Source organism: Zingiber officinale, chromosome 9B (assembly GCF_018446385.1).
Source record: "Zingiber officinale cultivar Zhangliang chromosome 9B, Zo_v1.1, whole genome shotgun sequence".
In the NCBI taxonomy this organism is placed as follows: Eukaryota; Viridiplantae; Streptophyta; class Magnoliopsida; order Zingiberales; family Zingiberaceae; genus Zingiber; species Zingiber officinale.
The window spans coordinates 90,518,149-90,662,327 of NC_056003.1; the positions used below are offsets into that span (position 1 = coordinate 90,518,149).

Consider the following 144,179-nt stretch of genomic DNA (forward strand, 5'->3'; position numbering starts at 1 on the left):
TTCACCGTATGATTCAAAGGCTTTAAATTGCTTTCTTTAGTTTAGCTTATAGCATGATCAGTAAGCTTTAAGTTACTTGTTTTATTCTGTTATATAGCATGGTTAGTTGATTGTACACCCATACTTGTTAAGTATATTTAAAGGACTCCCACAATCTTTAATAAAAGATAATAAGGAAGATAAAAGAATAAGAAAGATAACAAGTAAGTCAAGCAAGAGGCTAGTACTCGACATCTAAGAGCTTGTCGTTAAACAAATCCAGGTGACCATTTCCGAGGTCTTGGCCCTGGTAGACCGAGGTCTGCTCTTTTAGGATTGGTGGCTCGCAACCCCAACCTATTAGGGAACGCGCATGAGATGGTACTAGGCCTGGGCCCAAGAAAAGAAAACCAAAGAAGAAAAGAAGAACAAGAAGAAGAAAGTGAAAGAGAAATTAAAAGATTAATTTCTAGCATAAGAAAAGAAAAAAAAAAGAAGAAGAAAGTAAAAGAGAAATTAAAAGATTAATTTCTGGTATAAAGATATAAGAAAATGAAACAAGTTTTATGCTTAGAATCAATAAAAGTTTAGTTCTTTAATTCTAAGCTTACAGTAGTTGTTTCATTACTTTCCTATCAGTTAGTGAGCATGTTTAGTATTCAGTTTTATTTCTGTATACCATGAGTACATGCAGCTTTGCTTTTAGCATTTCAATTTTAGTATTGTTGCATCCTTTTTATGCACTTCGATGTTTTTGTGAGGTAGATTAGTACTTACTAAGCGTTTTCGCTTATAGATCTTTTGTTTTTTTTTCCTCCTACCGCAGATAAAGGAAAAGCTAAGATATGAAAGGGAGGCGACAGGATGGTGGTGGTGATGAAGGTGTGTGATGACTGCGACTATGGAGAGATCCAGAGAGTGTTATCAAACCTGCAGGACCTATTTGATTAGAGTTTATACTCTAGTTCCTTTCTTTAAACTTCCGTTATAAAGTTTATGAGTTTATGATTGAGTTTGATTGCATTGTAGCTTATTATGTTCCATTCTGGGAGATTGTGTTTAGTTCTTATTATTATACTAGTCTTTTGGTTAAAATATGAATTTATTTCTGCGTGGTTGTGAATAAATGTGATCCAGCCGCATGTGGCTGTGTATATATCTTGTGTATTATAGATTTGGTCACCGGTACAGGGGAGACTCTGTCGAAATTTTTCGGTAGGTTTTCCTCTGGGCCGTGATAAATCTAAGTGTCGCTAATAATAGCATAAGTGACACTAGTAAGTAGAGTAGTAGTTAGGTAACGGTCGCCCTTAGAGAGTAGTAGATCTAAGTGTCGCTAATAATAGCATAAGTGACACTAGTAAGTAGAGTAGTAGTTAGGTAACGGTCGCCCTTAGAGAGTAGTAGTAAGAAGGGTGGGTTGTTACAGTTGGTATCAGAGCAGTGTTCCATTCTCCAGCATCACACACACATCAGCATCATCCTCGCCGTCTCCAAGTAAGAAAGTATTTAAATTCTTTCTTTATTCTGCTTTCCTTATTATTAACTGCAGTATAGAGTATTTGTTTTTGAATGCTTAAGTAAGATAGAAGATTTTGTTTCCCTTTTCTTTATTCATATATATATATGATTAGAAGGGTTAGAGAAGCTATTTAGTCTTTTTCCTCTGCATAATTAGATGTCAAGAATAGGACGTCCCCGTATCGTCCGTACTGAGGACCGAGTTCAGGAGAACGAAGAGCCCATAACCCCTGGGCCTATTCTCTCTGAAGTTGTTACTCAACTTCAGAGACAAGTAGCGAGCAGCAACAAGTGATTGCTAATCTAATGGCCAATCAGAAGCCAGCTCCTCCCACTTCCCCAACCATTAATGTGGAGACCCCAATGGTGACTGAAGTCCTATCGGTTGCCCTAGAAGTCGCCACAACACCTAGAAGACAAGAAGCATACCTCATCCAGTGGCTGAAGCTGAAACCAGAAAGCTTCTCAGGCACGACTGAGCCCTGGGATGCCCAGGCTTGGTTCAAGACACTTGAGAGCACAATGGAGCTTCTTGACTGACCAGAAGTCGAGAAGGGTAAGTGTGCCTCTTTCTGCCTATCCGGAGGTGCTTGTATGGGATGTGAGCGAGTTAAGAGTAAGAAAGCAGCCAACCAGATGAGCTGGGTTGACTTCGAGACAGAGTTTTACGAAGAAGTCTTCCGTCAACGGATCACCAATAAACAGTATGAGGAGCTTATGGAATTCAGACAAGGTGACCTACCAGTAGAAGATGCGGTTAAAAGATTTAACAGGCTAGCTCACCTTTGCCTAGAGATAGTAAGTACAGTGAAAGAACGAGTCAGACTGATGCTCCTAATGCTGAGACCAGAAATAACACCTAATGTGAGTAGTGAAACTCACCGACCATAGATTGGTAAAAAGTTGGTCAGCAGGGCATTAGTGAGCACTATTTGAACAACATCAAAGCACAACGAGCGCAGCACAAGCCAGTGAAGATAGAGGACAAGTCAGCGGGAAGTCAGAAATCCTAGGCAAGTGAGCAGGATAGAAGAAAGAACAAGAAAGACCCAAGCAGGAAGATGTTCGGGTAGTCTGTGAATATCCATAGGTATTTTTAGAAGAGTTACCTGGACTACCTCCCAACAGGGAAGTGGAGTTTGAAATTGAATTGGTTCATGACGCCAGCCCAATTTCAAAGGCTCCGTACCGAATGTCTCCAGCAGAGTTAAAAGAGTTACAAGAACACTTTCAGGAGCTACTTGACAAGGGTTTCATCCGCCCTAGTCATTCACCCCGGGAGCTCCTGTGTTGTTTGTCAAGAAGAAAGATGGATCTATGCGGATGTGCATAGATTACAGAGCTCTGAATCAAGTGACGATCAAGAACAAGTACCCCCTTCCCAGGATTGATGACTTATTTGATCAGTAAAGAGGAGCAATAGTGTTCTCAAAGATAGACTTACGCTCTGGGTACCATCAGCTGAAGGTGAAAGAAAGAGATATACCCAGAACGGCATTTAGAACCAGATATGGACACTACGAGTTTGTAGTTATGCCATTTGGAGTGACCAATGCACCTGCGGTCTTCATGGACTTAATGAACAGGGTGTTCAGAGAGTATCTTGACAAATTTGTCATTGTATTCATCGATGACATTCTGGTCTATTCAAGGACCCCAGAGGAGCATGACACGCACTTGAGGATAGTACTGCAGACTCTTCGGCAGAAGCAGCTTTATGCTAAATTCTCAAAGTGCGAGTTCTGGTTAAATCAGGTGGCGTTTTTAGGTCACATTATCTCTAAAGAAGGTATTCAAGTGGATCCAGCCAAAGTGGAAGCGGTCAACAACTGGAGTAGACCCAAGAACGTCAGAGAGATCAGAAGCTTCCTTGGTTTAGCTGGGTACTATAGGAAGTTCGTGGAGGATTTTTCCAGGATAGCTTCTCCGCTAACAGCCCTCACCAGAAAGAACAAGAGATTCGAATGGTCAGATAAATGTGAGCAGAGCTTCCAAGAGCTAAAGAAGAGATTGATCAGTGCTCCCATTCTGACTGTTCCACAGAGCGACAAGAGTTTCGACATCTACAGTGATGCTTCCAAGATGGGCTTAGGAGCTGTACTCATGCAAGAAGGAAAAGTCATAGCTTATGCTTCCAGACAACTCAAAGACTATGAGAAGAACTACCCTACTCATGATCTCGAGCTGGCAGCTGTAGTTTTTGCACTTAAACTCTGGCGACATTATTTGTATGGAGTCCAGTGTAGAATTTTCACAGATCATCAGAGTCTTAAGTACTTTTTCACTCAGAAGGACTTAAACATGAGACAACGCAGGTGGTTAGAGTTGGTCAAAGATTATGACTGTGAAATCCTCTACCATCCAGGCAAAGCTAACAAAGTGGCAGATGCACTCAGCAGAAAATCTAGTGCATCACTGATGTCTTTATCATCACTAGCCCTGCCACTGCAGAAGGAGTTGTCAGATTTTGGACTTGAAATTATCGAAGGACAGCTCTCTGCATTGACCTGAGAGTCTACATTGCTTGTGGAGATATAGAGAAAGCAAAGTGAAGATCCGGATATCCAGAAGATCAAGCAGGGGATACAAAAAGAAGACAACTCAGAGTTTAGAGTAACAGACAGCGGAATTCTTTATCAGGGGAGTCGCATTTGCGTGCCCAATGATGAGGAACTGAGAAAGAAGATCTTAGAGGAAGCTCACAGTACACCATACTCCATGCATCCTGGGTCTTCCAAGATGTACCAAGATGTGAAACAGAGGTTTTGGTGGTCAGGACTCAAAAGAGATGTAGCTAAGTATGTCAGTACCTGCTTGACATGCCAGAGAGTCAAAGCAGAACACCAGAGACCAGGAGGAGTTCTTCAGCCTCTTCCAATACCAGAATGGAAATGGGAAGACATTTCCATGGACTTCATAACAGGTCTTCCAAGAACCACCAGTGGATATGATGCGATATGGGTAATAGTAGACCGATTGACCAAGTCTGCTCACTTCCTAGCCATCAAGGTGTCCCACTCCATAGAGCAGTTGGCCCAGCTATATGTTAAAGAGGTAGTCAGACTTTATGGAGTTCCTAAATCTATCGTTTCTGATAGAGATGGGCGCTTCACCTCACATTTTTGGGAGTGCGTTCAGAATGCACTAGGCACCAAACTCAAGTTCAGCACAGCTTTCCATCCGCAGACTGATGGACAGACAGAGCGAGTGAATCAGATTTTAGAAGACATGCTCAGAGCTTGTGCGCTAGATTTCAAAGGAAGTTGGTGCAAGTATTTGTGCTTAGCTGAATTCGCTTACAACAATAGCTATCAGGCTACCATTAAGATGGCACCTTATGAAGCACTATATGGCAGGAAATGCAGATCACCCATATGTTGGCAAGAAGCAGGAGAGAGAAAAGAGATAGAAGCAGAGTTGGGCATTCAGACAGAAGTGATAGATGAGACTACTCAAGCAATCCAGAAAATCAGACAGAGAATTGAGACTGCCCAGAGCAGACAGAAGAGTTATGCTGACACACGCCGTAGGCCATTGGAATTCCAAGTAGGAGATTCAGTTTTCCTCAAGGTCGCTCCCATGAAGGGAGTGGTGAGATTTGGCAAGAAGGGCAAATTAAGTCCTCGCTATGTAGGACCTTACCTGATCATAGAGAGGATTGGGAAAGTAGCTTACAGGCTGGACTTACCACAAGACATGTCAGCAATACACAATGTATTTCATGTCTCCATGCTAAGGAAGTGTCTCCATGACCCGAGCCAAGTGATTCAGCCTCAGTCAGTGCAGATCCAAGAGGATCTTAATTATGAGAGCAGACCTACACAGATAGTGGACAGAGCAGTCAAGAGATTGAGAAACAAAGAAGTACCACTAGTGAAGGTTGTCTGGCAGAACCAGAAGCACGAGGAAATCACTTGGGAGCGGGAGGACAGTATGAGACAAAAGTATCCAGAGTTATTCTAAGTTCGAGGACGAACTTTTTATAAGGTATGGGGGATTGTAACGACCCAATTTTCCTTATTCTGAGTTTCAAATGTCCATAAAGATATTTGAAAATGCTTTCAAAATATTCTAGAGATTTTTAGAAATTTTTACAGTATTTTTGCGTAATTTCTGGAGGTCGTTTAGTATTTTTACAAAACCAAAGAAGTTTAGGCAAAAAGCGTTGGAAGCGAGGTTTGAACCCGGGACCTCAGGTCAGACTGACCCAAGCCAAAACCGGCCTGACCAACTAAGCTAGGAGATTTCTGTTAACCCTATAGAGAAAGAATTAAGGATATAGTATAGTTTGGAATAAAACCCTTATATATAAAAGGGAATTAGGTTTTGGATTTTCCAAAAACCTAACATTTTCTCCCGAAATCTTTCTTCTCCTTCTCCCTCGCGACGGCGCCTTCTCTCTCGGCGGAAATCAAGAGGAAGCTAGGTTTTGTGTCTCCGGCGCCGGTGAAGCCTTATTCCAGTCATCCTTCACCGTGGGTGGTGATCCCGACGGAGAGGAGCTCGCGGGTACAAGAGGAAGCCAAAATTTTGCAAGCCGCTGAGCCCTAAAAGTCTTCCCCTTTCTTCCTCCGTCGGTTGTAAGTCCAAGAATCGTCGGTAAGTACTACTCTCACCTGTGGTAGGAGTTGCTTCGTTTGGTATGGTTGCTTTCGGATTTTCGCTTGCCGTGTAGAATTGTAAGCTCGGTTTTGTTTCCTTTCCATGCCCTGTTCATAGCCGAACAACATCCTTTAACATTAGGGTTTGTAGATTTCGGTTTTAAGCCTAAGTATAGCATGATTTGAGCTTGCGGGGTTGAAGTGGGTGGATTTTTGGTGCCATCCGAGTGCTGCCGAGACCTGCACAGGAAGCCTTGATACCTGCCGTGACCTGCACATGAAGTTTGGGTTTATGCCGTGACCTGCATAGGGAACTCCAAGTATCATCTAGGCTAATTGAGCAAGTAGAATGGTTTAGTGCTAATTAGAATTGTATGCATTTTATTCTTGAGCGTATGTTGTTCATGAACCTCTTTGCTTTAGGGTCATGTTGTACATACTTAAGTTTGATAAGTAAATATTTTGGACAGCATGCTTATAAAACCTGAGTCGCATTCCTTTGCTTCCATTATAGCATGATGAGAATTTCTAAGTAGCATCCTATACTTGTCCTTACAGCATACTTAGAAGGCCAAGAAATTAGTTTCCTTTACGCTTCGTTTATAGCATGTTTAAGAAGTTTAAAGTAGCATGTTACCTTATTTTGTATAGCATGTTTAAAGGCCTTAAAGTAGTGTTCTTTGTCATGTTTTAATAGCAGGTTTAGAAGCCCTTAAAGTAGCATTCCATGCTCTGTTTCTACAGCATGATAGAAAGTGTAGAGTTACATATATTGCTTTTATTACAGCATACTTAGAAAGCCCAAAGTTAGCTTCCTTTTGCTTTATTTATAGCATGATTAGAATCATTCCATACTTGATTTTACAGCATGTTTAGAAGCACTAAAATAGCATCCTTTGCCATGTTTTCACCGTATGATTCAAAGGCTTTAAATTGCTTTCTTTAGTTTAGCTTATAGCATGATCAGTAAGCTTTAAGTTACTTGTTTTATTCTGTTATATAGCATGGTTAGTTGATTATACACCCATACTTGTTAAGTATATTTAAAGGACTCCCACAATCTTTAATAAAAGATAATAAGGAAGATAAAAGAATAAGAAAGATAACAAGTAAGTCAAGCAAGAGGCTAGTACTCGACATCTAAGAGCTTGTCGTTAAACAAATCCAGGTGACCATTTCCGAGGTCTTGGCCCTGGTAGACCGAGGTCTGCTCTTTTAGGATTGGTGGCTCGCAACCCCAACCTATTAGGGAACGCGCATGAGATGGTACTAGGCCTGGGCCCAAGAAAAGAAAACCAAAGAAGAAAAGAAGAACAAGAAGAACAAGAAGAAGAAAGTGAAAGAGAAATTAAAAGATTAATTTCTAGCATAAGAAAAGAAAAAAAAAAGAAGAAGAAAGTAAAAGAGAAATTAAAAGATTAATTTCTGGTATAAAGATATAAGAAAATGAAACAAGTTTTATGCTTAGAATCAATAAAAGTTTAGTTCTTTAATTCTAAGCTTACAGTAGTTGTTTCATTACTTTCCTGTCAGTTAGTGAGCATGTTTAGTATTCAGTTTTATTTCTGTATACCATGAGTACCTGCAGCTTTGCTTTTAGCATTTCAGTTTTAGTATTGTTGCATCCTTTTTATGCACTTCGATGTTTTTGTGAGATAGATTAGTACTTACTAAGCGTTTTCGCTTATAGATCTTTTGTTTTTTTTTCCTCCTACCGCAGATAAAGGAAAAGCTAAGATATGAAAGGGAGGCGACAGGATGGTGGTGGTGATGAAGGTGTGTGATGACTGCGACTATGGAGAGATCCAGAGAGTGTTATCAAACCTGCAGGACCTATTTGATTAGAGTTTATACTCTAGTTCCTTTCTTTAAACTTCCGTTATGAAGTTTATGAGTTTATGATTGAGTTTGATTGCATTGTAGCTTATTATGTTCCATTCTGGGAGATTGTGTTTAGTTCTTATTATTAGACTAGTCTTTTGGTTAAAATATGAATTTATTACTGCGTGGTTGTGAATAAATGTGATCCAGCCGCATGTGGCTGTGTATATATCTTGTGTATTATAGATTTGGTCACCGGTACAGGGGAGACTCTGGCGAAATTTTTCGGTAGGTTTTCCTCTGGGCCGTGATAAATCTAAGTGTCGCTAATAATAGCATAAGTGACACTAGTAAGTAGAGTAGTAGTTAGGTAACGGTCGCCCTTAGAGAGTAGTAGATCTAAGTGTCGCTAATAATAGCATAAGTGACACTAGTAAGTAGAGTAGTAGTTAGGTAACGGTCGCCCTTAGAGAGTAGTAGTAAGAAGGGTGGGTTGTTACACCTCAGCTCAGTCAAGGGAGGTTGGAAGCCCCACCAATTCCAGCCAATGCCAAAGTATTCTCCCTCACTAAAGAGGAAGTTGCTAGTCCCTCCACGGTCGTAACAGGTCAAGTAGTTATTTTTCAGCATTTAGCTACTGTACTATTTGATACTGGGGCGACCCATTCTTTTATATCAGTGCCCTTTGCCAAAGAATTCCAGGTGCCTATAGAGAGCAAGAACTCCAAGTTTTTAACAACCCTAGCTTCTGGGGAAGTCACGGAGTCCAACCAGTGGCTTCGGGTTGTATCAGTCAAAATCTCAGACCGAGAGCTATATGTTAATTTAGTAGTCCTTGCAATGCAGGATTTCGACGTTATTCTGGGTATGGATTTCCTCAACAAGTACAGTGCTTCGGTGGACTGCCGCAGAAGGAAAGTGATTTTCAGCCCAGAAGGTGAACCATCCTTTGAGTTCACGGGAGTGCCGAAGAGGAAGACCCAGAAATTCCTCTCTTCCCTAACAGCTCATCAGATGTTAGCTAAAGGGTGTACTGGTTATCTTGCATACATTGTGAATACAGAAGAAAAAAAAGGACCCGAGCAGGAAGACGTCCGGGTAGTCTGTGAGTATCCAGAGGTATTTCCAGAAGAGCTACCTGAACTACCTCCCAACAGAGAAGTGGAGTTTGAAATTGAGTTGATTCTTGGCACCAGTCCAATTTCAAAAGCTCCGTATCGGGTGTCTCCAGCAAAGCTGAAAGAGCTACAAGAATAACTCCAGGAGCTGCTTGACAAAGGTTTCATCCGTCCCAGTCATTCACCATGGGGAGCTCCAATGTTGTTCGTTAAGAAGAAAGATGGATCTATGCGGATGTGCATAGATTATAGAGCGCTGAATAAAGTAACAGTTAAGAACAAGTACACTCTTCCCAGAATAGATGATCTCTTTCATCAGCTAAGAGGGGCCACAGTTTTCTCGAAGATAGATTTATGCTCGGGATATCACCAGCTGAAAGTGAAAGAAAGTGATATACCCAGAACAATTTTCAAGACCAGATATGGACACTACGAGTTTGTGGTCATGCCGTTTGGTGTGACTAATGCACCTGCAGTCTTCATGGACTTAATAAACAGAGTGTTCAGATAATACCTCGACAAATTTGTCATCGTGTTCATCAACGACATTCTGATTTATTCAAGAACCCCAGAGGAGCATGACACGCACTTGAGGATAGTATTGCAGACCCTACAGTAAAAATAGCTTTATGCCAAATTCTCAAAGTGCGAGTTCTGGTTAGAGCATGTGGCGTTTCTAGGTCACATAATTTTTAAAGAAGGCATCCAGGTGGATCCTGCCAAAATAGAGGTGGTCAACAACTGGTGTAGACCCAAGAATGCCAGGGAGATCAGAAGCTTCCTTGGGTTAGCTGGATATTACAGAAAATTCGTGGAGGACTTTTCCAGGATAGCCTCTCCACTAACATCCCTAACTAGGAAGAACAAGAAGTTTGAATGGTCAGACAAATGTGAGCAAAGTTTCCAAGCATTGAAGAAAAGACTGACCAGTGCTCCCATTTTGACTGTTCCAGAGAGTGACAAGAGTTTTGACATATATAGTGATGCTTCCAAGATGGGCCTTGGAGTTGTTCTCATGCAAGAGGGGAAGGTTATAGCTTATGCTTCCAGACAACTCAAAGACTATGAGAAGAACTACCCCACTCATGACCTTGAGCTGGCAGCTGTGGTCTTTGCACTGAAACTCTGGCGACATTATTTGTATGAAGTTCAGTGCAGAATCTTCACAGACCATCAGAGCTTGAAGTATTTCTTTACCCAGAAAGACTTAAACATGAGATAGCGCAGGTGGCTAGAGTTGGTTAAAGATTATGACTGTGAAATCCTCTACCACCCAGATAAATCTAACAAAGTGGTGGATGCACTAAGCCGAAAATCCAGTGCAACCCTGATGCCCTTGTCATCATTAGCACTGCCACTGTAGAAGGAATTGTCATATTTTGGAGTTGAAATTATTTATGGGCAACTCTCGGCATTGACCTTAGAGTCAACCCTGCTTGAGGATATACAGATAAAGTAAAGTGAAGATTCAGATATCCAGAAGATCAAGCAAGGGATACAAAAAGAAGAAAATTTAGAGTTTCGGGTATCAGATAGTGGAATCCTCTATTAGAGGAGCCGCCTTTGTGTCCCCAATGATGAGGAGCTGAGAAAGAAGATTCTAGAAGAAGCTCATAGTACACCGTACTCCATGCACCCTGGTTCCACCAAGATGTATCAAGATTTGAAACAGAGATTCTGATGGTCTGGACTCAAGAGAGATGTTGTAAAATATGTCAGTACTTGCCTGACATGCCAGAGAGTCAAAGCAGAGCACCAGAGACCAGGAGGAGTCCTACAACCCCTCCCAATACCAGAGTGGAAGTGGGAAGAAATATCCATAGACTTTATAACAGGTCTTCCAAGGACCACTAATGGGTACGATGCGATATGGGTGATAGTGGACAGGTTGACAAAGTCTGCCCATTTTCTAGCCATCAAGGTGTCCCACTTTATAGAGCAATTGACACAGCTATATGTTAAGGAAGTGATCAGACTTCAAGGAGTTCCGAAGTCGATTGTTTCTGATAGGGATGAGCACTTCACCTCTCATTTTTGGGAGTGTGTTCAGAATGCATTAGGCACCAAACTCAAGTTCAGCATAGCCTTCCATTCCCAGACTGATGGACAGACAGAATGAGTAAATCAGATTTTAGAAGACATGCTCTAGGCTTGTGCATTAGATTTTAAGGGCAGTTGATGCAAGTATCTGTACTTAGCTGAATTCGCCTACAACAATAGCTACCAGGCCACTATCAAGATGACACCTTACGAGGCACTATATGGCCGAAAGTGCAGATCACCCATATGCTGGTTGGAGGCTGGAGAAAGAAAAGAGATGAAATCAGAACTAGGTAGGCAGACTGAGATGATAGATGAAACCACTCAGGCTATCCAGAAGATCAGACAGAGAATTGAGACTGCCCAGAGTAGGCAGAAAAATTATGCTGACGCACGTCGTAGGCCACTTGAGTTCCAAGTAGGGGATTCAGTCTTCCTCAAAGTTGCTCCTATGAAGGGAGTGATGAGATTTGACAAAAAGGGCAAGTTAAGTCCCCGCTACGTAGGACCCTACCTGATCATAGAGAGGATTGGGAAGGTAGCTTACAAGCTGGACTTACCACAAGACATGTCCGCAATACACAATGTATTTCATGTCTCCATGCTAAAGAAGTGCCTCCACAACCCTAGCCAAGCGATTTAGCCTCAGTCAGTGCAGATCCAGGAGGATCTTAGCTATGAGAGCATACCTACACAGATAGTGGACAGAGAAGTTAAGAGACTAAGGAACAAAGAAGTGCCACTAGTGATGGTCATTTGGCAAAATCAGAAGTGCGAGGAAATTACTTGGGAGCGTGAGAACAGTATGAGACAGAGATATCCAGAATTATTCTAAGTTCGAGGATGAACTTTTTATAAGGTATGGGGAATTGTAACAACCCAAATTTCCTCATTACGAGTCCTAATAATACTAATAAATATTTATAAATACTTTAGAAATATTCTAGAGATTTTTAGAAATTTTTAGAGTATTTTTATGCAATTTTCGGAGTTCGTTTGGTATTTTACCAAAAGAAACAAAGTGAGGCAAAAAAAGGTCGGGCCGAGGTTCGAACCGGGGACCTCTAGTTAAGCAAAGCCCTAAGTAGTTTTGGATGATCAAGAACCCAGCAGGGCCGTGCTGATCAAATAGAGGGTGAAAATAAATTTACGTGGTAATAGATAACAGAAATACCCTAGATATAAAGAGGGATAAGTTAAGAGAGGAATTGAGTTTTTATTTTTCTCATGACCTAAACCTCTCCTCCTCCTCCTCTCGCGCACGGCGTAGGCTCCTCTTGGGCGAAAACGAAGAAGAACCTAGGGCTCCTCTCCGGCGACCGACCCAGGGTGATTTCCGAGAGTCTTCCACACCATCGCGATCACCTCGTCGAGGAGAACGTGTAGACGTGAAGAAGTTTCCAAAATTTGCTAGTCTCCGAAAACCAAGAAGCCGTTTTTTCTGGTTGTAAGCCCAAGAACAAATGTAAGTGTTACTCACCTGTAGTAAGGGTAGTTTCGAGCTTCGATTTTCTTTTCTTTACTTTCGGAATCTGCTGTACAAGATTGAGGTTGCTAGGGATTTAGTTTTCCTTCTTGACTTCTAGAACACGCTGTAAATAATTGAGGTTGTTAGAGGGTTAAGAGTAGTTCCGAGATTTGCCTTCTCCTTTTCATTTTTGCTGTAGCATGTTTGAAGAATTCTGTTGCTCTATAAAAAAAACCCTAGGATCTGCTTGTATGTGGAATATAGGTGTTATATTATACTCTTTAGAGGTTTATGAGTAGCTATAATAAAGAGAGGTCAAGGCCTTGATGGGATCCCCAAATTTCAGAATTGGGATCAGCAGCACGCCAAGTGCTTGAAGGAATGCCGAGGCATTTTGTGTTAGGAGTACTAAATAGATAATAAGTATTTTATTTTAAGAGGCTAGTACCCGACTTCCAAGGTTGTCGTAAAAATAAATCCAGGTGACCAAGTCCGAGGTCTTGGCTCTGGTAAGACCAAGGTCTTTACCCTCGTAGGACCGGTGGCTCGCTACCTCGACCTCTATTAGGGAGCGCGCTTTGGTACTACGCCTGGGCCCAAGAGAGAATTTCTTATTATTTTGAAGTAATAAACTATGTGTATCTAAATCAGTAAAGAAAGTATTAAAGAAATTTAAGTTTCAGCAAAGTCTAATTTGCGCTACGAAAGGGGCACGAACAACCCCCTTTGGAGCTTACTACTTAGCTCCGTTTGTGCTATGCAATGGGCAGGAACAACCTTAGTTTCTGGGAGTATTCAGTTAGATCTTTTAGTAGTTTATTTAGACTTGCAGTCTTGATTTTCTGTGGAATTCTTTAGTAGGAACAACTTGTGTGTTAACCATACTGTTAGATCTTTTGTCACTATTTTTTTTCGTTCAGTTTAGATCCTTTGCTGATTTGATAAGCATGCACAGTTTTCTCTTTTAGTATGCAGTCCAGAATTTCTTTTGTTTCGTTGCTAGTATCCAGGTGTGAACAGCCTGTAGTAGCAGTACAGATTTATTCCTTTTGCTACTTTTGTTGAGGGTGGACGACTTCATAAATTGGCATCGCAGTTTTGGTTTCCTTGAAATGTCTGGACATGAATAGCCATGTATTTAAGCATTCCAGTTTTAGATCTTTATTAAGTATTCAGTTTTAGTTTTTGTTATAGATATTTATATATATGCACATTGAGTTTTTGTGAGTTAGACAGCGCTTACTAAGCATCCGCTTATAGTTGCATTTCCTCTTACTGCAGATAAAGGAAAAGGAAAGCTATAGTGAAGGAAGGCGACAAGGAGACGTGCGATGGGTGTATAATGACTGATGAATGGAAGCCTTGGGACACTTCACTAAAAGTTTATTAAGATTCTGTTTTTTTTAGTGATAGGGAAACTTAGATAGTTTAAATTTCTTTTTTTGCATCGCTGGAATTGTTGTGTTCGTATTGATGATTTTGTTCATAGAATTCTTCCGTTTCAATTGCTATAGACATTAGTCCCATTCCTTGAGTTGTATCGCCGTAGCATGCATGTGCAGACTGGTATTCAGTTGCTCTCTTTATTTTTGAGTAGAGTGTTGAGATGAACTACTTACATCCCTTCATGTTTCAGCTACTACTTGATTTCATGTTTCGGTTTCTGAGAGTTCTAAGTATCACTCTTAATAGCGTGAGCAACACTAGTTGAGTAAAGTTTATAGTTAAGTAACGGCCACCCTTAATGTGAGTAGTGAAGAGGAGGGTGGGTCATTACATTTTTTGTTTTAAAATGGGTTTTAAAATATTTTTTAAGAGGATTATTAAAAATATTTTTAAAATGGTTTTAAAAATAAATTTTAAAAGGATTTTTTTAAATTTTTAATTAAGTTATTAAATAACACTTAACTTTAATTGTTAATTAATGCTTTTCATTTTTGTTAAAGTTTAATTAAATTTTTTCAAAATTTTAATTAAGTTTATGTATTTTAATTAGTTTTAATTAAGTTTAATTAAATGTTAATTTAAGTTTGAGTTTAATTAAATTTAGATTTTAAATTTTAATTTAATTTAACTTGACCTTAATAATCTCACCTGGTCTAGTTGTTTAACTAAAGTATTCCTATAGTTTTATGAGATGAATTAGTTGATTTTTTATTTGAAGATAATATTTAGGTTTAATTGTCAGTAAATTAAATGCACATTTCAAAATTTGACTTCCAGGCTATGGTGCGGCACATGAGCCTTCTTGGATATTGGCGCAATGACCTGTTGTATTATTTAAATCAAGTCAAAATTAAGATAGAATATGTCCGTATTTAATGGATATGGTTTGAATCAAGTCAAAATCTAGATGCCTAATTTAAGGATCCATGGCATAATTTTAGGATTAGATTAGTTTCTCCTACTGCTATATAAAGGCATGTATAACCTATGCTTGTAATCATGTTTTAGATTTATTAGCAATATGAAATAAATTTATTTTCAATTTTTTGTTTCTTCCTCATCGAGTGTTTTCTTTTGTCTCTTCTTCATCTAAATGCTATCAAAGTGCTATTAGAGCTAAGTTACCTTCTAGCTCATTTTTTTAATAGTAAAATATGACAAACAATTTTAATGTTGTTTGGTCTGATCCCAAATTAGATGGGAAGCTCGATTATAATTATTGGCAGATAATGATGCCTATACATTTGAAAGCTCAAAATCTTTAGAGCTATATTGATCTAGGTCTTTCAGAAGGAGATGATGCAAACTCTCAACGTCGAGATCAACTTGCGCTGGGACAAATTTATCAAGGAGTAGATTATTCAATTTTTGGCATGATAGCAAATGCCAAGACGCCAAAGGAGTCGTGGGACATCTTAAAATTGTTATACAAAGGAGTTGATCGAGCACAAAAATCAAAGTTGCAATCGCTACGAAGGTTATATGATCGATGTGAGATGACCTCTACAGAAACAGTCGAGCAATATTTTTCAAGTCTTACTGATCTTGTCAATAAAATGGGATTATATGGAGATAAAATTGGAGATGATGTCGTAGTTGAGAAGATTCTTTGAACCATACCATTGAAGTATGATCATGTGGTGACCTCAATTCAAGAATGACATGATATTAAATAGCTGACAATTGCAGAATTAAAAGGTATGATAGAAAGTCATATTGACAGGATCGAAACAAAGATGGAAACACCAGCAAATGAAGAGGATTCAATAGAGGTCGTGGAAGAGGAAGAGGATATAAAGGAAGATGATGAGGTAATTACTCAAATCAAGGAAGAGGTGGAGATAATGTCAAGCAAGATAAGTTTCTGGCTCACTGCTATAATTGTGGAAAATATGGGCACAAAATTACAGATTGTAGATACGAGAAATTCAACAATTGTGGCAACTAGACAAATATTGCTAGAAATTATGGTGAGAACACTAATGAATATGAAATTTTACTCTTGGTCAGTAACAGTTTACCTACAGATGAAAATGTATGATTTTTGGATATTGGATGTAGTAAACATATGTATGGAAGAAAAGAGTTATTCTCGGAGTTAGATGAATAAATTCAGTCAGACGTTACTTTTGGAAATAAGACAAAAGTACCAATTTTGAGAAAAAGTAAAATTTATATTCAGTTAAAAGATGGCTCTCAAAGTTTTATATCTAATGTCTTTTATGTTCTTGAACTTCACCAAAACTTATTAAGTATGGGACAATTATCAAAAAAAGGGTCATAAAATATACATTACTCAGGGGTATTGCATCATAACAGATGGAAAAGGGAAACTGATAGCAAAAGTAAAGATGTCTCAAAACCGATTATTTCCTTTGAAAATTCAACATAAATTTCTTTCTTGCTTTAATTATGAGATTTTGGATGATAATTGGTTGTGGCATAAGCGTTTTGGGCACTTTCAGTTTTCTTGGTTAAATTATTTAGCGAGAAAGAAGCTTGTTTTTGAGTTACCTGATATTATGAAGCCTAATCATATTTGTGAGACTTGCTTAATTGGCAAGAAGCATAGAGAACCTTTTCCTGTAGGAAAGTCATGGAGAGCCTCAAAATAGTTAGAACTTGTTCATTCATATTTGTGCACAGTTGAAGTTCCATCACTTGGAGGTAATAAGTATTTTATTATTTTTATTGATGATTGAGTCGGAAAACTTGGGTTTATCTTCTACATCAAAAGTCAGAAGCATGTGATATTTTCAAGCAATTTAAGTTATTTGTTGAAAAGCAAAGTGGACATGAAATCAAAATCTTAAGAACTGATAGAGGTACAGAATATATTATTTGTGGTGATTTTTTAAAGAAGTATGGTATTCAACATCAAATGACAGCTAGATACACTCCACAACAAAATGGGGTGCTGAGAGAAAAAATAGAACTATTATGGACATGGTAAGATGTATGTTGAAATCAAAAAATCGGCCTAAGCATTTCTGGACAGAAGCTATATCTTGTGCTATTTTTGTCTTGAATTGGTGTCCAACAAGAAGTGTTTAAGATAAGACACCTGAGGAAGCTTGGAGTGGAAGAAAGTCAACTGTCAAACATCTCAAGATCTTTGGTTGTTTGGCATATGCACATGTACCAGATAAGTTGAGGAAGAAACTTGATGATAAAGGTGAGAAATGTATTTTTATTGGTTACAGTAATACATCAAAGGCTTATAAGCTATATAATCCTGAAACTAAGAAAGTTTTTATAAGTCGTGATGTAATTTTTGATGAACATGGTAGTTGGAATTGGTCTATTGAAAAAGAAAAGTTAATTGTTAATCCTGATATTCCCAATGGCTTTTTGGATGAGCAGCCTACTCAAGATAATATTCAAGTTTCTGTACAATCTGAAGCACCAACTGTTAGGATGTATACTAAAAACCTAGCTTTTGTATAAACATTTATAAGAATCACATTGGTCAAATATCAACATTTATGCTAAGTGTAGTTGTCCATTTAATTTATATTGTAGATAACATGGTGTGAGGTGAGACACAGAAGATCATGTTATCAGTTCCTTATAAATTATAAATAGTAGCTCATAACCAAGATGGAATGGGACAAATCATTGGAGTGGTTGTAGTGTAATTTGGTGTTAGTTTATCTTGATTATAAAATTACACTAGTACACTATGAGTGTATTGAGCAGAACTATTTGAGGTAGTTTCTTTTTATACTGACTACATAAAAGAACAAAACCTCTGTTATTATGGAAGTGTGTACTCTTAATCATGATATAATAACAAGCACATATACTTAATATTTATTTCTTTAATTTATCAAAGGGTGCGATTTAGTTCGTTAAATCAATAGGCCTGATAAGTTGGGAAATGATATTATTTATATTGTGTATTGTTGATTATAGAATGAAACTGTGTCCTAGTAATCTAGGTTGATGATGTCCCCTTGAGGAGCTCATAAAGATTGTCATATAAACCCTACAGGTGGACTTAGTCCGACATGACAATAAAGTTGAGTGGTACTATTCTTGGAGCTAGATATTAATTAAGTGAGTTGTTAGTAACCCATTTAATTAATGGACATTCGATATCTTAAACACAGGGAGATTAATGCACTCATGATAAGAAGGAGCCAATAATGTAATTTGGGATAGGTGCGGTAGTTCAATAATAACTCTTTAGTGGTATGAATTATTATTGATGAACTTGAGTTGGGTGTTCGGGGTGAACATAGGAAGCTCAAGCTCATCGGGAGACCAAAACCAATTTCTCCTCTCGGTCCCTGTTGTAGCCTCTATAATACCTTGTATCCACAAAGTCCACTTCTTACCCAAGTAATGGGTCAGACACATCCTTGCTTGGACCAAGGGGGCCGACCAAACATTATTTAGGAGCTCATGTAGTGGCCGGCCAAGCCATGCTTGATGACCAAGCATGGGGTCGACCATAGGTAAAGGGAAAAGGAAGTTTTGTTTAAAACAAAATTTTGTTAAAATCTTTCCTTATTTGTAGTTATCTACAATGGTTAAAAGAGAGATTTTATTTTGTTAAAATCTTTCCTTTTTTGTAGTTATCTACAATGGTTAAAAGAAAGATTTTAATTTCCTTTTATAGCCATCCTCATGGTTTTAAAAGAGAGTTTTAAAATTTTAAAATATTTCCTTTTATAGCTATCTACAAAATATTAAAGAGAGATTTTAATTTTGTTAAAATCTTTCCTTATTTGTAGTTATCTATAATGTTTAAAAGAGAGATTTTAATTTTTGATAAAACTTTCTCTTTTTGTAACCATGATTTAAAAAGGAGAAGTTTTAATTAATCTTTCCTTTTTTTAGTTATCTAGATGTTTTAAAAGAGAGATATTAATTTTAAAACTTTCCTTTATTGTCATGTACAATAGGAAATTTAGAAAAGAGGGATTTTAATTGTTGTTAAAATTTCCTTTTTTAAATGGGAGGCCACAAATAAGGAAGTTTTAATTATGTTTAAAATATTTCTTTTTTGCCATGACCAAGGATTATAAAAGAGAGGTAGAGGGTGCCTTGTGAGGGATAACCCTATTCTCTCATCTCTTTTCCTTAGTGTGGCCGGCTCCCTTTCTTCTTATCCTCACTTGTAGCCGGCCCTCTCATCCCCTCATCTATCAAGGGTCGGCGGCACAAGAGAGGTTCATCTTCATCTAGATCCGAGGACATACAAGGGACCTCTCTTCCTCACCTTTGACTGGAGGCAATTTCATCCTTACTTTGCTAAGGCCGGCGGAACAAAGAGAGGAAGAAAGCTTGTGTTCAGTTGCTTGGAGAAGAAGAAGAAGAGAAGGTAATTTCCTATTTTGGCATCCCTTGGTGTCTCGAGAGTCTTGGAGGAGAAGAAGTGGTTCGAGTGGATTCCATCTTGGTAGATTGTTGCCCACACAACGCCCAATAGGAGGAGAGGAATACAACAGAAGATCAAGAGGTCTTTAGCTACAAAGAAAGGTATAACTAGTTATTTGTTTCCACATCATAAATAGTTCATGTTCTTTGTATAGATCTTGAAAAACCAAACACAAGAGGCTATCGATTTTAAGTTATCGTTTTTGTTATCGATTTTATTTTTCGATTTCATGTTTCTATAATGTGCTTCTATTGAGGTTTCTATAGTTAAATCTAGTTTACTGTAAGTTAACTATCTAATTTCTTTGAGAGACTTTGTCTAGGAAGTGGTGGATGATCTCATACCCAAGAAAGCCTAGTGCCTTGCCATGTTTAACCTGGAAGCCGATCTTTGAAATAGATATTTGATAACTTCTGTAATATGGTTTAACTTAGGAAGATCACATCGGTTAAACTTGGAGTAAAAATGTTAAGTATCGTTTTCAATCCAAGTTTAACTTCTAAAGGACAATTTGGATTAATAATGTTAAGCATCATTTGCAATCCAAATTTAACTTCAGTAGAGCACATGGGTAGCTAGGATAGTTTTATGCTTGTACAAATTTTTGTACAGGGGAACTAGGACGGTATTCTGAGTAGCAACCAACAATTGGTATTAGAGCTAGGTTTTAACCTCTGTGTGTTTGGTTTTTAGTTTAATTATGCACATGTCAACATAATTTAGGCATGATAATAGTAGGATGTGCAAATAGATTAACTTTGTGGTTGCAGGCATCCTAGATCCAACTATTATGGTCATGTTGTGTTTATGTGTGATTGGACCCTCGGACATGTCGAGGGCATTTTATGTGTGTGCGTGATTGTAATATTAAATACACCAGGAGTTGTATTAGTTATTAGGATTTTATATTTTGTTCGATCTAGATTATATGTACATTCTTTCGTGGAATATAGGATCGATAAATGTAAAATTTTATTTTCATCGCGGATCGTATCCTTGCGAGGTGTGGGACTATTTGAGGACCAGAGGCGCATCAGAAAAAGAAGCAAGATAGATGCGACAACTAGACCTGATGGCAGTGGCTAAAGATGGCAGCAGCTAGGGTTGATGGCACACGGAGGACAACTATGGATAAAGGTCATAATAGTTGGAAAATTATTTTTCTTATTTATTGCCTTTTATGTTGTGTGCTTGTGTTTGTGTGCTTGTGTGCATGTTAAAATTCCTTGTTCTAAATAACTAAGTGGGAGAGGAATTTAATTAAATTCCACGGTCTTCATTACTAGTTTATAAGTGATGCATTCAAACTTGCGCGTTGGCTCTGAGTGCCTTCCTCCATATCGGATGAGTTTGTTTGCAGATCACTAGATCAAACTTCCTTAATGGATGATTATAGGAAATTATTTAGGATGTGTGTGATCTTCTCCAACTGAAGGGGCACAATTCTATTTAGTGGACTTAGTATCAAGTAATGGTATATACTTAGGCACATTTAATAGTATCCTCTCCATCGGAGTCACTGCTATTATTTGTGTGACCGAAGAAAAATCAACTATTAATTTGTCATAAAACTAGGTAAAACCCCCTCTTACAAATGTTTGAATTTGTATGCCACACTATCGTGGCTTACAAAATTCATGGTATTTGAGGTAATTTTATTTGTCATAAAGTTAGATTGACAAAATAAAATTAATGGGTAAAACCTCCTCTTACAAATGATTGAATTGGTATACGTCCACATTATCGTGGCATACAAAATTCATGGCGTTTGAGATAATTTTAGGTTGACAAGATAATTAATGGGTAAGACCCTCCTCTTATAAATGTTTGAATTTGTATACATCCACACTATCGTGGCATACAAAATTCACGGTTTTTGAGGTGTTGGTGAATTTAAATGATATTATTTTGAGGAATCAATATTATTTTAAATTCTAAAGTTTTTGACCGAATATTTGATCGAAGACAGACCAACTATGAATTTTATTTGTCATAAAGTTAGGTTGACAAGATAATAAAATTGATGGATAAAATCTCCTCTTACAAATGTTTGAATTTGTATATGGCCACACTAACGTGGCATACAAAATTCACGGAGATTTTAAGGTGTTGGTCTTGACCAAATATTTTGTGATTCTTAGGATTTCAAATAGTTTTCAATTCCCTAGCTGTTATACTAGAGAATAGACTTACTAGTCCTAATTATAATGATTGAAAACAAAATTTGGACACTAAAGTGGACTATCCTCTAAAAAATGAGAACAATAAAGGTGTATCTTATTAATTAGTTGTTGAAACATATTTAGTGGTGTTATCTACGGGTACCTGGTGTGTAGATACAGGAACCACTGATCATGTCTGCAATTCATTGCAGGGGTTCCAGGAAACCCGACAACTACATGAAAATCACTGTTTACATGGGCAATGCTACAAAAGTAGCAGCTATTGCAGTGAGAGATGTTTATAGGAATAAAATATTGGTTTTGAGAAATTATCTTTACGTACCAAGTTTTAGAAAGAACTTGAATTTAGTTTCTAAACTATACAAGGATGGATATTCTGTCTATTTTGATAACAAAGGTGTTATCAAGAAAAATAGGAAAGTTATCTGTTCTGGTACGTTGGTTGACAATTTGTATACTCTAAATCCAATAACTCACACAATGCAACAAATGGAAATTAATAACACATCTTCTAATTCTAATAAGAGAAAGCAACCTTCAGAAATGAACTAAACATATATTTGGCATCTAAGGCTAGGTCATATTAACTTGAGTAGGATTCAAAGGTTAAAAGTCGATGGACTTTTGGGTTCATTGGTGGTGGAAAACTTTCCAACCTGCGAGTCTTTCTTGAAAGGAAAAATGACCAAGAGACCTTTTAAGGCCAAGGGGTATAGAGTCAAAGATGTGTTGGAATTGGTTCATTCTGATTTGTACCTATGACTATCCAGGCAAGAGGTGATTTCGAATATTTTGTCTCTTTTATAGACGACTATTTAAGATACAAGTACTTTTACTTGATGCGTCGCAAGTCTAAGTACTTTGTTCAAAGAGTACAAGACTGATGTGGAGAAACGTCATGGTAAAAGTATCAAGACACTACGGTCTGATCGTAGTAGAAAGTACCTCTTAAGATAGTTTAGGAGTTACTTATCAGAGGTCAGGATTCAATCCCAACTGTCTGCACCTGGTACACCCCAACAGAATGGTGTGGCAGAATGAAGGTATAAGACTCTTATGGAAATGGTTAAATCAATGATGAGTTATTCAGAATTACCAAATTCGTTTTGAGGATATACTCTGGAAACGACAGTGAACATAGTACCTTCTAAATCAGTGCCCTCTACTCTCATAGAATTGTGGAATGGGCGTAAGCCTAGTCTGAAGCATATTCGGATTTGGAATAGTCCAACACATGTGCTGAAGGGAGACACTGATAAGTTGGAATTACGAACAGGAGTTCACTTGTTTGTGGGTTATCCTAGAGAAACGAAAGGAGGTTTATAGTCCTAAAAATCAAAAGGTCATTGTTAGCACCAATGCTCGATTTTTAGAAGAGGGCTATGTAATGAACCACAAGCCCATGAGTAAAATTTTTCTTAAGGAAATTAGAGAAGACACGTCTAAACTAGTACCAACTGTACAAGATGAGATACCACAAGAAACTGCAACACGTGTCACAAATAATGCACAATTACAAGCAGTGACACGTCGTAGTGGGAGGGTTGTTCGACAACCTGATAGATTCATGTTTATGGGAGAGTCTTCGGACTTGATCCCTGGTGAACATGAACTTGATCCCCGGACATATGATGAAGCACTCCAAGATAAAGATGCAGCATCTTGGCAAAGTGCAATGAACTCTGAAATAGAATCTACGTATTCTAATTAGGTCTGGGAGCTAGTAGAACCATCAAATGGTGTAAAAGTCATTAGATGTAAATGGATCTACAAAAGAAAAAGAGGGACAGATGGGAAGGTGAAAACTTTCAAAGCAAGGCTTGTTGCAAAAGAGTATACTCAGAAAGAGGAAATCGATTATGAGGAAACATTTTCACCGGTAGCCATGCTTAAGTCTATCCAGATTCTTTTATCTATTGCTACTCATATGGATTATGAGATTTGGCAAATGAATGTCAAGACAGCTTTCCTTAATGGAAGTCTTGAAGAAAACATCCATATGAAGCAACCAGAGGGATTCATTGCGAAGGGCAAAGAGCATCTTGTATGTAAGCTCAATTGGTCTATTTATGGACTAAAGCAAGCTTTGAGATCTTGGAACATCCGGTTTAATGAAGTTATCCAGTCTTATGGATTCATTCAGTGTCCGGATGAGTCTTGTGTATACAAGAAGTGTGACGGAAACATGGTGGTATTTCTTGTACTATACGTAGATGACATTTTGTTAGTTGGCAACAATATCAAAGTGTTATCAGAAGTAAGGATATGGTTGTCCAAGCAATTCGATATGAAGGACTTGGGAGAATGCAGACATATTCTTGGATCAAAGTAATAAAAGATCGCAAGAAAAGAATGTTGTGTTTATCCCAAACTTCATATATCGATACTATCCTAGCTCGTTTTAGCATGCAAGACTCCAAGAAAGGTTTTCTACCTTTTCGGCATGGAATATCTTTATCTAAAGAGATGTCTCCTAAGACATCAAAAGAGATAGAGGAAATGAAGGCAGTTCCTTATGCTTCAGCTGTAGGAAGTATAATGTATGCAATGTTATGTATGAGACCGGATATCTATTTTTCCGTGAGCATGGTTAGCAGATATCAAAGTAATCCAGGACAAGGACATTGGACTGTCATAAAACATATATTAAAGTACCTGAGAAGGACTAGAGATTATATGTTGGTTTACCAGGTAGATGATTTGATCCTTGTAGGTTACGCGAATTTTGACTTCCAATCAGATAGGGACTATAGTAAGTCTATCTCGGGGTTTGTGTTTACTTTAGGAAGTGAAACCATAAAAATGGAGGAATGTTAAGCAGAAATGAGTTTCAGACTCCACTATGGAAGCTAAGTATGTGGCAACCTCTGAGGCAGCCATAGAAACTGTATGGCTCAAAAACTTCATGATGGACTTAGATGTGATTTCTGGTTTGCCCAAATTATTATAGTGTATTGTGATAATAAGCGGTGCAGTAGCAAACTTGAAGAAACCACGAGCCCATAAGGCAAGTAAACACATAGAGCGCAAGTACCACCCAATACGAAACATCGTATAACGAGGAGAAGTTGTTGTCACCTAGATTGCATCAGCATATAACCTGGATCTTTTCACTAAGGCCCTTAAGGCAAGAGTTTTTGATGGGCATGTTGAAGGGATGAGAATCAGATGTATGACAACATATATGGTAGCATAGTCTTTTAGTATAAGTGGGAGATTGTTAGGATGTATACTAAAAGCATAGCTTTTGTATAAACATTTATAAGAATCACATTGGTCAAATACTTTCTTGAAAATGATTTTTTGATATGTCCTTATAAACATGCTTTGTATGTTAAACATACTAAATATGGTGATACACTCAATAGTCTGTCTTTATGTTGATGACTTGATCTTCACCAAAAATAACTTAAAGTTAATCACAAAATTCAGGGAGGCTTTGGTTAGTAAATTTGAAATGGCAGATATAGGCTTAATGAGTTATTTCCTAGGACTTGAAATTATTCAGATGGATGATGGGATCTTTGTCTCACAAAAGATATACACTTATGATATTTTGAAAAGGTTTAGAATGGAGTGCTCAAAACCGATTCCTACTCTCGTGATTGAAAAGATAAAGTTGTCCAAAGATGAAATTGGTAAAAGTATGAATATTACAACTTATTAAAGCTTGATTGGGAGTTTAAGATATTTGGTTGCTATGAGGTCAGATATTTCTTTTGGAGTTGGGGTACTTAGAAGGTTTATGGAGAAACCAAAAGAGTCACATTAGGCTGCAGCAAAGCGAATTCTCAGATATGTCAATGGTATAATTAATGATGTAATCTTGTATTTTAATAATAAAACTATGAAACTTGTTGGATTTATAGATAGTGATTGGGTCAGAGATGTTGAGACTGTTGGAGCAATCCCAATGGTCTGTGCGACCATGTGTTTTGGTGTTTCGACAAAGGGTTTAAGTTAGGTTCACCCTTGTATTTGATATGTGTATGTGAGTGTGCAAGTTTGCAGAATACACATATGACTCAACTTGATGGCTTCGGGTCCGGTGAAGGATGAAGCATCTGAGGGACTGTGGACAAAGTAGCAAGGACAAGGGCCAAGGGAAGCAACTTCGAGGCATACGTGAAGGATGACATTGGGGGCGAGCTAAGGGCTTGAATGCATCTGAGGGACGAGAGCCAAACGAAGTAGGCTTAAAGGCAAGAGGTCAAGGCTGCAACGAAGAGTCAAGTGAGTCATAAGGGTGAGGGTCCAAGTGCTGAGAAACTGTATTCGGGGTACCAGTTGACTGATGGAAATGACAGTCGAATGGTACAATCGACTGGGTAGTCGACTGGGCAGTCGACTGGGTAGTCGACTGGGTAGTCGACTGGGCAGTCGACTGGGTAGTCGACTGGGCAGTCGACTAGGTAGTCGACTGGGCAGTCGACTGGGTAGTCGACTGGGTAGTCGACTGGGTAGTCAACTGGGCAGTCGACTGGACAGTCGACTGGGCAGTCGACTGGGTAGTCGACTGGGTAGTCGACTGGGCAGTCGACTGGGTAGTCAACTGGGTAGTCGACTGGACAGTCCACTGGGCAGTCAACTGGACAGTCAATTGAACAGTCGACTGGGAGCGAACAGAATGCTTCTATTCACTCGGCCAGTGTGGAGCAGTCGACCGGTACTTTCACCAGTCGACTGGTATTGAGCCGTTGGATTGTAACAGTCGAATATCCACAGAGGGCAGTCAACTGATGGTTTTGGCAGTCGACTATTAGGAGGGGTTTTCCAAACTGTGGCCTATATAACCAAGGCTTTGGAGCTTGGTTAAGACTGACAAAATTAGAAGTGGTCAACCCTAATTAGTAGTCACCAAAGTTCTCAAGTGCTTGTGTAATCCAAGAGGTCTTGGTAAGTGTAGTGGTGAGGTTTTTCTACCCACAAGGAGCGACTTGAGATAGCCGGAGTTTCTAGGGATTAATCCACCAACGGATTGAGAGATCGTTCACCTTACGGACAACCGTGGAGTAGAAGCAAGTTATCTCTGAACCACGTAAACGAGCTTGTTAGCGGTTTGCATTTCTTTCTTAGTCTTTAGCTTGTTTGTTTTGTATTATTCCGCTATGCAAACTAACAAGTGTAGGAAGCGATTGATTTGGGGGCATCGACTATTCAACCCCCTTCTAGCCGGCCATACAAGACCTCCAATAGAGACTAGAAAAAGTACATCATGATATGCTTTTCATCTAAGTTTAGCTATATTTTCTTGGTCTTCAAAAAACAGCAAGTGGTAGCACTTCAACAACAAAAACAGAATACATAGCAGCAACAAATTGTACTACGCAAGCAATTTGGCTAAGAAAAATTTTAGATTTTCTTCAACACAAACAATATGGCCCTACAATAGTTTTCTATGATAACAAGTCAACAATTGCATTATCTAAGAATCCAGTCTTTTATGGTCGTAGCAAGCATATAGATATCAAGTATCATAAAATCAGAGAATGGGTTGAAGAAAAACAAATCAACATTGAGTATTGCTCTAGTGAATGTCAAGTTGCAGACATCTTTACAAAATCAATGAAGACAGAGACTTTTCTCAAGTTGAAGAAGACAATTGGGATGGCTAACATTTGTGACTTGGTTTAAGGGAGATTATGTTGTATTATTTAAATCAAGTCAAAATTAAGATAGAATATGTCCGTATTTAATGGATATGCTTTGAATCAAGTCAAAATCTAGATGCATAATTTAAGGATCTATGACATGATTTTAGGATTAGATTAGTTTCTCCTACTACTATATAAAGGCATGTATAGCCTATGCTTTAATCGTGTTTGAGATTTATTAGCAATATGAAATAAATTGATTTTCAATTTTTTGTCTCTTCCTCATCTAAGTTGTTGCTATCGTGTGTTATCCGTTGTCTCTTCTTCATCTAAACGCTTTCACGGCCACTTCTAGATAAAACATTTTAAAGAAATTGAACATTTAATTTTCCTATTGATAAACATTGGTCTAACTAGTTTAGGATTTGACGAGGTAGTTTCAGTTAGTTTCACTTAACTAAGTAGATTAAGAAGGGTACGTCTTACCCTACTTAACTTCCTATACTAAGCTTCCCTAAACTACTACCATCTCATCCTACCCTGGTACTAAGTCGAACAAAAGTCAAGTTATCTTGTTAATCTAGTTCTAATTATCCAACTGGGTATACTATTATTTTGGAGGTGCCAGTTAATTTGATGGCTCCTCCTAAATTATTGAACTTGGGTTTTAGTAAGTTTAATTAAACTTAATTAAATTTTGATTGAGGTTTAATTCATGTTTTAATTAATTTAAGTTTAAGTTCAATTTAAATTTTTAATTTTAAATTAATTAAATTAGTTAAATTATCTTATTTATTTTTTAATTTAAAATTTAAAATTATCTCTTTGTAAAATATTTTTTAATATTTAATTTTTTATTAATTTTAAATTTTGAATCTGTTAAATTATTTAAATCATCTTTATTCAAAAGTTCATCTTTAATATTTAAATTTTTATTAATTTTTAATTTTAAATTGATTAAATTATTTAAATTATTTTTAAAAAAGTTTCTTTTTAATATTTAATTTTTTTTATTAATTTTAAATTTCGAATTCAGTTGATAAAATTATTAATTATTTCTCAACATTTATTTAATTTTAAATTTTCTAAATTAATTAATTTATTTGAATTGATTACTGTATTTATCAATGTCTTCATTGATTTAATTAAAATTTAAATTATTTTTTAGTTTTAAATTTTTAATTAGGGTATTTTGATAAATTATATTAACCTTGAACATAATCCTTAATTTAGTATGCTTGTCTTCTTGTGAAGTTTTATCAACTAGGTTAAAGTCACCATAGTACCTTAAAATTTCTAATGTATGACTAAACTTATACATAAAGAAGTCTCCTTCCTCCATTTTCTATGTTGTATATGTGAATGGAGAAGAGGTGGAAGAGGGAAAGAGTTTCATTGTGAATGAGACTTTAGTCCTGCATTGGGAGTTTCAAGGTATATTGGTTGGTTTATATTAATTCACATGCATTGATGATGTGAACAAATGCATAGGGGGAGACTCTGTCTCATGCGTGGATGCGCAAGGGGTACAAATCCAGAGCCCGGATTGCACTGAACCAAGTTGATTCGTATGCGAGCACGACCTATACACCAAATGTCGGATCGGTCAGGGTAAAATTTACCCAAGTGGAATAACCAACATTTTGACACATAAACCTTTTTGCTGCTTATTTAAAGGTGTAACGGATGTATTAATTATAGATTAATGCAGCTGAGCAAAATGTTGGTATTTTACAACTCGGCGAATAATGATCATTAAACGATCATGAACGTTACCCATTGGTCTGAGATCCTATATAAGGAGATTGCGACTATAGGTAAAAGGTTACACACATAGAAAAAGGAAGCTCAACACCTACGTTCCCCTCCTCCATTGTAGTACATCTCTTACTCGGTGGAGTACTCGTGATAGCAGTCGGGTACCTCTCAGTTCACCGTAACCACTAGTGCTTGGTGAGAATCATGGCTAGTCGTTGTATCATTGGAAATAGACAACCCGAGAAAAACCTCAAAGTACAATTGGAGGTGGGGTGAATCTATTTTTAGGAAACTGTGACCCTTGCAGGCCTCGATCCATTTGTCTGCTCGGCTGTTCTGCTCCTTCAGTCACACGCTCGCTCGGCCGCTCGATGCTCTCCTCGGTTGGGTTCTCTACCAACTCTACAGTTCTACCCGTTCGGTCTCACGCTCACTCGACCGCTCGGTGCTCTCCCCGGTCGGGTGCTCTACCCACTCGACTGTTCTGCCCGTTTGGTTGTACACTCACTCGATACTCTGCTCGGTCGCTCGCTCAGACTGATCTGCTGGTCGACTACTATACCCGGTCGGCTACTCAGTCTGCCCTGCTGCTCGACCGCTATACCCGGTCGGCTACTATACCCGGTCGGCTACTATACCTGGTCGGTAACTCAGTCTGCTCTATTGCTCGATTGCTATACCCGGTCAGCTACTCTGCTCAATCGGTAACTCAGACTGATCTGTTGCTCGACCACTATACTCGGTTGGCTACTCTGCTCGACCGACCACTTGCCTGCTCTGTTCGCTCGGCGACTCAGGTACACTACCCATTCGGGTTCTCTACCCAACCGGACGCTCGACCTCTCAGCCCACTCTGCCGCTCAGCTACTGTACAGTCTGGACTTAGCACTTGACAGAAATCAACACTTGAATTTAATTTGATGTATTTAAATTTGACTAATTTTTCAATATCTTCGGTAATAGATTGTTTTGTCCACCGTTCTATTCACATTTATAAGAGATACATCGGTAACAACCTTCACATTCATTCGATATAGTGTGGGAAGTAGGAACATTTAATGGAGAAGAAGAAACAACCATAAGTTGAAAGATATGAAGCTGATATGTGCTCTTCTAGTGAAGAACTTGTGTGGTAACCTTCTCGATCGCCAAATTCCAATTGTATTCAGTTTTTTTTATATTGACGATGCACAAAAGCTAAGCTCTTAGATATAATCAACTACTCGAAATTAAAGGAAGCAATATGATATGATACACAGCAAAAGTAGCATGGATCTTTCATTCCATGAATACAAGTTAGAAAGCATCATTCGACTAAGAAACTAGACCACGAATTGGAAGAAATCAAGGAAACTTCTATGCATTCGATGTCGAAGTCGTCTAGCCTAAAACTACAAGTTCCATTGAGAAGGGTAGAATCCTTGAGGGATGAATAACCATGCTAAGGATTCAGAGAACCTTTGCCATCCAATGCAAAGGTTAGGCGAAGCCCTGCCATCACCAATCCTTTTATCGTTACCTACTTGTTGGTGCCATGTTTAGCCCAGAATGATCTCAAGTCGATCAAGTTAAAATGTTGGATATAATTATCCCTATTAGGTGAGTTTATTTATAAGTTGTACACGTGAATACAATCTGAATCCTTTAAAGTGATCTAACTTATGTCTGGTGGGTTTCGGGTAATTGGATGTGGATCTCATATGTATAGAACCTATAGTCCCGCATCTATTATCATCTATTTGCTGATAATAGATGTTCAGTATATATGGACTTATAGTCCTACATCTATTATTATCAATGAGTTGATAATAGATGTTTACTATATATAGGGTTGGTCCCCAAGGGCTTAGAGAATACTCTTGACATAGTTTCTTGTTCCCCATTGACAAGAAGCTTTACGGTGTCGTCATCCCCTAAGTCTCTTGAAAGATCTTCCTTTCTGCTGCATCTTCTTCCACATATATCAAACCGACAAGGATATGACTTTTCAATCAGGTTCTTATGTTTATGTATTTATTTTCTTATGTCATGTTCTTGATGAAACTCGATCTTCTTGTTCTTATATTTCCTATATGTGAATTCTTTATATTTTTAGAATCCATGCGGCTTAGGATTTACAAGAACTATCAATTGATATCAGAGCAACGACTCTATTTTATTGTTTTCATTAGCAATAAAGTTTAGGTTTTTTTTTTGCCGATTTATTATTTATATGCTAGATCAAGTTTTTCCTAGTTAATACAAATTTTTTGTCGTTGAAATCTTTTGTATAGAAAATCTAAAAAAGAGTTGATCTTCCATTAATGATAATTTAATCGATTGATTTAGTTAACTAATTGATTACTAAACTTAAAAATATCAATAGAAATTGATTAATAATGGTTTCTTAATTTATTTCTTCCCTTAAACTCGTGATTATTTTAATTATTAATCTATTAGAATTGTTTTTTTAATCGATTAAGTTTTTTTTTCCGAAACAGTGACAAAAAAAAGGAAAGAACAAAAACAATTAGTGTTTCAACGAAACAGTAAAAGAAAGGATTTTTTTTTTCTTTTTCACTGTTTCATGTTTCGTTATAAAAAAAAAGTGAACCAACATAATAAAGAAAAAAAATAAAATACATTAAATAATTATTTAAAGCAATGATTAAAGCATTAAATAATATTATTTAATACTATTTAATTATAGACCTTAAAATAAGCTTTAGCTACTTAGGAAGAATTCTATATATAATCATGTAATCACATATAGTAGACTTCAGATCGATTGGGATAATCGATTGGATCATACCAATCAATTATCATAAGGTATCAATCGATTAATAAGCCTAATTTTTTTATGTTGTTAAAGCTGATTAAGTAATTTCTGTTCGAATAAAGTTTCTAGAAGTTTCTTGAGTCTATCCACACAACGTGCTACTAAGTTGAACTAATATGTCGGTCCAAAGGAAGACACCTTAGGTATGTTTAGTGTATTTTGTGTTCGTAGATGTATATCTATGCTAAAAGTAATTGGCCCAAAGGAAGATTACTTTTATGCCAGATATATGCATAAGGTAACTTACGACTATAGAATAAAATATTATTTTGTTCAGATCATGCGTAAAATATGTTGACCCAAAAGAAGATATATTATATGGTCGATTAAGGTTGTTGTGAGCTATGGACCAAAATATAACTCATATAAAGTATCATATTATGCGCACAATGGGTCGACCCAAAGGAAGACACATTGTGTGTCCAATTAAAGTTTGAGTTATATTAGAGCTCAAAGGAAGACATATTATGTTGTACTTGGTATCTCACAAAGATCTCATTTATTTGTATTTAAAATTTTATTTCATTTGCATAATTTTATATTACTTATATGTTCTTGACTTTAATTAAATCATGAGCTCAAATAAATTTCTCTCTTTAATTTCAGTGCAATCTGTAACTGCCAGCATTAATAATATCCCAACACTAACTAGTTCGAATTTTGTTGAATGGAATACGTGACTGTAGTCTTAGGCTGCATGGACTTAGACTATGCATTAAGGAATGATCGCCCCACACCTCTGACTAGTGCTAGCAGTATAGAGTATAGGGATGAATTTCAGCTGTGGGAGAAATCAAATCGCATGTGTTTGAGTATCATGAAGCTTTCCATACCGGCACCAATAAAGGGCTCAATAACAGAGGGAGGAGATGCTAGGAGTTTCCTGGACCAATTGGCAGACTAATTCACCTCAAATGAAAAGGTCGAGACTACCACACTTCTTACAAAGTTGGTAACCATGTGGTATAATGATAAAGGAAACAAAAGGGAGTACATTATAGAGATGTCTAATGTAGCGATAAGTCTGAAAACACTAAAACTTGATATGTTTGAGGGTATATTAGTGCATTTTATCTTGATGTCTCTGCCTACATAGTTCACTCCTTTTAAGATATCATATAATACTCAAAAGGAAAAGTGGACATTGAATGAGCTTATTGTCCAATGCGTGCAAGAGGAGGGAAGACTAAAGATTGAGACATCTAAGAGTGCTCACTTAGCATCGAATTCCCAAAGTGCGAGCAAGAAGCGAAAGAGGATCAATAACAAAGGAAAAGGAAAATAAACTGTAGATTCTAAAGGCAATGGTTATTAGGAGCACAAGAAGCAGGATAAAGAATCCACTTATTTCTTTTGCAAGAAGAAAGGTCATATGAAGAAAGACCGCCTCAAGTACGCCAACTGACGTGTAAAGAAAGGTAAACTTCTCAACTTTGTTAGTTCGGAAGTCAATCTAGCTATTGTACCCACTAACACTTAGTGAATAGATATCGGTGCTACTACTCACATAAGTGTCACTATGCAGGGTTGTCTTAGGAGCCGACTTCCGCTTGATGGTGAAAGATACATCTATACAGGAAATGAAAAGATGGCTAAAGTCGAGTCGATTTGTGTTTTTAGACTTTGTTTAGGAACCAATATTTTTCTGGATTTAAAAAATACATTTATTGTACCGTCTTTTCAATGGAATTTAATTTCAATTTCTTGTTTGGACAAATCAGGTTATTCTTGTTCATTTGAAAATGAAATTTTTAGTATTTTCTTTAATTTAGTGTGTTGGTGCGGAAAGCATCCGACGATCGAACCTAAGTTTTGATAATGGAAAAGAGATTCAAAGTTAAGATTCCTTGTTATATAATGTGCTTAAATGAGATTGTAGGGAAGTCCTAACTGCGGTTAGGCAGGTGAAAAACCCTAGGGGGTGGTAACCCTAGGTCCTAGGGGGTGGTAACCCTAGGTGGTAGGAAAATCCTAAGGGGCGATAACCTTAGGTCCTAGGGGGCGGTAACCCTAGGTGGAGGAAAATCCTAAGGGGCGATAACCTTAGGTCCTAGGGGGCGGTAACCCTAGGTGGAAGAAAATCCTAAGGGGTGGGGGGGGTAACCTTAGGTCCTAGGGGGTGGTAACCCTAGGTGGAGAAAAATCCTAGGGGGCGGTAACCCTAGGTCTTAGGGGGTGGTAACCCTAGGCAGAAAGTCCAGTCGGTCTGGAGGACCGGACTGACACTAGGTAATCTCTCCTGAGGGGAGTAGGTGAGGACGCGTTCCCCGTAGAGGGAACAGTAGTCGTCGGGTTGACCTAGGGTTTCCGGTTGGAAATCCGAAGTCAGACCGGGACAGTCCGTTGACTGTCAATATTTCATTTAGTATACCTATTCAGTGCTAACTTTGTGTTGCAGGGTATTTTTGGGACTAACGTATCTTGCAGGTACAAGGAGCAACCTTAAGCCTCGGATGAACGGTGTCTGAGGAGCCTCCATGGAGCTTGGAGGCGCCTCGGGTCCAAAGGAGTGAAGTCTGCGCACAACACTGCTTGGAGGTGCCTCAAAGGAGCTTGAGGCGCCTCGGACTGCATGGAGGCGCCTCAGACTGGCCATGGAGGCGCCTCAAGCAGGATAAGAGCAGAAATGTTTAGCGCACATCCACGCGGCTGACTCGGCGGCTTTGAGGCGCCTCCAGTAGGCTTTATAAGGGGACTCGAGAAGCAGATTCGATCTTCCAAGTGACCTTCAAGCACCGAGCTGCTAACGGGACGTTCCGGACAAGCTACGACAAGCTCCCGACAACCCGACACTCCGATCTCCTTAATTTTTGTTATCGGTATTACTTAAAATTCTGTTGTACCTAATTCATATCTGTACTTTGCGATTTGATAGTAAATTGCCCAAAGTAATCGTTCAACGAGTGAGGGTCTTGGAGTAGGAGTCGCCCAAGGCTCCGAACCAAGTAAAAACACTTGGGTCTTTTCTATGCTTGTTCTTTTTTTTCCGCTGCTTTAAACTCTTGAACGATTTCCGAATACGAAACGAGTTAAAGCCACGAGCGCTATTCACCCCCCTCTAGCGCTTTCGATCCAACAATTTGTATCAGAGCGGGGTCGTTTCGATTTGGTGCAACTACCAATCAAGTAATTTTTTCGTGGTATTTTCAGTTTTCTCGGAGTCGATCGGAATTAGCATAATTGCTATTTTCTGATCAAGTTTTCCTCACTTGAAACGTTTTTTCTCGAAGTTGGTGCAACACCACTCGAGTTCATTTTTTTTATATACATCCTGCACTACTAATCCAAGACACAGTCTTGGGATAGATTTTTCTGTGTGTGTGTTCAGATTTGTTAAATGACACTTCAAGAAGGTTATAGCACCGCTCGACCACCGCTCTTCACCGGAGACGATTTCAGGTACTGGAAGGGCAGGATGGAGGTGTACTTGCAAACCCAGTTTGAAGTCTGGATGATCACCAAGATAGGACTTGAACTCCCACTAGACGGCTCAGGCAAATTAGTGTCATACCAGAACTATAACACATCCTTAATAAAGAAAGTTGAGGCGAACACAAAGGCTACTTGCATACTCCAGTGTGGACTGACCAAGGAGGAACTCAATAGAGTTGGACCGTTCTCCAGCGCAAAAGAGCTATGGGAGAAGCTGATCAAATTCCACGAGAGCACCTCCGACACCAAGGTAAGCAAAAGAGATCTGTTACTTAATAAATTATATAATCTAAAAATGCAGGAAGGTGAGACGGCTAGCCAGCTCCACGCCCGAATTCAAGAACTATTAAATGGACTCCATGTGATCGAACATAAGGTAGATAACCGGGACATCATAAGGTACTCCTTAAACGCCTTTCCAAGGAACACCCTATGGACATCCATGGTAGATGCCTACAAGGTTTCTAAGGACCTCTCTACTATTAAATTAGATGGGTTGTTTTTTGAGTTTGAACTTCATGAACAGACTAACTCATGTCCGACCGAGAAAGGGTTGGCTTTGATTGCAGGTACAGGAAGAGCACGCGAGTCAAAATCAAAACATAGAACGAACAAGAATCAGAAGAGGAACAAGATTCGGAAGACGACGACGAGCTCATAAGTGAATTCGTCAACCTGATGAAAAAACTCTACAAAAAGAAGGGCTTCAACAAAAAGAATGTCAAAAAGGTCATCCAGACCAAAGAAGCCCAATCAAGCTCAAAGGTCAAATTCGAGGTGACTTGCTACGGGTACAATTAGAAGGGGCACATCAAGGCGAACTGCTCGAACCAAAAGGATCCAAAGAAACCAAGAAGGAAGAAGGTTCTGAAGGCAACATGGGACGAATCTTCGTCCGAGGAATCCGACAACGAAGAAGTTGAGCAGGTAAGCTTCCTCGCATTGACAGCCAGGGACGACACCAGAAGCGAGGACAAATCAGAAGCCGAGTCCGAGAGAAGCCACGGATCCGCATCCATTTCCGAAGGACCAAACCCCTCTGTAAGTAAATGTCGTTTATATAATTTAATCAATTATTTAATGCATAAAGTAGCTAAGTCGAAAGTTCGAATCAAGTCGCTTCTAAAGGAGGTAACACTCCTTAAAGAAGTGACTAACTCCATAACCTTGCCTGACCCAGTTCAGAGTAGAAATTCAACTCAAGTCCAAAAGCTTGAGGAAGAAAATTCTAATATGAAAACTCAGGTCAAGGATTTGGAGAAGACCCTAGAACGATTTTCTTTGGGGTCCAAGAACCTTGACCTAATTCTTGGGACTCAAAGAGCCATTTATAATAGAACTGGACTAGGATTTAAATCCAAAAAGAAATATAGATCCTATCTATCCTTAGTCAACAGACCGAATAGTAAACTAGTCCAAGCATGGGAACCCAAGTCCAACTTGGTTAATCAAGTTGGACTTGGTAAATATTGGGTCCCCAAGGATCAAGTACATTACCTTGAAAAACCTTATCAAGGCTATGATCCAAGGGGAGCAAAAACTATTTTAATAAATAAATAAAATAATCTTAACAAATAAATAATTAATAAATAAATAAAATAATCTTAACAAATAAATAATTAATAAATAAATAAAATAATCTTAACAAATAAATAATTAATGAAAATAATTTTAAAAAATAAACAATTAATAAATAAATAAAAATAATCTTAACAAATGATCCTGTCCGAATGCTGAATCAACGGACGCTGGGCACGGGGCACTTTCCGACTGTTGACGTGGATCTTTTGACTCGTAGCACGAAGCTCCGGCGAACCTGCACAGAAGTCGGGCCGGGAAGGGGTCCCGGCGACGACCCTCCGACGCTCAAGTCAGGCGAAGCTCAAGAGAGAAAAAGTGGCTCCAAAACTAGTAGAATGTGTACCTCCGGCGAAGAATGAGGGCCTTTATATAGGGTAGCGAAGAAGCGAGTGTACACATATCGAGGTGTACACGTGTCCATGGCCCATACCCTAGTAAGGGCTTGTCAGTGAGTTTACCTAACCCATACTGCTACAGTCCAAGCATGTCCTCGATGGGACAACGGAACCCCCTGTCATAAGATTTAGAGTATGGCCTACACGTGAAACATACCTGCTGTCATAAAAAGATGTCCCTTGTCCTTTTCCCCTTTACTCCAGCTCTGGCGTCCGGCCGAACAGCTCCCTCAACATCCGACCAGCCATATGCGGTGGTTTACTTGGGGAGATTCTCCATCACGTGGTTTGTGGAGACTATTAGCAGTATGTTACCTTATGGCTTTGGCCGAGCGTGCAGTCTGCTCGGCCCTGCGACCTTCTCCACTGAGCGCCGGAACCCTGATTTCGACAGGGCGCCTTTAACCATCAGCCGAACACCGGGCGGTCGGCCAGCCGATCGGATCCATCCCTCTCCGGACGTTCGATTCCACCGGCCGGCCGGCTGGCCGGTCGGACCCGGCCCTCTCCGGATGGACAACTGCCACTTTGACTTCCACGTAGCGTTGACTCCACAGGACGGGGTCCCCTGTTCTTACTACCGGATCACTTGCCTCCCCTTCAAGTCTAGTCGAAGGAGGCGAATAGTCCGACTGACTGGACAACGAAGCTAGCCGAACGGCTCCTCCGTGCTAGTACCCTCCGCTCGGCCAACCATAGAGATAGACTTAAGCGAATCAACACTGGCATTCACCGGATCTCCTCGTGTTCTGCGCCAATCTTCGACAGCATGCTTTCATTAAATGCTCCGAATGATTGAATGCCACGTGGAGCACTGCCATCAGCGTACGACGGCGGTGGCATGGTGTTTTGATGTGATCGAAGCGATTCGAAATGGACGGCTCGATGCATGCTTTGATTCCCGTGACCTGGATCCAATGGTGGAGGCCGCCCGGCCTTCACCCTATAAATTCTTCGTTTCCTTCTCTCCCTCACTTGCCTCCGCGATTTCAACCACTGCCCCCTGCGTTTTGGAGCTCCGGCGAACCTGTTTCTGCTCTCCGACGCTCTCCGGCGCCTTTTCCTTGGTCCCTTTCCCTGCATTAAGGTTTTATATCTTTCCTTCCTCCTTTCTGGTGTTTCCTCCGCATTTCTTTCTCAGTCTCGATCCTTGAAACCTCCTTTCGTTTGCTATTGTTTTTCTCCGGCCTTTTTGCCTTTTGATTCCTTCCGATCGGCCCATGGCTAGCTCTTCTAATCCCGAAGACCAGTTGCTCGGTCCATGGTACACCACCATGCAGTCCCAATTCGACCGGCGTGATTTTGATATTCTGACAGACAATTTCGAAATCCCCGAAGATTTTGAACTTCTTTTAGCCGGTCCTTCCGCTCGGCCGAACAGGCCGCCGCGCGGAGCTTTCTGTGTCTTCCGAGACCAGTTTACCGCCGGTCTGCGTTTTCCTGTACATCCTTTCATCATTGATGTCTGTAATTTTTTTGGTGTGCCGCTCGACAGTTTAGTACCCAATACCTTCCGTCTCCTCTGCGGTGTTGTTGTTTTGTTTAAGATTCACAACATCCCCCTCCGACCGGAGGTCTTCTTTTATTTCTATTACCCCAAGCAAGCCGAGCCGGGCACCTTCATGTTCCAAGCTCGGCACGGCTTGGTCTTTTTCAACAAACTTCCTACTTCCAATAAACATTGGAAGAATTATTTTTCTACATCCGTATGCCCGATCAGGCCACCTTCCCGACAAAGTGGCAAGTCAACTTGCCCCCCACTCCCGAGCTGAAGAAATTCAAGACCCGACCGGACTATCTCCATGCCGCAAATATGCTAGCCGGTCTGCGACTTGACATCAATAAACTTCTTCACAAAGGATTGATGTACATCTTCGGCCTAAGTCCTATATGGACTCCCCTTCCGACCGGCTTCGGTAAGAACTTTGGTTGGGCATTTGCTTTGATTGCTAACTGATTTCTTTTCCTTTCTTTGCAGCGGACATCATCATGGATTCGGTCATGGCCGGCGTTTTGAAGAGAAGGGCGGCAGCGTTAGAAGCCGCGGCTGCCAAAGAGATGGAAGCGCTGGGTATCCAGCCGGTCGGATCCCATGAAGGAGAGAGCGGGACTCAAGCTGAGTCGGCCGCTCAACCTTCTCAGCAAAACGTGGCCAGCGGAGTCACCCCCCCTGGAGAACCAACTGCCCCCGAGGAAGGTTCCGCTCGGGAGGAGGAGCAGCCTCTACAAAAGAGGCGCCGCGTGGAGACTCCCCTGTGCTCGGCTACCTCAGCGGTCCAACCATCCGAGCGGGCCACTGCCACCGCTCGAGGCAAGGCGCCAGAGGCCGAAGCCATTTCGTCCGACCGGACGCCTTCTGAATGGGACGAGCCGGCCGCGCCAATCGAGGTTGTTCCGGTAAGCACCCTTCCTCCCGTTCGCCAACCAGTCCAACGCTCGACCATTCATTCGCAGTTTTCTGCGCCGACTTCTGATCCCCTCCCGACTGTCGGTCGGATGACCCACGGCCCTGGCTGCACGATTCAGGTCACTCTTCATCTCCCAACTGAAGAGCTGCTGCCAGAGGCCGACCAACCGACCGCGCCCGAGCACACTATCACCCTGAAGGGGCCTCTCGCCGAGATGTGGGCCGACGCTCGGGCATGCGTCGCCCTGATCCCCATCGGGAATCTGGCTAACAGCCATATGCAGCAGGCTACAGGGGTAAGTTTGTAATCTACCAAGTTTTGTCTTCCTTCCTCCCGATTGGCCACTAACAGTTTCTAATTCTTCTCGTCAGAGATGGGTAGAAGAAATTGCGGTTTCCAATCGCTTGGCCCTGGTGGATGAAGAGCTGCGACAACTGAAGGCAGCGGTTGGTCCGTCCGGCCTTCAGGGCCCTTCATATTCCGATCTGCAGAAGTAGCTGAAGAAGGCCCAAGATATGCTGGCGGCCGAACAGAAGAGAACAGCCGACCAGGCTCATCATTTGGCCGAGCTCGAGCGACAAGTCAAGTCGCTCGACCAAAAATTTACCCTGGCCACCACTCGGAAGAATACGGCCATTTCTGACTTGGAGAAGAAGAATGTGGAGGCTCGAGGCTTGGAGCTGAAGGTCAAGGAGTTGATGGAGCAGCTCGACCAAGAGAAAGTGAGCCGCTCGGCCGACGCCACCAAGCATAAGGACGAGCTGACCACTTTGCAAGAATCTCTTGTTGCAGCTCAATCGGCCTTCAAAGAGTACCAAGAGGCTGAACCGAGTCGGGTTGCAGCTTTAAGACAAGGCTACATCGGCTCGCCCGAATTCTCGGAGAAAATCTGCGAGCGGATGTACACAACTTTCGACTTGGCCATGACTGCCACCATGACCTATCTGAAGTCGAAGGGCCTTCTTCCGGAGTCTACCCATATCCCGGCCGGCGATCAGGTGGCGCTTCTGGATAACATCCCAAAGACCCTTTATGAATATATTGAGTAGTTTCTGTAATTGGGCCACTCGACTGGATGTCATCTCTTTTTGTAATTAGGCCGCTCGGCCTAAAGTTTTAACTTTAATGCAATGTTCTCTTTGTATTCGCTGTCTTTTTACATAACCAATATGTGTGTTTATCCGCTCGCCCATTATTACTCCTTATGCTGCCAAAAGTGATTTTCGCAAAGTAATCATCATGATCTTCCAGCTCGGTGGGTTTATAGACGCCGGCTCGTCTCTCGATATTTAACGTCGGAGCTCGACGGTCTTCCGCTCGGTGGGTTTATAGACGCCGGCTCGTCTCTCGATATTTAACGTCGGAGCTCGACAGTCTTCCGCTCGGACGTTTATAGACGCCGGCTCGTCTCTCGATATTTAACGTCGGAGCTCGACGATCTTCCGCTCGGATGTTTATAGACGCCGGCTCATCTCTCGATATTTAACGTCGGAGCTCGACGGTCTTCCTTCCGACGTTTATAGCCGCCGCCTCGATATTTAACGCCTGGGGCTCGGCGGTCTTCCGCCGAGGGTTTATAGACGCCTCGCCTCGATATTTAACGCCGGGCTCGGCGGTCTTACGCTCGAGGGTTTATAGATGCCTGCCGTCTCGATATTTAACGTCGGGCTCGACGGTCTCACCGTCGGAGGGTTTATAGACGCCGGCTCGTCTCTCGATATTTAATGCCGGAGCTCGGCGGTCTTCCGCCGGACGGTTTATAGACCGGCTCGTCCTCGATATTTAACGCCGGAGTCGACGGTCTTCCGCCGGACGCGTTTATAGACGCCGCTCTCTCGATATTTAACGTCGGAGCTCGACGGTCTTCCGCTCGGAGGGTTTATAGATGCTGGCTCGTCTCTCGATATTTAACGTCGGGGCTCGACGGTCTTCCGCTCGGAGGGTTTATAGATGCCGGCTCGTCTCTCGATATTTAACATCGGAGTTCGACGGTCTTCCGCTCGGAGGGTTTATAAACGCCGGCTCGTCTCTCGATATTTAACGTCGGGGCTCGACGGTCTTACTCTCGGAGGGTTTATAGATGCCGGCTCGTCTCTCGATATTTAACGTCGGAGCTCGACGGTCTTCCGCTCGGATGTTTATAGACGCCGACTCGTCTCTCGATATTTAACGTCATAACTCGACGGTCTTCCGCTCGGAGGGTTTATAGACGTCAGCTCGTCTCTCGATATTTAACGTCGGGGCTCGATGGTCTTCCGCTCGGAGGGTTTATAGACGCCGGCTCGTCTCTCGATATTTAACGTCGGGGCTCGACGGTCTTCCGCTCGGAGGGTTTATAGACGCCGGCTCATCTCTCGATATTTAATGTCGGGGCTCGACGGTCTTCCGCTCGGAGGGTTTATAGATGCCGGCTCGTCTCTCGATATTTAACGTCGGAGCTCGACGGTCTTCCGCTCAGAGGGTTTATAGACGCCGGCTCGTCTCTCGATATTTAACGTCGGGGCTCGACGGTCTTCCACTCGGAGGGTTTATAGACGCCGGCTTGTCTCTCGATATTTAACCTCGGAGCTCGACGGTCTTCCGTTCGGAGGGTTTATAGACGCCGGCTCGTCTCTCGATATTTAACGTCGGGGCTCGACGGTCTTCCCAAGGCTAACTTTAGTACAGCCGCTCGGAAAACCCATTGGTCATCCTTTGAATTAATTTTGCTTCCTGCATTACAAAGACATGGGCGACTAGAATATACACAAAAATGAATTATATCAGTGCACCTTTCACCCAGCTCGATAAGGTTGGAGATTATTTGCGTTCCAAGGTCGGTCCAGCTGTCGTCCGTCTTCATCCTCCAAATAGTAAGCGCCCAAGCGGAGCTTTTCGATGATTTTGAAGGGACCCGTCCACGGAGCTTCAAGCTTGCCGACGTCGCCGACCGGCTTGACTTTCTTCCAGACAAGATCGCCGACCTGGAATGATCTAGGGATTACGTGGCGATTGTAGTTTTGCTTCATCCGCTGCCAGTACGCCATCAGCCGAACGGACGCCTTGGCTCGCTCTTCTTCAACCAAATCTAGTTCCATGTTCCTCCGCTTGGCGTTGCCTTCATCATAATTCTGGATCCGAGCGGACTCGACGCCGACTTTAACAGGAATCACCGCTTCGCCGCCGTACACCAGATGGAAAGGCGTGACGCCCGTTCCTTCCTTTGGAGCCGTTCGGATGGCCCATAGGACGCCCGACACTTCATCCACCCAGCTTCCTCCCAAATGGTCGAGCCGAGCGCGCAGAATGCGAAGAATTTCCCGATTGGCTACTTTGACTTGACCGTTGCTTTGGGGATAGGCTACGGAGGTGAAGTGCTGTTCAATGCCGAAGCTTTTGCACCAATCTTCGAGCAATTTTCCTGTGAACTGCCGCCCGTTGTCGGAAATAAGTCGACGAGGGATGCCGAACCGACAGATGATGTTCAGCCAAATAAATTTCTTGACCATCTGCTCTGTGATCTTGGCTAGGGGCTCGGCCTCCACCCACTTGGAAAAATAATCTACCGCTACTAGCAGAAATTTCCGTTGCCCGGTAGCCATAGGAAATGGACCTACGATATCCATTCCCCACTGATCGAACGGACATGAGACTGTGGATGCCTTCATTTCCTCTGCCGGTCGGTGGTAGAAGTTATGGTACTTCTGGCACGAAAGGCACGTCGACACGGTCCGAGCGGCGTCCTCTTGTAAAGTTGACCAAAAGTATCCAGCTAGCAGGATCTTCTTAGCTAGTGATCGTCCACCCGGATGTCCTCCGCACGATCCTTGATGTACTTCTTGGAGGATGTAAGCCGAGTCCTCCGAGCTCACGCATTTTAACAGCGGGCGTGAGAAAGCCTTCTTGTAAAGCTGATCGCCGATGAGTGTGAACCGACCGGCTCTCCTCCTTAGCAGCTGGGCTTCATTCTGATCGGACGGTGTGGCGCCCGAGCGCAGAAACTCCGTAATGGGTGCCCTCCAGTCGCTCGAAAATGTAAGGCCTTCCATGCGGTCGACGTGCGCCACCAACAACACTTGTTCAATTGGCTGCTGAATGGTGATCGGCCTTATTGAGCTCGCGAGTTTGGCTAACTCATCGGCCGCTTGATTTTCTGCTCTGGGTATCTTCTGGACAATAACTTCTCTAAAATCGGCTTTAAGCCTTTCAAATGCTTCAGCGTAGAGCTTGAGCCGAGCATTGTTGATTTCGAAGGTACCAGAGAGCTGCTGCGCGACCAGCTGCGAATCTGAATGGAGCGTTACCCGACCGTCGCCAACATGCCGAGCCGCCTGCAAGCCGGCTATGAGGGCCTCATACTCTGCTTCATTGTTTGTAGCTTTATAATCCAGCCGGACGGATAAGTGCATCTTTTCTTCTTGAGGGGAAAGCAACAATATTCCGATCCCGCTTCTTAGCCGAGTGGACGACCCATCCACATATATTCTCCACATAGCTTCCGGCTCCGGCTTTTGCACCTCAGTCACAAAATCGCCCAAGGACTGCACTTTGATCGCCGAGCGGGGCTTATATTGGATGTCAAATTCACTTAACTCCGTCGTCCATTTGATGAGTCGCCCTGATGCTTCTGGATTCAGTAAGACACACCCGAGCGGACTATTGGTTTTGACAATGATGGTATGCGCCAGAAAGTATGGGCGAAGGCGCCGAGCGGCGAGGACCAGAGCAAAAGCCAGCTTTTCGAGCCCAGTGTAGCGAGATTCACCATCTTTTAAAATATGACTAAGGAAATACACCGGCTCTTCTCCGCTCGCCCTCACTAGTGCCGAGCCGATTGCCTGCTCGGTCGAAGATAGATAGATACAAAGTGGCTCACCTGCAGCTGGCTTAGCTAATACCGGGAGAGAGTTCAGATATGCTTTCAAATCTTCGAACGCCCGGTCGCACTCTTCATCCCAATGAAACTTGGTGGCCTTGCGCAAGATTTTGAAAAAAGGAAGGCTCCGGTCGGCAGTTTTGGAGATGAACCTGGAGAGAGCCGTTATCCGACCGGTCAACCGCTGCACTTCCCTCGTGCTTCTTGGGGGTGACATGTCTTGCAGAGCTTTCACCTTGCTGGGATTTGCTTCAATACCCCGCTCGGTCACGACGTAACCCAAGAAACATCCTCCTCTTGCTTCGAACAGACACTTCTGGGGATTTAGTTTGACGTCATACCTCCTCAGTGTTCGGAAAGTCTCCTCCATGTCTTCTAGGAGATCGGCCGCTCGGACGGATTTGATGAGAATGTCATCCACGTACACTTCCAGATTTCGCCCAATCTGCTCTCTGAACACTTTGTTCATCAAGCGCTGATATGTGGCCCCCGCATTCTTCAATCCGAATGGCATCACATTATAGCAATAGGTGTCGTCGGCCGTTACGAAGCTGACTTTTTCTTGATCTTCGCGGGCGAGCGGCACTTGATGATATCCTTGGTAAGCATCAAGCATACATATTAATTCGCAGCCGGCCGTAGAGTCCACCAGTTGATCTATCCGGGGCAGAGGATAAAAGTCCTTCGGGCAAGCTTTGTTGAGATCCCGGAAATCTATGCATACTCTCCACTTGTTGCCCGGCTTGGAGACTAACACTACGTTAGCCAGCCAGCTCGGGAACTGCACCTCGCGTATATGGCCGGCCTCCAGAAGCTTCTCAACTTCCGCCCGGATGATGGCATTCTGCTCGGCGCTGAAATCTCTTTTTCTTTGCTTTACTGGCCGAGCGTCCGGTCGGACATGTAACTCGTGCTGCACTATGCTCGGCGAAATTCCGGGCAGCTCATGTGTCGACCAGACGAAGACATCATGGTTTCTTCGGAGGCATTGGATCAGCTCCTCTTTCTGCTTCAACTCCAGATCGGACGCAATGAAGGTCATAGCCTCCGATCGGGTTGGGTGTATCTGCACTTCCTCTTTTTCTTCATAAACTAAAGAGGGTGGCTTTTCAGTGATGGCGTTTACCTCGATCCGAGGTGCTTTCCGAGCGGAATTGGCTTCTGCTCGGATCATCTCGACGTAGCATCGCCGTGCTGCTAACTGATCTCCCCGTACTTCACCCACTCTATCCTCCACGGGGAACTTTATCTTCTGGTAGAACGTGGAGACGGCTGCTCGGAACTCACTGAGCACCGGTCGTCCCAAAATGACGTTGTAGGACGAAGGAGAGTCGACCACCACGAAGTTTGCTGTCCTCGTCCTCCTGAGCGGCTCTTCTCCCAGCGAGATAGCCAGCCGAACCTGTCCGACCGGCTGAACTTCATTACCCGTGAACCTGTATAGGGGGGTTGTCATGGGTAGCAGCTCGGCTTGACCAATTTGCAGCTGATCGAACGCCTTCTTGAATATGATGTTGACTGAGCTCCCTGTGTCAACAAATACGCGGTGAATAGTATAGTTGGCTATTACCGCTTTGATGAGCAAAGCGTCATCATGGGGCACTTCAACTCCTTCCAAGTCCCCGGGTCCGAAACTGATTTCGGGTCCGCTCGCCCGCTCTCTGCTGCAGCCGATTGCATGGATTTGGAGCTGCCGGACGCTCGCCTTTCTTGCTCGGTTGGAGTCTCCTCCGGTCGGCCCGCCAGCAATGATGTTGATCTCGCCTCGGGAAGTATTACTTCTATTCTCTTCTTCCCGAGCGGATGGTCGAGACCTTTCTCGTGACATTCGGCGATTCTCCTGCCTTGGAGAACGATGCCGATCGGGAGTCTATTGCTGTCGCCTATCGGTTCGCCTCTAATCGACTTCATGTGCTCTCTGTCGCCTGTCGACTGAGGGAGACCGTCGGCCGCCATTCCGGGGCACGGGATGAGCCACGAAGGGAAGACTTCGACAATCCCTGGTGTTGTGCGTATCTGTCCGGTGGAAGGAGCAGAACATCGGGGTCCATTTCTTCTTTGGCTTGGGCCGGGCGGCAGCTACTTCTTGCATGTGGGACCTGACATGGGGGGATCGGATTGCTTCGGCTCTCGGTCCTCTGGGCGGCTGATGAGCGGCGTGCTGTTTCCGCTCGGCAGGAGGAGCCCGCTCGGTTGGGGTTTCTTTTTTTCTGGCTGCTTGCGCTTCTTCCACGTTGATGTATTCGTTGGCCCGGTGTAGCATATGATCATAGTCTCGGGGCGGCTTTCGAATGAGCAATCGGAAGAAATCCCCATCCACTAGGCCTTGTGTGAAGGCATTCATCATGGTCTCCGAGGTGGCCGTTGGGATGTCCATGGCCACCTTGTTGAACCGCTGGATGTAAGAAGCTCGGAGCGATTCACGGGCTTCTTGTTTGATGGCGAACAGGCTCACGCTCGTTTTCTGGTAGCGCCGACTACTTGTAAAATGATGGAGGAAGGCCGTTCGGAAGTCCTTGAAGCTTGTGATAGATCCGTCCGGCAGCCTCCGAAATCACTGTTGAGCCGATCCCGAGAGAGTGGTAAGAAAAACTCGGCATTTTACTCCATCTGTATATTGATGGAGCGTAGCTGTGTTATCAAACTTACCCAGATGATCATCTGGGTCAGTTGTCCCATTATACTCGTCGATCGTCGGAGGCACGTAGTGCTTCGGTAGAGGATCTCGTAGAATAGCCTCCGAAAATTGGCGATTGATCCTCTCGGGCGATGCGTCCGCTCGGGGGGCTTTTCCTTTTCTGTCATCTCGTCTAGGCATTTCGTCCGAAGAAGATCCCCGATCTTTATGAGCTGCTATGGCTTCAGGGGTACGGAATAGGGCTCGATGAAATGCAACGGTGGCCGGCGGTGCTTCCGCTCGACCACCAGACGCTGACGTTGCTTGCTGCTCCGGCCGCTCGGCTGTTGCTTTCTGTTTTTGCTCCACGAGCTTGGCGGCCCTTATCTCGATCAGAGCGTCGAGTTCCTCATTAGAAAGCGTCACCGTGTGTTGTCGTCCAGCCTCGTCCATTGTTTCCGTTTGGATGCAGGAGCGTTCCCACAGACGGCGCCAAATTGATCCTATCCAAATGCTGAATCAACGGACGCTGGGCACGGGGCGCTTTCCGACTATTGACGTGGATCTTTCGACTGGTAGCACGAAGCTCCGGCGAACCTGCACAGAAGTCGGGCCGGGAAGGGGTCCCGGCGACGACCCTCCGGCGCTCAAGTCAAGCGAAGCTCAAGAGAGAAAAAGTGGCTCCAAAACTAGTAGAATGCGTACCTCCGGCGAAGAATGAGGGCTTTTATATAGGGTAACGAAGAAGCGAGTGTACACATATCGAGGTGCACACGTGTCCATGGCTCATACCCTAGTAAGGGCTTGTCAGTGAACTTACCTAACCCATACTGCTACAGTCCAAGCATGTCCTCGATGGGACAGCGGAACCCCCTGTCATAAGATTTGGAGTATGGCCTACACGTGAAACATACCTACTGTCAGAAAAAGATGTCCCTTGTCCTTTTCCCCTTTACTCCAGCTCTGGCGTCTGGCCGGACAGCTCCCTCAACATCCGACCGGCCATATGCGGTGGTTTACTTGGGGAGATTCTCCATCACGTGGTTTGTGGAGACTATTAGCAGTATGTTACCTTATGGCTTTGGCCGAGCGTGCAGTCCGCTCGGCCCTGCGACCTTCTCCACTGAGCGCCGGAACCCTGATTTCGACAGGGTGCCTTTAACCATCAGCCGAACACCGGGCGGTCGGCCAACTGATCGGACCCATCCCTCTCCGGACGTTCGATTCCACCGGCCGGCCGGCCGGCCGGTCGGACCCGGCCCTCTCCGGATGGACAACTGCCACTTTGACTTCCACGTAGCGTTGACTCCACAGGACGGGGTCCCCTGTTCTTACTACCGGATCAACAAATAAATAATCATTAATGGAGGGTCCAAAATAGCTGGCACCTCCAAAAAGGAATCTACCCGACAGGGTAACCGAACGCAACCAACCCGGCAGGATAATTAGGACTAGAATAAAAAGGACTAAGTTTAACTTGACCAACGGTACTAGTGAAGTATTGGATGATAGTACGTTAGGGAAGCTTAGTCTATGCATGTCTTGGAAGATATGACTTCGACCTGGTGCATTTGGCTAAGTGGAACTGACCGAAGCTACCCTTTATGGATCCTAACTAGTTAGACCAAGGTTTTGTACTAAGTTCAGTGGATAGGACTATTTGGAAAACCTCGAAGACATGGTTACTTTAATGATGTCCAAGTGACTCACCATAGCCCAGAAGTTTATCCAAAGAATGTCTATTTGTTGAGCCCAAAGCTAAACCTGAATCTAACATAAAGTTAAACCAAACTCTATAATAAAACTAATTCATCTCACAAAATTATAGGGTCCCCTGATTAAAAAATCTAGATTGGGTGAGATGACAAAGGACAAAATTAAAACTAGTTTAAATTGAAATTAAATGAAGTTAAAATTAAAATTAAAACAAGTTTAAATTAAAATTAAATCAAGTTAAAATTAAAATTAAATTAACGTAAATTAAATTTAAAATTTAAATATTTTTCAAAATTTAATTAAGTATATTTTTTAAAATTTAATTAACTTAAATATTTTTCAAAAATTAATTAACTTAAATATTTTTTTTCCAAATTTTAATTAAGTTAATATTTCTTCAAAATAAAATAAAATAAAATATTTTTTTCAAAATTTTAATTATCTTAATATTTTTTAAAGTTCAATTAACTTAAATATTTTTCAAAATTTTAATTAACTTTTTAAAGTTCAATTAACTTAAATATTTTTCAAAATTTAATTAACTTTTCAAAATTCAACTAACTTAAATATCTTTCAAAATTTAATTTTTCAAAATTCAATTAACTTAAATATTTTTTAAAATTTAATTAACTTTTCAAATTTTAATTAACTTTAATATTAAATCACTTTTCAAATTTAATTAATTTTAATATTTTTCAAATTTTTAATTAACTTAATATTTTTCAAATTTTGAATTAACTTAATATTTTTCAAATTTTAATTTACTTAATATTTTTCAAATTTAATTAAATTTAACTAATTTTAATATTTTTTAAAATTTAATTAACTTAATATTTTTTTAACTTAATATTTTTCAAATTAAAAATTACTTAACTATTTTCAAAACGTAAATTATTTTTTTAACTTAATTATTTATTCGAAAAATTAAAATCATCCTTAAATTACAAAACTCAATCAACTTATTTTAAACAAAAAAAGGCACGTGGAGCCTCTCGGAGGCGCCTCCCACATAAGGGAGGCGCCCTAACCAGCGGCGGGAAAAGTCCTGCCGACTTCAGTTAGGGCGCCTCAGACCATCTCCAAGGCGCCTCCATCGGCATATTAAAGGCGCCTTAAACATTCTTTAAGGCGCTTTCAATACCTCAATTCACCACGAATAGAAGCTTACTTTGCTCATTTCCTCACGCGCTGCCGAGGCGAATTCTCGGTGATTTCCCCACCTAAGGCGCCTTCAACCCGTCCAAACTCCGTCAATCATCCTACAATGCCTCCTAGGTACACCTTAAACCATCCCATTGTCCTTATATGTTATTGTTCTACATTTTTTACTAGTTATATGTTGCATAAATCAGAAAACGCCGACTTGCTGATCCTACACCGGTTAGGACTCCATCTACGGATCCTAGATTCCCCTCAGAGTGGCATAGGGTAGACTTTGCTAGATTCACATTTGAATCTATTAAACCTAGGTACGTAGATAGGTCATTTTTTGCCCAGTACTGTCACCCCACAATCCATATGATAGAACACTATCAGTTAGGGAAATTGGTTTACTGCAACAATACAGTAAACCAGGATTTGTGTGCACAGTTCTATCATAACCTCGAGAAGGTTGATGATAGTACGTATTCCACCAGAGTTGGTGGAATAGACTTCCATTTTACTCCCTCCCTGATTCGCACTAGTTTAGAGCTTAGGGAGTCTACATGTGCATTCCTATGCTACCCGAGTAGAGATCTACCATTCAGTGATCCCTATTCTCATATCACATTAGACACCATCTATATGCACTTTTTCGGGGAGGAGAGATCATTCGGCCTGACTGAGTTCCGGTCCACTCATCTTAGGGTTCAGAACTACGTTATGTATAGAGTCCTGACAACATGCATTTTGCCGATCATATCTCGGGACGTCCCGAAGATGCGACCCTCTCACTCATTCTTTCTGTACGCCCTGAGCCAGCGTTTAGATATAGATATTGCACTACATATGTTCCAGAACATTATACATGCATCCAGTACAGTCACATCAGGAGTAGTCCACATGCCCTACTGTCATATCTTGACTCAGATCTTTTCGACCTTCAGAATAGACACAGCCATAGGGACACTTATCTCGCTTACATCATACGACGAGTTAGGGTAGCGTAGTCTTCGATTAGCCAGTATAGAGGTCACCCCTGAGGGGATTCTAGCCTGGAAGGGTCGACCACAGCCAGCTGCTGCTCCGGTTGATCCAAAGGCCGAGGATGCACCGCCCGACATTGAGTGGTCCGACTTCTTAGCCAAGGAGTTTTTCGGAGATCCATTACCTTCCACCTCCGCCGGACCTTCCACTTCAGCCAGACCTTCGACTTTGGCACCACTTTCCGTCGAGGACAGACTCGCTCGTCTCGAGGTTCAGTCCATTCAGACGCGACGGGCTGTTCTAGATAGCCATCGCTTCCTCCAATCCCTAAGATCCAAGATAGCTGCCGGATTCGCTTCTCTCCAGGGTGAGATACGTCGCCAGGGACAGCCCGCACCCGAGCAGCCCCTTGCACCACTTCCAACTGACGACCCCCCAGCTCATGACCCTTCTCTTTGACGCTCTCATCTCATGCATTGTACCTTGGGTTTTGGATACAGACACTTTCATTTCCTCGTCTAGTTGTACTTATGCTTAGAAGAATTCAGTTACTCTGCTTATTTCTGCATACCATTCTTTTATGGTCTTCTATTTTGCTTGATAGACTAGATCTTGATTTTCAAACAAATTTCCTACATCTAATTTTAAATTTTTTCAAAAATTGCTGAATCTTAAAATTATCTTTTAAAATTCTAGGAAAAATAATGTTAAATCCCAATCTTATTAGTCCTTCAAAATTTGGACTTAGCCTAGAATCTTCGCCTTAGATATCATGCTCCCCTAGCTTCAGCCAGAGCATCTCACAAACACACTAGGCGTAACTTGTTTGTGGTTGAAAGAAACTTAGAACGACTTGAGATGCATAGGGTACAGCCTGGACTCCAGAATGCTTATATCTATGCATCATAATGAGTCTGGGCGTTAAAAACTAACTCTACATTAATCAAGTTAAATGATCCAGCACTAGTCAAATCTAACTGGATTACTAACTTAACTTGACTAACCAAATGAAAACTGGTGCCCTCTAGGTATTTAGCCAGTAGCTAAAGGTTAGACAGTTGGTTAAGGATATTAAAATTCTAAACTGACTCAGCTTACACTTTAGGGCTCTGATACCTTGCTAAAGCAAATTGATTCACAATCCATTTAACTCAACTCATGCTTGGACATTAGGTTTTACGCTTATTACTCCTCTGTTGCCTTTAAGGATTTTCAAATTATTAAAAATTTCTTTTTGACTTCTATAGTCGTCTTCAAAATTAACTTTTTGAATTTTATTTCAAAAATTAAGGTCTCAAGTTAATCCAACTTCTCAGAAGTTTTTAAACTAATTCGAAATTAATGATTCTTAAAAGGCTTTAAAAAAATTTTTAACGAAATAATTTTTCAACAAAGCCTTTCAAAAATTTCTCTTTTGCAAACTTAGCCTAAAGTAAGTTCTTTAAAACTTACTTTATTTTGGCTACCTTCCAAAAATATTTTTTCGAAACTGGCCTTTCAAAAAAAAAAAAAACTTAGACCTACTAAGGTAATTTTAACCTACCTTTGCCCATATTTTGGCTAAGTTCTTCAACACTAAGGTAATTTTAAAGTAAAACCTACTAGAAATATTGCTTGGTTGAAAATGTAATGTATTGGTTTTAAAAAATTAGACCTTCCAACTTGTCCCCTTCTTTCAACAAAAGTTTTTTGATATATGGTAAAGGGAGAGAGTAGGACAAATTCAAATTAAGTGTATGATAAATTCAAATTAAGTGGAATTAAGTGATAAGAAAAACAGAGCTCTCATTAAGGGGGAGCCTTATACACGATGTTTTTAGTTTAAATCATGCTTGCACTGGTTATAGTTTGCTTATCTTTATTTTGTGCATCTTGTTTTACTTAACTTTGAATCTTTGTTACCATAATAAAAAAGGGGGAGATTGTTGGTGCGGGAAACATCCGACGATCGAACTAAGTTTTGATAATGGCAAAGGGATTCAAAGTTAAGATTCCTTGCTATCTAATGTGCTTAAATGAGATTGCAGGAAAGTCCTAACTGCGGTTAGGCAGGTGAAAACCCCTAGGGGGTGATAACCCTAGGTCCTAGGGGATGGTAACCCTAGGTGTTAGGAAAATCCTAAGGGGCGGTAACCTTAGGTCCTAGGGGGTGGTAACCCTAGGTGGAGGAAAATCCTAAGGGGGGTAACCTTAGGTCCTAGGGGGTGGTAACCCTAGGTGGAGAAAAATCCTAGGGGGTGGTAACCCTAGGTCCTAGGGGGTGGTAACCCTAGGCAGAAAGTCCAATCGGTCTGGAGGACCAGACTGGCACAAGGTAATCTCTCCTGAGGGGAGTAGGTGAGGGTGCGTTCCCCGTAGAGGGAACAGTAGGTGTCGGGTCGACCTAGGGTTTCCGGTTGGAAATCCGAAGTCAGACCCGGACAGTCCGTTGACTGTCGATATTTCATTTAGTATACTTATTCAGTGCTAACTTTTTGTTGCAGGGTATTTTTGGGACTAACGTATCTTGTAGGTACAAAGGAGCAACCTTAAGCCTCGGATGAACAGTGTCCGAGGCGCCTCCATGGAGCTTGGAGGCGCCTCAGGTGCAAAGGAGTGAAGTCTGCGTACAACACTACTTGGAGGCGCTTCAAAGGAGTTTGAGGTGCCTCGGACTACATGGAGGTGCCTCAGACTGGCCATGGAGGCGCCTCAAGCAGGATAAGAGCAGAAATGTTCAGTGCACATCCACGTGGCTGACTCGGCGGCTTTGAGGCGCCTCAATGGGGCTTTGAGGTGCCTCCAGTAGGATTTATAAGGGGACTCGAGCAGCAGATTCGATTATTCATCTTCCAAGTGACCTTCAAGCACCGAGCTACTAACGAGACGTTCCGGACAAGCTACGACAAGCTCCCGACAACCCGGCACTCCGATCTCCTTAATTTTTGTTGTCGGTATTACTTAAAATTCTGTTGTACCTAATTCATATATGTACTTTGCAATTTGATAGTGAATTTCCCAAAGTAATCGCTCAACGAGTGAGGGCCTTGGAGTAGGTGTCGCCCAAGGCTCCGAACCAAGTAAAAACACTTGGGTCTTTTCTGTACTTGTTCTTTTTTTCCCGCTGCTTTAAACTCTCGAATGATTTCCGAATACGAAATGAGTGAAAGCTACGAGCGCTATTCACCCCTCAACCCCCCCTTCTAGCGCTTTCGATCCAACACAGTGTTGGTTGGCAATGGTTCCTTGGTTGATAAGCTTTATAAATTGAACATCTTTACTCCTACAGTTGACAACGTGATAATGCATAGTATAGGTACGAAATGTAAATTGACTAACGAGAATTCTTCTATGTTATGACATAGGCATTTAGGATATATATCAAAACAATGCTTAGAAAGGTTAATGTCACATGAAATTCTCGATTCCCTTGACATGTCAGACTTTGTTGTCTACATAGAGTGTCTCAAGGGGAAGACCACTAACAAAAGGAATAAGAGGACTAGCCATTGTAGTGAAATTTTAGAGCTAATACATACGGATATTTGTGGACCATTCCCTAAGGCATCTTGGAATGGACACACATATTTTATTAGCTTCATAGACGACTATTCCAGATTTGGCTATTTGTACCTTATTCATGAGAAATCACAATCTTTAGACATGTTCAAAATTTTCAAAGCTAAAGTTGAACTTCAACTAGGTAATAAAATTAAAGTTGTTCGATCCGACCGTGGAGGTGAATATTACGATCGATAAGATGGATCAAGTGAACAATGTCCAGGACATTTTGCGAATTACTTTGCTGAGTGTGGAATTATGCCTCAGTATACCATGCCTGGTACACCTAGTTAGAATGGTATAGCTGAGCGTCGCAATCGATCCCTAAAAGACATGGTAAGAAGTATGATGACTTTCACTTCTCTACCCGAGTCCTTGTGGGGAGAAACACTCAAGACTGCAGTTTACCTACTCAATAGAGTACCAAGTAAGGCAGTAACTAAAATCTCATTCGAGATATGGACGGGTAAGAAGCCTAGCATACTTACACGTCTCGGGTTGTCCAGTTGAAGCTAGGCCTTATAAGCCTAATGAAAGGAAACTAGACTCAAGAACGGTTAGCTGTAATTTTATAGGATACTTTGAGAAGTCAAGATAGTATAAATTTTATGATCCCTCTAATAGATCTTTCTTCGAAACAAAAAATGCCAAGTTCATTGAGGAGAGTGGGAGTAATAAAATCAGGGAAGTATCTTTTGAGGAAAACATTGGCGATCCTCCTATGGTTACTACTAGTGCGATCAGTAGCAGTATAATTACCATACCACACATTATGGGTATCATACATCCAGTGAGCATAGTGAACCAAGATATTCTCATGACATCTCTAATGCAATTGGAGAAATCTTCCACTGAAATTGAAGTATTACCTCATATTGATGAGCAAGTACCTCAACCACCTCAAACACAAGTGCCCGTAAGGCGATCCACAAGGGAACGAAGAACCACGAATTCTCATAATTATGTTTATCTCTAAGAGTATGATTTTGACATAGGGTTGGAGAGTAATCCTACATCTTTCCAAGAAGTCAAACAATGCTCTAACCCTGAAAGGTGGATTAACGTCATGCAAGAAGAGTTGAAGTCTATAGCGGACAATGACGTTTGGGAACTTGTCAAATTGCCTGAAAGAAAAAAGCTTGTTGGCTGTAAATGGATATTTAAAACCAAGCGGGATTCAAGGGGTAATGTCGAAAAGTATAAGGCTCGTCTTATTGCCAAGGGATTCACTTAGAAAGAAGACATTGATTATAAGGAGATTTTCTCCCCTGTATCGACGAAAGACTCCCTTAGGGTAATCATGGTACTTGTTGTTGGGGATCGGTCGGCCGGCTTGAAGGGGGGTTGGATAGACGGCGCCCCCAAATACTCGCTTCTCCTACGATGTTAGCTTGCGCAGCGGAAATACAAAACAAACAAGCTAAACTAAAGACAAGAATAAGAAAGAGCAAACAAACCAACACACGTCGATTTACGTGGTTCGGAGATAAAGCTCCTACTCCACGGCGTGTCCGTAAGGTGGACGATCCCTCAATCCGTCGGTGGATTAATCCCCGGAAACTCCGGCTAGCACAATCCTCCTTGTCGGTGGAGAAACCTCACCACAACTCGATCAAGAGCACTTGGATTGCTAGGGCACTAGTTGACTACTAATTAGAGGTTACCCACCACTAATTTCGTCAACTCAAACCAAGCTCCCAAGCTTTGGTTTTATAGGCCACGGGTTGGAAAACCCCGCCTACCAGTCGACTGCTAAAACATGCAGTCGACTGCCCTCTGTGGAAATTCGACCGTTACATCCCAACGGCTCGATTCCACACATTCTGTTCGCTGCCAGTCGACTGCCCCAGTCGACTGCACCAGTCGACTGCTAAAACATGCAGTCGACTGCTACAGTACTGCTACAGTAGTGCTACAGTACTACTACAGTAGCGCTACAGTACTGCTACAGTAAAACCCTAAAAACTAGGATTTTACTCCGAGTACAATCTCTCGTGCACTCGTACCCTCACCCTTATGACTCACTTGATTCTTCCTTTGCAGCTTTGACCTTTTGCCTTCAAGCCTACTTCCTTTGGCTCTCGTCCCTCGGATGCATTCAAGCCCGCTGCTCATACCCAATGCCATCCTTCGCGTATGCCTCGAAGTCGCTTCCTTCGGCCTTGTCCTCGCTGCCTTGTCCACGGTCCCTCGGATGCTCCATCCTTCACCGGACCCGAAGCCATCAACCTGAGTCATATGTGTATCCTGCAAACCTGCACAACTCAAATACACATATCAAATACAAGGGTGAACCTAACTTAAACCCTTTGCCCAAACACCAAAACACATGGTCCCGCGGACCATTGGGATTGCTCCAACAATCTCCCCCTTTTTGGTGTTTGGCAATACGTTTAAGTTAGGGAAAACATATAGCAAATAAACATGCTAAAACAAATGGACTTACGTTGCCAAGGCTACACACTTGGACTTACACCGCCGAATGGACTTACGTTGCCAAGGCTACACACTTGGACTTACAACGCCAAATGGACTTACGATGCCAAGGCTACACACTTGGACTTACAACGCCAAATGGACTTACGTTGCCAAAGCTACACACTTGGCAACCGCCGAAACAATGCACAGGGCTTTTTAAGAACCTATCCCAAGGCTCCCCCTACACCTAAGCTCCCATTGAGATAGGATTTTCCACATAGGGCTTTTTAAGGACCTATCCCAAGGCTCCCCCTTTACCTAAGCTCTCCATTGAGCTAGGATTTTTACAACGGGCTTTTTAAGAACCTATCCCAAGGCTCCCCCTACACAAAGGCACTTTCAGGTTTTCCCAACTAAACCTTACTTCTCCCCCTTTGCCTAACATCCAAAAAGTCCTCCAACAATATCCCAATTATTGAAAACTTGTCATTCCAATTGACCCTAAACTCATGTATTAATCCCCCATGGATTTCATACACCTGTATGAGTTGACTTGGTCAAAATCTAATGCTGAAAACAATTTCAGACTGGTATCAGTCGACTGCAAGAACTACCAGTCGACTGGTCGCTACTGGTCGAGCGAACAGAATGCTTCTGTTTCCAGCCAGTCGACTGCAACTTTTAGCAGTCGACTGGTGCAGTCGACTGCTAAAAGTTGCAGTCGACTGGCACAGTTTTTCAGCCTTTTTCAGCATTTCTGACCCAATTTCAGAAATGCACCAGAAATTCCACAGACCTCCAAAAATTCCCAAATTTTGTGGAGAGGTCTGTTTTACTCATTTCTACTTGGGAAAAATACATTCAAAAATGTATCTATCACCAATCCCAAGATTGACACAAAACTCAAAACTAGCTAAAAAGTTCAATTGAACCTTGACCTAAAGTCCTAGTTTTGGCTTCCTCTTGATGTATTTGCCCATACTAACCCACAATGCATCCCTAGCATTGGTTTATATGACATCTATACATCTAAAACCAATTATCATGCTATATGACCCCAATGTCATATTCTCAAGCATGAAATATAACCCAATTATGCCAAAACCCTAGGTTTGAGACTCAAGTCCGTCTCCAAACCATTTGGCACACTCCATGGCTCCTCTAGACCCCCAAGTAGAACCCACCTGAGATCCATTGGCCATGGGTCCCAAATTGACTCTTGGAGCTCCCCCTAGAGCTCTTTACCTTAGTCACCTCCCTAGGTGACTCATCTATTGTGACCAAACCACAATGATGTCCCTTAGAAGATCTCCTTATCTTCTTGACCTTGGACATATCATCCTTGCCATAATCATATGCAACCCTAGCATATTTCTTTTTATTGGCCTTGGATGACTCTCCCTTGCACTTATCATGTGCCACCCTAGCACATGGTCTTCTTTTAACCTTGGAGGGACTAGATCGGTATCCCAAGCCCGATCTATCATTGTTGGGTCTTTGACTACCCAACACCATATTTAATCCCTTAGATCCAATAGTGAATCTCTTAAGGAATTTCTCCAAATTATCAAGCTTTAACTTCAAAGCTTGATTCTCCCTCTCTAGGTTCCTAACCCTAGAGTCAACATGTCCACCATGGACATTCCTAGACCTACCCTTTCTAGGCATGTGTCTCCCCTTCTTGGGATTAATGCCTTGGGTCTCCTTAGGTCTATCATTTCTAAATTTATCATGCATAGATTTCCTAGGGTTATGATCCACATTTACCCTACTCCTATCATAATATCTAAATCCAAAATTTTTCATTGCTACATAATGATAATCATTATTTCTCCTAGCATGCATGGGAAGATAAGAATTTGAATTTGAATTACACTTCAAATTAGGGTATACCTCCCTTACCCTTGAAGCTCCCCCTTGATTTGAGCTCTTCTTCTTCTTCTCCCATTTCTTTAAATGTGCAAGCTTCTTGAGCTCTTTCTTCTTTGGCCATTTGGTGTGGTAGTGGCCCTTCTCTCCACACGTGAAGCATATAATGCGCATTTTCCTTCTTTGGGCTTCTTCATTCCTACAACCCTTGTTAGTGTCTAAAATAACTTGATTGGGTTTAGGAATTACCTTCTTCTTACCCAATGGACACCTACTCTTGTAGTGTCCCTTCTCATTGCACCCGAAGCACATAATGTGGTCCTTTGACTTTGCTTCGGTGGAGGTGCTTGCTAAATTGACCTCTTCCAAGACCTCTTCTTCTTCTTCACTTGCCGTGGAATTTTCTTCAATTATTGAGGATGTAGATGATGCCTCATCTTCCTTCTCCTCCTCGGATGTTGAGCATGGCTCAACTTCCGTTTGCTCCTCTTCAACTTGAGCAACTAGACCCATCTCAATGGGTTCTTCTTCCTCTTGTGTAGGTTTAGGTTCTTCTTGTAGAACCATCTTCACCTTGCTCCACAACTCATGGGCGTTCTTATACTCACCTACACCATTTATCACATGATTAGGCAAAATATCAATCAATATAGATATTACCTTTGAATTTGCCTTCGATCGTGTGGTTTGCTCTTCCGTCCAACGTCGTGGTCGGAGTCTTTTTCCCTTCTTGTCTCTTGGGACTTCAAATGGGTCCTTGATAATCATCATGATGTCCCAATCCGTATTGAAGAAGATCTCCATCTTCATCATCCAATACGTGATGTCCCCAAGGCTTCCTCCTTCAAATTTTGGCGGTTCAATCAAGCCGATCATCTTTGCTTCCTTGGCGATTAGTCCAATGGAGAGCGGCCTCGCTCTGATACCACTTGTTGGGGATCGGTCGGCCGGCTTGAAGGGGGGTTGGATAGACGGCGCCCCCAAATACTCGCTTCTCCTACGATGTTAGCTTGCGCAGCGAAAATACAAAACAAACAAGCTAAACTAAAGACAAGAATAAGAAAGAGCAAACAAACCAACACACGTCGATTTACGTGGTTCGGAGATAAAGCTCCTACTCCACGGCGTGTCCGTAAGGTGGACGATCCCTCAATCCGTCGGTGGATTAATCCCCGGAAACTCCGGCTAGCACAATCCTCCTTGTCGGTGGAGAAACCTCACCACAACTCGATCAAGAGCACTTGGATTGCTAGGGCACTAGTTGACTACTAATTAGAGGTTACCCACCACTAATTTCGTCAACTCAAACCAAGCTCCCAAGCTTTGGTTTTATAGGCCACGGTTGAAAACCCGCCTACCGATCATTGCTAAAACATGCGATCGCCCTCTGGAAATTCGACCGCTACATCCCAACGGCTCGATTCCACACATTCTGTCACGCCACGATCGCGATCGCATCGACCGCTAAAACATGCAATGATCACATAAGATCGCTACGAGGTGCTACAAGGTACTACTACGATGGCGCTCGATCGCTACAAAGAAACCCTAAAACTAGGATTTTACTCCGAGTACAATCTCTCATGCACCTCACCCTTATGACTCACTTGATTCTTCCTTTGCGGCTTTGACCTTTTGCCTTCAAGCCTACTTCCTTTGGCTCTCGTCCCTCGGATGCATTCAAGCCCGCTGCTCATCCAATGCCATCCTTCGCGTATGCCTCGAAGTCGCTTCCCTCGGCCCTTGTCCTCGCTGCCTTGTCCACGGTCCCTCGGATGCTCCATCCTTCACCGGACCCGAAGCCATCAACCTGAGTCATATGTGTATCCTGCAAACCTGCACAACTCAAATACACATATCAAATACAAGGGTGAACCTAACTTAAACCCTTTGCCCAAACACCAAAACACATGGTCCCGCGGACCATTGGGATTGCTCCAACACTTGTAGCTCATTATGATTTAGAGCTACATCAAATGGGCGTAAAGACTACATTTCTCAATGGAGATATAGAAGAGTCTATATATATGGTACAACCAGAGAACTTTGAGTCTAAGGACTCCAAGCACCTAGTATGTAGATGAAAAAAGTCTATTTATGGTTTAAAGCAGGCGTCTCGTCAGTGGTACCAGAAATTTGATCAAGTGGTTATCTCATTTGGATTTAAAGAGAATCTCGCTGATCAGTGTATATATGTTAAGTTTAGCGGGAGCAAGTTTGCTATACTTATTTTGTATGTGGATGATATATTGCTTGCGAGCAATAATAAGGATATGTTGTTTCAAACTAAGTCATTTCTATCTGGTAATTTTGAAATAAAAGATCTTGGTGAAGCATCCTTTGTTTTAGGCATACAGATCTATCATGATCGTTCAAGAGACATTCTTGGACTTTCACAACATGCCTATATTGAAAAGGTGCTTATAAGGTATAGTATACAGAACTGCACACCCGGTGGCACACCTGTGTCAAGAGGTGACAAGTTTAGCTTGCAGCAATGTCCACAGCTTGAATTTGAAATAAAGGAGATAGAGTAATTCCCATATGCATTAGCAGTGGAAAGTCTCATGTATGCACAAGTTTATACTCAATCAGATATAACATTTATAGTAGGGATATTAGGCAGACATATTAGTAACTCAGGACCATCACACTGGAAAGCGGTAAAGAGAGTGATGTGGTATTTGCAAAGAACTAAAGGACATATGCTCACGTATCGGAGATTAGATCACTCGGAGGTGATTGGATATTCAAACTCTGATTTTGCTGGATGCTTGGATAGCAGGAGGTCAACTTCGGGCTATATCTTCATGCTTGCTGGAGGGGCTATATCTTGGAAGAGCGTCAAGCAGATGCTAGTATCCACTTCTACTATGAAGGCAGAGTTAGTAGCATGCTACGAAGCATCCAATCACGGGATTTAGCTGCGGAACTTCATCATAACATGACAGATTGTTGATGACATTGATAGGCCACTGAGGATCTACTGTGATAATAAAGTCGCAGAACTTTATTCCAAGAACAACCGCAGTCCGTCGAAGTCTAAACACATCGACATCAAATTTCCAGCGGTTAAAGAAAGAGTTCAGAGTTGTCAGATTATGGTAGAGCACAACAGAACAAATTCCATGTTGGCCGATCCACTCACCAAAGGCTTGGTGACTAAGGTGTTTCATGCGCATATTGTGGATATGAGAGTTTTTCTTATCGAAAAAGAACTCATCTAATAGGAGTCTGTATTTATTTTTATTGCTCTATGTTAATTAATAAAGACAAGCATTTGTTTTGATTATTGTACATACTTAAAGTTCAAAATATTAATGAGAATTTATATATTTATTTGACACTCTGACTGTGATATCATCATTTACTACTGCTGTTTAGCATTTAATGTTTGTAAATATGATAAAGATTTCTTTTGAAATCATAAAGTTGATCATGATTTGCTATTGCAGTTTAGCATAAAGTATTTTATAAATATGATCTAACCTCTTTTGAGGTCATCTTAGAACCAGTTGGAAATTGACATGTATTGATCACATTTCATATAATTTCACTCTACACATCCACATCTTGATCTATATCATTAATGACATTGGTATTGTGATTATTGTTGAGGCTTGTTACGATCATATACAGTAGCTATGACCTCTTTAGTCCTATACCAATGAAGTTAATGAACCAGATTGTTTACAGGGGTATTTTGTACCAATAAAGTTTGATATCAACTAAAATTTTACTTGTATTTCACATACAACTCACATATAACCCAAGTGAAAGATTGTTGGATATAATTATTCCCATTAGGTGGGCTTATTTGTAAGTTGCACATGTGAATATGATCCAAACCATTTAAAGTGATCTAACTTATGTCTAGTGGGTTATTGGGTAATTGGATGTGAATCTCATATGCGTAGAACCTATAGTCCCACATCTATTATCATCTATTTGCTGATAATAGATGTTCAGTATATATGGACTTATAGTCTTACATCTATTATTATCGATGGGTTGATAATAGATATTCACTATATATAGGGTTGGCACCTAACGACTTAGGGAATAATCTTGACATAGTTTCTTATTCCCTATTGACAAAAAGCTTTATGGCACCGTCATCCCCTAAGTCTCTTGGAAGACCTTCCTTTCCGCTTCATCTTCTTCCATAGAGATCAAATCGACGACGCTAAAGACAAGGATATGATTCTTCAATCAGGTTCCTTGTCTATTATGTTTATGTATTTATTTTCTTATATCATGTTCTCGATGAAACTAGATCTTCTTGTTCTTGTATTTTCTATGATCCCGTCCGGAAGCTGAGTCGGATGAAGGCGGGCCTCGATGTACTGGAGGTTGACGAAAAGTCGTTGCTGCGTCCGATCTATCTGGCACCCTCTGGAAGGGCTCCCACGGGCCGATGACGAAGGGTGATGACCAGGATGATGACGCTAGGGCTCTGCGCACACTCAGATGAGCCCACGAGTCGTTAGAGACAAAAAAACCAGGGAAAAAGTCCCCGGGTCAGACCCTTCAACGCTCAAGTCAGGTACTTTTCCCCTAGAAGCACAGAGAAAAGGACGAAAAGTAAAGACGAGTAAGAAATGACGAGTGAGAGTACCTGCGTAAGGGACAAAGCATCACTTTTTATACTGCAACGGATGTTTCTGGGGTCTGGTGGGTGTCAGGGAATGTCGACTGTCAAATTTTGTCTGGTGGTGAATGACACGCGGCATCTTCTCATAGGTCGGCGGCCTGACAAAAGGGGTAATGAGCCTCGACTGTTGGCATATTCCCTGACACTCTGATTATTCTCTAACAGGTAGTTACGATTTCCTTGCTTCCTTGTCATGTAGTGCCTGGTATCCTCTGCTCGTGATCGCTAAGCTGGGTCTTTGCGCTTGCTAACCCCGATCTGATATCGCCTCCCGACCTTAATTCAGTTTTGTTTATCCCGACTCCAAAGTTGTACGTCTGACTTCATCCGACCCGACCCGTATACTATATCCAATTCTGTTTACCTTGAACCAGGAGGCTATGAATCCTGACCTGCATCTTTAGCGGGCATATCCCGACCTGCTCGTTTCATCAATCCAAGTATCCTGAGCCATAAGGCTATAAACCCTGACCTGTATGCCCGGTCTGCATACTGATCTGCTTTTATCCTCTGTAATTTCTGGTTCGTATGTCCCGACCTGTACGCCCGGTCTGTATACCGACCTGCTTCTGTTTACTGTTATCCATGGTTCATACGTCTCGACCTACACGCCCGGTCTGTATACCGACCTGTTTTTGTTTGCTATTATCCATGGCTTGTACGTTCCGACCTATACGCCAGGTCTGTATACCGACCTATTTCTGTTTGTTGTTATCCATGGTTTATACGTCCTGACCTACACACCCGGTCTGTATACCAACCTGCTTCTGTTTGCTGTTATCCATGGCTTGTACGTTCCGACCTGTACGCCAGGTATGTATTCCGACCTGCTTCTGTCTTCTATTATCTATGGCTTGTACGTTCCGACCTGCACGCCAGGTCTGTATTCCGACCTGCTTCTGTCTTCTGTAATCCCTGGCTCGTACGTCCCGACCTGTACGTCAGGTCTGTATACCGACCTGCTTCTGTTTGCTGTTATCCATGGCTTGTACGTTCCGACCTGTACGCCAGGTCTGTATTCTGACCTGCTTCTGTCTTCTATTATCCATGGCTTGTACGTTCCGACCTGCACGCAGGTCTGTATTCCGACTTGCTTTTGTCTTCTGTACTCCCTGGCTCATACGTTCCGACCTGTACGCCAGGTCTGTATTCCGACCTCCTTCTGTCTTCTATTATCCTTGACTTGTACGTTCCGGGCTCACTTAGGTCCATATTCCGATTTTCTCCTTCACTTCCTCCCCAACTTCTCGACCCTCAAATGTCGCGCACGTCCTTCTTGTCCACTGGTGTACTCTTCCGCAACACCTTGTCCCTCGGATGTGTTAGGAGCCTTCTTACGGAGGCTAGAGAGGGGGGGTGTGAATAGCCGACCCCAAATCGTCGCGTTTCTACAAAACGTGTTAGCGCAGCGGAAAATAAACACAGAAACGAAAGGGAAAGAAGACAAATCTCAAACAAACCGATGTAACGAGGTTCGGAGATAAACTCCTACTCCTCGGCGTGTCCGTAAGGTGGACGAAGCCTATCAATCCGTCGGTGGATGAGTCCCCGGAGAACCGGCTAATAAATGCTCCTTGTGGGTGGAGAAACCTCGCCACAATACTTGTAACAACAAGAAAGGAGTACAAGGAAAGCAAGAAGTAAATACAAACAACAATATGAATGCAACACTCGCTTGCCTTCTCTGTCGATCGGAGGCGATGAAGCAGCAACTTCACAACCCAAACGCAGCAGCTGATCGACGACTGGAAGCTCACGCGAAGCTTCGGAAGCGAGCTCAACAAAGCTCAGAACCTCAGAGCACAGAAGCAGAAGCTTCGATCCAAGGAAGAAGAAGAAGGAGGCTCGCAGCAGCAGCCCTCCTTTTATAACATGCGAAGAAAGCGGAGAAACACAGAAGAAATCTAGCCGTTGCGTCGCAACGGCTAGTGCCTGGATCGGTCTGCAGACTGATCAGGCTCCATGTGGATCAGTCCACAGACCGATCCATTCCCTAGCCTTCGCTTCTGTTCCGTCTCTGATCGGTCCATGGACCGATCAGGGAACCTCCTGATCGGTCCGTAGACCGATCAGCTTCTTCTCCGATTTCTTTGCGCCTCGATCGTTGTCCGATCGGTCTCCCGATCATATAACCGATGAGGCTATCGGATGGTTACCGATCGGCCGGTGACCGATCGTGCTATCCGATGTCATCGGATCGGTCCCCGCACGATCCAAACTCCCCAGCCCTAAACCTCAGGCTTCTACACCAACATCCGGTCAACCTTGACCTGTTGGTTCATCATTCCTAGCATCTGGTCACTCCCTTGACCTGCTAGAATTCTCCACCAAGTGTTCGGTCAATCCCTTTGACCCACTTGGGCTTTCCTCTTCGTGCCAAGTATCCGATCACTCCCTTGATCTACTTGGACTTCCCAACACCAGATGTCCGATCACCCTTGATCCATCTGGATTTTCCCTTGCCTGGCTTCACTCACCAGGACTTTCACCTAGCTTCACTTACTAGGGTTTTTACCTGGCTTCACTCACCAGGATTTCCAATCTGCCTGGCTTCACTCACCAGGACTTCCAAACTGCCTGGCTTCACTCACCAGGACTTTCCCGAATGCCTGGCTTCACTCACCAGGACTTCCACTTTCACCTAGCTTCACTCACTAGGATTTTCACCTGGCTTCACTCACCAGGATTTCCCGATTGCCTGGCTTCACTCACCAGGACTTCTCCGACTGCCTGGCCTCACTCACCAGGACTTTTCCCCGTGCCAAACTCCCTGTTTGGACTTTCCCCGTGCCAAGTCTCCATACTTGGACTTTCCGCGTGCCAAGCTACCTGCTTGGACTTTTCCCCGTGCCAAGTCTCCGTACTTGGACTTTTCCAGTGCGAAGTCTCCATACTTGGACTTTTCGCGTGCCAAGCTCCCTGCTTGGACTTTTCCCGAATCAGGTCAACCAGGTCAACCTTGACATAAGGTTGCACCTACAATCTCCCAAACACCTATTCTTGTCAAACATCAAGAATACAACTCTCTTCTCGTCAAACATCGTCAAACATCAAAACACAACTCGAGTCAGGTCAACCAGATCAACCTTGACCTAAGGTTGCACCAACAATCTCCCCCTTTTTGATGTTTGACAAAATCCAAAATCAAGTTAGGTTAACCCGATAACCTAACTTAGGTTTTCCGATGTTCTTCCTTGAACATTCTTCCAAAACCTACATTTTCTCTCCCTTGGGACATCTCTCCCCCTTTTTGACACACATCAAAAAAAAAAAGGGAATCAAGGTCAAGAGTTTCTTCCTAATGAAAGTCCCATACCTTTCATTGAAACCCTTAATTTCCCCCTTGATACTAAACTCAACACTCAACTTAGTGACAATCCCATATCACTAATCCTCAAAAGTCTTAAGGAGAAAAAAAAAACTCCCCCTAAAAGTCAACTCCCCCTTGACAATTAGTTAAGACTCCCCCTAAAGGTCAACTCCCCCTTGACCATTGCACCAACAATGTCTTGGAGAGTTTCAAACCTTTAGAAACCCGAAACTCAACTCCCACAGCTGAAATTTCAGACCACAGTCGAAATTCAGCAAATTCAGCACGCCTGATCGGTCACCGGACCGATCAGGACCCCTCTGGATCGGTCCCCAGACCGATCCAGCCTTCCCTGGATCGGTCCAGTGACCGATCCAGCCTTGGACAGACTCGAGTTCTGATTTCCTTCTCCCGAAATTCAGAAACTCACAACAAATTCCAGAAAATTCCAAAAATTATAAAATTTTGAGGATATATTCCTCATAACATATACTATCAAGGAAAAATAGTTTTCTATGAAAATAACTTCCATTTTCAAATCTTGATACAAAGTTTGAAAAGTTTTGAAATAGCTCAAAGTTTCAAAAACTTTGTATCACTTTGTTCAATGATGAATGCTATCACTAGAAAAGCTTCATCAAGGTTTTTCAAATCAATTTCAAAATGATTTTAAACCTTTTAATTTAGGACCATAATCTTAGGGCTAAATGTACATGACTTGTACATAAGCTTTCCCTATGATCCCCCAATTTTGAATTAGGTTCATCTAGGTACAAGAACTATGCACCTTGATCCTAACTCATCATCCTAATATCTCACACACATCTAAGGTGTATCAAACACATTCAAGTCAATTTTGATGTGAGATATGGGTTTAGGTCAACTTAGGCTAAGTTCTCATGCATTTTCTAAACACCAATTTGATCTCAATATCAAAATGTGCTTTTATCCTTAAATCAATTTCATTGATTATTAATGCAAGAGATGATGACATGGCATGAAATAATATCATAAATGAAAACATGTGACAATGTCATGATGTCATGGCATAAAGTATGAAACTTAACTAAAGCATGACATATAAAGAACCTAAGCTTTATCATGACATATCAAATGATAAAATTAAATATGATGTCATGACATGTGAGGACAAATAATCATGGCAAGATTTAGCATGAATAAGACATACCTAGATTACCTATCTAAGTATCCTTAGCCTTAGCTAATACTTAAGCTTTAACCCTTGATTGCCCTAATATGCCAAAATCCTAATTTTGACACTTCTTGAACTCTAGATTCATCCATGCCACTTAAAGATCAAATTTATCCTCAAATCTTGGCATGTTTCATTTTTCCTCAAGAGTTCTCTAGATTTTCCCAAATTGTGCCAATTGAAATTAACATCATCATTTTCCATGATGGCACATTTTACTCTTCCAAGGAGTAAATATTCCATTTCATTTTCAAAGGTTCCCAAAAACCTTGAAAATGCTCCTTGAACGTCAATTTCCTCAAAGTTGGGTTAACTACCCTTCTAATCGGAGTTGACACTCTCTACCCCATCTATGGGGTAGAGAAGATGCTCCTAGGAACCCAATACCTATTTGAGCTCATTGGGTTCACTAAATATTCACTAGGGATAACTTCCCTAGCAACCCTCCTAATGACCCTCTTAGGCTTTAAAGCCTTGGTCATTTGGGACTCATCAAGATCAACTCTAGGGGTGACTCCCCTTGTGACCTTGGTGATGGTCTTCCTAGCCCTAGATTTTGTTCCATAATCGAATGGAACATTATGATAAGTGGGCTTGACCACTTGGGACTTAGGTTTGTGACCCAAACCTTTCTTGTCCTTGGACATTGATTTTTGACCCTTAAACCCTAGAGATGACTTCTCCAAGTTCTTAAGAGCCTTTTCCAAAGTATCAAGTCTTAACCTCAAGACTTGATTCTCCTTCTCTAATACCTCAAGTTTTAATTTGTCATTGTTCTTTGAGGCATTCCTAGGCATATGTCTAGTTGATTTGGGATTCCTACCTAGGTTTTCCTTAGCCTTAGATGAGTTAATTCTAGGGTTGGCTTTCCTAGTGTTATCCTTATCTAGGCTTACATGTTTGGCTCCTAAGCACATATATTGATTCCTAAGATTATCATGCTTATCATTCTTGACAATTGCAATAAAACTACTAGCATGAGTCTTATTATTATTGCAAGAATGTGCCTTAAATGTTACCTTAGGGTTTGCCTTAGCTCCCCCTATCGACGTGCTCGGTCTCTTGTCCTTGTGAGATTGCCTCCCCCTCGGACATTGACTCCGATAATGTCCCCTTCGCTTGCATTGAAAGCACACCACGTGCTCTTTGCCTTTGCGTATCGGGACTCCGGCTTTCTTGACCTTTGGCGCCGGTGGAGTCTTCCTAACCCTCTTTGGACACTTACTCTTGTAGTGCCCAAATTCCCTACACTCAAAGCACATTATGTGTAATTTGCTAGAAATTAAAATGCTTGAGTTACCTAGGTTTGAGGATGGATGAACGCTCTCTCCTTCATCCCTTCCGGAGGTAGAAGCTTCTTCTTCTTGCTCCGAACTTGAAGAAGAACTCTCCTCTTCTTCTTTAGATGTTGAGTGGCCCTCAACTTCTAAATCTATTCCTCCATGATGTGAACTTCTTGGCTCACTTGACTCCTCTTCATGACTTGAAGTGGAGTTCTCCTCATGGAACTTTGCCAAGTTATTCCACAACTCCTTGACATCGTTATATCCACCTATCCTACACAAAACATCATTAGGTAAAGAGAATTCAATGATTTTCGTTACCTCATCATTGATGGTTGATTGGTGGATTTGCTCCTTGGTCCACTCCTTCTTCTCTAGGGTTTCTCCTTTCTTGTCCATAGGAGGCTTGAAACCTAATTGAACACAACTCCAATTTTCAAGATTAGTCATAAGAAAATACCTCATTCTTACCTTCCAATACGCGAAGTCGCAGCACTCGTAGAAGGGTGGAAACGTGATGTCTTCTCCGAGTCGATCCATTCTCTAGCTTGTGCTCCCACGGGTGTTAATCCGACGAAGAGCGCGCCTCGCTCTGATACCACTTGTTAGGATCCTTCTTACGGAGGCTAGAGAGGGGGGGTGTGAATAGCCGACCCCAAATCGTCGCGTTTCTACAAAACGTGTTAGCGCAGCGGAAAATAAACACAGAAACGAAAGGGAAAGAAGACAAATCTCAAACAAACCGATGTAACGAGGTTCGGAGATAAACTCCTACTCCTCGGCGTGTCCGTAAGGTGGACGAAGCCTATCAATCCGTCGGTGGATGAGTCCCCGGAGAACCGGCTAATAAATGCTCCTTGTGGGTGGAGAAACCTCGCCACAATACTTGTAACAACAAGAAAGGAGTACAAGGAAAGCAAGAAGTAAATACAAACAACAATATGAATGCAACACTCGCTTGCCTTCTCTGTCGATCGGAGGCGATGAAGCAGCAACTTCACAACCCAAACGCAGCAGCTGATCGACGACTGGAAGCTCACGCGAAGCTTCGGAAGCGAGCTCAACAAAGCTCAGAACCTCAGAGCACAGAAGCAGAAGCTTCGATCCAAGGAAGAAGAAGAAGGAGGCTGGAAGGAGGCTCGCTTTATAACATGCGAAGAAAGCGGAGAAACACAGAAGAAATCTAGCCGTTGCGTCGCAACGGCTAGTGCCTGGATCGGTCTGCAGACCGATCAAGCTCCATGTGGATCGGTCCACAGACTGATCCATTCCCTAGCCTTCGCTTCTGTTCCGTCTCTGATCGGTCCATGGACCGATCAGGGAACCTCCTGATCGGTCCACAGACCGATCAGGGAACCTCCTGATCGGTTCGTAGACCGATCAGGCTTCTCTTCTCCCGAATTTCTTTGCGCCTCCTGATCGTTGTCTGATCGGTCTCCAGACCGATCATATAACCTACAGTAGGCTACTGGATGGTTACTGATCGGTCTGGTGACCGATCAGGCTATCCAGTGTATCACTGGATCGGTCCCCAGACCGATCCAAACTCCCCAGCCCTAAGCCTCAGGCTTCTACACCAACATCCGGTCAACCTTGACCTGTTGGTTCATCATTCCTAGCATCTGGTCACTCCCTTAACCTGCTAGAATTCTCCACCAAGTGTTCGGTCAATCCCTTTGACCCACTTGAGCTTTCCTCTTCGTGCCAAGTATCCGATCACTCCCTTGATCTACTTGGACTTCCCAACACCAGATGTCCGATCACTCTTGATCCATCTGGATTTTCTCTTGCCCGGCTTCACTCACCAGGACTTTCACCTAGCTTCACTTACTAGGGTTTTTACCTGACTTCACTCACCAGGACTTCCAATCTGCCTGGCTTCACTCACCAGGACTTTCCCGAATGCCTGGCTTCACTCACCAGGACTTCCACTTTCACCTAGCTTCACTCACTAGGATTTTCACTTGGCTTCACTCACCAGGATTTCCCGACTGCCTGGCTTCACTCACCAGGACTTCTCCGACTGCCTGGCTTCACTCACCAGGACTTTTCCCCGTGCCAAACTCCCTGTTTGGACTTTCCCCCGTGTCAAGTCTCCATACTTGGACTTTCCGCGTGCCAAGCTACCTGCTTGGACTTTTCCCCGTGCCAAGTCTCCGTACTTGGACTTTTCCAATGCCAAGTCTCCATACTTGGACTTTTCGCGTGCCAAGCTCCCTGCTTGGACTTTTCCCGAATCAGGTCAACTAGGTCAACCTTGACCTAAGGTTGCACCTACAATCTCCCAAACACCTATTCTTGTCAAACATCAAGAATACAACTCTCTTCTCGTCAAACATCGTCAAACATCAAAACACAACTCGAGTCAGGTCAACTCGAGTCAGGTCAACCAGGTCAACCTTGACCTAAGGTTGCACCAACAGTCTGTTCTACGCCAGAGGCCTTTCCTTCCTCACCTTTACCTAGCCTGTGGGCCCTGCCCTTAATTGGCATCGAGGCTGGATCTTGTCCAACTTGTAATCTTATCTTTTGACTGCCCGTCAACCGAGACTTTGACCATGGCCACGCAATCTTGACTTCTGACGGCCACAGGGGCTAGACTTCTGACCATCCCATGGGCTTGACCTTTGACCACGTCATCCGCCGGACCCCCTTCTCATGCACCGTATCACATTCTATATATAAATTCTTTATATTTGTAGAATCCATGTGCCTTAGGATTTACAAGAACTATCGTAAAAAGGTTGTATCTTTCTCCGATAAGCTTCTCCAACACTTTCTTAAACACACCCCGACTCATCTTTCAATCGACAATTCGTGCTCCTCGCCTCTTGGTATTCATAGGGAGGGGATACATCAAAATTCTATTGGTGCAGCATGCCGATTGCCACCCTCTGACACCCCATCGGTAGCATGGTTGCTGCTTTCTAGTGCAAGAGCAAACCGGAGTAGGAATTTTCGAGATATTGAAATCAATGACATTGATGATCATGCCCATACCTTTCCTTGGAACCTTCCTAACCTCATTGTTGTTGCAGGACCTTCTTAGGCCTCTTTGTCGTCGGAGATTTTCGTTGTCGGCTCCTTGTTCTCTTCTTCGGCTTAGGCTGCGACTCTTCTAGTTAAAGCACCTGAAGGTTGTGCGTGGGAGGGCCAGGGTGGTGTTCATGGCTCACCGACCAAATGTTATTGGCTTGATCATGAAACCACCCATCATTGTTGCCATGGTGATTCCATCCATCTCTCAAGACACTGCTCTCGCTATTGGCGCAGCTATGATAGCTCCACTCCTCTCTCACAGAGTTCATTTGGATCGATTGCTCTTATACTATGTAGAAATTAAGAGAAGAAAAAAAATTAATCATATTATTATATCTTCAAATTGATACAGAGTATAAGGTCTTATATAGTTAAATTAAGAAATCCTAAATTCTATATAAAAAAGAAAAAAGTTTAAATTATCCTTAAAACTATAAACAAATAAATATATAATCTAACACACTCATCTCTCACAGTTCATTTGGACCGGTGGCTCCGAGGCGACGCAACGCCGGTGAAGAAATCCGCTGGTTGTTAGAAGGGGCTTCGTGTTGACGCACTCCACCATGGAGGGCATAAGCCGCAGGCCGAGGTTTCCCATTTATGATGCTTCATAATAGCCCCAATTGCTGATGTCTAATCCGCCATCTTCTTCCATGTGCGCCAACGACAGGAACCAGCCGACGAAGGGGGCGGGAAAATGCGATTTTTTTTCCCTTTTCTTTTTCTTAACAAATCCCGGCCCTAGCAAGGAAAAAAATTTGATCTTGCAGGGTTCCTGATTGAGATCTCGCAATGAAGATCCCGAGCTGAGTAAAATCTGCCAAAAAGAGGGAGAAGAAATTCACACTGGCACAGCAAAGAGGAAGATGAACTCAAAATGCTTACCTGGGATTGGAAGAGAGAGAAAGACGGCGAAACATGGAGGATAATGATGAAAGAAATGGCAGAGGCAAACAGAGGACGACAGCAGTTTATAGATGGGAAGTTTTTGTTGATACTCATGCACGAGACTGAGATTTTCTTTCAAGAGTAAAGATGTGACCGAAAGTCAATCTTTTAGATCATGTTTTTGACCGAAAGTCGCCGCTGTTAATCATTAAGTCAAATAAGGAAGCTATAAATTGTTTATATTAATCAAGTTCACAGAAACAGAAGTCAACGGCTTAACAAAAAAAAACCAAACATTTCTTCTTAGTCCTTCAATTCTTCCGGAACGCTAAAAGTCAACGCCCGGGCCATCAATCCATATCAATGGTAGAGCAACGCAGTCTTGATCTTCTCGATCGTGTTGCTGATCCAAAGATTGATCGAAGCTACGGCCTCCCTTCCGATTTCAGCGCCCTCTGTCTTGTTCATCACCGTCTGGAATCCCACAGTGAGCAGCGACCCCGAGACCCCTCCCGCCGGAGAACTCGAGCTGGTCAACGGCCCTCCTCCGGCTACTGCGCCGGCGAACCCGTCGTCAGGTACGATCGTGAAGCCCGAGACAATCAGCTGCACGGACGACGCGTCCTCCCCCCTCCTGACCATGTCCAGCGACGGCAACCCGAGCGGAGAGTACACCAGCAGCGACCCCGATGCGTCGGTGCAGCTCTCTTGCAGTATGAGCAAGCTCGACGTGGATTTCGACCTCTGCAATCACCGACACATTCAGTTCATGCTCATCGTAGCTTAGAGACCAAAGTGGAACTCACATTGAGGATCGAAATCGAGTTTCCGGAGTTTGATCCATTGATGAAGTGAGCCACCCTTTGGAATTTGACCTCTTCCTTCGAAACTTCCCACTGGAACAGAGGAATCAGACGATCAGACATTAAGAAGATGTTGGATTCGGATTAGGATGATAATCTTTAATGAGTTGCAAGTGAAAGCCACCAGATTTCGATTTTGCTCGTCTTTCAGGAAGCTGAAAAGCCTCTCCGGGTGCAGAGGAAGCCACACTGACGTCGCTGCGCTGACCATCTCGCCGCCGGCGAGCCTGGGGGTGTCGGTCTTGTGGAAGTACACTTGGTATGCGTCGTTCGACCCGGGCATCATGATCCACTTGTTGGCGATCGAGCCGCTGAAGGTGGCGCAGAAGCTTTTCACCATTCGTTGAGCGAGCTTCATCATGCTCTGCTTGGCTTCCGGTGTCGGAATCACTGTTGATCGGGGCAGTTCGACCACCGGCATTATTAGCAGTGCTTGCGATCATTCATGTTTCAATTCTCAGACAAAGGATCGGCCATTACCTCCTCCCAAGTCGTTGGCGATTCCGGCCGAGATGGAGAAGGCGTTCCTCTCGGCCGTCCGGCGAAGGTTAGAGACCCATCGCCGCGCCTCGAATGCAGCTCCACTCGTTACGAGATACTGGAAGAGTATGTGGATTGGGTTCTTCTCTTCGATTTCCACATGCTCGATCCAAGTTATCTGAACACAAACAGATCAAAGGTGTTCAATTCAGTTGGAAGAAGAAGTTTATGACTCGATCGATCGATCGATACCTTGGAGCATCCATTCGCCATTTCCGAAATCAAGCAGCCGGAAGGAAGCTTCCGGGCGCAAGCTTCCACGTAGTTGCCTAGGAGGTAGTCGACTGAAACGTCAGCGATCGCCCATGAACTCGAATCAACTCGCCGGCAGTGCCTGAGCACACACAATTCTCTCGTCGGAACGGCCGGCGACAGAATTTGCAGCTCTTGATACATCTGCAAAGCTTTGAATTATAGATAGATACTTCTTATCGACGGAGACAAGAGAAGAAAGAATGTAAAAAAAAAAAAAAAATCATCACCAATATCGCAGATCCTGCGCTGCTGCTTCCAGACGCTCCTGAAGGTAGAACATCAATGGTCGTTGCATTCGAAACGATTGTAGGAAACAGTTCCATCCACTTGCTCTGCGAAGACACACATACAATCTGAATCATGGTTGAATCCAAGGAGAAGAATTGGTTTTCTCTGAGGCTCTGATGCTCACCGGAGTCATGAATGCATCGACGAGCATGCGGCAGCTCATCGTCACTGTGGCAGAGTCCCGGGAAGCCTCCGTTCGGGTGCCGGAAAACTTTGGCTGATGTGGTTTAGGGAACTTCCTCTGGTAGGCTTGCAGTTCAAGGACTTCTGCGCCGTTGCTCCCCGATTTGACCCACAGTGGCTCGCCGAGCTGCAGTAGCTGAATGACCTCGTCCATGGCGTACGAAGCCATGTCCATCAGCATCGGCTTGTCGCTGTCGGAAATTTGTCGAAGAGAATAGGGAATCGAAGGAGAGGGATCGAAGGATGGAGGGGCGCCGCCGCCTTGGGGCACTGACTTCGGCAGGAGAAGATGGTGCTGATGAGCGATAGGCCTGCCCAAGTACTTGGAGGTGAGATTCGACACGCGATCAACCTCTTCCTTCAGGCGGGCATTCTCCATGCGCAGCCTCTGCTCGTCGAAGTAAGGGTTGGCGCTGCCGTTGTTGAGGCCGCAGTGGCGGCACGCCAGCCGCCTCACCGCCTCCTTCATCGCGATGTTCTCGCCCCGTATCCTGTCGTTCTCCGCCCGCAGCGAGCAGTTGTCCGCCTTCTCGTGCTGCGACTGCTCGCCGGAAATGCAAAACACCAACAAAAACAGAGCAGTTACAGTCAGTCCGGCCATCCAAAAACCGAGAAAAGGAAGCTACTTGCCTTCATCAAGGTCCTCCTGTTCTGGAACCAGAACTTGATCTGGCGCGACTCGAGCCCCAAGTCCCTGCTCATCTTCCCCCGCTGCTTGTCGTCGGGGTGCGGGCACACCCTGAACATCCTGCGCCGTACCATCCGAATCGAAGATCGGTGATGAAAGAAACAGAGGAGGAGGAAGAAGAAGACGAAGAAGAAGAGAAAAAGGAAAGCAGAAAGCATACGCCTCGAGTTCTTGAATCTGTTGCGGGGTGTGCCGGTACATCAACTTCTTCTTCCTCCCGCCGCTCCCGTTGGCCTGTGGCTGGGCAGGAGCTTCGTGTTCGCCACCGGAATCCATTTCCTCGACGTCGATCGATCTCCGTGGCCGTGGGCGGCCATTTATAGACACTAGACTACGCAGCCGCCTCCGCTCTGGCGGTGGGCCCAGCTGCCAGCGAGGCCAGAGGTTGCGACTTTCCTCGTACAGTCCATACTTCTCCCTTCCTCACTCACGCTCCATTTTTGGCTCCCCATATCCTCTCCCCCTCGCTCCTCGTCTCCAACCTCACTCCGTTGACTCCCTTTGACCAACGTTGACCTTAGTTGACCCCATTGACCTCAGGTCGGCTCATCATGGGAACCTGGAGTCAACGCCTCATTCAAAAACAGGGGCTTTAAAGAACAGTTGCAGCTAGCCATGAACGCTCGTTAATGGGGAAGAAGACGACGAAAGTCGTTGTTTTAAATAAGAATCCCATGCTCTTCATGGCGAACAAACACAGGCAGTTAGTTATATTTATGGCGAAGCAAATCTAACGGCAAATGTATACGAGAAAGAAGGAAATTGTTGAAGAAAAAAATATATTTTCTTTTTTTTTTGCCAAAAAAGATATGAAGGTAATTTTAAATTTTATACAATTATGTTTATAATTATGTTTGACAGACTGTACTTAAACATGGATTTAAGCTTAAACAACATATATTGAATTTTGTATTTTATAAAAAAAATATATACTAAGAATGGAAATAATAGAATTTAGGTCGTTAAAATCTAATGCTAAATTACCTACTTAATATGGAAATAACGCATCTGTGATAAATTTAGTGAATCTGTAACATTTAAAGCTTGTCGGTAAAATTGTTCTTCCCATTTTGGACCATTTACATTTAAAGCTTTTTATTTTTATTTTTTGGCTCTTCTACAAATATGATAGTTAATTAAAATGGAGACTTGGAAATCTTTTAATAACCTTCTCATACAACACATTTCAACGTAGATTTTTTTTTCAAATTTATTTAAGAAAGATAGATATTAAGGAAACTTATTGTGGTTTTGCCTTCAAATGTGATAACCCTTCCATCTTTTCACATAATTGATATTTCATCAGCTTGTTTAGATGTATATATTAGCAGTTTGTATGGCAGATGCACATAGACAACGACCAACAATAGCAACAACAACAACAACAACAACAACAGTTATAATTAACAGACTCTGCAGCTAAACCAATCGATGATGTCCGTCATTATCTTATCGCATTCAGGTTCGATTAGAAGATCATGTAGAAGCCCCGGGTAGAGTTTGATGGACTTGTCGGTCGTGGAAGCTTCATCGAACAACCTTTGAGAACCTTCGGGGTCAGTCAGATCATCAGAAGTCCCATGGAGCACCAAGAAAGGGGCATTAACTCTATAGAGATTCTGCATCAAGTAGGCCGACAAGCGCAAGACCTCATAACCGGTCTTGACTCGGATGGAGCCGGTGAACACCAGTGGGTCGGTATACTTGCTCTCAACTGCTTCAGCATCGCGTGAAACAGGCGATGCGCTATTATTGGCATTGCTAAATTGGTACTTTGGGGCTAAAAGACAGAACAATGGAGCTAGCAACTGCATTGTAGTTGTAGAATGAGAACATAGTTGAGAACATTCAGAAGGCACAAGCTTATAGACCTAGCTCCTATAAACTAACCTTTATTATTGGGTGTGAAGGCTGAACATGTACCGCCGGTGATGTCAATACAATACCCTTAATCCATCCTTGTATCTTAGGGTCACACATCGCCTTTAACATGATATTTGAAACTCAGAGAGGAACAATTTAGTCGGTATTAGGCGCTTTCAATGAAGACATCATACCTTGAGAATAATAGCTGCCCCGGTCGAGTGGCCAAAGCAAAAGCAAGGTGTGGTGGTAGTAGTAGTAGTAGTGTTGTTGTTCTCTGTCAAAACCTTTTGAAGAAATGCTTTCTTTTGTATATGAAAATAGAAACAATGAGAATTAAGCACAGCTTATCGATCAACATCTCGAAAAGATGGGGAAGAAGAGTTCATACCAAATCGGCCACCGCATAATCGAGCGAAGGGACGTACCCATGCAATCCATCACTTCCCCCGTGCCCTGAACAAAACACAAAGAAAGGGACAATTGAGGTGAACGAATCATCAAGGAAATGAATCCAGCAGAAATTGATCCTTGCCCAATGAAATAATTCTATCATCCGATCGAGTGCTAACTCGACCACGATCTACTTTTACTTATGATCTTGATAGAAGTTGTGCTATTGATTAAATTGAAAATTAAACGTTGAAGGAATTGCAATTACCTATCCAATCCATTGCATATACTTTGAAACCATTATCGTTCAGCTTCTTTGCAAAGTGATCATATCTACCACTAAAAACAAGATAATATATATACAGAAATCTTAGAAGATGTTCCCTCTCTCTCTGTCTTTTTAAAAAAGATAATATTTTACTTTACTTACCTGTGCTCGTTCAGTCCATGCAACAAAACAACCAAGCCCCTGCATGATAACCAAATGAGTGTTTTATAATATGTTTTATTTCTAAAATATCCATACTACTGTTGTAACAACTAGCTGGTACATAAAAACTATCATATCAAAATATTTTTACTATTTAAGTCCAAATTATTTAAATTTTATTAAAGTTCACTTTAAAAAAATTTATAGCTGCTAACAATGTTACAATGTTATAGTAATTCTAAATAGTAATACAATTATACAGTAGCTAGCAGCTACGTAACTAGCTGCTATAATGACTGTTAGTCAATATAATGTTATAATAGCAACTAATAATAATTTTGATAGAGTTTAAGAAATTTGAGTAAATTAGTAACAAATAAAATATTATATTTTATCATGTTGTAATAGCTATCTATAGTTACTAAAATGCTAACAAATGCAGAATACTTAGTTATTACATATGGTAGCTTATGTATTGGTTACATTCGACTTTTCTTATAAACCTAGTGCCCATTTGGATTCGTTAAATGTGGGTGTCATTTTGTTAACTTAGGTCTCTAGTTCTCACGATCTCATTAATTTTGAAGATGGACGGTTAAGTTCTACAAAAATTTTCTACCAGTCACTAAGATAAATTTAAAAAAAAAATGTATAGGATTATAAACAAGCTAAGCTGAGTCAACCTTTGGGATGTTCAAGTTTGTTATCAAGTCAAGTTAAGCCTAAAATGAATTAAACTTTTGAAATAATTATTCGAACTTAGCTTGTTTTATTTTTTATGAGCTTTAGCTTGATTCAAGCTTAACTTGAACTTAATTCATTTAGATGTTATTGAGTTCGCAATACAAGCTTGACTTGAACTTGATTCATTTAAATATTATCGATAACTCGTAATTCAAGCTTTACTTGAGCTTGGTTTGTTTAGATATTATCAAACTCTTAATTCAAATATATTTGATTGTTTGAACGTTTACTTATTTTATTGATATATTGAGCATGATAATTTAAATATATTTGTTCATTTGAATTTTTTTTTTTTTTATTTAGCATGTTAAGAATTTTATTAATGAACATAATTTAAGAACGTTATTCACGAATATTAACAAGCTGAATACATATGTATCAAACTTGTTAATTTATTTAGTTTAACTAGCTATTTAAGTTTATTTGTTTAATTGATCTTATGAGTATTGAATAAATATAAACAAATTTTTATCAAACTGAACATCATGCTTGTTCACGAACTCTAGCTTATCCGTCTAATTGTTTATCATCGCACCGTGCCGCGGCGGGCGGGCACCCTTTAAATTTTGTTCGCAAGAACCAAATCAAATGTACATATAATTTGCAGATGATATATGAAGCCCTAGGACGTACCTCGTCTCCCTGTTTAAAGGCGTCCATGACTGGGTGAAAAGAGTGTCATCTCTCGCCGTCGTCAACAAGGCAAAGTCCCTTTCCAGCCGTCCCTCCTGCCTCGCCTCCATCACCCGGCGGATCGCCAGGGCCCTGCGCCACGCCGCCTCCTGCTCCCTCTGTCTCCGCGGCAACATCGCCACCGGCACCCTCACCACTACCCCGCCGCGGCCGCCCTTCTTACTCGCCTCCGGCCGGCCGTCGACCTCCGACGCAGGGACCGAGCGCCACCGGAACGGCAGGAGCAGAAGGAGGGCAGCCGCCCGAAGGAGGATCAGCAGGCCACCGAGGACGCGGAGGGACAAGAGGGCGGCGATACGGCCGCTCGCACCGGACGTCAGCATCCCCGGCTGCGCCATTACCACCGTCTCCTCCGTTTCGATCCAGATTCGGAAATCGCGAACGCTGGTGATAAATTAATCGGAGGAATCGATTTAAAATCCAACCTTTTGCTCGCCGGATTTCGAAGACGGCGGCGGCGGCGAAGAAGGAGAAGAAAATCGAATCCACGAGAGAGAGGAAGAGAAAGCGTCGGCTCATGGCCGGCCACCCGTTGACGCAATTATACGAAGCGATCAATGCACGTCCACGTCGCGTTTAGGTACACCTACCCATTCATTGCAGACCCGCCGCGAATGGTTGGATGAGGTGGTGGGCCCTGAGGGAGAGTATGACTTGGATGATTTAGAGGGTCACTACGGACGAAGTACGCGTTTCCCGGATGCAAAGATTCGCGGTCAGAATGCCAGCCACGTTTCAGTAGTAATGTCGGGCATCGCTGGGCACGTGGCAGGACGCGACGCACTGGCTTCGATTGGATAAGTCGTTGTGGTCGGTCACGTAATTTAAGATGCAAATCTATACTTTACCAATTTTAAATCTAATCTAAGATTCCGATGGACATGATTGCCTGGCATTATTTTCCATTCTAGTAAACAAGAAATAAACAATAAAAAAAACAATGAAAAATGGCCCTGCACGGTTTTTGTGGTGGAAGAAGGGGGATCAAAGCAAAGCAACGCAACGCATATCTGCATGGTTTCTACTCCTCCATCAATTCATACTTAGCCTTCAAATCGCAACCCTAAATCCTAATGAATGAATCACTTCAAGGCTTTCATGCCTAATTTTCAAGGTGATATCTCAGTGGCAAAAGGGTGAACAATTCTTCCCTCTCACCAAAGACTTTTTCAATCTAGCTAGAGAAGGAATAATAGACGGATCACTTTTGCCTCCTATTGATGCCTTGGAAGAATGGCCAAAGCCTGAGGAATATGGACCATCTCTTTTCACTCGGGCCACTTCATACTTTGATGAAACATTAAGTTCATCTTTCAGCTTCTTCAAATCCTTAAGGAACATGATCTACGAGTTCAGTATTGGAGACGGCAGATTCTAATTATGTATGTTCAGATTTCTTGTAGATACTGAGCCAGGGAATCACTTTTAATCTTGATGGCATCTCTATGAATGGTTCAGGATAATGTTTGAGCAAGTGGCATATATGCTCATGAGGTTATGTTATAGACGTATCTAAAAAAATTCACAGATCTTTATAATAGTATATAATCTTATCATAAATCGGAGGAGATGGTGCGTCAGGTAACGATATTGTTGACTTGAAAAAGACTTTGAATGAGAGGAAAAAATGTTGAGCTGATGCAGGAAAAGAGCTCCGAGTGTCTTCCTCCTCTCTGCACATACCCAAACGACCCAACAAAATATTAGGGCAAAAATCAAGGAAGGGGTCCCTAGCGTAGGCCCTCCGATGCTCAAGTCAGTTGATGACCAGAAGAAAAGTGGAGAAGGACTACGGTAAAATTGAGTGAGTGTAATATAGAGAAAGCTGGTGCTCTCCTAAGTAAAGTGTGTCCAAAACATATATCCAGCGGAGAGAACCCTCCTTTTATATCACCTCTGATAACCTTGCAATAATGAGGTTAAAAAGAATATTCGGTGTCAAAAGATATCAAATAATGGAAGGTGTACAATCTAGTATTTATATAGTTATCCTCTAAAAAATCTTCTGTTATATGTATATAAACAATCTAGTGCAACGTCCATCATAATGGTGGAAGTTGTATAGTCACCTTTGTGAGAAGGTTTCATTGAATGAATATGTTGTAACCGAAGAATATTTTCTGACGGATAGCTGTTATTCTAACAATCTATTGGGATTCCTTGACAATGTTGTTTCCTAAAATATAATCCGAATGGATACTTGGACGAACGGGGTATCCAGACCATCTCTATGTCTGTTCGGCTTTGTAATGAGAATAACCTTATGTAATTCCCATTCAAAGAGGGAGTTGAATCCCATAAGTATGACCAACTATAAGTCTGGTTGGCAATACGCTCGTAGGCTCATGCTAATGATCTACTATGAGGAGCCAAGTCTCGTAGGTCCGGTCAACTATAGGAGCGACCGACCGTACGATGGGAGATTCACTGTTGGATAACAAGGCGCTCGGATAAGTAGGTACGACTGACCTTATGATGATCTTATTTATATTAGAGGTTGTACTGTATTGCAGGATGACATCTGTAAACTGGAAGTAGTATTACAGAAGTGGAGAACTGAACCTCATATGCTCCACCAACTTTAGGGTCATTCGGGTTTAGTTTGTATATCTTAGCGTTGAATAGAGAGATAGGTCTATTAAGCCTGCTTGGATATAGATACATTTGGCCATACATTGAGAGCGAACACTATGCTTAAATACGCTTGGACGACCTTTAGGCCAGCCGGGTATATAATAGAGTTATGCGGTGCGGATCATGATTTCGACCGGCCTTTACATCGACCGATTGTTCACAAGTGGAACACTAGATCCTTCAAGCATGACCAACCTTTAAGCTGGTCATTCATATACCGAAGGCCTTAGCGTCGAGTGAGGGGCTAAGCCCTGATGAGGGTGATGCGTTGGTTGCCACCTCACCGTTACTTTAATTGTTCCTCACCTTAACTTTGACTTCCACGTCATTTCTGCGCTCGTAATATCCTGTATCACTAGTCTCCCCTTCAAGTCTAGTCAAAGGAGGCTTGTAGCCGAATGACTGGACCCGAGTCTTATTTTAATCCGATAGCCCAACTTATTAGTCTGATGACTAAACATGTTTCTAAGTTGACCGTTCGACCATGTTTCCGCTCACACTTTAAATATTGCGATTAGCCTTTCTCTTGGAAAGCTGTATGTCGGGCTTCTAACAATCCAAGTAAGGCGTCGATGATACGCAGAAATCTATTTTTCATTGTAATGATGTGGTTGTCTTATTCATCAATGCCCATTTATGGGTAAACATCATGTGCCCCACTACCTCATTCTTTAAAGTGATAGCTGACACATGTCTTTTCGTATGGATCAACGACACTCCCTTCTTTGTAATCTAACGATTGCCAGTGAATAGACCATTTTGATCGAATGGTTGAGATTGGAAAGTAGCTCATGGATTCTGTTTAAAAATCCCAAGTGATGAGGAAACCAATCACTCGTGTTTCATCTTCTTTGACCTTCTCTCTGTTGATCTCCACCAACGACCTTCTTGTAACTAGTGCTAGTAAGTTCCTCCTTTGATCTTCCTTTGTTCTCCTCATACTTCCTCATGGCACAGGAAACTTTCACTCTCTGGTAGACCTGGCCTTCATTTGATCTGATTTCAATAATTCTGATCGGGAGGTGCTCTGTCTTCAATACTAAATCCCAAAGGCTATAATATCTGATGTGGTGAAAAGGGAAGAGCCCACCGGTCACGAGTCAATTGACACAGCGTCGGTCAAAGTCAAGGTGGTCAACGCCAACACTTATGTAAATAGCACCAGTGAAGGGGTGACCGCCTCGCGATCTTGATGGGCAAGGGAGTGGCCGAGCGGACAACTCGTCCGGCTCGGATGGACCATGGCCCGGTCGGACAAATGGATAGACCTGTAGCCGGATGTTCCGGTCGACAAGTAAGCGAGCCAGTTGGACCACCCAAACGACGCAAGGAACATTATACATGATACAGGAGGGGACGAGAAATCTAAAGAAAATACTCTGCCTATCATTAAATACGAAGAAGCCAAGGAAAAGAAGAACACTCCAGCTACCATTAAGACACGTAAGTCAAGACAAAAAAACATTCCTCTGGCAATTAATATAACTAAGAAAGGTATAAAGGGTATACCAGGTATGAGGAAAGACAAGATTCATCTATTTTTCAATTAATCTTCTCTTCCTGTTCTGACTTGAGCGTCGGAGGGCTAACACCAGAGACCTCTTCCCTGGTTTTGGTTTTGTTTTGCAGGAGGTCATCATCCCATCAGGTGATCACCACATTCTCGGCTTTCCAGCTTCTCGCATTCAGTCAGGATCATTTTGGCGTCATCTGTGGGAACGTATCCTGCATCCTAATAACAAGATGGAAGACGTTGGACGACTCACAACTGTGACGTTGATGCAAAAGGATCTCATCACACTAATACAAGCTCAAGTTACGAAGATATTGGAGGAAAGGCAGCAACAGGCGCTGGACGATCGACATGTTGGTGGGTCCTAGGAAAACGTACCAATTCCACTGTACAAAATGTTTTTGTACAAGTGTCGAACATTTCCTTAAATAACCTATTGTGTTCTTTAGAAGTTAAATTAGGAATCGCAGACGGAACTTAACATCATTGATTCCAAATTTAACTTATCTGTTCTTAATAATTTAGATTTGAATCGCAAGCGGAACTTAACACTATTGATTCAAATCCACCTATGTTATTAATTTCATTAAATATTAATTTTCAAAATTGGCTTCCAGGACTGCATGGCGAGGCACATGACCTTCTTGGATATGGGAGCAACCACCACCGCCTAGACAAAGCCTTTTAAGGAAAGCTAATATTTAATTTCCTTAAATAACTCTAGGTTAACCAAAAAGAACAATCGAATCACAAATTTGAAAAACAAAACAAAAGAAACACATCTTCGAAACAAATCTGAAAATCTAGAATCTAATGCCTCTTGTGTTTGGAATTCATACAAAAGAAATACAACTAGTATGATGCGGAAATTAATTACTAATTATACCTTCCTTTTGTATGCAACGACCTCTTGATCTTCTACCGTATTTCTCTTCTTATCCCGGACGTTGTGTGGGCAACGATCTACCGAGATGAGAATCCACCTAAGCCACCTTCTTCTCCAAGCATGATTCGGCCACCACAAATATTCCATGAATAGATGTGGTTCGGCCACCACCACCAAGCTCCAAGGGATGCTTCCTTTCTCTTCTTCTTCTCCATGCTAAAATCCGGCCATCTTCAAGCTCCAAGAGATTACAAGGTCCGGCCAATGAAGAAGAAAGAAAAGGAAGAAGGAAAAATAATAGGACCGGCCACCATCAAGGAAGAAAAGAGAGGAAGAAAAATAATAGAGTCGTTTACCATGAAGGCACCTCTACCTCCTCTTTTATATTCCTTGGTCTTGACAAATAAGGAAATTTAATTAAAAACTTCCTTAATTCTTTTGCCATGAAAAGGAAAAATTTATTTAATTAAAAACAAATTTCATATTCATTATTACATGGCCGGCCACTTATTTCCCCAAAACAAGGAGAGTTTTAATTAACACAAGAATTAAAACTTCCTAATTTGTTTCCAGAAATTTATAAAAAATTTCTCCAATAATTTTCCCTTCATGGTGGATTATAAAAAGGAAATTTTATAAATTAAAATCTTTCTTTTAAACATGTGGATAAAAAGAAAGTTATCTCTAAAAATTAAAATCTCTTTCAATCTACAAATAAAAAAGATATCAAATCTTTTCTTAATCTTTTATAGAAACTTATAAAAGAGAATATTTAATTTTTAAACTCTCTTTTAAATCATGAATATGGTTAAAAAGGAAAGTTTTCTTAAAATTAAAATCCACCTTTTAATCTACAAATAAGGAAAGATTTCAAATCTTTTCTTAATCTTTTGTAGAAAGCTATAAAAGGAAAGATTTAAATTTTAAACTCTCTTTTAAAACCATGATATCCACATAAGAAATAATTTTAATAAAAATCCTTTTTAATATTCTAGTGGACGGCCACCAACTTGACTCATCCACTTGGTCTTGGCCGGCCCTAGCTTGGGTTCCAAGCTAGCTTGGCCGACCCCATTAGGATGGGTAAGAAGGTGGGTATGTGGTGGGTATAAATCTCTATATACAAGAGGCTAGGACCGAGAGGAGGAATTGGTTTTGGTCTCCCGATGAAATTAAGCTTCCCGTATTCGCCCCGAACACACAATTTAATTTCATCAATAATAATTCATACCACTAAAAAATTATTATTGAACTACCGCACCAATCCCAAATTACATTTTGGGCTCCTTCTTATTATGAGTGTGTTAGTCTCCCTGTGTTTAAGATGTCGAATGTCCACTAATTAAGTGAGTTACCGACAACTCATTTAATTAATATCTTAGTCCAAGAGTAGTACCACTCAACCTTATCGTCATGTCGGACTAAGTCCACCTGCCGGGTTTAACATGACAATCTTTATGAGCTCCTCTTGGGGACATTATCAACCTAGATTACTAGGACACAGTTTCCTTCTATAATCAACAACACAGACTATAAGTAATATCATTTCCCAACTTATCGGGCTTATTGATTTATCGAACTAAATCTCGCCCATTGATAAATTAAAGAAATAAATATCAAATATATGTGCTTGTTACTATATTAGGATTAAGAGCACACACTTCCATAATAACTGAGGTCTTTGTTCCTTTATAAAGTCAGTATAAAGAAATGACCTCTAATGGTCCTACTCAATACACTCTAAGTGTACTAGTGTAATTATATAGTTAAGATAAACTAATACCTAATTACACTACGACCTTCTAATGGTTTGTTCCTTTCCATCTTGGTCGTGAGCTACTGTTTATAATTTATAAGGTACTGATAACATAATCCTCTGTGTGTGACACCACACACCATGTTATCTACAATATAAATTAATTGAACAACTACATTTATCATAAATGTAGACATTTGACCAATGTGATTCTTATTTCTAGATAAATGTTTATACCAAAAGCTAGACTTTTAGTATACATCCTAACAATCTCCCACTTGTACTAAAAGACTAAGCTGCCATATCTACTGCCATACATCTGAATCTCAACTCTTCAACATGGCCATCAAAAGCTCTTGCCTTAAGGGCCTTAGTGAAAGGATCTTCCAGTTATCACTTGATGCAATCTAAGCGGCAACAACTTCTCCTCGTTATATGATTTCTCGTATTGAGTAGTACTTGCGCTCTATTGTGTTTACTTGCCTTATGAACTCATGGTTTTTTTGAGTTTGCTACTGCACCAAATTATTTTGGGCAAACCAGAAATCATATCTAAGTCTATCTTGAAGTATCTGAGCCATACAGCTTCTATGGCTACCTTAGAGGCTGCCATATACTCAGCTTCTATGGTGGAGTCCGAAAAAGCACCTATACTTATCACTCTTCCATAATTATGACTTCACCTCCTAAAGTAAACACAAAACCCCGAGGTCGACTTACTATTGTCCCTATCTGATTGGATGTCAAAATCCATGCAACCCACAGGGAACAAATTATCTGCCTTGTAAGCTAGCATATAATCTCTAGTGCCTCTTAGGTACTTTAATATATGCTTTACCGCAGACCAATGTCCCTGTTCAGGATTACTTTGATATCTGCTAACCATGCCCACGGTAAAATAGATATCTGGTCTCGTGCATAGCATACATTAGGCTTCCGACAGCCGAAACATAAAGAACTGCCTTCATTTCTTCTATCTCCTTTGATGTATTCGGAGACATCCTTTTAGATAAAGCTACTCCATGCTGAAAAGGTAAGAAACCTTTCTTGGAGTTTTGCATTCTTAAAACGAGCAAGGATTATTTTGATATATGAAGCTTGGGATAAGTAAAATATTCTTTTCTTGCGATCCCTTATTACTTTGATCCCAAGAATATATACATCCTCCCAAGTCCTTTATATCGAATTGTTTGGACAACCATACCCTTACTTCTGACAACACTTTGATATTGTTTCTAACTACCAAAAATGTTATCTTCGTATAGTGCAAGAAATACTACCACGTTTCCATCACACTTTTTGTATACACAAGACTTATCCGGTTACTAAATAAATCCATAGGTCTGGATTACTTTGATAAACCGAATGTTCCAAGACCTTCAAGATTTGCTTCAGTCCATAGACTGATTGAGCTTGCACACAAGATGCTCTTTGCCCTTTGCAATGAATCCTTCTGGTTGCTTTATATGGATGCTTTCTTCAAGACTTCCATTAAGGAATGCTGTCTTGACATCCACTTGCCAAATAGATAAAAGAATCTGGATAGACTTAAGCATGGCTACCAGTGAAAAAGTTTCCTTTTTCATCAAGCCTTGCTTTGAAAGTTTCCACCTTCCTGTCTATCCCTCTTTTCTTATTGTAGACTTATTTTCACCCAATGGCTTTTACACCATTTGGTGATTTTATAGGCTCCCAGACTCTATTTAGAATACATATATTCTAATTCTGTATTTATTACTCTTTGCAAAGATACTTCATCTTTATCTTGGAGTGCTTCGTCATATGTTCGGGGATCAGGTTCATGTCCACCAGGGATAAAGTCCAAAGACTCTCCCAAAACATGAATCTTTTAGGTTGCCTAACAACCCTCCCACTACGACGAGGCATTTTCTGCAATTGTGTATCATTTGTGATACGTGTTGCAGTTTCTTGTGATATTTTATCTTGTACAATTGGTACTAGATTAGACGTGTCCTTTATTATTTTCTTAAGAACAAATTTACTCATGGGTTTGTGGTTCATAGTATAGTCCTTTTATAAAATCAGACATTGGTGCCAACAATGACCTTCCGATTTTAAGGAGTAAAAACCTCTTTCATTTTTCTAGGATAACTCACAAACTAGTGAACTCATGTCCAATATTATCAGTGTCTCTCATGTGCTAGACCACCCAAATCTGAATATGCTTCAGACTAGGCTTACGCCCAATCTGTAATTCTATGGGAGTAGAGAGTTCTGACTTAGAAGGTACTATGTTCACTTCTGTTTCCAGTGTATATCATTAAAATGAATTTGGTAATTTTCTGAATAACTCATTATCGATCTAATTATTCCATAAGAGCCTTATACCTTTTTTTACTACACCATTCTGTTGGGGTGTACCAGGTGCAGTTAGTTGGGATTAAATTCCGACTTCTGATAAGTGACTCTTAAACTCTCCTAAGAGGTACTTGTTTACGATTTCACCGTAGTGACTTGATACTTTTACTTTGACGTTACTCCACATCAGCCTAGTTACTCTTTGAACTAATCAAAGCACTTAGACTTGTGGCGCGCCAAGTAAATGTATCCTTATCTCGAATAGTCGTCTATAAAAGAGACGAAATATTTGAAACAACCTCTTGCCTGGATAGTCAAGGGTCTACACAAATCAAAATGAACCAATTCCAACATATCTTTGGCTCCATACCCCTTAGACTTAAAAGCTTCTTGGTTATTTTTTCTTCCAAGTAAGACTCGCAGGTTGGAAAGATTTCCACTACCAATAAACCCAAGAGTTCATTGGTTATTATCCTTTGAATCCTACTCAAGTTAATATAACCTAGCCTTAGATGCCAAAAATATGATTGGTTCATTTCCGAAGGTTACTTTCTCTTATTAATTTCCATTTATTGCATCGTGGGAGTTATTGAATTATAAATTGTCAACCAACGTACCAGAATAGATAACTTCCCTATTTTTCTTGATAACAAGTTTGTTATCAAAATAGACAGAATATCTATTCTTTAATAGCTTAGAAATCGAAATCAGATTCTTTCTAAACTTAGTACGTAAAGATAATTTCTGAAAATCCATATTTTATTCCTATCAGAGGATAAATATCTCCCACTGCAACAGCTGCTACTTTTGCAGTAGTGCTCATGCAGACGGTGTTTTCCTTTTCATATAGTTGTCGGGTTTCTTGGAACCCTGCAATGAATTACAGACATGATTAGTGGTATCTGTATCTACACTCCAGGTACTGGTAGATAACACCACTAAACATGTTTCAACAACAAATGATTTAAATACACCTATATTACTCTCAGTTCTAAGAAGACAGTCTACCTTAATGTCCAAGTCCTATTTTCAATCATTATAATTGGGACTACTAAGTCTTTTCTATAGTATAACAACTAGGGGATTTGACATTTAAAATCCTAAGAATCACAAAAAATATTTGGTCAAGACCAACACTTTAAAATCCCCGTGAATTTTGTATGCCACGATAGTGTGGACGTATACAAAAAGAGATTTTGTCTATTAATTTTATTATCTCGTCATTCTAACTTTATGACAAATAAAATTAATAGTTGGTCTATCTTTGATCAAATATTTTGGTCAAAACTTTGAATTTAAAATAACATTGATTCCTCAAACAATATTATTTAAATTCACCAACACCTCAAACACCGAGAATTTTGCATGCCACGATAGTGTGGACGTATACAAAATTGAGCATTTGTAAGAGGAGGGTTTTACCCATTAATTATCTTGTCAATGAATCTTTATGACAAATAAAATTACCTCAAACACTGTGAATTTTGTATGCCACGATAGTGTGGACGTATACAAAACCAAACATTTGTAAGAGGGGTTTTTCCCATTAATTGTATTTCCTTGTCATCCTGACAAATAAAATTACCTCATACATCGTGAATTTTGTATGCCACGATAGTGTGGACGTATACAAAAACTCGACATTTGTAAGAGGGGGTTTTAATTTTATTATCTTGTCAACTTATCTTTTTGACAAATTAATAGTTGGGTTTCCTTTGGTCACACAAATAATAGCAGTGACTCCGATGGGGAGGATACTATTAGACGTGCCTAAGTGTATACCATTACTTGACACTAAGTCCATTAAAAAGATTGTGCCCCTTCCGATGGGGAAGATCACACACTCTTAATTAATTTCCTATAGTCATCCTAAATGGAAGTTTGATCTAGTGATCCGCAAACAAACTCATCCGATATGGAGGAAGGCACTCAGAGCCAACGCGCAAGTTTGTTTGCATCACTTACAAACCAATAATAGAGACCGTGGAATTTATTAAAATAAATCCCTCTCCCACTTAGTTATTTAAAATGAGGAATTTTAAACTATCCTAGCATACATCATATGCATACACACACATCACAGTAAATAAAAGTAATAAATATAGAAATTATTTTCTAACTATTATGGCCTTTTTCTATTGCTGTCCTCCATGTGCTCCAATCCTACCTGCTGCCATCTTTAGCCACCGCCATCAGGTTGAGTCGTCGTATCCATCTTGCTTCTTATTCTGCTGCGCCTCTGGTGCTCCAAAAGTACCACGCCTCGCAAGAATCCGATCCGCGACAAAAATAAAATTTTACATATATCGATCCTATATTCCACGAGGGAATGTACATGTAATCTAGATCAAAAATAAAATTCTAAAATCCTATAGCTAATACAGCTCCTGCTGTATTAGTTACAAACAATCATGCACACACAAAATATTGCCCTTGACATGTCCAAGGGTCCAATCACACACAACATCAATAAACCATAATAATTGGAGCCTGCAACCAAAGAGTTAGCATATCCTACTATTATCCTACCTAAATTATGTATGACATGTGCATAACCTATTTGAATTCTAAACACACAGAGACAAACCCTAGCTCTGATACAAATTGTTGGTTAGTCCTAGGAAAACGTACCGGTTCCACTATACAAAATTTTTTTATACAAGTGTCGAACCTTTCCTTAAATAACCTATTGTGTTCTTTAGAAGTTAAATTAGGAATCACAGACGGAACTTAACATCATTGATTCCAAATTTAACTTATCTGTTCTTAATGGTTTAGATTTGAATCGCAAGTAGAACTTAACACTATTGATTCAAATCCACCTATGTTATTAATTTCATTAAATATTAATTTTCAAAATTATCTTCCAGGACTGCATGGCGAGGTACATGATCTTCTTGGATATGGGAGCAACCACCACCGCCTAGACAAAGCCTTTTAAGGAAAGCTAATATTTAATTTCCTTAAATAACTCTAGGTTAACCAAAAAGAACAATCGAATCACAAATTCGAAAAACAAAACAAAAGAAACACATCTTCGAAACAAATCCAAAAATCTAGAATCTAATGCCTCTTGTGTTTGGAATTCATACAAAAGAAATACAACTAGTATGATGCGGAAATTAATTATTAATTATACCTTCCTTTTGTATGCAACGACCTCTTGATCTTCTACCGTATTTCTCTTCTTATCCCGGACGTTGTGTGGGCAACGATCTACCGAGATGAGAATCCACCTAAGCCACCTTCTTCTCCAAGCATGATTCGGCCACCACAAAGATTCCATGAATAGATGTGGTTCGGCCACCACCACCAAGCTCCAAGGGATGCTTCCTTTCTCTTCTTCTTCTCCATGCTAAAATCCGGCCATCTTCAAGCTCCAAGAGATTACAAGGTCCGGCCAATGAAGAAGAAAGAAAAGGAAGAAGGAAAAATAATAGGACCGGCCACCATCAAGGAAGAAAAGAGAGAAAGAAAAATAATAGAGTTGTTTACCATGAAGGCACCTCTACCTCATCTTTTATATTCCTTGGTCTTGGCAAATAAAAAAATTTAATTAAAAACTTCCTTAATTCTTTTGCCATGAAAAGGAAAAATTTATTTAATTAAAAACAATTTTCCTTTTCATTATTACATGGCCGACCACTTATTTCCCCAAAACAAGGAGAGTTTTAATTAACACAAGAATTAAAACTTCCTAATTTGTTTCCGGAAATTTATAAAAAATTTCTCCAACAATTTTCCCTTCATAGTGGATTATAAAAAGGAAATTTTATAAATTAAAATCTTTCTTTTAAACATGTGGATAAAAAGAAAGTTATCTCTAAAAATTAAAATCTCTTTCAATCTACAAATAAGGAAGATATCAAATCTTTTCTTAATCTTTTGTAGAAACTTATAAAAGAGAATATTTAATTTTTCAACTCTCTTTTAAATCATGAACATGGTTAAAAAGGAAAGTTTTCTTAAAATTAAAATCCACCTTTTAATCTACAAATAAGGAAAGATTTCAAATCTTTTCTTAATCTTTTGTAGAAAACTATAAAAGGAAATATTTAAATTTTAAACTCTCTTTTAAAACCATGATATCCACATAAGAAATAATTTTAATAAAAATCCTTTTTAATATTCTAGTGGCCGGCCACCTAAGCTTGGGACCCAAGCTTTGGTCGGCCACCAACTTGACTCATCCACTTGGTCTTGGCCGGCCCTAACTTGGGGTCCAAGCTAGCTTGGCCGACCCCATTAGGATGGGTAAGAAGGTGGGTATGTGGTGAGTATAAATCTCTATATACAAGAGGCTATGATAGGGACCGAGAGGAGGAATTGGTTTTGGTCTCCCGATGAAATTAAGGTTCCCGTGTTCGCCCCGAACACACAATTTAATTTCATCAATAATAATTCATACCACTAAAAAATTATTATTGAACTACCGCACCAATCCCAAATTACATTTTGAGCTCCTTCTTATTATGAGTGTGTTAGTCTCCCTGTGTTTAAGATGTCGAATGTCCACTAATTAAGTGAGTTACCGACAACTCATTTAATTAATATCTTAGTCCAAGAGTAGTACCACTCAACCTTATCGTCATGTCGGACTAAGTCCACCTGCCGGGTTTAACATGACAATCTTTATGAGCTCCTCTTGGGGACATTATCAACCTAGATTACTAGGACACAATTTCCTTCTATAATCAACAACACAGACTATAAGTAATATCATTTCCCAACTTATCGGGCTTATTGATTTATTGAACTAAATCTCACCCATTGATAAATTAAAGAAATAAATATCAAATATATGTGCTTGTTACTATATTAGGATTAAGAGCACACACTTCCATAATAACTGAGGTCTTTGTTCCTTTATAAAGTCAGTATAAAGAAACGACCTCTAATGGTCCTACTCAATACACTCTAAGTGCACTAGTGTAATTATATAGTTAAGATAAACTAATACCTAATTACACTACGACCTTCCAATGGTTTGTTCCTTTCCATCTTGGTCGAGAGCTACTGTTTATAATTTTTAAGGTACTGATAACATGATCCTCTGTGTGTGACACCACACACCATGTTATCTACAATATAAATTAATTGAACAACTACATTTATCATAAATGTAGACATTTGACTAATGTGATTCTTATTTTAGATAAATGTTTATACCAAAAGCTAGGTTTTTAGTATACATCCTAACACGACAAACACAGGAGCCTGCAACCTTTGCAGCGGGATAAGTTGAGTGAGGATACCGAGCAGAACAAATTTCTGCTCGGGAACCGAACAAGAGGTCGATCGACACCTATAAAGAAGCCCCTAAGGCGCCGAGTCCATTCAATCGAGCGTCATTATGGGCTCCTTAAGAAGAGAAGGGCTGAGCGGATATAGACCGAGGATCTTCCTCGGATGATACACTCGCACGGGACACACGAAAGGGAAAAGCCCCAAGGGGAGATGACTCGCCTGAGTGAGTCAATCAACAATTCTCGGAGGAGATTCTAAATGACCCTCTGCCAAATCATTACACCCCATTGACGATCCAGGAGTACAATGGAACGACTGATCCCGACGACCACTTGTCTAAGTTTGACAATGCGGCCACTCTTTACCAATACACGGACTGGGTGAAATGCCGAGTCTTCCTTACCACTCTATTTGGATCGGCGTAACGGTGGTTCAAACAGTTGTCGAACAGCTCGATCCACAACTTCAAGGACTTTCGAGCGGCGTTCCTATATCACTTTACTAATAGTCGTCACTACCAAAAGACAAGCGTGTATCTATTCTCGCTGAAGCATGGACCCCGAGAGGCCCTGAGGGTCTATATCCTACGCTTCAATTAGGTGACAATGGATATTCTAGCGGTTTCCTCAGATGTGTTGGTGAACACTTTCACCTAAGAGCTCAACGAAGGAGAGTTCTTCCGATCGCTCATGTAACACCCACTAAGCTTTTAAGATAAATATGAGAATGATGAATTTTCCTTAGAAAAATATTAGTAGAATGTTGAACCAAAAAGAAATAAAAAGAAATAAAGATAGGGAGTGGTCAAGGATTGAACCTTGAACCTCTCATGATGTAAATGATAGGATTAATGGGTAATAACCAGTTGGGATAGGAATGATATATTGATAGCAAAGGAGGGAAACTCATGATAAGGATGAGAGTAAAAGCTAGCCAAAAGAAAGCAAGAAAAGAGCAAGAGAAAGGCAACTTGCCTTCCTTCTTTTCTCTCCCTCTTCCTCTCCCTTTGCCGTGACTTAAAGAGGACTATTAAGAGGACAAGGCAACCCAGTTACCCCACCGGAAAATCAGAATACACTACCTGTTATACCTATAGCCGCGCCAGTGCCCCCAGCGGCCCCTACTCTGATGGTCCGACAAGAGGCCTATCTGATTCAGTGGCAAAGGCTTAAGCCGGAAGCCTTCTCGGGAAACTGCGAACCATGGGATGCGCAAGCCTGGCTCAAGACCGTGGAGAGCATAATGGAACTACTGGACTGGCCTGAACACGAGAAGGTCAAATACGCGTCGTTCTGCCTTACCGGAGATGCCCGGATGTGGTGGGACCGAGTAAAGGCGAAAAGACAAATAAACCAGATGCAGTGGACAGATTTTGAGACAGAGTTCTTAGAAGAATTCTTCCATATGCAAGTGACCAACAAGCACTATGACGAGTTCACTGAGTTCCGGCAAGGTGATCTGTCAGTTAACTAAGCCGTCAAGAAGTTCAACCGCCTAGCACGTCTGTGCCCAGAACTGATCAATACTGAAAAAGAAAGGGTCCGGTTAATGTTAAAGATGCTCCGACCCGAGATAGCTCTGAACGTAGCCGACGGAGTTAATAGACCGCAGACTGCAGAGGAGCTAGTCAGCAATGCCCTGATTACCGAGCACTACCAGAAAGTAATGAACGAGGGCAAGAACCAAGCACTGACCGGATGACAAAAATCGCACAATACCAGAACCGGCTGGAAAGGAAACTCAGGTGGAAAGAGGAAATAGTGGAACAACACAAAAGGTGGTTCGTCCAATAAGCAAACCAAGTACCCTCAGTGTGCCACATGTGGAAAGATGCATTCTGGAGTATGTCTCCTAAGCACCAGAAAGTGCTACAACTACGGAAAGGAAGGACATTTGGCAAGAAATTGCCCTATTCAGTCTCAGACACTACCTCCGCAGAACAACCAGAATAGGAGTACCCCTGCACAGCTTCACCAGATGCATACTGCCATAGAAGGGACTTCAATCAGCCAAGGAAGATTGGAGGCCCCTCCCACTATGACCAATGCTAGAGTCTACTCTCTCGCTCAGGATGACGTGGCGAATGCCTCTGCCATCGTCTCAGGTCAGCTACCTAATTTCAATCAATATGCTAAAGTTTTACTTAATGCTGGAAACGAACCAATATGGGAATCCATCGAGGAACCGAGACGTGTTTCGTGTCCTTGGGTCGAAACTATGTCCGGGCGACTTTCTACCCTCACCATAACACCGACGTTATTTGAGAGTATACTGGAAAAGCAAACCAGTGACCAAAACCTCCAGAGAATCAACAAGAGACTTTGGAAGGGATAATGACGGGTTCCGGATCGCGGACAACGGGATATTATACCTCAGGGATCGGTTATGCATTCCAGAGGACCCAGAGTTGCGAAGGAAAATACTGGAAGAATCTCATACAACACCCTATGTAATACACCCGGGCTCCACTAAGATGTACCAGGACCTGAAAAAGAAATTTTGGTGGGCTGGTATGAAAAGAGAAGTGGCTCAGTATGTCAGTACTTGCCTGACCTGCCAAAGGGTAAAAGCTGAACACCAGAGACCGGGCGGATTACTACAGCCTGTCCAAATTCCAGAATGGAAATGGGAAGAAATCTCTATGGATTTCATTTCGGGTCTTCCCAGGACGACAAACTGATATGACGCTATATGGGTGATTGTAGACAGATTGATGAAGTCCGCACACTTTTTGGTGATCAAAATGACTTATTCAACTAAACAACTAGCTCAGTTATATGTTAAGGAAATCATTCGGCTACATGGTATTCCTAAGACCATTATTTCTGATAGAGACGGTCGTTTTGTTTCACACTTTTGGGAGTGTGTTCAGAAGACCCTCGGCACGAAGTTGTTATTTAGTGCAACTTTCCACCCTCAGACCGATGGGCAAACTGAAAGAGTGAACCAAATATTAGAAGATATGTTAAGAGCCTGTGCCCTAGACTTCAAGGGAAGCTGGTGCCGATATTTATACCTGGCAGAAGAATTATGCCGATAAACGGCGCAGGCCGCTAGAATTCAACATCGGAGATTTGGCATTCCTTAAGGTATCCCCCATGAAAGGGATAATGAGATTCGGAAAGAGGAGCAAGTTAAGCCCACGATACGTAGGACCGTACCGGATTTTAGAAAGAGTGGGCCAAGTCGCATACAGACTAGAACTACCTCCAGACATGACAGCTATTCACAATGTGTTCCATGTATCGATGCTCAAGAAGTGTACTCCCCGCACAGATCAAGTAATTGAGCCACAGTCGGTACAGGTTCAAGAGGACCTAAGTTACGAAAGTAGACCTATCCAGATCTTGGACCGAGAAGTCAAGAGGTTAAGGAACAAAGAAATACCCTTAGTAAAGGTTCTATGGCGGAATCAACGATTTGAAGAAGCCACCTGGGAACGCGAGGACGATATGAAACAAAAGTACCCGGAGCTATTTTAAAGTTCGAGGATGAACTTTTTATGAGATACGGGGTACTGTAACACCCACTAAGCTTTTAAGATAAATATGAGAATGATGAATTTGCCTTAGAAAAATATTAGTAGAATGTTGAACCAAAAAGAAATAAAAAGAAATAAAAATAGGGAGTGGTCAAGGATTGAACCTTGAACCTCTCATGATGTAAATGATAGGATTAATGGGTAATAACCAGTTGGGATAGGAATGATATATTGATAGCAAAGGAGGGAAACTCATGATAAGGATGAGAGTAAAAGCTAGCCAAAAGAAAGCAAGAAAAGAGCAAGAGAAAGACAACTTGCCTTCCTTCTTTTCTCTCCCTCTTGCTCTCCCTTTGCCGTGACTTAAAGAGGACTATTAAGGGGATTCATTCCCCCTTGTTTCATCATGAATGATGAGAACAAATAAATAAATAAAATAAAAAAAAGGGGCTAAGGGAGAAGGAAAGCAAAAACCAATTTTGCTACCTCTTCCCCCTTAACATAAAAGGGAGCATGTAAAGAGAAGATTTTATTTTTCTCTCATTTCTCTCATTCTCTCCTCTCCACCACCAAGAGCCTCAGCCCCCTCTCCTCCATTTTTGGCTCCCAAAACAAGGTTCCTCTTAGGATACAAGGAAGGCTACCAAGGGAAATCAAAGGAGGAGAACAAGAAGAAGAGACCCTTTCTTCCATCACCACACTTTAGAACCACAAGCGAAAAGGAAGTAAGTATCCCCTCACCTGTGGTACAAGTGGTTTTAATGTGTTTTTGGATTTTATGAGGATTTTAAAAATTAGAAACAAAGTTGTGAAAATTCGGCCAAAGAAAGGACTTGTTGATCCTAGGAATGTTTAATATAAGCCTTGATTCATGATAATTTTTCTATGCTTTATAAGAAGGTTTTCTCTCATATTTTTATATATATGTGATGCCGGATTAGAGATGTACCTAACCCTAGAGTTTCGGCCAAAAAGGTTTTATAAGGGCTAGGGAATTTATTTGTATACCTAACTTGCACAAAACCCTCTAAATAAATGGTTAAGGATCCATTATTGTTTTTATACTTGAAGGTTACTTGGAACCAAGAGTACCCCACTCACAAGTTTCTGTCAAGGAAGGGTTTAGGGTTAGGAAGACTTTGAATTTAAACTCACCATGTTTATATGATAGAATATAGAGTTTCTTAAAGAGTTGCATGCTTGTATGTTGATAGAAACTCATGAACATCACTTTTAATGTTTCAGCCATGGTAAGGTGGATGGTTTAGAATAGCTTAAACAGATTTTTACATGTTCAAAACCTCCATGACAAAAAGATATGAAAGTTGTTTGATGCTCCCATGCTTAATTAGAGTATAGGAAAATTGGTTGCATGATATATGATAATTATGACCACAAGGGTCCTAGCTTGTTTGTGGACCAAACTTATATGTATAGTTTCTTTGATATTTTTGCCATAAAACTTGTTTAGGTTTTCCATACTTTAGGCCACCTAAAACCTAGTTTAAAGACTTGGAAGGTTTCGGCCAAACATATGCTATGAGATAAAGAAAGGAAAAACCTAGGAAACCTAAGACACAATTTAAATGTATGCTTATAGTGCTTGACTTTTATACATGTTATGAAATGTGTTATGACTTTCTATGCTTTTATGCCATTTGAACAAATTCCATGCTTGATGAGGTTTGGCCATGTAGGGTTTAAAGACCTAGAGACCTTAAAATTTAGACCTCATGTGTTAAAGATGCTTCTTATGAAATTGAGATAACATGTTGATTGTGTTCACATGGTTATACATTTAACTATGATTCAAATGGACACCTTAAAGTCTCGGCCATGAAGGGATACATGCCTTAGAAACCCTAGAACTTACATTGAACATGCTCATGTCACTCTCCATGAAATATGAAATGTAGAAAGCTAAAAATTCACATGCTATATGTTGTTAGTGACCTAAATTGATGCTAAGGGATGTTTCGGCCATGACCACTTGTATGATGCCATTTATTAATTTATACATGATGTTAGAATAAGTTCACATGCTTGTATGCTTGCTTGAAAACCTAAATGAGTACTTGTAAGTTTCGGCCATGACATAATTTTAAGGGCTTAAAGGATTTAGGAACTAACTCAATTGTGCTTACCATATTCCTTGAAACAAATGTTATAAATATGGTTAAGGTTTCCATGCTTTATGTCATTTAGAACCTTGTTTCACACTTGTTAAGGTTCGTCCAAATGAGGTTTAAGGACTTGGAGAACTTAGAGTCCAAGTAAATCTTGTTTATAATACTTCCTATGAAAATGATATGTGGATGAATTAGGTTCTACATGCTTGGATGTTGTTTAAAACCTAAATTGGCACCTAAGAGGGTTTCGGCCAAGATAAGAACCCAAAGGACTAGGAAGCTTGGTACCCAAATTAATCATGTTACATTGTTCCTTATGATTGGATGAGCACATGATACACTTTTATGCTTAGACATGCATGCTTGTGAGCTATACAAGATGAGAATTTCTACGATATATTATGAGTTCAGAATATGCATGCTTTATGTTATGGTATGTGGGTAAATTTTACATGCTTTGATGATATGATATGAGCTGAAAATATGCATGCTTATGTTATGATATGTGGTTAAATTATGCATGCTTTGATGCTATGTTTAGTGCTGAAAATATGCATGCTTATGTTATGATATGTGGTTAAATTATGCATGCTTTGATGCTATGTTTAGTGCTTAAAATATGCATGCTTTCATGATATGCTATGTGGTTAAATTATGCATGCTTGATGATATGCTTTATGCTTAAGATATGCATGTTTTTATGATCTATGCCTAAGTGATGCATATTGTTATGATATGATGTATGCCTAAGTGATGCATACTTTTATGGTATGATGTATGCCTAAGTGATGCATACCTTTATGACATGATGTATGCCTAAATGATGCATACCTTTATGATATGATGTATGCCTAAGTGATGCATACTTTTATGACATGATGTATGCCTAAGTGATGCATACTTTTATGATAGGATGTGTGCCTAAGTGATGCATGCTTTTATGATGTATGATATGTATAAGTATGACATGTACTTTACTTTATATGGCTTGTACCAAGGGTGAGCTCCATAAGCGCCCCGGGGTCGATGGAATAAGACTCGGGCCTCGTTAGGGATGGGCTCCTAAGTGCCCCTAGGTCGATGGAGTAAGACTCGGGCCTAGTATGTTGCCTTGTAGGGTTCAAGACTTGCTACCTTGGACCTACATAGGTTGCGCGCAATATGTAAGTGGTACATAGCCGGGATCCCCTTTAAGTTGAGATTATGTTCAAGTATATATGTAAGAAGAAATGGTTTTAAAGATCATGAGACATACACATATTTTTCGGATACATGTTTTTCAAAATCATATTGCATATACCTTATGATGATTTATGATATGCCATGGTTAGATATGATTATGTTATGTTCCGTGATATGTCCATGTGTAGGATATGCCATGACTCCTTATGACGATATGCCATGATTAGATACGGTTATGTTATGCTTCATGCTATGCTTTACACTATGATATGCCATGACTAGTTATAAATTCTTCATGTTGCATGATGTGCTTAAAAGAGTATGTTACATTATGTCATGACTAATTGAAATGATGCCATGTTAAGACATTCTTTGATTATACTATGATTTTCGGTTTTAGTGAGTAGGAAAAGAACTTACTGAGCCATGAGTGCTCACAGCTTACTGTCCTTGTACCACAGATAAAGGAAAAAGTTGGATGAGCTAGAGGAGCAGCAGGAGAGGCAAGGAAATGTGTGTGGCAGTGGCTAGACAACCAAATAAGAACCTGCTTTAAAAACTTTTAAAGAACTATGCTTTGGTATCATGAATTGTAGTACCGTATGTGTGACTTGATGTTATGTTTCTACTAATTTTGATATCTTGTTATTGAGGCCATGATAGTGTAGTTCGTACAGAAAGTGGCGTCCACTCATCCGAAGGGCAAGAGGTGGGCACCAATGGTTTGCACCTTCCACCAGTCGACGACGCATAATACCTGGGACTGTTACGACTTAACAACTAATTGGTTGATTCTGCACAGATACCACCGTCGATCACCAATTCCAGATCGACATTAGTGAAGCTGGTCAGCAGGAGAAGGAGGGAGGAGAAGATGGCTGAGCCACACCGTCATCAACCAAGGAATGACCGAAGCCCTGCTCGAGTCCCTTCTAGACCGTCAGCAAGGGAGGAGGAAAACTGGAGTAACACCGCTCGGGGGGAGATAGGGATAATCGCCGGCGGGCTGATTGGCCGAGATTCCAACCAGCCCAGGAAGTTGCATGCTAGGCGACTCAAGACCCACGCTGTTGGCTGTAGCAAGGAGAAAGCTGAAGGACCCGAGATCTGCTTCGGTCCTAACGATTTAGAAGGAGTGGAGGTCCCCACGACGATGCCTTAATTATCCGAGGGGTAATTTCCAATTATACAGTCCAGCGAACTTTTATTGACACAGGGAGCTCGGCCAATATCATATACAAGAAAGCATTCGACCAACTACAAATTAACCAAAGTGAGCAGCTGCAAATGACGACTCCACTTTATGGCTTCACGGGCAACGAAGTGTTGTCAATTGTCCAGATCAAGTTGGTCATCTCACTCGAAGAGGAGCCCATGAAGCGGACAAGGACCACAAATTTCATTATGGTAGACGCACCCTCAGCCTACAACGTCATCTTGGACCGGCTGACACTCAATAAGTTCCAAGCGGTGGTGTCCACCTACTGTCAGAAGATCAAATTCCCGATGTCCACCTTGAGCGGTGGTGATTCCTGGGATACATCATCACCAAACGGGGGATCGAGGCGAATCCGAGCATGGTCAAGGCCCTGCAAGATATGCCATCACCACGCGGCTTGAAGGAGGCCCAACGGCTGACCAGGCATATTACTACCTTGTCCCGGTTCATTTCCAAATCATTCGACAGAAGCCTACTGTTCTTTAAGGTGCTGCGTCGAGCAACAAAATTCCATTGGAATGCGGAGTGTGACCAGGTGTTCGAAGACCTCAAGGATTATCTAAATTCCTTTCCCATCTTAGTTAAGCTGAGAGCCGGGGAGCTGCTTTGGATCTATCTGTCGTCCAACGAGTATGCAGTCGGCTCAACATTAGTTAAATAGAATGGGCAAGAGCAACAACCCGTGTATTTTTTAAGCCATATATTAAAAGATGCTAAATCCCGCTACACTGATCTTGAAAAGTTATCTTACGCTTTAGTACTTGCCGCTCGGAAACTCCGCCCATACTTCCTCTCCTATCCAATCATCGTGATGACCAACCATACCTTGGGAAGAGTCCTCCTCAACTCAGAGGCATCCGGGCGGCTGATCAAGTGGACAACCGAACTAAGTGAGTTCAACATCTAACACCAGCCCCGAACGGTAATAAAAGCACAGTTCCTAGCTGATTTCATCACAGAAGTCCAGAGTGACGAACTAGAAGTGACTTGGAGGATATATGTTGATGGCTCGTCCACCTGGCAGGGTAGCAGGGTCAACATCCTGCTCATTTCACCACGTGAAGACCGGATGCAACTTTCCGTTCAGCTGAATTATTGTGCCATTGATTAAGCCCAATTTTGTCGCGAATTAGGCATCAAATGATGAAATACCAAACCCCTCCTACGCTAATGTAGCATAGGAATGACTCGGGTCGTCCGCTAACGAAAGGAACGATAGGATGATAAACTTAGGATCGTATGTTATTTCTATTTTTTGGGGGTTTTTAATATGGAATTGGGGTTTGGGTTTTTGATTCTAAATTTAACAAATTAAAAGCAGAACAAGTATAGAAAAATAATCTAATAATGGAATAAAATCTAACTAGGTGCTAACAATTAATCCACAACATATTGTCACTCTACACTATGGATTAACCATCAACACACTTAAACTAAGGAACAAAATGACAAAGCATTAAATGAAACCTAATCTAGTAATTGAAAGACAATACACGTAAAGAAAACTATATCTATCCTAACTAACCATTGAAGATTTTCCTATATCGCATTGTCACGCTACGATACAAGATTATCTATCAATGGGTATAACATGTAGTAAAACATTAATGAAACTAAGAATGTAATGAAACCTAAAGCATGTAATGAAAGTCTAAACTAATCTAACCTAATTGCATTAAATCAAAGCTAAAACCTAACAAAATTGAAAGTACAAGACAAAGCAAGAATTCAATAAACTAAAATGTATTAAATTGAACCTAACTATTGGTTGAAGCATTTCATCGAACACGTTGTGTGCGTGAAACTAATCAAGCATAGTAAGTGCAATTTAAACATGGAAATCTAGTTCAATACAAATATTCAATGAAATAAACTTCAACACAAGTAAATTAACACAATGCAGAATTAAACAAAGAAAACTAAACTAATCCAACCACAATTCACACTTCGCTTCCGATTACCAATGACTACCCTTACCGTCACACAAGGACCCGACTCGGAACCCCCAAAGCCGGTGAACAGTTGCCCACTGCCGGAATTGCTGCTAGCTTCTATGACGATGATGGGATGAACGAATCTTCCACCAAGGAACCCCCTCGAATGGAAGTGGCTGGAAATGAAGGTGCTGTGAATGGGCTGCCGGTGCTGCCTTCTTCTTGTTGCCAACTGAACCCCAGGTGGTGAAGAACTGAAGGAAGAACGCCGGAAGGTGGAGGTCTCACCGGAGAACCCCTTCGGTGAGGTGGAATCGTCGCCGTCGCTTGCAACCGCCTGGAAGAGTGCCGCTGCCGTCGCCAATTGGGATCTAGAAGATGAGGTGATGGGCTGTGGATGGCCGGCCGACGGCAAGGGAAGACAAGAGAGCCTCCGGCCGGAGAAAGAAAGGAAGAAGAGGTGGCTTGGCGGTGAAGAAAATCGCGAGCCCTAGCCGCTGGAAATCACGAGCAGAATAGGAAGCTCCTCTGTGCCGTGCGGATGAGGAGAAAAGGTAAGTTTCGGGTTTTGGGTTTGGGTCCATTAGGGCTTAGATCCGGATCCAATAAGAAAAAGGAAATTGGGTTATGAAATTGGGCTTCAGTTTGGGCTTTGTGATTGGGTTTGATTTGAAGCTTTTGGATTGGGTTTGATTGGATTCTTCTTTTGATTCAAATTGGAGATGAATTGAACTTGGATGAGGATGATCTTTATGGACGGTCCAGATCAATTTAAATGAGGATGAAGGGATGGATCACTTGATTTGACTGAAGGGGCAGGATCTCACTGGTTCTTGATCAATAGTCCACATTAATTCAGCTTGATCTTCCTCATTTAGCCTCCAAATCAAGCCAAATTTGATCTGGTTCGACCCTAATCCATGGATCTTTGAATTTCCTACAAAATCACATAAAATATGAAATTAAATTCTATAAATTACAGGAAATTTACAATTAAGTCCAAAATGAATCCCTATTCACAAATCATGATATAAACACAATATTAAGTATGCGAGAAGGTATAAATGCTAAGTATAAGAGCCAAAATAATACACAAAAATATCCATTATCAACTCCCCCACACTTATTCTTGCTCGTCTCGAGCAAATCAACAAAACAAAAAAGATAACTAAAAATGCATTCCTCTAGCAATTCTCAATCATACTTAGAAAAATAGTGAAAAGAGAGTTATCTAGGATTGTCCAATTCAAATGACCAAAGCATTCATGGATTCAATTCATACATCGATTAACAAACATGATAACTTCAATCCACAACCAATAAATTGAGAATAATAACAAAATAAACCTCACAAGGTAAGTGATTGTGGCTCTCCTCTCATATATATGCAATGGTAGAGCTCACTCAAGTTACTCATGGCTTATGCACTACCATAAGCCTGCTTTACTTCTACTCTCCACCACTATATACATAAGAGTGCATAATAAAATAATGAAGGCATTATTGAAATGTAAGGGAAATATAATCAAAGCAAATGATAGTGGTAAGAAAAGAAATGAAGAAGATAAAGCAAGATAATGGTGGAAGACATGGATATATTGAAATGTTGCATAGATGAGTACAAGAAAACAATGCCCAAAAATATATCTCATCCAAACTCCCAAGCTAGCTTTTCACAACTCAATGAAAATGTGAACAATCTCTACGATAGCTTTTCAATAAACATTCACTCATGATCTACAATAAAATCCAAATTTTGCTATTATAAAGATTGTTACTCACAAAAAATTCTATCACCTTTCATCAATACAATAAAAAATGTGAACAACTCCTACTCTAGCATTTCAATAAAAATCCACTCATGATATATAATAGAATCCAAATGTTGCTAAAGTAAAAATTGTCACTCACAAAAATTCTACCACAAATGAATAAAAATGACACAATATGTCAAAATATTTTCCATAAATCCAATAAGCATGTAGACAACCTCTACTATAGCTTTTCAATAAAAATACCACTCATGATAGACATAAAATCTATATGTTGCTACAATAAAGATTGTCTCTCTAAAAAGTTCTACCACACACAAATACAAAAGGGCACAACATGTTAAAGCTCTTTCTTTTTTTTTTTTTCAAATTTTGTTTCCTTTTTTTTTCTTTCTTTTGCTGTTCTTTTTTTTTTCTTTTTCATTTGCTTTTTTTTTTCTGATTTGTTTTTTTTTTTCATTTTTTTCCCAACATGTTGTGCAACATTATACAACATCATCAATAGCTCACATAAAAAGATACAAAGCATGGTTTACCTATGGTGATCAAGCATGGTTCACCTATGCTTCCACTAAATTCCACTAAGCTATTTCTCTCCCCCCACACTTAAATTTTTGTCCATCTCGGACAAAACACTCATCATGTAACATCCAAGATATCCACATCCCAAGAGAATAAGAGAGTGAAATACATGAAAATGAATGGAAGAGAGAAAAGAATGATATGATAGATGATATAGATTTTATTCAAGAAACATGCGATAACAAAAGAAATGAATAGAAGCAAGTGATATAGATAGCCTTCATAAAAATCATGCAAACCTATGATAATGTGGTCTCGAAAGAATTAAGCAAGTTCTAGAGTAGCATTAACCACAAGTGCATCACACATCAATAGGAATAATAGGCTCAAAAATATCCTCACTAGGTATATTAAAAATTATCATCTCAATCTACCAATATAGAATCCATCATCAAGTTGTAATCACATGTAATCCAAGAATCCAATCATGACAATAAATTATCAAATTCGACAATCAAATTTAACTAGCTTTCACAATTTCTAAGATGATAAAAAGAGTGCATAGGGAATTTATTATGAAAACCCTGACTAGATAAACTAAAAATGAACTATCAAGCAAAAGAAAATAACGCAAACAAATATATACAAGCAGAAAGGAAAAGAAGAAATGAGATGGAACAGACTCCCCTGAAATTCTGGTGGTCGGAGTCGATTCAGTTCCAGAAGCCATTCTGGAAGTGGAATGAATGTAGGTGAAGTGAAGATCGCTCCCTCCACCTTTGACTCCTCATAAATTTTCTCCGGTGGTCGATGACGGTTTAGTTGGAGTGTCCACTCCAGAAGCTTCATTATTGCATAAACTGTTAGGGCTTTCTTCAAATGATAGAATGCATCCTTGCGTGATAGACTACAAATAAAATATCTGTAGAAATCCTGCACACTAAAAAGAAAAGGATGCAATCCCTGCACGCATGCTGTGTGAGATGTATCAGAAATAATATCAATAAAAACAGAGCATGAATCAAAAGACATATCACATCCACTACAATCAAAATGAACTACCTCCATAGTATTTCCTAAAAATTTAGAAGAAATATCATCCTTACCATCCTGAAAGATACCTGGAGTCTCTAGTATAGTGAATGTGACATCATCTCGATCAGGTGAAAGAACTGGCTCTGGATCAGGTACAACCAATGGAAGTGATTCTTGAGTTTCCCCTACACTTCCATCGTCACAAGGCACATTAAAAGGCTCAACTGGTGGTAGAATAATCGAAGGAAGTGATTCTTGGGTCTCCCCTACACTTCCATCATCATCACCTATACCTACAACATCAAGACTATCTGGAACAATATCATCAACAACAACAATATCAGAATCAATTGCAACATCATAATGTAAAAAACTAGAAGAATCATGCAGAGAAGCAGAATAAAAGACAAGAATATCACAAACTCTACAATCCATCTTCTCAGGAATTGATGCAGTAGGTTGATCTGAATGCAACTGTAACTGTGTCGATGAATGTGTTCTTGGCTGGAATTGTGTTTCTTGATGTTGACATAATTTTTGTAACTGCTCCCTAAAATGCTGCTCAGGCTGATGCTGAAGATATGACTGATAATGTTGGGACCACTCAGAAGTCCCTTGTTGTGTATTCCCATACCTTAATCCTTCAATTAAATTATACCTGTCCTGCTGATGAGTCTGATAAGACTGAGGATCAAGCTGGTGATACTGGGTTTTGGTTGGGAATACACTGGCAAAGGAATTAACATCTTCGGTAATCATCGGTCTAGTCCCATACTGCTGATAATTTGTAGCCATAATCTCAATAAGTTCTCTGACCTGAGTAGATGTCTTGTTAACTAGAGCCCCTCCACTAGCTGCATCAACCATACTTCTGTCCATGGGAAGCAATCCCTCATAGAAGTATACAATCAGTAGCTGATCGCTTATCTGGTGCTGAGGGCAACTAGCAACAAGCCTTTTAAATCTATCCCAATAATCTTGAAACGGTTCTCCTGTGAATTGTTGGATTCTACAAATACTCCTCCGAATAGCTGCAATCTTAGAAGTAGGAAAGAACCTTGCCAAAAATAATTTCTTCATCTCGGTCCAACTGGAAATTGAATTGGGTGGGAGACAATACAACCAATCTTTTGCTGAATCTGCAACTGAAAATGGAAATGCTCTAAGTCTAACATCTTCTTCTGATATGCCATGTGGGCTCCATGAAGAACAAATCATCTCCAAATCATGCAGATGTCTGTTGGGATCTTCACCAGAAAGTTCATGAAACTTCGGTAATAAATGAACAATTTTCCATAACTCGAAGTCTGCCTCTAAATCAGAATAATGAATGCAGAATGAATCAACTAACAAATCTGGTGACCAAAGCTCTCTGAGAGTCTTTTCAGTGTCCTTCTCCATGGTACTCATCAAGTCTAAAATCTTGAACACACTGAAACTCTGAAACTGCTAAGATCACATAAGATATTTCCTGGTCTTACCTGAAACACTCATGCAAATACCATCAAAAGACTCAGGAAAATATACAAGATAAAATGCGTGCATACAAGAGATAAAATAATTAAACCCCTAACAATGTTTTTGAATTTTTTTGCAACCACAAAAAAAAATAGAAACAAGAAAAGAGAAGAAACAATCCTAAGATTACCAAATACCGCTACTTGTCCCCGGCAACGGCGCCAATTTGATTTCAGCCCAATTTTGTCACGAATTAGGCATCAAATGATGAAATACCAAACCCCTCCTACGCTAATATAGCATAGGAATGACTCGGGTCGTCCGCCAACGAAAGGAACGATAGGATGATAAACTTAGGATCGTATGTTATTTCTATTTTTTGGGGGTTTTTAATATGGAATTGGGGTTTGGGTTTTTGATTCTAAATTTAACAAATTAAAAGCAGAACAAGTATAGAAAACTAATCTAATGCTGGAATAAAATCTAACTAGGTGCTAACAATTAATCCACAACGCATTGTCACTCTACACTATGGATTAACAATCAACACACTTAAACTAAGGAACAAAATGACAAAGCATTAAATGAAACCTAATCTAGTAATTGAAAGACAATACACGTAAAGAAAACTATATCTATCCTAACTAACCATTGAAGATTTTCCTACATCGCATTGTCATGCTACGATACAAGATTATCTATCAATGGGTATAACATGTAGTAAAACATTAATGAAACTAAGAATGTAATGAAACCTAAAGCATGTAATGAAAGTCTAAACTAATCTAACCTAATTGCATTAAATCAAAGCTAAAACCTAACAAAATTGAAAGTACAAGACAAAGCAAGAATTCAATAAACTAAAATGTATTAAATTGAACCTAACTATTGGTTGAAGCATTTCATCGAACACGTTGTGTGCGTGAAACTAATCAAGTATAGTAAGTGCAATTTAAACATGGAAATCTAGTTCAATACAAATATTCAATGAAACAAACTTCTGTTGGTGCAACCTTAGGTCAAGGTTGACCTGGTTGACCCGACTCGAGGTGACTTGACTCGAGTTGTATTTTGATGTTTGACTTGGGAAGATTGTCGGTGCAACCTTAGGTCAAGGTTGACCTAGTTGAGTTGCATGTTGATGTTTGACACTCGTGAGAGAGTTCTATTCTTGATGTGAGACAAGAATAGATGGTTGGGAGTTTATTGGTCCAACCTTAGGTCAAGGATTGACCTGGTTGACCTGAAAAGTCCAAGTATGGAGACTTGGCACTGGAAAAGTCCAAGCAGGGAGCTTGGCACGCGAAAAGTCCAAGTATGGAGACTTGGCACGGGAAAAGTCCAAGTATGGAGACTTGGCACTGGAAAAGTCCAAGTATGGAAACTTGGCACTGGAAAAGTCCAAGTATGGAGACTTGGCACGGAGAAATCCAAGCAGGGAGCTTGGCACGAGGGAAAGTCCTAACTGGGATGTTAGGCAGTGTGGAAAGTCCTGGTGAGTGAAGCCAGACAGTGGAAAAGTCCTAACTGGGATGTTAGGCAATGGGAAAGTCCTAACTGGGATGTTAGGCAGTTGGAAAGTCCTGGTGAGTGAAGCCAGGCAGTGAGAAAGTCCTAACTGGGATGTTAGGCAGTGTGGAAAGTCCTGGTGAGTGAAGCCGGGCAAGGGAAAAATCCAGATGGATCAAGGGTGATCGGACATCTGGTGGGGAAAAGTCTAAGTGGGTCAAAAGGATTGACCGGACACTTAGCGGGGAGTGCTAGCAGGTCAAGGGAGTGACCAGATGCTAGGAATGATGTACCAACAGGTCAAGGTTGACCGGATGTTGGTGTGGAAGCCTTAGGTTTAGGGCTGAGAAGTTTGGATCGGTCTGGTGACCGATCCAGTGATACTGCGGTTGCCCTGATCGGTCTGGTGACCGATCAGAATCAGATCAGTGGCTCACTGATTGTAATCTGATCGGTCTGGAGACCGATCAGGAGGCAACGCAACCTCGCGAGAAGAAAGCCGTGGATCGGTCTGCTGACCGATCCACCCATGGCCTGATCGGTCGGCAGACCGATCAGGCATAGATCAGTGGCTGAGGAACCGAAGCCTGATCGGTCTATGGACCGATCAGGAGGTTCCCTGATCGGTCCACAGACCGATCAGGAGACGCCGATCAGACGAGGGACCGAAGCCTGATCGGTCCATGGACCGATCAGGAATCTAGCCGTTGCGACGCAACGGCTAGTTCTCTGCTCTTCTTCTTCGCAGGTATAAAAGAGGGCTACAGGACTTCGATGAATGCTCTCTCTGAAGCTACTTCTTCTTCCTTCTGGAAGTTCTCTCCTGCCTGAAGCTTCTGCTTCTTCTTCCTGCTGAGCTTTGTTGAGCTCGTTGGGTGCTAAAGCTTCGCGTGAGCTTCTTCCTGTTGCTGGTTTTCTAGCTAGGCTTGGATCCGAGAAGCTGCTGCTTCACCAGGGTTCCTGCTGACTTCAAGAAGGCAAGCAAGTGTTGTTTACATTTCTGTTCTTGTTTTCTTGTTCCTATTTGTACTCCTATTGCTGTTGCAAAGATTGTGGTGAGGTTTCTCCACCCACAAGGAGTATCTATTAGCCGGGTTTCCGGGGACTCATCCACCGACGGATTGGTAGGCTTCGTCCACCTTACGGACACGCCGAGGAGTAGGAGTTCATCTCCGAACCTCGTTATATGGTTTGTCTTTCTTCTCCTGTTTTCTTTCTACGTTGTATTTCCGCTGCACTAACCTAATCGTAGGAAGAAACGAGAAAGATTGGGGTCGGCTATTCACACCCCCCCCTCTCTAGCCGTACGAAGGATCCTAACAAGTGGTATCAGAGCAAGGCCGCTCTTCGACGGATCAACACCCGTGGGAGCAAAGCTAGAGAATGGATCTCTATGGAGAAGACGTCACCATTCCACCCTTCTACGAATGCGGCGACTTCGCGTATTGGAAGGTAAGGATGAAGTACTTTCTTATGACTAACATAATGAATTGGTTTTGTGTACAAGAAGGCTTTTCTCCTCCGGTGGATAGGGAAGGAAAACCTCTTGAGAAGAAGGAGTGGACCGGAGAACAAATTCACAAATCCGAAATCAACGAAGAGGTAACGAAAACAATTGAATTTTCATTACCTACTAATATTTTGTGTAAGATAGGTAAATACAACAATGCCAAGGAGTTGTGGGATAACTTGGCCAAGTACCATGAGGAGAGCTCCAATTCAAGCCATGAAGAGGAGCCTAGTGAGTCAAGTAGCTCACATCATGGAGGGAGCGAATTGGGAGTTGAGGGCTACTCAACATCCAAGGAAGAAGAGGAGGAGAGTTCCTCTTGCTCAAGTTCGAAGCAAGAAGAAGAAGTTTCCACCTCCGGAAGGGTTGAAGAAGAAAGCTCATCTCCATCCACAACCCTAGGTAACTCAAACACTGTGATTTCAAGCAAATTACACATAATGTGTTTTGAGTGTAGGGAACATGGACATTACAAGAGTAAGTGTCCAAAGAGGGTAAGAAAGACTCCACCGACGCTAAAGGTCAAGGAAGCCGGAGTCCCGAAACGCAAGGGCAAGGAGCACATCGTGTGCTTCCAATGCAAGCAAAGGGGACACTATAGGAGTCAATGTCCAAGGGGGAGGCAACCTCACAAGGACAAGAGGCCAAACACATGTAAAGGGGGAGCTAAGGCAAACCCTAAGGTAACCTCTAAGGTTCATTTTTGCAATTCTAATAAAATGCATGCTAGGAATTTTATTGCACTTGTCGATAATAACAAGCATGATAACCTTAGGAATCAATACATGTGCTTAGGAGATAAACATGTGAATCTAGATAAGGATAATTCTAGAAAGGCTAACCCTAGGATCAACCCATCTAAGGCTAAGGATAACCTAGGTAGGAATCCTAAATCAACTAGACATATGCCTAGGAATACCTCAAGGAAGAGTGATAAATCAAAAATTGAGGTATTAGAGAAGGAGAATCAAGTCTTGAAGTCAAGACTTGATACTTTGGAAAAGACTCTTAAGAACATGGAGAAGTCATCTCTAGGGTTTAAGAGTCAAAAACCCAAGCCCAAGGACAAGAAAGGTTTGGGTCACAAACCTAAGTCCCAAGTGGTCAAGCCCACTTATCATAGTGTTCCATTCGATTATGGAACAAAACCTAGGGCTAGGAAGACCACCACCAAGGTCACAAGGGGAGTCACCCCTAGAGTTGATCTTGATGAGTCCCAAATGACCAAGGCTTCAAAGCCTAGGAGGGTCATTAGGAGGGTTGCTAGGGAAGTCATCCCTAGTGAATATTTAGTGAACCCAATGAGCTCACATAGATATTGGGTTCCTAGGAGTATCTTCTCTATCCCATAGATGGGTTAGAGAGTGTCAACTCCAATTAGAAGGGTAATTAGCCCAACTTTGAGGAAATTGACACTCAAGGAGCATTTTCAAGGTTTTGTTAACCTTTGAAAATGAAATAGAATAACTAGTTACTCCTTGAAGAGCTAAATGTGCCTAATGGTGGAAATATCATTTTTAATCTTAAGTGGCACAATTTGAGAAAACCTAGGGAAATACCATAATTGGGATTTTGGTTTCTCTTAGGGATATAAGGGCAATCTAGGATTAGATGTTAAATTAGCTAAGTGATTAAGGATACTTAGATAGGTAATCTAGGTATTTCATTTGTGCTAACTTACCATGATTGTTTGCCATATGTCATGTCATGACATCATATTTAATTTATGATCATTTGAAATGTCATGATAATGCTTAGGTTATTTATATGTCATGCTTTAGTTAAAATTCAAACTTTATGCCATGACATCATGACATTGGCACATGTTTTCATTTATGATACCATTTTATGCCATGTCATCATCTCTTGCATTAATAATCAATTGAATTGATTTAAGGATGAAAAACACATTTTGATATTGAGATCAAATTGGTGTTTAGAAAATGCATGAGAACTTAGCCTAAGTTGACCTTAACCCATATCTCACATCAAATTGACTTGAATGTGGTTTGATACACCTTAGATGTGTATGAGATATTAGGATCATGAGTTAGGATCAAGGTGCATTATCCTTGTACCTAGATGACCCTAATTCAAGAAATTAAGGATCATAGGGAAAGCTTGTGTACAAGTCATGTACATCTAGCCCTAAGATTATGGTCCTAAATTCAAATAGTTTTAAAAGCATTTTAAAATTGATTTGAAAAACCCTGATGAAGCTTTCCTAGTGATAGCATTCATCATTGAAAATTGTGATACAAAGTTGAGTAAAACTTGAACTATTTCAAAGTTTTTGAACTTTGTATCAAGATTGAAAAATGGAAACTATTTTCATAGAAAACTATTTTTCCTTTATAGTGTATGATATGAGGAATGTATCCTCAAAATTTCACAATTTTTCGAATTTTCTGGAATTTTCTAGGAGTTTCTGAATTTCGGGAAGGAAATTTCAGAAATCTGCCTATCAGAGTCTGGATCGGTCTGGGGACCGATCCAGGTAAGTCCTGATCGGTCTGTGGACCGATCCAGTGAAGCATGGATCGGTCTGCAGACCGATCCAGTAAGAACCAGAGAGCTTGGTGCGATCTGGTGAAGGCCTGATCGGTCTGGGGACCGATCCATGGGGTTTCTGATCGGTCTGGGGACCGATCAGAGCGTGCCAGTTTCTGATTTTCAGCTGTTGGTCTGAAATTTGAGCTGGAAGTTGGGTTTTGTGGATTACTAAAGGTTTGGAACTCACAAAGACATTGTTGGTGCAATGGTCAAGGGGGAGTTGACCTTTAGGGGGAGTTTTACCTAATTGTCAAGGGGGAGTTGACTTTTAGGGGGAGTTTTTACTCTTTTAGACTTTTGAGGATTAGTGATATGGGATTATCACAAAGTTGATTGTTGAGTTTAGTATCAAAGGGAAAATTAAGAGTTTCAATGAAAGGTATGGGACTTTCATTAGGAAGAAACTCTTGACCTTGATACCCTCTTTTTCTTTTTGATGTGTGTCAAAAAGGGGAGAGTGTTCATTGGAGAATTATTGGAGAACCCAAGATAGGTTATCGGGTTAACCTAAGCTAGGGGAAGAATGTCAAGGAATGTTCGAGGAAGAACATTGGAATTCTTTTTGATGTGTGTCAAAAAGGGGGAGAATTATTGGAGAACCCAAGTTAGGTTATCGGGTTAACCTAAGGGGAGAATGTTCAAGGAAAGAACATTGGACATTGGAAGATGAGTGGAAAACCTAAGTTAGGTTATCGGGTTAACCTAACTTGATTATGGGTTTTGTCAAACATCAAAAAGGGGGAGATTGTTGGTGCAACCTTAGGTCAAGGTTGACCTGGTTGACCCGACTCGAGGTGACTTGACTCGAGTTGTATTTTGATGTTTGACTTGGGAAGATTGTCGGTGCAACCTTAGGTCAAGGTTGACCTAGTTGAGTTGCATGTTGATGTTTGACACTCGTGAGAGAGTTCTATTCTTGATGTGAGACAAGAATAGATGGTTGGGAGTTTATTGGTCCAACCTTAGGTCAAGGATTGACCTGGTTGACCTGAAAAGTCCAAGTATGGAGACTTGGCACTGGAAAAGTCCAAGCAGGGAGCTTGGCACGCGAAAAGTCCAAGTATGGAGACTTGGCATGGGAAAAGTCCAAGTATGGAGACTTGGCACTGGAAAAGTCCAAGTATGGAAACTTGGCACTGGAAAAGTCCAAGTATGGAGACTTGGCACGGAGAAATCCAAGCAGGGAGCTTGGCACGAGGGAAAGTCCTAACTGGGATGTTAGGCAGTGTGGAAAGTCCTGGTGAGTGAAGCCAGACAGTGGAAAAGTCCTAACTGGGATGTTAGGCAATGGGAAAGTCCTAACTGGGATGTTAGGCAGTTGGAAAGTCCTGGTGAGTGAAGCCAGGCAGTGAGAAAGTCCTAACTGGGATGTTAGGCAGTGTGGAAAGTCCTGGTGAGTGAAGCCGGGCAAGGGAAAAATCCAGATGGATCAAGGGTGATCGGACATCTGGTGGGGAAAAGTCTAAGTGGGTCAAAAGGATTGACCGGACACTTAGCGGGGAGTGCTAGCAGGTCAAGGGAGTGACCAGATGCTAGGGATGATGTACCAACAGGTCAAGGTTGACCGGATGTTGGTGTGGAAGCCTTAGGTTTAGGGCTGAGAAGTTTGGATCGGTCTGGTGACCGATCCAGTGATACTGCGTTTGCCCTGATCGGTCTGGTGACCGATCAGAATCAGATCAGTGGCTCACTGATTGTAATCTGATCGGTCTGGAGATTGATCAGGAGGCAACGCAACCTCGCGAGAAGAAAGCCGTGGATTGGTCTGCTGACCGATCCACCCATGGCCTGATCGGTCGGCAGACCGATCAGGCATAGATCAGTGGCTGAGGAACCGAAGCCTGATCGGTCTATGGACCGATCAGGAGGTTCCCTGATCGGTCCACAGACCGATCAGGAGACGCCGATCAGACGAGGGACCGAAGCCTGATCGGTCTGTGGACCGATCAGGAGGTTTCCTGATCGGTCCATGGACCGATCAGGAATCTAGCCGTTGCGACGCAACGGCTAGTTCTCTGCTCTTCTTCTTCGCAGGTATAAAAGAGGGCTACAGGACTTCGATGAATGCTCTCTCTGAAGCTACTTCTTCTTCCTTCTGGAAGTTCTCTCCTGCCTGAAGCTTCTGCTTCTTCTTCCTGCTGAGCTTTGTTGAGCTCGTTGGGTGCTAAAGCTTCGCGTGAGCTTCTTCCTGTTGCTGGTTTTCTAGCTAGGCTTGGATCCGAGAAGCTGCTGCTTCACCAGGGTTCCTGCTGACTTCAAGAAGGCAAGCAAGTGTTGTTTACATTTCTGTTCTTGTTTTCTTGTTCCTATTTGTACTCCTATTGCTGTTGCAAAGATTGTGGTGAGGTTTCTCCACCCACAAGGAGTATCTATTAGCCGGGTTTCCGGGGACTCATCCACCGACGGATTGGTAGGCTTCGTCCACCTTACGGACACGCCGAGGAGTAGGAGTTCATCTCCGAACCTCGTTATATGGTTTGTCTTTCTTCTCCTATTTTCTTTCTATGTTGTATTTCCGCTGCACTAACCTAATCGTAGGAAGAAACGAGAAAGATTGGGGTCGGCTATTCACACCCCCCCTCTCTAGCCGTACGAAGGATCCTAACAACTTCAACACAAGTAAATTAACACAATGCAGAATTAAACTAAGAAAACTAAACTAATCCAACCACAATTCACACTTCGCTTCCGATTACCAATGACTACCCTTGCCGTCACACAAGGACCCGGCTCGGAACCCCCAAAGCCGGTGAACAGTTGCCCACTGCCGGAATTGCTGCTAGCTTCTACGATGATGATGGGATGAACGAATCTTCCACCAAGGAACCCCCTCGAATGGAAGTGGCTAGAAATGAAGGTGCTGTGAATGGGTTGCTGGTGCTGCCTTCTTCTTGCTGCCAACTGAACCCCAGGTGGTGAAGAACTGAAGGAAGAACGCCGGAAGGTGGAGGTCTCACCGGAGAACCCCTCCGGTGAGGTGGAATCGTCGCCGTCGCTTGCAACCGCCTGGAAGAGTGCCGCTGTCGTCGCCGATTGGGATCTAGAAGATGAGGTGATGGGCTGTGGATGGCCGGCCGATGGAAAGGGAAGAGAAGAGAGCCGTCGGCCGGAGAAAGAAAGGAAGAAGAGGTGGCTCGACGGTGAAGAAAATCGCGAGCCCTAGCCGCTGGAAATCGCGAGCAGAATAGGAAGCTCCTCTGTGCCGTGCGGATGAGGAGAAAAGGTAAGTTTCGGGTTTCGGGTTTGGGTCCATTAGGGCTTAGATCCGGATCCAATAAGAAAAAGGAAATTGGGTTATGAAATTGGGCTTCAGTTTGGGCTTTGTGATTGGGTTTGATTTGAAGCTTTTGGATTGGGTTTGATTGGATTCTTCTTTTGATTCAAATTGGAGATGAATTGAACTTGGATGAGGATGATCTTTATGGACGGTCCAGATCAATTTAAATGAGGATGAAGGGATGGATCACTTGATCTGACTGAAGGGGCAGGATCTCACTGGTTCTTGATCAACGGTCCACATCAATTCAGCTTGATCTTCCTCATTTAGCCTCCAAATCAAGCCAAATTTGATCCGGTTCGACCCTAATCCATGGCTCTTTGAATTTCCTACAAAATCACATAAAATATGAAATTAAATTCTATAAATTACAGGAAATTTACAATTAAGTCCAAAATGAATCCCTATTCGCAAATCATGATATAAACACAATATTAAGTATGCGAGAAGGTATAAAATGCTAAGTATTAGAGCCAAAATAATACACAAAAATATCCATTATCAGCCATCAACAATGAGGCTGAATATGAAACCTTGATAGCCGGCTTGCAGGCAGCGCGACATGTCAGAGCCACAAAGGTCCTCATCCACTCGGACTCCTAGTTAATCGTCCAGCAGTTGACGGGGACTTTCGAGATTAGCATCCCCCGACTCAAGTTATTTGCAAAAGCCTTCAAGAAACTAAAAACAAATTTTCAAGAAGTCACTATACAAAAGATCCCCCGATCAGACAATCAAGCGATAGATGAACTGGCTAGGTTAGCTAGTTCATTATCACCAGTCGTGATTAGCCATCCGATCGAACATGTTTCCTTGGTGGCTCATATTGACCAGATGGAAGGAGTCATCTTCTCGAACGACTGGAGAACACCGTTAATTGAATTTCTTTGATTGGGTAGTATGTCGACTGACCAGGAGGTGGTGCGTCTATTAAAGAAGAGAACTGGATGGTTCACCGTGGTCAGGGACCAGCTATACAAAAGAGCCTTCTCTAGGACCTTGCTCAAGTGTGTTGGACCGGAGGATGCAGAGTACATCCTGCAAGAAGTACACCAAGGCTCCTATGGAAGCCATTCGGGCAGTTGCTTACTTGCTCGAAATATTCTCCTGGTTGGGTATTTCTGGCAAACTCTCCAAGAGGATGCCATTCGGACGATAGCCACATGCATGTCCTATCAAAAGTATCATAATATCTTGCATCGACCAACTGAAGATATGAAGACATCCACAGTGTCTTGCCCGTTCGACCAATCGAGCATGGACATCATGGGACTGTTTCCCATGGTGACTGGTTAGCAGATATTCCTACTGTGGCAGTAGATTACTTCTCAAAATGGGTGAAGGTCAAGCCACTAACAAAAATCAATGAGCATATAATCATCAAATTCATTAGGCAGAACATCCTATGTCGGTTCGGAATCCCCCACTGACTCATCTCGGATAACGACAGTTTACGGGTCGGAAGCTGAAGGAGATGTGTGAAGGTTATGGTATCCAGCAGACCTTCACTTTAGTAGCCTACCCCCAAAGCAATGGCTAGGCGAAAGTCACAAACCAGGAGATACTCAAAGGCTTACGAACTCGGATTTACCACACAAGAGGTAGATAGGTCAACGAGCTTCCAAGTGTCTTGTGGGCACTTCGTATGACTCTGAAGGAGGCGACCGGTGTAACACCATTCCAGCTGGTGTACAGAGGAGAAGCGGTAGTCCCTGTGGAGGTTGGAGTAGAATGTGACTGGCACCGACTCTACGACAAGGGAAACACCGAGCAAAGGTTAATGGAGCTCGACTTGGTGGATGAAGCACAGGATAAAGATGTCATTAGACTAATGGCATACCGACAACGAATGAGGCAGAACTACAACCAAAGGGTGATCTCGAGGTCCTTTCAGGTCGGGGATTTGGTGTGAAAGAAAATCAAGCCGGTCGGTGATGTCACCAAGCTCGAGGCACCATGGGTGGGACCTTACAAGGTCATATAGAAGCTTCACTTAGGGGCCTACTACTTGGAGGATGAAAATGAAAGACGACTCAAGCGACCGTGGAGCACGAATCATCTATAATCCTATAGGCATGGGTGAGGCACATGAGCAAATATAAATGTCTTCTTGATGTGGGGCCGACATGAATAAAAACCAAGTTTCCCAGACCCTTGGGCCAACTGACTGAGTTTAAAGTTGAGCGACGACTATAAACTCCTGTCTACGTCAGCGGTCGAGCGGCGACCTTAAACTCCTATCTATATCAGTGGTCGAGCGGTGACCTTAAACCCCTGTCTACGTCAACGGTCGAGCGATGACCTTAAACTCTTGTCTCTGTCAAGGGTTGAGCAACGACCTTACAACTCAGACCCAATGAAAAACAATATTGACGAAAATGGCCGACTAGGAAAATGTGACACTCAAATGTTCAAAATTTTTAAAATAAGGTGGTCATTCAGTAATCAAGAATTAATCGATCAGCTATGGCTTCTCGTCACCAATCGGCTATTGCTGCCCGTCACTGATCAGAAGGTATAAACCACTCATAGTTTCTCTCAGGTTTGTGTGGCAACGCATGAACGATTAAAATACAAGTCAAGCCAAAAAAAAAAAATGTCGAACGGCAATGGGAGGACGAATAAACAAAAAAGGATAGTCGAACAGACAACCATTCATTAATACTCGCATGCAAATTACAAAAATGCGTGAACAATACAAAATGATCCGCTCGAGCAAACTCACTCCAGATAATCCAAGGCATCATCAGGTAGCGACTCAGTCAGCTTATCCCGACTGATAACCTTGCTTGTCAGAGCAGTGGGAAGATAGCCGCCTTCCTTGAGTTGGTTGAGCGTCCTGTCGATCGCAAGGTCTAATAGACGAAGTACCCAATTAGCGACCTTATCATTAAAAGCATCCGAGCAAATGTAGGCCTGCTTCATGATATCAAACCTATTCGACTCAGCTCCCTGATAAGTCTCTGAGGCTGCTCGGGAAGCTTCCAGCTCTGCCCTCAACGTCGCCAACGTATCATCTTTTGCAGCAAGCTAGGTTTTTGTGGTCGTCTGCTCGATCGATCATCCGCCCCGCTCTACCTTCAACGAAGCCTCAGCTTCCTTCAGGTTCTGGGCCAACACCCAAAACTCCTTATTTTTTTATTTCCAGATCTTCAATGGCCCAGAGCTTACTAGTGTTGGTCGTGTGGATTTTTGATTCAAAGGTGCTGGCCTATTTATTGAGCCGAGCTAACTGTGTGGCCTACTTGGCATTTTTTCCCTTCTCCTCCTTCAGCTGCTCGACGGTCTTGGCCAAATCGGCTCATAGTTGAGCCATCTCAGCATTCACCTGCTCTAGCTGCGCCTGAGAAGTAGATGATTGGCCGCTCGGCGCACGTAACTGCTTCACTTCCTTCTCCAAAAATGCGTGGCATATGGTTAGGCTCTCTACCCAGTACTGCGAGGAACCAGGAAATTATTATTGTCGATCGGCGATAAAAGAACATACAAAAAACTTACCCCAGTGGACATCTGGGTAAGATTGTCTGCGAGCGCCCCTAGAGTCATGACTATTGGTCGGGCCTAGGCATCGACCCATATATATGCGAGTGGCCTCTGAATGATTATCTGGTGCTTAGAGGCTTGGGATTTAGCACCGTCCGACTCACACCACATATCAGGCGGAAAATGGATAACCATTGTTATGTGGTGCCAACCACTTGGAGCTGATTGAGCCAATGTCACTCTGCCAAACGGCCGAGACATTGATGCTGGCCAGATGCCAAACTTTTGAATCTTCAATGGCAGTGGCATAGATGCGACCAGTGGCTCGCAAATGGTTCCTTCCGATAGACCGGACAAGGATGGAGCTTGATCAGATGATGTAAGGGGATGACTTCCATTGGGGGAGCAGGCACCGAGGTTTCAACTTGCTCGGCGGAAGGAAGACGCGAGCTAGTTCTGGTGGGGGTTCGCACCATGGAGGAAGCGGATCATGATGTAGCCTCCACTTGACACCTCTTTCGGCTTGTTAGTTAGAGCCCTAGAGCCAATCATTTGATGATTGTTGTATGAACTCATTGTATCATATTCTTGTATATAAATAAAGACATTTGTTTTGGTTATTATACTTACTTGTATTGGTGCCAAATAACTAAGTATAATAGCGTCCTTGAGTAGAAGGTTCTTACCTATATCAATCGGTTAGTTGAATCGATAGTGAGATGATATAGGGAACACTATTCTTAATCATTCCTAGTCGAGTATTAACATTCAGGGACAATGTTAATGCGACGAGACTAGCATGCAGGTCAACTCGATGACTTGATCTCACAAGTCATGGATATGGAGATATCAAGTTGACACATGGGTATGCATTAGAGAATGTATACTGAATGACCCGCCATGAGAAATTATCATGGATCATTATATGAGTATCATATACTTTCTCATGTGGCTATTAGTATGACTACTAGTCCTTGGACCTGAAGTCGCCATGGTTCCCTACATAAGGAGTTACGTACTTTGGTTTCGTCAAACGTCACCTGTAACTGGGTGGACTATAATGGCGATTACTAGGTATGTAACAAATTATACGGAGGGATGTGAGTGATGTAGATGGGATCTATCCCTCCTATATGACGGGAGTGACATCGATATTCTTGATAGAGTGAGACCACTAAGTGCATGGCCATGCCCAAGTGAGTCAATATGAGATGTTGAGCTCATTTGATTGAGTGAGTCTACTTGGAGTTCAAGATTTAGATCGATTAGAGAATGACACGGTATATGCCTCACATTGATCAATCTAAATGTCTAGGATAGAAGGACAATGTCATATATTGTGAGGAGTCACAATTAGTACTCACAAGGTGATGTTGGATCTCAACATTCTTATAACTTGGGTAGTAATGATGTGTTGCTAAATACCGCTCATTACTTATGCTTCTAAATTGGTTTAGGAGCATTGCCAACGTTATAAGAACCTATAGGGTCACACACAAAGGACAATTAGATGGAGATTAGGTTCATATGATGAACCAAAAGGATTAGATTCATGTGATGAATCAAATTGGATTAAGAGTAATCCTAATTGAACTAATTGAGTTGGACTCAATTTGATTCATGTGTTCAATGAGTCTAATTTAGATTATGACTCATTGAATCAATTTAATTAAATGAATTAGATTCATTATATTAAGTTGATTTGAATCAAATGGTTAGATTAGATCAACCATGAGAGAGATTTGGTCAAGTTTGACTTGACTTGAGAAGGAAGATGAAAGGTCAAGTTTGACATGACCATTTGCCACCTCATTTGTGAGTTGGCATTAAGTGACCAATAATGGTGTTACACATCATCATGTTTAACACATGTGTGTGCCACCTCATGGAGGTTACAAATCTCCTCTTTAATGACCACATTAAATGAGAATGGAGGTTACAACTCCAATAGTGGCCGGCCACTTATGGTGTGGATGAAAATTTGATTTTCATTCAAGGCTTTCATTCCTCCTTCTTCCTCTCTTCTTGCTCTCCCTCTCCTCCTCCTTGGCCAAACCATCTAAGGTGCTAGCACACCTTTGTTTGGTCTTCTCCACCTATTTTGTTCATGTGGATACTTCTAGAGGATCGTACACTTGACGATCTCGAGATACGGCGAACCGTTGGACGAGCGGATTGCGAAGGGCATCGCATCAAGGGTAAATTCCTTCTTCTTGTAGATCTAGTTTAGAACTAGCATAATAAACTCGTACTCGTAATGTTTTTCAAAATTTTACTTCGCACGGATCCGGTGGCATGGGAATCGGGGTTTCCGCAACGCAAAAAAGCGATTTTTGCGGCTCAAAATTCCCAACAGTGGTATCAGAGCCATGTGCGAAGTCTTGTACGAGTTTAATTTATATTTTTAGAAAAAATATCAGTTCTGTAACTTTCTGTAATTTTATGGTTTTTATGGGAATTTTTCTCGTAGAAGCGAAGCACAAGTGTTTCGACACTTGTAGGCTTCGACTACCGAGAAGTTTTTTTCCAAACGGTAAGGTTTCACTCCAAAACGTTTTGGGACAGCGGGCTAAGGTGCTGTAGGATTACTAAGGAACACTCGCGATGGTTATATCATGGGTAGGGGTACTGCCCCTGGCCCCGCAAGGGGATTCATTCCGCGATTGCGCCCGAAAACCCGCTAAACGGAACCGCCGGGAATTTTACTCATAAAAATTGTAGTAAAAATTATAGAAAATTATAGAAAATACATAATTTAGAATTATGTATTATTTTGTGATAGTCATGGCCCAAAATACCCAAGTTGGATTTGAAAAATTGTGTTGTAATTCATATTACGGCCTGCGCGCCGTCATTTGTGTTGTGTGTGCTGTATACTTGATACGCGACCTGCGCGTCGTGCCTCTCTTTTTATTCTTGTTGTAAATTAGTTTAGACTCGAATGTAACTTGAGTTTTAAAATTGTAATGTACAAAATTGGAGTGGTGGAAGGTCCACTCGAGACGGAGTTACGAGGAGGGCGCGAGTAACACAAGGTGGTCAAAGGGAGGAGCTTGGAGAAGCTATTGACCCTAGGTTGACCATCCGATGATTGGCTTGAGAAGATCGTAGTAGGGCCATGACTAATCACAAATAGTATAATTAATTGCTTGTGTGTGTGTATTTGATGCATGCTAGTAAAGTAGTTAATTAGCGCCTTAACGATTAGATTAGATCTAAATCGTGTACAAGATGCACCCTAAGATTAGATTAGATCTCAATCGTGTCAACTCTAAAATGCCTACCATGCCGTGATACCTATCACTACCTCGATCACATGTGTTGTTGAATCTGCCAAAGCAGAACAACACATATTATCTTGGTAGGGTACGGAGGGACAATCTTGATCCCGCCTATCAACGCATGGGTGAGTACAACTCAATTAGATTGAGTAACTAGTTAACTCGGTTGGATCGAGTAAAACTATAGACATATTTCCAACAATTGGAATATAGGACATAATCACATTTATATTAATTCTTGGGCGTATTAGCCAAAGCTAACTCAAGTTTTAATATAACTGCGGATAATGATCCTATAAACAAGAGTTGCATAGAGATGTAATTGGTAAATCGTTACCTACCGATCATACTAAGTCTTGGGCAATTTAGCCAAAGCTAACTCAAGGCATAGTATGATGTGGATCTTGTCCCACTTGAATTATAGAATTCAGTGGGAGCATCATTTAGTTAAAGACCTAATTAAATGATTAAAAGAATATGATATTTATTTTCTACATTTTTCTATTGTAGATAACCATGACGTCAAACACGAACACCTTCTCTCTGCATTCTCTCCTTAACAAGGACAAGCTCAATGGAGCAAATTTCCTGGACTGGTACAGGAATCTGAGAATAGTTCTCACCCAAGAACGTAAACTGTACGTTCTGGATCAGCCCATTCCGGAGGCTCCTCCTGCCAATGCCACGCGAGCTGACAAAGATGCTTACCAGAAGCATCAAGATGACACATTAGATGTGTCATGTCTTGCTAGCGACCATGAACTCTGAGCTTCAGAAGCAACACGAGTTAATGGACGCTTATGATATGGTTGAACATCTTGTCAACTATATCAAGGACAAGCGCGGCACGAGAGATTTGAGATCTCAAGGGCACTATTTCAGTGCAAGATGTCAAATAGGACTCCCGTAGGCCCATATGTACTCAAAATAATTGGGTACATAGAAACCTACAGAGGTTGGGATTCCTGCTTGGCCAAGAGCTGGCCACTGACCTGATCTTGCAGTATTTGCCAGATAACTATAGTCAATTTGTTCTAAACTACAATATGAACGAAATTGACAAGCCACTGCCCGAGCTTCTTAGCATGTTACGAACTGCTGAGCTTAACCTTAAGAAGGTTAAGCCCAACTCTATTCTGATGGTTCAGAAACACAAGGGCAAGGGCAAGCCCAAAGGCAAGGGAAAGTCCCAAGCTAAGGGAAAAGGCAAGGCACCGAAGCCTAAAGGAGGGGTCGCCAAGGATGCTACCTGCTTCCACTGCGGTCAGACCGGGCATTGGAAGAGGAACTGCAAGGTGTACCTGGAAGATCTTAAGAAGAAGCGAAGTGAGACTTCCACTTCAAGTATATATGTTATAGAAGTCAATCTTGTTGGTGCAATCGACCTAGGTTTTGATCGGTAGGATCATAGTTTTGATGTGTGTGTCAAAGAGTTTAAGTTAGGTTCACCCTTGTATCTGATATGTGTATTTGAGTTGTGCAGGTTCGCAGGATACACATGCAACTCAAGTTGATGGCTTCGGGTCCGGTGAAGGATGAAGCATCCGAGGGACCGTGGACAAGGCAGCGAGGACAAGGGCCGAGGGAAGCAATTTCGAGGCATACGCGAAGGATGACATTGGGGACGAGCCGCAGGCTTGAATGCATCCGAGGGACGAGAGCCAAAGAAAGTATGCTTGAAGGTTCTATTAAAGCTGCAAAGGAAGCGTCAAAAGAGTCATAAGGGTGAGGGTACGAGTACACGAGAGATTGTACTCGGAGTAAAAGTATAAATTTTAGGCTTTACTGTAGCAGTAATGTAGCAGTACTGTAGCAGTCAACTGCATGTTTTAGCAGTCGACTGGTACAGTCGACGCGCAGTCGACTGGGCGCGAACAGAATGGTTCTGTTCGTTCGATCGGTGTGGATCAGTCGACTGTAAGTCGACTGCTAGTTTTAGCAGTCGACTACACCAGTCGACTGCTAGTTTTAGCAGTCGACTGGTAAATGACCGTTGGTGCTGGAAAGTAGCCGTTGGCTACCTCTAACGGTAACACCAGTCGACTGATGGTTTTGCCAGTCGACTGGTGCCGAGATGAGTTGATATGATGATCAACTCTCTCCTCTTATTTATAGGAAGCTTTGGGGCTTGAAGGAGGTTACTGATTATTGTTGAATCACTCCTTGTCATTGCCCAAAGCTTCCAAGCCTACTCTCTTCCTCCTAAACCTAAGTTCATCTTGTAAGAGGAAGAGAACCTTGTGAGAGGTTGTACTCCACCGAGAAGGAGTAAGAGCTAGCTGGAGATTGCCGGGGACTGATCCACCGAAGGATCAAGGGCTCGTCCACCTCAAGGACACGCCGTGGAGTAGGAGCAAGCAATCTCTGAACCACGTAAAAGAATCGTGTTAGCGTTTGTGTTCTTACTCATTGCTTTCTTGTTTTAGTTTCATTTCCGCTTGCGCAAACTAACCGTGTAGAGAAGATATCGAAGTTGGGGGTGACCTAGCTATCCAACCCCCCTTCAAGCCGGCCACCGATCATTCAACAATTGGTATCAGAGCAAGGACGCTCTTCAACGGACTAATCGCCAAGAAGAACAACATCATCAAATGGCCGGCTCAAACATTCATCCACCCAAATTCGAAGGGGACTTCTCTTGGTGGAAGAAGAGAATGGAGGTATTCTTCGAAACCGATTTTGATATTATGCTAATCATGGAAAATGGTTTCGAAGTGCCTAGGGATCAAGACAATAAGATACTTGAGAAAACAAGGTGGAGCAAGAAGCATAGGGAAGAACATTTAGAGAATTCTAAAGCCGTACATCATCTACTAAATGTCCTTCCCCAACAAGAAGTAACAAGGGTTGGAACCTACTCAAGTGCCAAGGAGTTATGGGAAAAGCTAGTGGAGCTTCATGAAGGCACATCGGAGGCTAAATTGGCAAGAAGAGACCTCCTCCGAACTCAACTCAACAATGTAAAGCTTGAGAAGGGAGACAAGGTATCTACACTTCATGCCAAAATTAAAGAAATCTTAAATGGACTAACAAGTGTATGTGAGACTCTCTCCAACCGGGACATCATAATGAAAGCTATTAATGCTTTCCCAAGAAACTCGACATGGAGCTCCATTGTAGATTCATTCTACATTTCAAAGGATCTAGAGAAGAGCTCTCTAGATGAATTCTTCTCAACAATGGAGCTTCACGAAACAAGGGTTGAAGGATTAGAAGGAGAAGAAAATAGATCAAGAGGAGTAGCCCTTGTGGCAAACAAGGGAAAGGGTAAGAAGAAGAAGAAGTCTTCATCTCCACCATCCTTCGACTCCGAAGAATCAAGTGCCTCAATGGATAGTGATCAAGAGGCATATATGGTAAGGAAGATGAGAAAAGCATTTAAATCTTTTTCTTCTAACAAATCACATGCTAGGAGAAGTTCAAGGGGCAAGAGTAGAAGAAGAAAGATCAAATGCTACAATTGTCAAGGAGAGGGACATATGAGAGATGATTGTCCTCTCCTGAAGAAGAAGGAAGGGAAGAAAAAGGAGGAGAAGAAGACAAAAGAAAAAGGGAAGAAGGCTCAAAACCTAAAAGCAACATGGGATGATCCTTCATCATCATCGGAGGAAGAAGAGCACCATGTAGTAAATTTTGCTTTAATGGGAATTGATGATGTAGCCTCTGTTGGAGCAGTTAGCACTGACGATTTAACCCAGGTTTTGATGAATGACAAATAAGTTAAGTTAGTTTATTGTTGATCTAACACTCTGATCGAGTGTGCAGGATAAGTCCAGACAGGTCGACGGGCTGACCGGATGTCTGGCACGAAACCCAGCTAGGTCGACGGGTTGACCGGATAGCTGGCACGAAGTCCAAGCGGGTCGACGGGCTGACCGGACGCTTAGGCACGAAGCCCAGCTAGGTCGACGGGCTGATCGGATAGCTGGCACGAAGTCCAGACGGGTCGACGGGCTGACCGGACGTCTGGCAGGTAAGTGACGTAAGTCACTGGAGGGGAGTGACTGCGAGGACGCGTTCCCAAGAAGGGAACATTAGGCGTCGATCCAGCTTAGATCCATTTCGGATATCTAAGTCGAGATCGTGACTAGATTCCGGTCTCGGAAAGACGGAATCTAAGTCATACTCTTTTCTTGTTAAATCATATTACTTTAGTTGTGCTAACCATCTGTTTTGCAGAATATATATTTACCTCGGACTAACTCTGTTTTGCAGGAAAGGAAGTTTCTGGAAATAGGAGGTCCGGGCGCCCGGAGGTGAATTTTAACCAGGCTGAGTCGTTGGCACGTGGAGTTCGCTGATTAGACCTGCCACGTCGCACCAGGGCACCCGGAAGGGATCCAGGCGCCCGGAGCTGCATATAAAAGAAGCCCCAGGGGTGGAGCTTCAACAACAACTGAGAACTCTTCGACTGCTTGCTCTGCTGCTCTACGCTCCTGCGACGCTAACAAAGCTCCGACAAAGTGCTCCTTCTTCTTTGGTTAACTTTCTTGTCGGTATCTCTTTATTTCCATTAGCATTTCTGTACCTTAATTTGTAATAGTATTTTGAATTGCTAGTGAATTGTCCAACGAAAGTACTCAAGGAGTACGGGCCTTCGAGTAGGAGTCGTCACAGGCTCCGAACGAAGTAAAAAACACCTTGTTCAGTTTGCTTAAGTTTTTTATTATTCCGCTGCGCTTAACTCTTATTAACGTGATTTTTTCGAATCGATATTCACCCCCCCTCTATCGACGTTTCACGATCCAACAAGTGGTATCAGAGCAGGTACTGCTCTGATTTGGTGCAACCACCAATCAGACAAGGGGTGAAAAATTAATCTTTTTTTTCGATTTTCAGTTTTACGTTTAATTTCAAACTGGTATTATTACCTGTTTTAAATTTTTTTTCTCGTTGCAATTAAATCTAAATTGGTGCAACACCAATTTAGATACTTCTATTATTTTTTCTTCTTCCGCACTACTAATCCAAGACCAAGTCTTGGGATTTTTGTTTTTCTTTTCTTTCTTCTGTGCGCAGGACCAAAATGTCTCAGACAGAAGGATTCAGCACAGTACGACCTCCACTCTTCAACGGGGACGATTTTCCATACTGGAAGAAGCGCATGGAGGTTTACCTCAAAACAGACTTCGACCAGTGGATGAGCGTTACGAGACCCTATAAAATTCCAGCGGACAGCTCCGGGAATATACTGGATCCTGAAGACTGGACAGCAGATTTGAAGAAAAAGGCGTCAACAGAAAATAAAGCGATCAACACTCTACAGTACGGATTAACAAGAGAAGAACTGAACAGAGTCGGTCCACACAAAAACGCTAAAGAGCTGTGAGACAAATTGATCGAGCTGCACGAGGGAACGAGCGACGCCAAGGTAACAAAACGAGACCTGCTTTTAAATAAAATTCTTAATATAAAAATGCAGGAAGGTGAAACGGCGAATTAGCTCCACGCGAGGATCAAGGACATCCTCAACGGGCTTCATGCGATAGGCCACCAGATGGAAAATAGAGACTTAATAAGGTACGCGTTAAATGCTTTTCCACGTAATAGTTTGTGGGTATCAATCGTAGATGCCTACAAAATTTCAAAAAATCTTTCTAAGTTAAAATTAGACGAGCTTTTCTGTGAATTAGAATTACATGAACAAACTAACTAATGCTGGAGCCGAGAAAGGTATAGCTTTATTTGCAGGTTCCTCCAAAGAAAAGAAGAGCAAGCTTGAATATGAAGAAGATTCCGACCAAGACTCCGAAGACGAAGAATACCTGGTGAACTTGGTAAGAAAAATGTTCACTAGGAGAAAAAGGAGCTTCAGCAAAAAGGACCTTCAAAAGATCTGTAACGCCCGCCCTCCCTGCTAACCCTAAGGGACGGGGCTACGATACTCTATGTACAAATAACAGCGGAAGACTTAAAATAATTTTCTTGGTTTAATAAAAACTTTTCTTTTGTTTTTCTTTTCATCAAAACCGAACTACACTATCATAGCCTCAATAACATGATATCAAACTTAGTAGAAACATAACATCAAGTCACACATATAGTACTACAATCCATGATACCAACGCGTAGTTCTTTAAAAGTTTTAAAGCAGGTTCTTATTTGGTTGCCTAGCCACCGCCACACACATCTTCTTGCCTCTCTTGCTGCTCCTCTAGCTCATCCAGCTTTTTCCTTTATCTGTGGTACAAGGACAGTAAGCTGTGAGCACTCATGGCTCAGTAAGTTCCTTTCCTACTCACTAAAACCGAAAATCATAGCATAATCAGAGAATGTCTCCACATGGCATCATTTCAATTAATCATGACATAATGTAACATACTCTTTTAAGCATATCATGCAACATGAAGAAATCATAACTAGTCATGGCATATCATAGCGTAAGCATAGCATGAAGCATAACATAATCTTATCTAACCATGACATATCATCATAAGGAGTCATGACATATCATACACATGAACATATCATGGAACATAACATAATCATATCTAACCATGGCATATAAATCATCATAAGAAGTCATGGCATATCATACACATGAACATATCATGGAACATAATATAATCATATCTAACCATGGCATATAAATCATCATAAGGTCTATGCATATGATTTTGAAAAACATGTATCCGAAAAACATGTGTATGTCTCATGACCTTTAAAACCATTTCTTCTTACATATATACTTGAACATAATCTCAACTTAAAGGGGATCCTGGCTATGTACCACTTACATATTGCGCGCAACCTATGTAGGTCCAAGGTAGCAAGTCTTGAACCCTACAAGGCAAACATATTAGGCCCGAGTCTTACTCCATCGACCTAGGGGCACTTAGGAGCCCATCCCTAACGAGGCCCGAGTCTTATTCCATCGACCCCGGGGCGCTTATGGAGCCCACCCTTGGTACAAGCCATATAAAGTAAAGTACATGTCATACTTATACATATCATACATCATAAAAGCATGCATCACTTAGGCACACCTCATATCATAAAAGTATGCATCACTTAGGCATACATCATGTCATAAAAGTATGCATCACTTAGGCATACATCATATCATAAAGGTATGCATCACTTAGGCATACATCATGTCATAAAGGTATGCATCACTTAGGCATACATCATACCATAAAAATATGCATCACTTAGGCATACATCATATCATAACAATATGCATCACTTAGGCATACATCATGTCATAACAATATGCATCACTTAGGCATACATCATGTCATAACAATATGCATCACTTAGGCATAGATCATAAAAACATGCATATCTTAAGCATAAAGCATATCATCAAGCATGCATAATTTAACCACATAGCATATCATAAAAGCATGCATATTTTAAGCACTAACCATAGCATCAAAGCATGCATAATTTAACCATATATCATAACATAAGCATGCATATTTTCAGCTCATATCATATCATCAAAGCATGCATAATTTAACCACATAGCATATCATGAAAGCATGCATATTTTAAACACTAAATATAACATCAAAGCATGCATAATTTAACCACTTAGCATATCATGAAAGCATGCATATTTTAAGCACTAAATATAACATCAAAGCATGCATAATTTAACCACTTAGCATATCATGAAAGCATGCATATTTTAAGCACTAAATATAACATCAAAGCATGCATAATTTAACCACTTAGCATATCATGAAAGCATGCATATTTTAAGCACTTGACATAGCATCAAAGCATGCATAATTTAACCACATATCATAACATAAAACATGCATCTTTTGAACTCATAACATATTGTAAAATTTCTCATTTTATATAGCTCACAAGCATACATGTCTAAGCATAAAAGTGTATCATGTGCTCAACCAATCATAAGAAACAATGTAACATGATTAACTTGGGTACTAAGCTTCCTAATCCCTTAGGTTCTTATCTTGGCCGAAACCCTCTTAGGTGCTAATCTAGGTTTTAAACAACATCCAAGCATGTAGAACCTAGTTCATCCACATATCATTCTCATAGGAAGTATTATAAACAAGATTTACTTGGACTCCAAGTTCTCCAAGTCCTTAAACCTCATTTGGCCGAACCTTAACAAGTGTGAAACAAGGTTCTAAATGACATAAAGCATGGAAACCTTAACCATATTTATAGCATTTATTTCAAGGAATATGGTAAGCACAATTGAGTTAGTTCCTAACTCCTTTAAGCCCTTAACATTAGGTCATGGCCGAAATTTACAAGTACCCATTTAGGATTTCAAGCAAGCATACAAGCATGTGAACTTACCCTAACATCATGTATAAATTCATAAGTGGCCTCATACAAGTAGTCATGGCCGAAACTTCCCTTAGCATCAATTTAGGTCACTAACAACATATAGCATGTGAATTTTAGCTTTCTACATTTCATATTTTATGGAGAGTGACATGAGCATGTTCAAGTAAGTTCTAGGGTTTCTAAAGCATGTATTCCCTTCATGGCCGAGACTCAAAGTGTCCATTTGAATCATAGTTAAATGTATAAGCATGTGAACACAATCAACATGTTATCTCAATTTCATAAGAAGCATCTTTAACACATGAGGTCTAAATTTTAAGGTTTCTAGGTCTTTAAACCCTACATGGCCGAACCTCATCAAGTATAGAATTTGTTCAAATGGCATAAAAGCATAGCAAGTCATAACACATTTCATAACATGTATAAAAGTCAAGCAGTACTATAAGCATACATTCAAGTTGTGTCTTAGGTTTCCTAGGTTTTTCCTTTCTTTATCTCATAGCATATGTTTGGCCGAAACCTTCCAAGTCTTCAAACTAGGTTTTAGGTGGCCTAAATTATGGAAAACCTAAACAAGTTTCATGGCAAAAATATTAAAGAAACTATACTTACAAGTTTGGTTCACAAACAAGCTATGACCCTTGTGGTCTTAATTAACACATATCATGCAACCAATTTTCCTATACTCTAATTAAGCATGGGAGCATCAAACAACTTTCATATCTTATTATCATGGAAGTTTTGAGCATGTTAAAAATCTGTTTAAGCTATTCTAAAGCATCCACCTTACCATGGCCGAAACTTTAGAAGTGATGTTCATGAGTTTCTATCAACATACAAGCATACAACTCTTTGAGAAACTTTATATTCGATCATATAAACATGGTAAGTTTAAATTCAAAGTCTTCCTAACCCTAAACCCTTCATTGGCCGAAACTTGTGAGTGGGATACTTTTAGTTCCAAGTAACCATCAAGTATGAAAACGATAATGGATCCTTAACCATTTGTTAAGAGGGTTTTGTGCAAGTTAGGTAAACAATTAAATTCCCTAGCCCTTACAAAACCTTTTTGGCCGAAACTCTAGGGTTAGATACATCCCTAATCCAACAACACATATATATAAAAATATGAGAGAAAACCTTCTTACAAAGCATAGAAAAATTATCATGAATCAAAGCTTATATTAAACATTCCTAGGATCACAAGTCCTTCCTTTGGCCGAATTTTTCACAACTTTGTTCTAGGTTTTAAAATCTTCATAAAATCCAAAAAAACATAAAAATCCCTTGTACCATAGGTGAGGGGAAGCTTACATCCTTTTCTCTTGTGGTTCTAAAGTGTGGTGATGGAAGAAGAGGTCTCTTCTTCTTGTTCTCCTCCTTTGATTTCCTTTGCTAGCCCTCCTTTGTATCCTAGGAGGAACTTTGTTTTGGGGCCGAAAATGGAGGAGAGGGGGCTGAGGTTCTCGGTGAGGGAGAGGGGAGAATGAGAGAAATGAGAGAAAAAATAAAATCTTCTCTTTACATACTCTCTTTTATGTTAAGGGGGAAGAGGTAGCAAACTTGATTTTTGCTTTCCTTCTCCCTTAGCCCATTTTTTTTCATTTTTATTTTTATTTTATTTATTTATTTGTTCTCATCATTCATGATGAAACAAGGGGGAATGAATCCCCTTAATTCCCTCCTTTAAGTCACGGCAAAAAGAAGAAGAAGAGGAAGAGAAAAGAAGGAAGGCAAGTTGCCTTTCTCTTGCTCTTTTCTTGTTTTCATTTGGCTAGCTTTTACTCTCACCCTTATCATGAGTTTCCCTCCTTTGCTAGCAATATATTATTCCTATCCCAACTGGTTATTACTCATTAATCCTATCATTTACATCATGAGAGGTTCAAGGTTCAATCCTTGACCATTCCCTATTTTTATTTCTTTTTATTTCTTTTTGGTTCAACATTCTACTAATATTTTTCTAAGGTAAATTCATCATTCTCATATTTATCTTAAAAGCTTAGTGGGTGTTACAAGATCAGTTCTCCCTCAGAACAAAAGAACGTGACTTGCTTCAGTTGCAATAAAAAGGGACACTACAAGAACGAATGCCCAAAACTGAAGTTCGACAAACCGAAGCCAACCAAAAAGAAGACCCTCAAAGCAACGTGGGACGACTCCTCGGACGAATCGGAGGAAGAAGAGCAGAAACATCAGAGCCACCTCGCACTGATGGCTCGCGAAGCTGAAACAGAAGACGAGTCGGAAGATGAAGATGGGTCTGAACCCAAAACAAGCCACGAGTCCGTACTCGTTTCCGAAGGCCCAAATGAGGTATATTTTAATTTAAACAAAATTTTTTTTAGAATTATTTCCTGTTTAAATAGTAAATTAATTAAAATAGAAAATGAAAACAAATCACTTCTTGAGGAAAACCAAAACCTCAAGGAACAAATCAAAAATTCAAATCCAACTCAAGATCTAACACTTGAGGAGGAGAATTTATCATTAAAAATTGATATTAACAATTTAAAAGAAATGCTAGAAAAATTTACAACAAGATCAAAAAATCTTGACTTAATCCTGAACAATCAAAAAGCATGTTATAATAAAACCAGACTCGGATACAAGTTGAACTCAAATAAAACTTTTAAGTCATTAATAACTCAATACAAATCAACTAATCAAGCTTGGGTTCCAAAAGCGTGTCTGACCACGCAAGTAGGACTTAATCAATATTATATACCTAAAGAAAAAGTATATTATATAAACTCGATTAAACCAAAATACAAACCTAAATCGAAAAATTCAAAATTTAAAACTCAACAAAATATAAACTATCACCAAGTTAATTATAACTATAAAAGAAACAAACACAAATCTAAAACGAAAATTTAAATTAAAGGTCAATAATTCAGGGGGAGGCTCCAGAATTGCTGGCACCTCCAAAATTAACTAACCCGGCAGGGTAATTAGGATTAGTTAAAAAGAGACCAAGTTTAACTTGAATCATGGTACTGGTGAAGTTTTTGGATGATAGTACGTTAGGGAAGCTTGGGCATCGCATGTCTAGAAAGATATGGTTTCGATCTGGTGCATTTGGCCAAGTAGAACTGACCGAATCTACCCTTAAATGAATCCTAACCAGTTAGACCAAGATTTAGTACTAAGCTCCGTGGATAGGACTATTCGGAAAACCTCGAAAGGTTGGTTACTACTAATGACGTCCATGTGACTCACCAAGCTTAGAAGTTTATCCGAAGATTGCCTATTTGTGGAAACCAAAGCTAAATCTGAATCTAACACAAGTTAAACCAAAACTCCATAATTAAAAATCCAATTTCATCTCACAAAATCATAGGATTCCCTGATTGATAATATAGATCGGGTGAGATGAATAAGACTTAAATTTGTTTAATTAAAATTAATCTCAAAATTTTAATTTTAAACTAAAAATTAATCTCAAAATTTTAATTTTAAACTTAAAAATTAATCTCAAAATTTTAATTTTAAACTTAAAAATTAATTTCAAAATTTTAATTTTAAACTTAAAAATTAATCTCAAAATTTTAATTTTAAACTTAAAAATTAAATTTCAAAATTTTAATTTTAAACTTAAAAATTAATCTCAAAATTTTAATTTTAAACTTAAAAATTAATCTAAAAATTTTAATTTTAAACTTAAAAATTAATTTCAAAATTTTAATTTTAAACTTAAAAATTAATCTCAAAATTTTAATTATAAACTTAAAAATTAATTTCAAAATTTTAATTTTAAACTTAAAAATTAATTTCAAAATTTTAATTTCAAACTTAAAAATTAATTTAGTTCAAAATTTTAATTTTAAACTTAAAAATTAATTTCAAAATTTTAATTTTAAATTAAGTTCAAAATTTTAATTTTAAAAATTTAAAAATTAATTTTAAACCTAATCTCTAAATCTTAATGTAAAAAAAAAAAAAAAAGACGGGCGCCCCTGGTATTCACTTCCGGGGCGCCCGGGAGGGAATCCGGGCGCCCCGCCTAAAATCAACTCAGGGCGCCCGGAATGGCTCCAGGCGCCCGGAGCTCCCTATAAATAAGGGGCAGCGGGCGCCCCCAACCCTTGCCCCACAAAATCTTCACTTTTGCCAAGGTTCACTCCGAACCTCAGTGCGAGAGTATTTTAAATCAAAATTTTCTTGCGGTGAAGACGCTGCTGCGATTCAACCGAGGTCGTCAGATCTATATTTGTCGATGGCTCCTCGGTAAATCTTCTTCCCCTATCTAAAAATTTATTAGAATTTGTCTTCTCATTTTTTTCTTAGAATATTTTTTTTATATACAGTAGGAAACGAACAAATACTGGTGCTGGACCCTCTAATGCTAGCACTGACCCTAGGTTTCCCACAGATGAACTAAGGACTAAGTTTGAGTCAACCATTTATAAGGTCATTAGGACTAAATGTATAGATAGATCGTTCTTTCTAGGTTCGTGTGCCTCAGTTATAGAGGTTATAAACCACTATAACTTAAAGAACCTTGTCGAATGTACCAGTCCAGTAAACATAAGTCTGTGTGCTGAATTTTGCAATAACCTAGTGAAAGTAGACGATCTCACCTATACCACTAGGGCAGCGGGTACTGATATCACGTTTTCCCCTACGACTATCCGAGAGTTTTTAGAGTTACGTCCATCTACTTGTCCTTTCCTGTGCTATCCTCCCAGGGATCTACCATTCGGAGATCCCTAATCACATATTACTCTCGATACGATTTATTCGTATTTTTTTGGAGGAGAGCGAGATTCCACTGTGACCCAGTTTAGGTCGGTCGAACTTCGAGTCCAGGACTACGCTCTTTATAGGGTCTTAGTCTGTTGCATTTTACCACTGACTACTCGGGACATCACTGTGATGCGCCAATTCCATTCATTTTTACTCTATGCCCTGAGTCATAGGTTAGATATTGACATCAGCCTACATATCTTCTCCACCATTATCTACTTGGCTGGATACGTGACTGATAGACGAGTCCACATGCCGTTCTGTCACATTCTGACAGCATATATGTCCTCGTTGCACATTGATGTCACTAGAGGAGACATTGCCTATATGACCGAGTTCGATGTTATAGCAGCTAGGAACTTCTCCCTAGCTGGTATCCACGTAGATAGGGATGACGGGACTATGTCTTGGCGGAGGGGGGCACAGCACCAGCTCGATCCAGACGCACAGGGGGACGAGTTCATGCTTGCACTGTTTCCAGAGGAAGCCGCACCGGCTCCACCACCGCCCCCAGCTCGAGCACCACGTCACGCTCCCCGCACTCTAGCCGACCGTATGACCGGACTAGAGAGAGCTATGGCGAGTCTCCAGCAGGAGAACTCTGATTTTCATCGGGACATACGGCGAGAGGTTGCCGAGTTACAAGCTGCCGAGCTGATGGCGCTTCTCCGATCCTTGGGATCTGGACCACCCCCTTCATCATCTCAGTAGTTCTAGTTATGACTCACTTCTGTAGCTACACTACCTGTAAAATACTTTGGATCTATCTAGTGATATTTCAGATTTGCATTGATTATGTTCTATCTTGGTAGCCTAGGAATTTTGAATTTCAGAAATATTTTCAAAGATGATTGTTTTTAACTCATAGGTTCAAACATGTGTTAGTTTTTAAACCTTCCTATTTTTAGATTTTTAAATAAACTTTTAGCCTTAGACTAGTTCAAAATCCTTAGAGAACATGCACCCATAGGACTAGTTTTGAGCATCTCACCAAAATCCTAGGCTTACCTTGCTTGTGTTTGCCGAACAATAGAAAGGGGTGAGATGCATAGGCCACTTGCCTAAGACTTAAGATGCTTATTTCAGTGCATCGACATAAGTCTGGGCGTTAAAAACAAAATATATATTAATCAAGTTAAGATTGACCTTAACTTGACTAACCAAGTGAAAGCTGCTATCTTTTGATAAGTCAGTCAGTAACTAACTGGTTAGACATTTGATTTGATGTCAGATCCAGGGGGAGGAATCAATTAAAATTTTTTGATTTTTCACAACATTTTTATTAAAAATTTCTTAAACCTATTTTTGAAAACTAAGTTATTGAATTTCAAAATTAGATTTAACGTAGTTTTGAAAATTGAATTTAAAAATCTAGTTCTGAGAATTTGACTTTACTTAATTTTTGTAAACTAAGTGTAAGTTTATAAACTAAGTCTTTTTAAAATTTTTAATCTTTTACAAACTTAGTGTTGAAAATTAAACTTCAATCAATCTTGAAATATATTTTAAAACTTAGTTTTGAAATTTTGCTTATGTTTGAAAAGAATTGAAACCTGTTTTTAAAAAAAAAAATTCTTGAAATTTAGAACTTATTCTTAAACCTTAACCTTAGAAGCTATACTTAAAAAATTAGCTATTTTTCACAAAACTTAGCCTTTAAATCTGGATTTTTTTGAAAACTAGCTTTAAAATAAATCAAGTCTTTTATGTACTTAAGTCTTGAAAGTTGAATCCTTTACCAACTCAGTTTTAGAAAATCAATTTTACCTAGTTTTGAAAAATAGATCTTTTAAACTTATCTCAAAACTTAGCTCTTTTACAAAAGATAAATTACTAAGTTTAACTCCCCCAGATTAACTTGACATGATTCCTTACTTTGTCTGAAGTCTGTATTTTTAATTACCTTAAGCATGCTTATTTTTGATGAATGTCAAAGGGGGAGGGTTAGGTGGGTTAAGTTAGCCAAACCAATTGAAAATACAAACTAACTTAAAAACCTCCACATAATGATGTTATCTATTTTTTTTTGCAAATTTCTTCACTAACTTAACCAGGTTGTCATTCCATCAAAAAGGGGGAGATTGTTGGTGCAGTTAGCACTAACGATTTAACCCAGGTTTTGATGAATGACAAATAGGTTAAGTTAGATTTATTGTTGATCTAACACTCTGATCGAGTGTGCAGGATAAGTCCAGACAGGTCAACGGGCTGACCGGATATCTGGCACGAAGCCCAGCTAGGTCGACGGGTTGACCGGATAGCTGGCACGAAGTCCAAGGGGGTCGACGGGCTGACCGGATAGCTGGCACGAAGTCCAGACGGGTCGACGGGCTGACCGGATGTCTAGTAGGTAAGTGAGGTAAAGCACGAAGCCCAGTTAGGTCGACGGGCTGACCGGATAGCTGGCACGAAGTCCAAGCGGGTCGACGGGCTGACCGGACGCTTAGGCACGAAGCCCAGCTAGGTCGACGGGCTGACCGGATAGCTAGCACGAAGTCCAGACGGGTCGACGGGCTGACCGGACGTCTGGCAGGTAAGTGAGGTAAGTCACTAGAGGGGAGTGATTGCGAGGACGCGTTCCCAGGAAGGGAACATTAGGCGTCGATCCGGCTTAGATCCATTTCGGATATCTAAGTCGAGATCGTGACTAGATTCCGGTCTCGGAAAGACGGAATCTAAGTCATACTCTTTTCTTGTTAAATCATATTACTTTAGTTGTGCTAACCATCTATTTTGCAGAATATATATTTGCCTCGGACTAACTCTGTTTTGCAGGAAAGGAAGTTTCTGGAAATAGGAGGTCCGGGCGCCCGGAAGGGATCCGGGCGCCCGGAGGTGAATTTTATCCAGGCCGAGTCGTCGCCATGTGGAGTTCGCTGATTAGACCTGCCACGTCACACCAGGGCGTTCGGAAGGGATCCAGGCGCCCGGAGCAGCATATAAAAGAAGCCCCAGGGGTGGAGCTTCGACAACAACTGAGAACTCTTCGACTGCTTGCTCTGCTGCTCTACGCTCCTGCGACGCTAACAAAGCTCCGACAAAGTGCTCCTTCTTCTTTGGTTAACTTTCTTGTCGGTATCTCTTTATTTCCATTAGCATTTCTGTACCTTAATTTGTAATAATATTTCGAATTGCTAGTGAATTGCTCAACGAAAGTACTCAAGGAGTACGGGCCTTCGAGTAGGAGTCGTCACAGGCTCCGAACGAAGTAAAAAACACCTTGTTCAGTTTGCCTAAGTTTTTTATTATTCCACTGCGCTTAACTCTTATTAACGCGATTTTTTCGAATCGATATTCACCCCCCCCCCCTCTATCGACGTTTCACGATCCAACAGCCTCCACCTCATCCGAGCAAGAAGATGAAGAGGGGAGCTCAAGTGAAGGGGGAGGTCAAATTCGGATTCGGACTTCTCGGTAAGTGAGGTACATAATCTTCCTCCCCATATTTTAGTTAAAATTATCTCAAGCACAAATGATGATTTGTTCAAGGAAAAAAGGAGAAATAAATCCTTGAAACATGATATTATGTGTCTTGAAGAAAAATTAGAATCCATTTCTTCTAAGTACAATGATATGCATGCTTATTCTTCTTCAAGTTCAAATGTATCATGTTTAGAAGAAGAAAATAGGGAATTAAGGGAAAATGTAGAATACCTTACCAATGCCCTTAGGAAATTTGAAATTGGCTCTAAAACCCTAAATATGATTATTGGGAGCCAAAGGGCAAGTTTTAAGAAAAATGGGCTAGGATACAATGAACCCAACAATGAAAAGACCTACCATTGTCTACTTGCTAGGGGGCAATCAAAAACCAAAACTATAGATAGAAAATGGATCCCCAAAGAATATTTGGTTAACCCAATTAGAAAGAATCTCTATTGGGTGCCAAAATCAATCCTCAAGGGTTAGAGGATTTTTGGTTAGTCAACCATTGAAATAATAATTCAAATCTTTGAAAAATGGTTGATTTGAGACCTTAAGAGGGAGCACTTAGCCTTGGTAGAAAATCATGATCAAAAGGGCTAAGTAGAGGTTTCCTCTATCTCACAATGATTTGCATTATTTTCTAACCATAAATGTGAGATATTAGGATGATACAAATAATTCACTTATGCTTATGGCATTTTGATGAGTTATGTGATGTATCAATTTTTAGTGATCATAGGCCAACTATGGGGAAAACAAATGTTTAATTAATGGACATCTTGCCCATAGATCATAGTTGGACATTTCAAATGTTTTGAAAATAATTCTATGTTTCATTTACAGTGCGTAGTTATTTTGAAACATATGAATTCAAAACTAAGGTTTAATTTGATACAAACTTGAGTGTTTTTCAAGGTGTTTGAGTTTTTATCAAAAATTCAAAAATATGATGAATTTCATGAAAACCTATTTTTCCTTGGTAAATAACATTATAATAAATGTGTGTTCAAAATTTCATGATTTTTTGAATTTTCTAGAATTTTCTATGCATTTCTGAAGTTGGTTGTAAAATGCTGAAATTCGATTTGGTTTGTGCCAGTCGACTGCGACAGTTAGCAGTTGACTGGTAGCTGTTTTCCAGCACTTTCAAGAGCTGGTTTTGGGTATTTTTAAGTCCACATTGATACCATAGTATGTATACATGTTTGGTACAATTTTTGATGGTGTCAAAGGGGGAGAAATGCAAAAGTTTAAGTTAAAAACCTAACTATGTGCAAAACTTGAAAATTATGGTTGAGAGCATATGTTAAGGGGGAGCTTGGGTATTATGCTTCATGTTTACATATTGCTTCTAATTTTCATGTTGATATTTATGCCTAACTTAAACATATTACCACACATCAAAAAGGGGGAGACTGTTGGTGTAATCGACCTAGGTTTTGATCGGTACGATCATAGTTTTGATGTGTGTGCCAAAAAGTTTAAGTTAGGTTCACCTTTGTATCTGATATGTGTATTTGAGTTATGCAGGTTCGCAGGATACACATGCGACTCAAGTTGATGGCTTCGGGTCCGGTGAAGGATGAAGCATCCGAGGGATCGTGGACAAGGCAGCGAGGACAAGGGCCGAGGGAAGCAATTTCGAGGCATACACGAAGGATGGCATTGGGGACGAGCCGCAGGCTTGAATGCATCCGAGGGACGAGAGCCAAAGAAAGTATGCTTGAAGGTTCTGTTAAAGCTGCAAAGGAAGCGTCAAAAGAGTCGTAAGGGTGAGGGTACGAGTACACGAGAGATTGTACTCGGAGTAAAAGTATAAATTTTAGGGTTTACTGTAGCAGTAATGTAGCAGCACTGTAGCGTTACTGTAGCAGTACTGTAGCAGTCAACTGCATGTTTTAGCAGTCGACTGGGCGCGAACAGAATGGTTCTGTTCATTCGGTCGGTGTGGATCAGTCGACTGTAAGTTTTAGCAGTCGACTGCACCAGTCGATTGCTAGTTTTAGCAGTCGACTGGTTAATGACCGTTGGAAAGTAGCCGTTGGCTACCTCTAACGGTAACACCAGTCCACTGGTGCCGAGATGAGTTGATATGATGATCAACTCTCTCCTCTTATTTATAGGAAGCTTTGGGGCTTGAAGGAGGTTACTGATTATTGTTGAATCACTCCTTGTCATTGCCCAAAGCTTCCAAGCCTACTCTCTTCCTCCTAAACCTAAGTTCATCTTGTAAGAGGAAGAGAACCTTGTGAGAGGTTGTACTCCACCGAGAAGGAGTAAGAGCTAGCCGGAGATTGCCGAGGACTGATCCACCGAAGGATCAAGGGCTTGTCCACCTCAAGGACACGCCGTGGAGTAGGAGCAAGCAATCTCCAAACCACGTAAAAGAATCGTGTTAGCGTTTGTGTTCTTACTCATTGCTTTCTTGTTTTAGTTTCATTTCCGCTTGCGCAAACTAACCGTGTAGAGAAGATATCGAAGTTGGGGGTGACCTAGCTATCCAACCCCCCTTCAAGCCGGCCACCGATCATCCAACAAATCTATCTATTTCTTCATCATGGGTATTAGATACCGAATGTGCTTCTCACATTTGTACTAATGTGCAGGCACTGAGAAATAACAGGGCATTGATGAAGGACGAGGTGGACCTACGAGTAGGCAATGGAGCACGGGTTGCTGCTATTGCTGTAGGGACTTATTTTCTATCTCTGCCCTCTGGGCTTGTACTAGAGTTGGATGATTGTTGTTATGTGCCTGCTTTAACTAAGAACATAATTTTAGTTTCTTGTTTGGACAAGAAAGGTTTCTCTTTTATAATAAAGGACAAATATTGTTCTGTTTATTTAAAAGATATGTTCTATTGTAGTGCACCTCTGATAAACGAACTCTATATTCTAGACCTTGAGAACCCTATCTATAACATAAATACCAAGAGGTTCAAGTCAAATGACATGAACCAAACCTATCTCTGGCACTGTCGCTTAGGTCATATAAATGACAAGCGCTTAT

At 41.2% G+C, this 144,179-nt stretch overlaps 2 protein-coding genes and 1 pseudogene across 2 annotated transcripts; all 3 read right to left on the minus strand.

The window, feature by feature from the left end:
- Window positions 1-30,356: 30,356 nt before the first annotated feature.
- LOC122023142 lies at window positions 30,357-73,116 on the minus strand (annotated as a pseudogene).
- A 325-nt stretch (window positions 73,117-73,441) lies between these two features.
- LOC122023144 (homeobox-leucine zipper protein ROC8-like) lies at window positions 73,442-74,880 on the minus strand. Its single transcript, XM_042581232.1, has 5 exons — window positions 74,677-74,880; window positions 74,425-74,602; window positions 74,069-74,334; window positions 73,888-73,977; window positions 73,442-73,825 (listed from the first exon to the last, which is right to left on the minus strand). Exons 1-5 carry the CDS (start codon window positions 74,878-74,880, stop codon window positions 73,442-73,444), a joined length of 1,122 nt encoding a protein of 373 aa, XP_042437166.1.
- A 2,377-nt stretch (window positions 74,881-77,257) lies between these two features.
- Window positions 77,258-80,541, minus strand: LOC122025756 (monoacylglycerol lipase-like). The gene is made up of 7 exons (XM_042584628.1): window positions 79,962-80,541; window positions 78,585-78,623; window positions 78,423-78,493; window positions 78,153-78,217; window positions 77,956-78,066; window positions 77,789-77,881; window positions 77,258-77,706 (listed from the first exon to the last, which is right to left on the minus strand). The coding sequence occupies exons 1-7, from the start codon at window positions 80,357-80,359 to the stop codon at window positions 77,302-77,304; spliced, it is 1,182 nt and encodes a 393-aa protein (XP_042440562.1). The 5' UTR covers window positions 80,360-80,541; the 3' UTR covers window positions 77,258-77,301.
- Window positions 80,542-144,179: the final 63,638 nt, after the last annotated feature.

Bases quoted from the DNA above. Each gene is read 5' to 3' on its own strand.
- LOC122023144 (XM_042581232.1), bottom strand. From the start codon at position 74,880: ATGTATCAAGAGCTGCAAATTCTGTCGCCGGCCGTTCCGACGAGAGAA. The intron at 74,335-74,424 runs GTAATGGCCGAT...CCCGATCAACAG, and splicing joins CGCCAACGACTTGGGAGGAG to TGATTCCGACACCGGAAGCC. The intron at 73,826-73,887 runs GTGAGTTCCACT...CGGTGATTGCAG, and splicing joins ACTCGATTTCGATCCTCAAT to AGGTCGAAATCCACGTCGAG.
- LOC122025756 (XM_042584628.1), bottom strand. From the start codon at position 80,359: ATGGCGCAGCCGGGGATGCTGACGTCCGGTGCGAGCGGCCGTATCGCC. The intron at 78,067-78,152 runs GTATGAACTCTT...CATATACAAAAG, and splicing joins ATTATGCGGTGGCCGATTTG to AAAGCATTTCTTCAAAAGGT. The intron at 77,882-77,955 runs GTATGATGTCTT...ATCATGTTAAAG, and splicing joins GGGCAGCTATTATTCTCAAG to GCGATGTGTGACCCTAAGAT.